The sequence below is a fragment of the Xenopus tropicalis genome, chromosome 7, assembly GCF_000004195.4.
Source record: "Xenopus tropicalis strain Nigerian chromosome 7, UCB_Xtro_10.0, whole genome shotgun sequence".
NCBI lineage: Eukaryota > Metazoa > Chordata > Amphibia > Anura > Pipidae > Xenopus > Xenopus tropicalis.
Window position 1 is genome coordinate 107,143,255 of NC_030683.2, and position 132,115 is coordinate 107,275,369.

General features: G+C 39.3%; 2 protein-coding genes across 4 annotated transcripts; both read right to left on the minus strand.

Annotated features, from left to right (window-relative positions):
- Positions 1-5,360: 5,360 nt before the first annotated feature.
- znf574 (zinc finger protein 574) lies at positions 5,361-13,437 on the minus strand. Of its 2 annotated transcripts, XM_012966357.3 has the most exons (4): positions 13,293-13,437; positions 10,531-10,612; positions 10,369-10,441; positions 5,361-8,375 (listed from the first exon to the last, which is right to left on the minus strand). In XM_012966357.3, the coding sequence occupies exon 4, from the start codon at positions 8,336-8,338 to the stop codon at positions 5,765-5,767; it is 2,574 nt and encodes an 857-aa protein (XP_012821811.1). In that variant the 5' UTR covers positions 8,339-8,375; positions 10,369-10,441; positions 10,531-10,612; positions 13,293-13,437; the 3' UTR covers positions 5,361-5,764. The 2 variants fall into 2 exon arrangements, with proteins under 2 accessions (XP_012821811.1, NP_001004843.1); NM_001004843.1 differs by lacking the exon at positions 10,369-10,441 and having other exon boundaries at positions 5,432-8,375; positions 13,293-13,398.
- A 6,968-nt stretch (positions 13,438-20,405) lies between these two features.
- pou2f2 (POU class 2 homeobox 2) lies at positions 20,406-88,563 on the minus strand. Of its 2 annotated transcripts, XM_002936399.5 has the most exons (16): positions 87,946-88,563; positions 43,633-43,692; positions 42,556-42,590; positions 42,424-42,465; positions 40,011-40,175; positions 38,613-38,801; positions 36,921-37,026; positions 36,743-36,834; positions 36,341-36,487; positions 35,883-36,024; positions 35,598-35,746; positions 35,270-35,446; positions 34,824-34,887; positions 34,127-34,289; positions 32,042-32,115; positions 20,406-30,213 (listed from the first exon to the last, which is right to left on the minus strand). In XM_002936399.5, exons 1-16 carry the CDS (start codon positions 88,040-88,042, stop codon positions 29,939-29,941), a joined length of 1,977 nt encoding a protein of 658 aa, XP_002936445.2. In that variant the 5' UTR covers positions 88,043-88,563; the 3' UTR covers positions 20,406-29,938. The 2 variants fall into 2 exon arrangements, with proteins under 2 accessions (XP_002936445.2, XP_004916313.1); XM_004916256.4 differs by lacking the exon at positions 32,042-32,115 and having other exon boundaries at positions 87,946-88,562.
- Between the last annotated feature and the right edge of the window lie 43,552 nt (positions 88,564-132,115).

Genomic DNA, 132,115 nt, shown 5'->3' on the forward strand with positions numbered 1-132,115 from the left:
GAACACTAGATCCAAAACATGTATATTGGGATGTACAAGGGAATCCTGCTGGTCTGTATGATTACCTACATATACATGACCGACAATTCTACACCCATACATTAAAAAAGGGAACACACCTGCTGACTAACACTATAAGTACAAAAGTTGGCTGGGCATTCATAGTGTGATATCGCCCCCTAGTGTTACATTGGGGAATACTTTGTAAAAGCAAAAACATTATAAGTGAGGCTGCAACGCATAGCCTTATTGTTATTATTTTACAAGCATATTTAAAGCACCAACATATTCTTCATTGTTGTACAGTTGAAGAGTGAATACATCAAACAAATTACACATAAAAACTGATTGATAGAAGAGTGAAAGAGCGCCCTGCTCTGTAAAGCTTGCTCATGGCACACAGTGGGCTACAATGTGAGACCTCACAAAAAGGCAGGTATCCAGGGTCAGACTGGGGGTGCAGGGCCCACCGTGGATTCTGACTTGGGGGCCACTGCACCCCATATTGGCCCCCACCACAGCATCATGGGAGAAGGAAGGAAGATCTGCAGTCAGTATGACCCTGCAGGTATCCGACAGGCATATGCATAATTTCCAGGTGCCCTGGATTTAAAGGGGTGGCCCTCAGACCAGCATGTAATTGCAGAGTCAGCAGAGTCTGTGGCACAAGACTAAGGGCCCAAACAATCCATCATTTGGGTTCATATACAGAAGGAATTCTGAGAACAGAATCCCTGCTTTACTCCTAATATTTGCATTTAAATGAAAGACTCTATAGTCTGAACTGCACCTGGGTTTTAGGGCAAGGACACACACAGTGGGCACGCACATTGTCTGCTTTCTTCCACCTGCATTTTGTTCACAAGTGCAGGAAAGCAGATCCCTGTAGCTCATCTGACAGGCCCAGTGTTGGCAGGACTTGTATGGAGCTACCCAGTGTGGAGATCAGTACAAAAAACATGAAAGCATGCATTTCAGGTCGGACCTGTCAATGGAGCTACAGGGTGAACACCTGAAAGTGGAAACGCTGTCCCTTACCTGTGCACAAAATGCAGGCGGAGGAAAGCAGACAATCTGCTATATGTACCCTTAAAGGGGTTGTTCAACTTTGAGTTAACTTTTAGTATGATTTAGAGAGTAATATTTTGTGACAATTTGCAATTGATCTTCATACTTTATTATTTCACTTCTTGTTCAGCAGCTCTCCAGTTTGGAGTTTCAGCAGCTATCTGGTTGCTAGGGTCCAAATGATCTTAGAACCAGGGAGTGGATTGAATGAGAGGCTGGTAAACTATAAAAAAAATAAAGCACAGTCAGGGCAGAATGCTGATCAGATTCCCAACTACAGGTGCATTTTTGCATTCTGCAGCTAAAACTTTTGCCTGCCCAGTACAGGAACTGCTGAAATGTTTGTAAAGCAGACCAAAACAGGTCCATGACAAGGAGTCCGCAGGGTGGTAGAAAAAGAGGCTGGTATTTCCATGGCCAGTATAAAAGGGTTCCTAGGTTGAAGGCAAATTGGGCATTTTCTCCCCCAGTATAGAAGCTCCCAAAATAACCACTGCCTTCTCATATGGTACTAGCACATGGCAGCCAAGCTGACAACATGCCCACTCACTAATAGGAATTCGGTATTTTAAAGCTGAAGGTATATTGTCAAGCAGTTTACATTGAGATTTTTTTTATGGCAAAATTGAGTTTTTGGCTTTCCACCCTCCATTTCTTCAGTTATTTCATTTCCCCTCTTTACATCAGTTTCCAAAAATCCCTTAAACTAGATGTGTGCGTGTTTGTTTTCCCAGAGCTTGAATATATAAAGGGCCAAGCTTTGAAGGGATGTAAAGGCCTCCTGAAGGCTCCTTGGAACACAGCCGCCTCCATTCCTTCCTCTCCACTGAGCAACAGGCAAGATTCTCAGAACGATCCAGTTAGTACTCAATTAACCAATTAACCTGGATCACACTAGCAGTGGGAAGCCTTCCTTTCGAGGTGTGTGGATTAGAGACGCTTCGTGCGTCTCATGAGAGGCAGGGTAGAGGCACATGGAAAATGTCGAAGTACTAATTAAAGAGAATATGGACTCACTGTAAGTAGGTTAATCTTCTCACGACGAGACAATAAAGTAGGGGAGCAGCATATTGAGTTGTGAGAACGTTCTGCCTTTGCAAGCTGTGATCTCTCTGTAGATTGGTACATGTTATACCAGCAGATGTTGTGGTCATAGGAAAATGTGGAGAGAATTGCTGCTTAGGGGGCAGACAGGAGGAGCTGAGCGCCCTCTGCAGGCCGTGCACAATACTAAAGCCTACCAGGCACAAGGGAGAGACTGCAGGTAAATGTTCTGGCTCAATGGCATCATTTTTTATTGTCTATGTAAGGATGTCCTGCCATCTTCTAGCTCCAGATTTACTAAGCAAAATCTCACTTAACACATACATGTTGCTTTACATTGGCTCATTAGTCTCTATTGTAGGGGTCCCCAACCTTTTTTTACCCATGAGCAACATTCGAATGTAAAAAGGGAGCAACACAAGCATGAAAAAAGATCCTAGGGGTTCCAAAAGAGGGCTGTGACTGGCTATTTGGTAGATCCAGTGTGGACTGGCAGCCTGCAAGATCTGTTTGGCCGTACACATGGATTTATGCAAAAACAACTTGTCTCCAAGTCAGGAATTAAAAAATAAACCTGTGCTTTGGGGCCACTGGGAGCAGTTTCCAAGGGTTGGGGATCAGCGCGCTAGTGTCTCACAGACATTTGCTTGCACAGAGAGCCCAGAATTTTTGCTCTTCTTTGCAGTATGGTTGTTCATGCACTATGGCAGTTTAAGAGAAACATTGGCACTATCATCCAGCTTTGTTATTATTGTGCCACTTGAGAAATGAAATAGCCTGAAATGCTGTGTGCTTGCACCCATTAAGGGCTGCAGTTGCTACACCATACAGGTGGTGGGTATATAAGCTGGGTCCCCCTTACCAGAATAGGGTTCCCAGTGTTAGTAGTTGTAATAATTGACTCTCAGGTAGAAGCAGTGGTAAAACTTTGGGCTGTCTAATTCCGTATCTGGAAGCTCCTATGTCACCCTTCCCCCAGAAAGGACCAAGTTGGGGGTAAGAAGACTACCTGTTGTGCACCGTCCAGATTTTAGGAGACAGTTAGAGACAAAGTTATGCAGGTCTAAACACCCATGGTGGGTTTTAGTGCATAACTGTATATAACACATTGGAAAAAGCACAGCCACTCAGCCAATTTGTCTATACCTCCCTGTATGTGCAGCATCTGGGCAGACACAGGTTGCAGACCGCTGATTAATGATCAGAGAGAACAGAAAGCAGAGCTCAGCAGCCATCCACATTACAGGGAAGCACACAGGGGGCTCACCATGCAATCTGCACATAATACACTGCCATATTTATATGCACGGCCATCTGTGCCACAAGCTACTGCCACACTGCGACTGCAGCTTCTGGGAACAAAAAAGGGCCTATACAGCTGCATCATGGCACAGAACTGTTCCATTTTCATCTTCTTACATACACCCCACTGCAGCTGCTCTGCTACAAATGGCTGCCTGGCGGCTGCCAGACTGAGCGTTGCATTACTGCTTCAACCTACCATGTATCATCTTACAGACAGACGCTTGGCTCAACTGCACCCCCATGTGGTCGAACTGAGAACTCAAATCTAAAAGGCCATGCTAGGATAATAGTTGGACAATTTGTATTTTTTATTTTTACATTGAATAGCACTTGGGTGGGGAAATCTAGCTTGTTTTTTGAACCCATAATCTTAGCAAGTGGATGACAAGACAAACCATAAAAAACACATTCGTATGTAATCATCCTTTCAGCACTCGGCTAGACATGTACAATGGTACGCTTGCAGTCACTTGGAACTGGCCATACACAACTTGGGATGGGTTTAGTAATAGCAGTTATCAAGCTACAGTTGCCAGTGGGGTGCTGGGAGTTCTAATTTAGCAACATATGTAGGAGCTTCTGTATAAGATGGCTCATTTGTAATGATGACCAATTTTATTCTATATTAAGTATCATCCTGTTGTATAGGTACAGACCCATAATATTTACAATGGTACAAGACAAATTCTCTGCCATTTTTTCAGCCAGCAGATAAGCATCTGTCCCTGATTGTGCAGCCTATCATTTGGATTAATGGAATTGATTAGCCAGACTGCACTGGTTTAACCTCACACTTTAATAATAATATAATATTCATATGGACTGAGCCACAGTTTGGACTGCTTAGTGGACAGACCTTAATTCTGTAAATTCATATTTCTGAAGAACTTTCTCTGTCAGCAGCCCTGGTGACCTGAGGAAGATTAAGGTGCCTAACGATTAAAGATTATGGTAAGAACCTGCTTTTTAGCCAATAAACACTAATAGCACTTTATATAGACAACATGATCCTACTGTATGTTCGAAGGAATCAGTGCCACGCTGTTTATTTATCCTATTGGGCACATGGCCTTTGCCTTAGCGGAAGGATAGGAATCATTGCTAACAGAAGCCAATTGCCTGGTTACCCCACACTGAGCAATAAGCAGAACTAGGATCAACTAAGAAGCAGGAGGTAAAACTTTTAGCTGTTACAAAGCCCTGCACTGCTCCATGCCACCTTTCCGCAAGCTCAGGTTAAGGCAAAGCAGTGTTACAGAAGTAAATCTTATCTGCATCAATCAAAATAAGCAATTATTTCTTAGCAGCAAGGATAGTTTCCTCCCACCACGTAAGGCCAAAACCGAGTTTGCATTAGAGAGGAGAGCACTGCCCTTATATAAAAACAGTATTATCTGGGTAGAAGAGGAAGAATGCAGAAAAGAGCAGGTCTGTAAAAGAGTGTGAGAAAAGAGAAAGGATGGAAAGAAGAAGAACAAAAGATCAAGGTTACAGAAGGTGGAAATGTGAAAAGCAAAAAGGAACAGAAAAAGTAAGAAAAATAGAACAGAAGGTTCGGGGGACAAAAGGGATGGAGATTAAGAGAAAGAGTAAGAGAAAGTAAAAAAAAAGCCAGAATAGGAGGCAGGAAGAAGAGCAAGACAATTCCATTTAAAACATGGGCATCAGACTCACCAATGGTGCTGGAGCTTCCAATATTATCAGCCAATGGCAAACTGCAGTAAGCCCTGTGCCATGAACACAACTGGGCCCCTTCCTTGGCTGAGGGATACATAAAAGATTCCCACTGAAAACAGACAGGTTTTCCTAGGGCATTTGGATCTTGTTAAAGGGGCAAATCAAAGCCTAATGCTGTTTTAAAAACCAAAGGGGTTACATATAAGGAAAGAGCACCAAATATGGAGGTTAAAGTGTTAGAGGGAAGGGAAGAGCAGTACCAAGAAATAGAGGGAAGCAGAGGTCAATGAGAAGCAGTAACACAAAGAGGCAGATGGAGACACACGCCACACTACTGTTTGTCCTTTCTGGAGAATAGTACTGCTTTATTGAAAGACTTAGCAAGCAGAACTGCCTGAGTAACAGAACTCCGGAGGACAATAAAATTAGCATTTTATATAACTATATAACAGTTTCTTCATCGGAGAGCAGGAGCGGCCATCCTCCTTTCCACAGCCAAGCACTCCCTGTATTGGCTTTCTATAGGCACAGAGAGACTATTATCGCTCACCCTGTGGTTCCCAAAAACAAGTGCCAACTGCCGAAAACAGACTGCAGGGGTACAGCGCCATTTAGAGAAACTTGCCCTGTCACCCCATCACATTGTCCACGAATGCAGGACTTATACCCTTTATAAAGTTCCAATCTGTATATTCCCCAAATGAATATTCTCCACCTGCAGCGTCTCAAACTGAATGTCCTGTACGCTAATTGTGCTGCCCTCTGGAAAGATTTCAACGGTTTCAATAATGGGAATAGTTTCTACGGTTTCCAGTATGGCCACAGTGCTAGAGAGGTCGGCAGGCTGAGACTCCGGTTCCTGTAGCTGCACTTGCTGCTCTCGGTGGAGTTTTCGATGTTTCCACAAATTAGAGAAGGAGCGATAGGCTCTGCCACAGTCAGGACATGAGTGGGGCCTCTCCCCAGTATGGATGCGTTTATGTTCGGAGAGACGCACAGCTATTGTGAATGCTTTCCCACACACGTCACACTTGAAGGGCTTTTCACCTGTGTGCAGCCTTCGGTGGTCTTTCAAGTGGGTTGACTGTCTAAAGGCTTTACCACAATCTGGGCAAGGGTATGGCCGCTCGCCGGTATGGATCCTGCGGTGCACTTGAAGGGACGTTTCGGTGCTAAATGTTTTGTGGCAATCTGAGCACTCCAAGTTTTTTCCCCCTCCCCCTTTCAGTTTGTTGCGGGGTAGTACTGGCGTGCCCTTCCCAGAACTGACATTGCTTCTTTTATTTCCAGAATGCTGAGCAGCAACGTGGGTATTAAGGTGGGCATCTGAAGTAACTTTCTTACCGCATATAGGGCACTCTAATTTTTCACCTCCTCCATCTCCTGCTTTACTGCAGCGGTGATCCTGTAATCTTTGTACGCTGGGGAAATTTGTTCCGCACTCCCGGCATCGATGTGGCTCTTCGCCACGATGCCCTAACTGGTGCACTTCAAGCAGCCTTTTAAGAAGGAAGGAAAGCCCGCAGTCCTGGCACTTATAAGGATACTCTCCTGTATGGTGGTACTGGTGCAAGAGCAGGCGGTAAGGGCGGTGAAAATTAATACCGCACTCATTGCATTTATATAGATAGGCCTGCCCATGCACATACTGGTGCTGCTGCAACGTAGACGACTGACTGAATGCCTTTCCGCAGAGCTGGCATTTATAAGGCTTCTCTCCAGTATGGGTAAGTCGGTGTCGCAGCAGGTTGGCTTGAGAGTTGAAAGATTTGCTGCACACTGTGCAGGAATAGGGCCTCTCTCCTGTGTGTGTTAGCATGTGAGTGCGCAGGTGGGAGCCTTTCTTAAAATGCTTCCCACAAGTAGGGCATTTATGTCTTCTCTCTAGGGCATGCACAAACCGCTGGTGACGCAAAAACTGGGAAAGCAAAGGGAAATCCTTCCCACATGGGTCACAGTGGAAGTTTCCAGCAGGACTTGGCGCTATGCTGTTAACAGTTTTCTTCTCCTCCACTGCGCCAGTATCAGGCTGTTTGCTGCTATGGACACGACGGTGGTACAAGAATCTTGTCATATTCAAAAAGGTCAGGCCGCATTCACAAGTAAAGAGAGGATTGGCCAAGTGAGAACGGCGATGATTCAGTAGGACAGCCTCACTTACAAAGGCAAGACCACAATCCACACAAAGGTAACGAGACTCACTACGGTGGGATTTCAGGTGCTCACCCACCTCTGGGTAGGTAGGGAAGACTTTGCTGCAGAGCGGACAGCTGAAGGGACCGTTCTGATGGGAAATTTGATGCTCTTCAAGGTCCTTGGTAGTCTGAAAAGTCTCACTGCAATCACCACAGGAAAATACAGGTTCTCTGTCAACTGTCCAACTATCTTGCTCTGCTTGCTCTCCCTCAGGCTGCACCAGCAATTCTTTATTCTCCGCCTGATAGTCAGTGCAAGTATTTCCCTGATTTATGATTGGTTCTTTTTCTTGCCCATTCAGAGACAGTTGTGGAGTTTGGTCAAGATGACTGTTTGTGTCTGAAATGCGTTCCTGCCCAGAAAAATGTGTCCCTTGGTGTTCCAAAAATTCTCCTGGTGTCTGAAATAGCTGAGTGCACTCAGAGCACTTATAAAGCAAAAGCTCCATGGCACAGTCCTCCCCTGCACCCTCATTCTTTTTATATGAGTGCTCCAGATCCACCAGCACCTGAGTGTGGGACACAGAAGCAGATGATGGCGTGGACACATGGAAATGCGGATCCCCAGTTACAAGGTGGACCTCACTGGGTACTGCAGGGGCACACATAAGCTGGAGTCCATCCTCAATAACATGGTCGTCTGTCTGGAGCACTATCTTGGAATGTGAAACATCCTGCACTTGCATGTGAGTGTAACGGTGTGCCATCCACACATCCTGACTATTAAACAAAGCTTTGCATTCTGGGCATTCATAGTGAATCTCACTCCGTGTAGGGCGCTTGGGCTTTTGGATTTCATTCTGAGTGGGGTGTAGCTCTTGGTGGGCAAGCAAATCTTCTGGAGTCCTCAAGAGCAGCCCACACTCCAGGCACTGGTATTGGTTCTCCAGAGAGTTGACCCCTACTATTTGATACTGAGGCTCCTGCAAGGCTGCAGCATGGCTTTGCTGGTGCTCAAGGGCTTCTTCTAGGCTGGGATACTCTTCTCCACACTCTGAACACACATACCGGTGCTCTACATACAAAACTGTCTCTTCTGAATCAGTCATTCCCGCATCTCCACTAAAAGTCTTCTGCACAGACAAACTGCCAAAAGAAAAAGAGAAACAACATTTTAGCCATAAACCCCTTGACAGCCAGAGTGAGAAACAGCTAAAGGGCTATAGGGCAGATAGTCCTACATTACTGCAAGAGGCAATACATGACACTGCTACACACTCAAGCAAGGGTCCCCAAAGTCTGGGTGTGTTCTGTTTAGACACCAGATATTGGTAAACATTCCTTCTGTTTTTCTGTTTTCCTTGTTTAATTTTGTTTGTTTGAAAATGCAAAATAAAAACCTTTTAAAAAAACATTCCTTCTGTTTTATATATCTGGGGTTTCTACATTATAGAACTGAGAGGCTCAGCCCAATAGAGGGGGAGTCGTGGGTAGGTAAACAATAAAATTATGAAGTTATACAAAATTCAAATATCTCCTGGAGGAAAATATTTAGCCATGGAAGCGGATTCAAATTCTTCAGAAGACAGGGCTGCCCCTTTCCACCACCATATTTGCCTTAGCTACTGAATCATTGGCCACACTAATTAGAGAAGCCAACCAAATTAAGGGCTTGACATATGGCACCACCATAAAAAATGTCACTTTGTGCTGACGACCTACTAATATACTTGGTAGATCCCAAAGAGTTATTAGCCAACTTTACTTAAAACGGTGGACCACTTTGGTCAATTCTCGGCATAGGAATTAAACTGTGGCAAATCATTGTTGCTTCCTATAGATTATTTTCTCCTACCACCCCCCCCTCCCCGACATCCCCCTGAAACAGGTAACCTCCTTCAAATACTTAGGCGTTCTTGAAAATTCTATTACCCTTCATATGGAATAATAAATCACCAAAAGTGGCTTGGGAATAATTGACAGCTCCATATAGCACCAGAGACTTAGCCCTCCTAAACCTGTATTTGTATTTTATCTTGCCTTGCAACTGTATTATTTGCACTGGTGCTTCCTCCCAGATCTATACAATTCAAATTGGCTTCTACAAACGTTAATTTCGGAATCCATAGACGACCTTCAAAATTTCCCATACTGCCACATCAATGACATTGGCACTCTGCCCCCCACATTGCTTACCCCGCACAAAGCGTGGCAAATGGACATAAAGCTCCTGGGCAACTCTCTGCTCTCTTCTAAACTCCCTTTATGGGGCAAGTCACACTTAAACCACTGGAATAGGACTGAACTATCTTGGGGATCTTGCCCTAGACACAGGCTTTCTCCACCAGGAAATCTCCCAAAAATACATCTAACACCATATTTACAGTCACACACACATTCAGAGCTCAGTTCTCATAACTCCAACCAACAGTACAAGTCACTCCCTTAGAAGATACTTTACACTTACTGGAGGCCTCTTAACTGATTTTGAGGAAATACCAGACACAATACCAGATTACAATGTACAAATGGGTGCTGGCAATACCAGACACAAGTCACAAGGACTGGGAGGCAGCAACAGAGAACTATTATTTTTTAAAATCCACCAAAGATAAACTTATTCAATATAAAATTCTACAGTAGATCTATACTACCCCCATCAGAGATTTTAAAATGGGGAGAAGTATAGATGACTCCTGCCCCAAGTACGGACAAGAAAACGCAATATTTTTCCATATGATATGGTCATGCCCACCAATAGCTAAATTTTGGTAAAGCATCATTAATATCCTGGTAAATTACTTGGAGTTCCCTCATATATTATCACCTAAAATCTGCCTCCTGGGCATTTTGGGTGTTATTATTCCAATCAACTATGCCCACAACCGATACCGACCACTGTTATCCTACTCTAAGAAAGATATTGCGATGCACTGGATATGGGCTACCCTCCCCTCCTCATGGCAACTACTGGTCAATAAGGCAATACCACTTTTTAAACACACTTCAGGTTAGGGGTACACAGACTAAATCTGAACTAATCTGGTCATCGTGGTTGGACTCAAGGCATTAGTAATGTTATAGTACTATTCTTTGTACCACCCTGTACCTAATATAGTATGTACTAAACAATTTATACCTTCTCCAGTGGTGTTGATGTACAATGAATAGACCTGGAAACTGTGGCTTGTTAGGTTGTTTTGCTTTTTGTACTACAAAACAATAAAAAAAAAAAAACTCTTAGGGTTACAGTAAGAATGATGCAGATGTTAATTGGTGTATGATGTCACTGTTCTATTACCTTAAGTTATGACACGTAATAGATGCCCTCACCAGCAATACTCTCTTGTGGAGGCAGCTTTGCAAAGATCAACAGATGGATACTGTAAGACAGTGGATTTGGGAGAAAATAAGATATTGTTAAAGATTTGTAAGACATATATTGATGACACTGATACCATCCCCAGCAATGTCTGTGAGATCCTTAACATCTATGTGAGCATTCTCTAATCATTAGGGTGAAGACACACGGAGCTACTAGTAGCAGCTACTTGTCATGGCTACAAAAACAGACAATGCTGATCATTTACTGATAACTGTCTCTGTGTGGGTTTCAGCAGAGGCAATTCTCAGTATTGTCTATGGCAGGGTATTTTTGGCGTTTAGTAGCAGTGACAAGTAGCTGCGACTAGTAGCTCAGTGTGTCTTCACTCTTAAAGGGGCAGTATAAAGTGTAAGTTCAATAAACAGGGCTTGTGCTTATTGCTTAAATTTATAAATATATATATAAAAGTTACATCTTAAATCCAATTCCACAGTTTTCACAAGGTCCATTGAAAAGACCTGTGCATAAACAAATCCCTCACTTCCCTAACCTGCAGCCTGTTAGGTTTTAAGATAAGGAGCAGCTCATTATACAGAGGGCTTCTCAATGGACCGGTTTAACCACCTTGTAAGAAGCAGGAAGTTGCAGGGGAAAATCAAAACCCATACCCCACAAGCTAATCAGTAAAACTACACACTGATGGCTTCACTGGATGTGTGTGGCCCTTGCCCATGTAGAAGCTTCAGCCAGTAACACAAAAGACGCAGCATCATTCAACAGAAGTCAGCGTATGGGTACTGATCCTGGCAGTTGGATGAAGAGACAGAAAATGTAGTAGGTATGACAGCAGTTTCTCTCTCTAGCCTCTGAAGGAGCCAGTCTTGCCTGCTAGAACCTTCCTAATTTGTCAGTTTTAATATGACTTTCAACAGCAACAATGTGTTGGGCATCGCTGATTCATTGTGTCTCCAATGGATTCATGACACTGCTTTCTGGTTTGGGCTTATGGCACACCAAGCAGCTGCTGCACCAGAGGAGAACTGCCACCTCAGGGGTCCTTCTGCCCTGGGGTGGCCCCACCCACTCTAAAGTTTTTTATGTCAGAAGGGGCTGCAATAATGCTCTCTGCACTTGATAAGCCAAAATTCCAGCTAAAAAAAGTGTAATTTCCACTCTTAAAGGAGAAGGAAAGGCTAATAAAGAGTTAATCCCAAGCTGCAGGCATACCTTCAGTTCTCTCAATAGTGCCTTTAAGTCTCCCCATATTTCTCCTGTTCAGATGATCAGAAGCCAAACAGGAAGAAAAAACACTGAGCTGTGTAAAGAAAGATCCCATAATGCCTCGCTCCTGCACAGACAACCAGACCAAGTGAACATGCTCAGTTAGTTAGACTATGGGGCTGATTTACTAATCCACGAACGCTCTTGAATGCTCCGAGCGACTTTTTCATACGCCGCACGACTTTTCCATACGCTTGTGAGACTTTTTCGTAGGCTTGCGCAAAAAAATCGGAAAGGTTTTCCCACTGCTTTCAATCGTTCCATACGAAAATCTTGTGACGTTCGGATCGCCAATACGATATTATTACGATTTTTTCGTAAGCATTTTCGTGATATTTGCGATCTTCAGAAATTATTGTATCCAATCCGAATTTTTCCCATTTGGGAGTCAAACTCGTGTTTTAATGAATCGGCCCCTATGAGTCAGCTTCCTGCCGATTGGCTCAGATCCACATTCCCAAGGGGTGGGAGTGAGTTCTTAGCATTCTTGAGGGAGGGGGGAGCAGCAGAGAGCAGCAAGCAGAAAGCTGCATGTCTCTGGCAGAGGAAAACAGACACAACTAATCTTTTGACAGAGAACTCAGTGCAGCATTTCTGTGAGTGCTTATGGCTTGTATTTCCATAGACCTTTCTGATAAAGCTTACTTAGTTTTTACCTTTCCTTCTCCTTTATGGGCTGTGAAAGATGGGGAGATTAGTCGCCACCCATCAAAACTCCCCTGTCGCGGGCGACTAATCTCCCCGAAAGGCCATCCCACCGGCTATAATGTAACTTGCAGACGAGGGGAAACTTCGGCGATTTTGGCGCCCACTATGTCATCCCACCAGTGATTTGCAGTCTAGCCGGTGGGAATGGCATTTCGGGGAGATTTGTCGCGTTGCCACTAATCTCCCCGTGTGTCACAGCCCTAAGGTACCAGGAGCACCCTTTGCCGACCCTGGTAACCAGCCGGGCGCTGCCGCGGGATACTTAACCTGCCTCATGTAAGGGGCATATAAACACAACTTCTATATACCGCCAATGACAGCCTCAGGCCATAGTAGAACCAAGGAGTTGATTTTCAGAGCATGCCTGGTGGCCCCATAATCCTGATAGCTATGTGCCATTAATATCACTTGGTATTTCTGGGATATCAGGATTCTTATACTCAGAGGGAAAAGGCACTGTCCCCAAACCCTATGTACCGCCTAATAAACATTTCTGCCCCTTTCTGCACCGCTGGTTCTGTCTCCTGAGACAATGTAGCATTAGCCAGCCGATTGCCAATACTGCCAGGCTGGAGGAACTCGTTACCCACAGAGCTGCAATAGTCACATGTAGCAGTGAAGGGAAAGACGGACAGCGCTTCCAGTTGCATTTGCAGTCCCTTATGAAAGCCATGTGAAACGTGATATTAGTGCAGTGATAGGGTTTATATTTGCTTTGCACAGGCAAAAAAAGAAAAACAAATTCCTACCGCCCAACAGTCCCGAGTTTCATAGCCCTGCCGCCCGAAGTCCCGGATCGCCGTTCACATGCCCAGCACCTCAGCAGCTCAGCAGCCAACTCGCCCACAGGCCAACTCGCCCACAGGCCTGTCACACTCTCGCGAGAAGAGAGTGTGACGTCACTCCCATGCCGTATATAAGCGCAGTGACGCGGCACGTACAAGCCTGGGGCTGACGGAGTTCAAGCGTAATCCGCCAGTCTGGGCAGTGTGTGCGGGCCCCAGGCCTCTCCTCTGCTTACAGTACCTGCCTCTGTATTGGTTCTGCTCGCCAGCGGTCCCAATTCCACCAGAGGCTCCATTAGCAATAGTTGACTAAAAGTACAATTCATTTATTTGTTGGTCTTTCTAACTTCTTATAGGAAACTAATAAAATAATACATTTGGTCGCGGCTCATATATTTACAAAGTGCTAAGTGTTATCAGTCCGAAGCATTTCAAATAATATGTCCTGTGCTTGTACTACAAAAGAGGAGTTAAAATTCCCCCATTTTGTAACAACCATGTCCAAAATCAATGGCTCTTCCACATTTACAGCTTGACACACCTATTGCATCTAAACTTCCCTACCAAAGGTGTCATTTAAACATATAATTTGTCGCATCAACTTTACTTTGCCTCAACATAGAGCACTACTTCCTAAAGATTTCTTCTATGTTTAAAAACCATAGGAACAACATTATCTACCTCGTTATTGAGTTTATTCTTAGAAACAAATACAAGTCTCTTTGTTTTTTTAATAATAATATTGTAAGTGCCGTAGATATATATTTTTTTGCAAACTTGTAGTCAGTGCAATACACTGGGACACAATTAAAAATGGCAATAATAATAATAATATTCTTTGCTTTTTTCCATCACCCATATTGTAGTTATTCTAAAACTTGTAATCCCTAAATAAAAATTGTCATAAAGTTATACCTACCTTTAACCTACAGGCTTTATTTGCCATTTAATTTTTTTTTTTATCTACTTATTTTTTGGCTTTTATCATATGCAAACAAAAAGATACAAATTAAATATGTAATTACATAAACATGTAATACAACATGTTACTTTAACTTGTACATTGTCTTTTATATTACACAGTCTAATTCTAATAAACTTCTCTGATTCTTATATAAAGCTACATCTGGTAACCTAAACACTGGTATATGCATTATACTGTGATTTATAGGACTACAGTATGATTCCTTTCTCTTTTCCAAAAGAAAAAAGAACACTGGAAAGTGATCGGATCAGGCGGTGAAAAATACAGAAGAGGAGTGAATATTTGGGATCAATGCTGTGTAGATAAAAAATATGGTCCATTCTTGCGTAAACAGAGTTGGATGTGAATTAAACATGTAATCCAATCTAAGTGGATGTTGTTCTCGCCAAACATCTGCAACTTGAAGATTTGATAAACACCCTCTAATAACTTTGGCTGCTACACTATCCACATACACATGGTCCAATCATTTAGAATTATCTAAAGTGGGGGACAGGAATAAATTAGTATTTCCTTCTAAAAGTAGTTTGCTCAACAAAGATGTTGCTGTTGATTTGGAGAGTGGTAACTTACTAATGTTATTAATGTATCTTTTCAATTCACCTTCTAAAATTAGATACCTGCCTTCTGAATCAGTAATTTGTTTGAGGAGATAAAAATGTAATCCTTTGCAAAAGCAAATAGTTATGCCTTTAGTTTTAGAAAGGGAAGTGGCTAGATAAAAGTTTGATGTTAATAGGTGTTACCAATGTTAAATTAGGCAGAGAAAAGCATTTCCTAAACAAACATATCTGATAAAACCATCATTGTAAAAATAGGTTTAAACCTAAAAATAATATTTTGAGGGATGTAGAATCCCAAGGTGACCTTAAAAGGGGGACCGGGATGGCCCATTTCATTCTAGGGGGGAAATTGTGGCATGACCATAAATGGATCTGGGCCTTTATAAAATGTAAAGCTTGGAAATACTAACAAGCTTTAATAAAAATAGCTTCAGTCATTAGAAAGTAACTATTTTAGAATTGTTAAATGCAATGATGCTGCTGATCCATGAGGCAAACACTATGCTTGGTAGAGCATTGTGGTAGAGGGGATTGTGGTGGAGAATGATTAGCTGACTGTTATGATCTTGGTGATTGTGGGGTATGTTAGTTTGTACTTGTTACTCGTACTAGTTTATTAGTTGAAGCTTTTTGTTAGTCTGATCAAGTTGAGAGTATTCAAAGATTCTTCTAAAGTCAAATAGGAAAGTTGCCTGCCATTGTAAGAAAATATCAATTTTAGGGGAAAGCCCCACTTGCGGATCTTTCGGGACTGCAATTTAATGAGTGGGTTTGAAAGCCCTATGGGGGACTAGTGTTTGTGGAAGCAGGTTTGCTAATAATTGGACTGGGAGACCTTGAAATTTGAGTATTTGTGCATCTCTGGATGCTCTCATGATAGCCTGTTTGGTGGTAATGTAGTTTCAATATGATGTCTCACAGCTTATCAATATTGGGGGGGTTTAGCCAAAGATCAATGGTTTTGGTCGATATGCAGAAACTGAGATGGTAGATTTGGCACAAGAGTGGCTAACTATTACTTTATTTCTGTCTCCAGTTTTTTAAAGGATTCTGGGATTCCTCGTATTCTTATATTATCAAAACGGGAACCGTTCTACAAGTCTTCTAGTTTCAGTTGAAGATAGAACTTGTTGTTGAAGCTGAGATCTATTTCCTGAGGTATTCTGCAGATTGTACCGAGCCACCAGATTGCTTTTTCAAAAATGCATCTATTGGTTTGGTAGGTATTAAGGGGTGAGATTTTACATCCTTTTCTGATCGGTCCATTATTGAAGGGTATATCAGTTAAATATATAGAAAGGTGTTTTAGCCCTTTGGTGTGTTTGTGATCTCCAAAAGAATATTAAGTAATGCGATAGTCTGAGAACAAAAACAGTAGTCCCAGGAAATATCCAGAGGTAATTTTAACTGCACAGTTGTATAAAGTCACAAATCCAGGAAAATGCAGAACTATGAAGCCTTCTAGTGGTTAAAAAGCAAAACTGCAAAAGCATTAATGCATTACAGTCCTATCAAAAATCTAAAATACTAAAAATATTTTCTCCTTTTCCAAGCTGTCTACTTGTTTATGTTGCCCAAATCTAGAAAAGGTAGATTAAATCTCCATGTTCATATTCACTGACATGTAAAGAGATTAATTGTAGAAGAGATTTATCAAAAATATAGTTGGTAATGATTGTTTTGGGGTGCAAATTGGTTGTAAATTGTAGATTGAGCCTCCAAGTAGTAGTAAATAAAGTCTTTGGGCTCTGGTGGAGCAAAGGAGATTCTATTAAATCACAGTGGGGGTCTATTAATGTGTAATTTCAAGCAATAAATAGGTTAGGCATTTTTATATGCAAAAGATATCTAAGCTTTCTGTGTTAAATCAATCTACCCACCAGACAGCCAAACCTGCAACCAGTTGGGTCCAAGAAATTCCCAGCACCAGGTAGAGAATGGATCAGTGGGAGACCACTGCAGTTCTGGTGAGTTGTGTCTTAGGCCTCAACATGATTGGGGTTGGTGACAAAATACACCCCTATCAAAGTAGAAACTTTCTGGTAATTGGTTTATTAAACTTTTAAAGTAGCCTCAAAATCCAATATCTGAAAGCAAAGGGTATCCTAAACCTTTCAGTTACCAGTTACTGAATATACCCATGGCTCAACAATATTGTTGTTACCTGATAGAGTTTTCAAACCTCACTCATGAATCCCCATTCAGGTATCAGTTAAGGGTGCTGTAATTTAAGCCAATAGGTTGCTGGCTCAGTAAGAAGCATTTGATATGACAGCCAGTGTTGACCAATCTATGGCCAGCTTTTAATGCATCAGTGCAAACCACAACAATTACAGCTGGTTGAGAAATCCAAATCCAGTTAGCCATGAAAATCTGCTTATATCGGGCTTAAATAAATACAGGTCGGGTATTTTTAATAGTGTGTGCTGTTCTGTGTGATCACTAGACTTATTTTGTTGTAGGATGTGTGTTTTATATGTGAACTATAGCTCTCTTCAGTTAGGTTACCAAACTGGTGTATTATTAAAGAAAGTTATATGAACCTCATCTCCACTCTGCTCTTCTCTATGAACCCTAAGGCATTATCTGAGGTCGGTTCATACATTGCAACTAGTGGTGCTGAGCAAGCTAAAAACTGACATCTTAACATTCAGAAATCAATCTCTGCCCTTCAGAGCAGGCAAAAGAGACAGAAAAGTAAAGAATGGAAGGCTCAAAGCAGAAAGTGTGATTCACATCAAAGGAAGGCTCATTCTGAGAAAGTCATGTGGTCAGATGAGACCAAAGTAGAACTTTTTGGTCTAAACTTCACCCGCCGTGTTTGGAGGAAAAATAAGGATGAGTTGCATCCCAAGAACACCATCCCTACTGTGAAGCATGGGGATGGTAACATCATGCTTTGGGGGTGCTTTTCTACAAAGGGGACAGGACGACTGCATTGTATTAAGGAGAGGATGAATGTGTATTGTGAGATTTTGAGCAACAACCTCCTTCCCTCAGTCAGAGCATTGAAGATGGGTCATGGCTGGGTCTTCTAACATGACAATGACCCGAAGCACACAGCCAGATTAACCAAGGAGTGGCTCCGTAAGAGGCATATCAAGGTTCTGGAGTGGCCTAGCCAGTCTCCAGACCTAAATCCAATAAAAAATCTTTTGAGGGAGCCGAAACTCTGTGTTGCTCAGTGACAGCCCCGAATCCTGACAGATCTAGAGGAGATCTGTGTGGAGGAGTGGGCCAAAATCCCTGTTGCAGTGTGTGCAAACCTGGTCAAGAACTACAGGAAACGCTTGACCTCTGTAATTTCAAACAAAGGCTTCTGTACCAAATATTAACACTGATTTTCTCAGGTGTTCAAATACTTATGTGCAGCAGTGCAATACAAATACATTCTTAAAAAATCATACAATGTGATTTCCTGAATTTTTTTTTTAATGCTGTCTCTCACAGTGGGAATGCACCTACAATGTGAATTTCAAACCCCTCCATGATTTCTAAGTGGGAGAACTTGCAAAATCACAAGGTGTTCAAATACTTATGTTCCTCACTGTAAGCAGAAGGAGTCACCTTGGAGTTCCATGACCTGTATATGTTCATGGAACTATTCAGTAATTTCCTTATATTTTAAAATATTCCATCCACCTACTGACTACAAAACTACAAAAACCTATAGACCTGGTTCCACCACTAGCACCAGCAGAGCCAGCCTTAGGCATGTGTACCTGTGTGGCTGCATAGGGCTCATTATCTCACAATGTGCTAGACTAATGGGCTTATTTATCAATTTTCGAGTTTGTGAATTCGAGACATGAATATGGCTTGCCTTTGCCTAGGACAACTCCCATTGACTTCTACTTGAACTGAAAAAATATTGTAATCAAACTTTTATTTTTCTTTTACACAATTTTTGTGGTTTTAAATTATTATTTGAAAGGGTAGTTTACCTTTAACTTAACTTTAACTATGCTACGTCTTATTCTTGACATCTTTTCAATATCTCTTAATTTTCTTGTTTACATTTTTTATTGTTTTTAAATTATTTGCCATCTTTGTGCAGCTCTTTTCAGCTTGCTAATGGGGGTCCCTAACCGTGGCAGCCAGAAAATGTTACTGTTATTGTTACTTTTTATAACTTATCTCCAGTCTTACCTTAGCAACAAGGAAGTGCACCCCAACTAAATAAAGCACAAAAGTTACAAAATGAAAACCAATTATAAATTGTCTTAGAATATCACTGTCTATATCATATTAAAATTGCAATAAACCAATATAACATGGCAGAATTAGATAATCACTTTCTCTTTAAAGGGAAGGTAAACCTGGCACCAAACTCTTTTTATTGTCCTCTCAGGCTCACCAAAGTAGGCAGATGCAACTAAATTACTGTTGCTATGATATAACTGAAGATAACTGGCTTACCAGCATCAGAAAACAGATGCCTGGCTGTAGTTGTGCTTTTATTGACAATGCATACCTGCCAACATTTCAAAAATGTAAAGAGGCACAAAAAGAAATGGCGTTGATAGCACAGAGAAATTTTCTGACCACGCCCATTTTTGCAACCATACTCCCTAAATGCCACTCCCATTTTACAAAAATTGGCAGGTTATTTAAAGTTTGAACACATTTCTGGGGGTTTTGGGGTCGTTTTATGTGTTATTACAGTTTTGCTTAAAAAAGTGAAATTGCTCTTTAAGCAAGTCTCAGTTCCCCCAAGAGACCTGTTTAGCTTATTAGTTACAATTGTATCTAAGTGCAGGTGTGGCTTGTTAATTTTTCTAGGCTCTCTGCCAAAAGCTACTTATTTAATTAAGTTTGAGAAACTTTGTATCTTTTTTGGCATTCAGTGCAGGAGATCAAAGAGAAATGAGGGACTTTTATATAAGAATCCGGCACTGTGGGCTGAGCTGCTAAAATCAGGACTGTCCTGCGAAAATCAGGACAGTTGGGAGGTATGGCAATGGTATAAACAAAGACCAGGTACCCGGGTGCACACAGAGCAGGTTACATTGTTATTGGACTGTCCTCTTGTCTTAATTAGGCTTGCGGTCCCAGAGATTTTGTAAATTATATTTGTACTAGACAAAATCCAAGCCTGTTGCTGGTATATGGCCTAAGCCTGCTTCAGACTTCTTGTCTGATATAGACAGTGACATTCTAAGACAATTTGCAAATGGTCTTTTCCCTCTCCTGTTTGGAATGAAATTCTTTATCTGGTTGCTAAGGTCAAATTTTAACCTAAAAACCAGGCAACGGCTGGAAAATGAATAGAGAGGGCCTGCATAGAAAGATAAGTAACACAAAGTAAGAATAACAATAAAACTCTAGCCTCTCAGGGAAACATTGTTTTATTTGCAGGGGTCAGTGCCCCAGACAGCGTATTTAGTTGGAAGTGGTTAGATCTTATTTAAGAATATGTGAATGCACACCTAAAAGAGGCAATTCCAGTTAATCTAGCATACTTACCTGTATCTGATATAAAACACACACAGATCACACATATAACAGAGTACAAAAGCATTTGGCAAGGACCATGATTTAAGATATGTTTAATAGCTTTTTCAAATGTAGGCCTAGAGGCCTAACTCAGAACAGAACAACGACAAATACCACAGAATATACAATACACATTGCTTTCTTTAGGGGCTAGAACATTCACCGAGGAACGGGCGCTGCAGCGATTCTCAGGGTGCAGTAAACAGAGCCGAGAGGGAAAGCAGCTTTTGGATTTACAAATTAAAAAAATTTAAAAAATCACCATGGCTGCTGTTCTTCAGCCCCCCCACCCCCGCAAAACCCAAAACAACGTTTAAATAAATATTTTATACATTAAATGTTTTAAGAAATCCAAAAACTGCTTTTCACATTGATGTCAAGAAAAGGAATTTGTTCAAAAACAGATTATAGGTCAGGCAGCACAGTTATCCCTTTTGCTGCTTCTAGGCCTGTGCAATGCTTCGCGATGCCGGTGCCTTTGGCAGTAAAGGGGTTAAATTATCAGGTATCCACCCTCATCTAGTGCCACTGATACATTTGCACGCACTTGCCCAGTTATGGGTCTCATTAAACTGACCAGATTATTATTTTTTAGGAGAGAATGTACACATGCTGGGTATAATTTTTTGGCACTTCCCTAGGCACCGTTAATAACAAGGTCTCTTTCTTTTCTTCAGTCACTTTTCTATACATTACTGTTATGACACATATCAATAAGCAAGTTGATGCAACGCTGGAAACAATCACTAAGGGACAAGCTAGCCATAGGAAACAGGGTTTGTAGGTATGCCTACACTGACAGTACAAACTTAGTATGGGGATATCTTTGGTAATAATGCTTGTTACTGAGTGTAATGTGGGTATAGTCTATAGTAATAATGTTTGTTACTGAGTGTAACGTGGGTATAGCCTATAGTAATAATGTTTGTTACTGGGTGTAACGTGGGTATAGCCTATAGTAATAATGTTTGTTACTGGGTGTATAGACTTATGGGAAGATTTATCAAAATGTGAGTTTAGAACTTAATACATAAAAACCCACTTTCTATTCATTCCTATGGGATTTTTAGAAGCGTATTAATCAAATGGTGAGTTCTAACTTTCAACCATTGATAAATACGCTTCTAAAAACCCCATAGGAATGAATAGCACATGGGTGGGTTTTTATTTATTAAACTCTAAACTCACATTTTTATAGGTCTGCCACTTAGCATGTGTGATGTGGGTAAAGCCTAATGTAATAATGCTGTCACTGGACTAGACTTATGTTTATGTGGTAGTAGCCGAGAGAAACAATGCTTTTGTAAACAGGGAATTGTTTATGGCTAAAGTTCTATTAAAGTGTTGTGTAGGCTGTATATGTGCACCATGAGTATAACATCTATAACTTGTGGTTATTATTGTATGTATAGTAAGTCTAACCTAAGTTTAATGTCTGGCTTGTCATTGGGTACATATGTAATCTAATGCATAACTCCAGTGCTTGTCATCCAGTTACAGTACCCATGCACACCAATTGTATGTGCTTAGTATGTTGCCTGGAATAATCTATGAAACTATAGGTGATGAAGGTGAATGGTACATGCAGTCTGGGTCTAATTAAGAAAGCAGCCAATGTCACTATAGATTTAGTAAGTATAACCTTTCCATATGTTATGGCACCAGTGTTGCTGTTGTATATACAGACTTAAGTTGCGTAACATGGGTATAGTGTATAGTACCAGTGTCTGTCTACAGGAATAATATATTGAACTAGTGTATAGATTTATCAAATGTAACCTGATTATGATGTATTGTACCAGTGCAAATCACTCAGTGTATGTTACCTGGGCAAAATATATGTTACCAATGTATATCAATCAGGGTATAAATTTAGTAGATGCAAATTGGCTATAATCACATGACAAATAATTGTCCTACAGTGTATAGAATTGTTTGGGGTGATTTACTCTTTGGTCTGAGAAATGTTGACCCCTGCCAAGCAAAGACAGCATGTTTACTCAAACTTGTGTAACATTAGGGAAGAAGTGAGGAGTGGTGGGTTAAGTACCAACATCTCTCACTCAATATAATCACTTCGGCCTTTGCATTTTTGACTGCTACATTATAATTAAATCACATTGGTAAATCAATTTAGCAACATTGATCTAAAAATATGCCTTGGTGTATCATCTCTTATCTACTGAATGTGTAATTTCATATGTAATCAGAGTGTGCTTTTGCCTGCAGAATGAAATCCATGTGTCCCTGTGTATAAGGTGCAGTCAGTTTATCACCAACTACTATTGTATACTAGCAATATAGATGCATATAGCTTGTAATAAGATTAATAAAGGTTTTAGATTTACCAAATGTCCAACTACTTTGATCCTGCACGTAACTGGCATTAGGGAATAAGGATTTAGATGGGTGGCAGTGCTCAGGGCTGCTGCCGAGCAAAACTTAACACTATAACCCCATTAAAAAGAATGTTTTTTCAAAGCAGCCTGATTTCACTGGGCACATCAAAAGATATTTGGGTGGTGGCTCTTAAGTGGAAATGGAAACATATCTACAAACAGAGGTTGGTAAAAGGTCCCTAATTTTGTGTATTAATGCTTATAATTTAAGGTCAAGCATGATCTGGCATTCAGATCAATTCAAAACATTCACATCTGTCATTAACAATTTTACATTTTTAATTCCTGAATGTAAGGCCATGGGGGCAATATTGTTGCTACTAAATGACACCAGTATATGGATATTGTATCAACAGAAAAGAGAAAATCAACATGGCTTATTATTTGCAGATTCTATTGCAATCTCAAACCCACATTTGCCATGCAGTTGGTACATTAATAGAGAAAAGGTGTTTGTGCTTCACTTCATGATCTGTGAGTAAACAATCCAAGTGTACAGGATAATGCTCCTCTCTCAAACTGGTCTGTGTGTTATGCTATGGCCTTGTTTCCTGCCTGCATCAGTGCATTGCAACCATTGCATTAGGTTAGCACTAATATTGTAGGTAAAATGTAATGCGCATGTATGTGCTTTGTATATTATTTGTGTGTTGCTTCACAGGCAATGCACCCCCTCAAACTGTGCTGCCCATTACTCTGGAATGTAGAAAGCAGCAAAGACTGAGCTCTGCATTCCCCTATGGTGCAACAATATCCCTGCTACCTTACAACTGGTTGTGTGCTCAAGTGTGTACCCAGTGAAACTGAATTTGGCCCTCTATAAGGGGAATTATATGTATGCATATGCTCAGAGCTATGCTCCACAGTTATCAAGGGAGCCATAGCGATGGATTTCCTGCCTTACTGCATGCTGTGTTGTCTCAGTTGCTTATGTTTATATTGTTATGGTAGTGGCAAAGTTAAACTCTATCTAGAAAGGAAAATATGTTAGGCGCTTGCATGTGGTTTCAAGCATGGTGTCCCATAAATATATTTTTTCATTTAGACTTACTGTTGAACTCTAGAAACCCATTGGATTTTAACAGGTTGGCACAAAAAGACACTAAAATATAATGATCCCCTATGTACTTCCCATCCCACCAGATTAAAGGGCATTAGACAACTGATGGAAAAACAACGTGCACTTTTACACCCCAGTATTTGCCCACGACAACCAATCACCATAAAACTCCTACCAGTCAACTGCAATAATACTAATGAAAGCAGACATTTGATTGGCTGCTGAAAATTAATGTTTCTTAGTTGTGCTTTTTTGTAGCAACTGAAGATGGGGGGCTGGTGGACAACATGGCCCGATGAATCTAAGGGGTATTTCACATTCTGTGACAGCCAACATGTTGCAGCTTGAGTGTGACCTGACAGCCAGTCATGTATTTCATTTTCAAAGTGTTAAAAATGTGATCGACATTAAAATCACAAGACACCATTGTGTGATTCACATTTCCACATGTCCGCTCTACAAAGCTGCTTGTGAGAACGAGGTCAATATTTATCGAGGAATCTAGAGAGCATATATTTGTTGAAATTGCGATTTACCGCAAAACAAAATGCTTATATTGGAGTTAAACCAGGGTTATTCTCTTGTTTGGCAGTATAACAATCAATAATTTGCATCATCAGCATCTGTAGCACAGTGATACAGTTTAGCCTAAGCCAGAATTGTTTCTAGATATAATCCGTGGAAAGGCCCGTCCTGTTATTGGGGAAAGCAATTCAGTGATGTAATTTATTTTCTCCAAATATATTCTGCTTTTACCATTTTGCTTGGCCTGCCAAATTGAAAGGGCTCAGATGATTCTGCAGCAGAATACAGATAAATCATTATTACATTATTATAGAATTCTGAATGAAGGACTAACATTCCATAGCTACCTCCTTATTGGAAATTAGATTCATGGGTCACTCAGAAGTCAATTAAATATCATTCATCATAAATAAGGTAAACAGGAACTGCTTTATGAAGTCAAATAGGCTTACAATTACAGCAAACCGTATGGCTTTCCAGTGACAGTCTAACTATATAGTAGCTAATTATGAGCGAGGCAGTAGGTAATGCACAAGTTATATTATTATATTAAAGGTCTGATTCTACAGTATCTGCCCTCTGGAACAGTCGAGCTCAGTCAATTAAAAAGGGAAATATGCCCTTATAACCAGTGTTAATTATCTATTTCTTTACACTAAAGGGCAATTAAAAGCTCAATGAAATATGACCTTATTTAAAAAGTTTTAGGGCACATTGCTGCTGTGCAACCTATTGCAGCAACCCTGTATCAGGTAAGTTAAAGCCCCCAGACTTCCTTTCAGCAATCCTCTAATGTACCCTCCATCTCCTCCATGCCGCTGGGGTCTGTATGTGCACTGAGCTGCCCCAGAGTGCACTGCAGCCATGGGCCAGCACAATGTGCCTTAAAGGACTATAAGCAAAGAATCATTACATTTGGAGGGATTTAACTTAACTGTGGGAAATGGTCACCTGAGACTTATTAAGTGAGGTCATATTTAGTTAAGACCTTTAGTTTCCCTTTAACTGCTCCACAAAAATTCACAAAATGCATCAGTATGGTATTATATACACACACACATATATATATAGATCTCTAAGGGTGGCCTCCTCCTATGAAATATGCATAGCACAAAGTATGTTTCAATGCATATACAGAGCTGATAACCCATTTCTACGGCTGCATCAAACTGCTCAGCCATTAGATAACCTGCATATGGGAATATTTCATGCTAAAAGGGTTAACTGGCAGTACAGTATGAGGGCACAGCTACATTTATTAACAGTACAGTCCATCTCTGCATTTGCGTATCTAGGGCTCCCCTTTCTGCTATTTTTAACTACAAACACATCTGGCATTCTTAAAAACCGAAAAAGGTTTTCGGTATGTGTTTCTCATGAGTTTTCCCTTTAATATAGCCACATATAGAAACCCCAAGCATGATTGGTAGTTTCCATATTGCTTGCTTTGACTGAGGCACTCTCCTTATACTTCAAGGGAACAACACTATTATACTACCAAAGCAGAAAGTGCTGTTAAATTACAGTCTTTAGCAAGACATGTATTCATATTATTGTATGTATAAAAAAAGAATGGTTTATACCTTCATACTTTACAGGCTGTTAAGTAAGATTAGCTCAGTTAAAGTGGTACAGATATTGTTGAACTGAAACTCATATATATATATATATATATATATATAATTGGGTTCCATATATTCCAAGATGGAAGTCAATTAGTTTCTTTTAATGTTTAACAGGAGCTTCGTGTTCTATAACTATAAATTAAGTAAAAGTATGCATCTCTATTTCCATAATAAGCATAAGCCAAACTATGGTGCCAGTGACATATTGGCATATCTTACAATTTTGGTATATCAGATATTAACTTTTTTGGAAATTACCAGCTGTTTGTTTCTCCTTATGTGCATAATTTATGGCCTGACCCATAATAAACTAGTAGGTGGTATTTAGTGGAAGCACAGTATTTTTAAGAAACGTTAGGAACTGGTCAATATTATCAGATGTGCTAAATTGTGACATATGTATGGGTGTAGCCATTCAATCACAGCTCCCAATAGCCAGCGTATCTGAGAGAATGATGGCAGTTATAGTTTTTAACAGATGAACGCATAATAATGGGAACAGTATACACCTATGTTCAACATGTGATGACAGATTGGGCTTGCAATGAAGATTTGTTCTGCCTATTCTGTTATTATTATTATGTGACAATGGATGTTTGTTTTTTATCATTACAGCCACCCCAATAAGACTATGCCTTTCACTAAAACTCTACAATAGGTTTAACTAGGAAGGGGAATCTGATTAGATACCCTTACCTCCTCCACAAATTGATCTGAAAACCAAGTAGGTGGAAGAAATATATGGTGGAAGAAAAAACTACAAATAAGCTGACAGGCAGAAGGCATTTTCAGTAAAAGCAATGATGGGGTTCATATTGAACACGGGCATATGTATACCAATGTGTTTATAGTAAAAACATATAGTTATACCGAGAAGTCTGCTTATATGATATGTAAGTATATAAATGATCTTTCTCTTGTATACCTATAAATAAGTGCCAAAGAATCAGCAACAATTAAAGGGCTTCTATCACTGTTCTTATAATATATTACAATTGGTGTTACTGTTCTGCTGCTGCTTAGGCAGAAACATTGTTTTAGGAGGCAATACAATCCCTAGTATAGATGGGCCACATGTAGTTCATATTTCATGGCATTTTGTTCAATGTTATAATTCACCTCCACTAAAATAAGGGTTATTTGACCATATATTATTTTTATATAGTGTGTGTCTGTTTGAATCTTCATGTGTACACAAGAAGAGGGAATGATGTATAAGGGATGAACAAACTGTGGCGTTACAGAAGTTGCTGAACTACAATTCTGGAAATAGTAGTTTAGTGACATCTGGAGGGCCACAGGTTGCCCATGCCTTAGTTATACAGTAGGTTGTGGCATTCAAGTTCAGTACTTGCTCTGCTGCCCTTCAGAAATGGTATACATACCCTAATAACCCTTCTACTTTAACAACATCTCACTGCCCTGGGCTAGTTGGTAGGGCCACAACTTTGCATCTGTGTCAGACTGGGCCCCCTACAGTGCACCAGAGAAACTAATATTGCAAACCCATTGTCACAAACATTAGAAGCAGTAAGTGGTAAATGATACTGGTGTAACTATAATTGAAATAAGTATGGTGTTAAGGAACTTTTCTTAGGGTGGAGCTGCCAAAGCTCTATGTCTTGGGCCCGGTGGGCAATTCTCTGGTGTGCTGACAGGCCAGTCTGACCCTGCTTTGAATCTACATCCAACACAACTCATCCCATGCCCACCCTCGCCATTTTTTTTTTATAAAAAGCCACAGGCTTTTAACAAATTGTTGGGCAAAAAGAAGTCAACCCCTTCATTGCCACAGGCTGTTTTGCAATGGAGGGGCAAACCTCTCCTGCAGGTAACAGGTTATGCAATTTCAAATAGCGTTTTGTAACATGTTCCCTTTCACAGTATTTTCTTTTCTTTTTCCCCTGATTTAATTTTGTCCGTCACTTCTAAAGCTAAAGCTAAAATGAGATCCACGTCCCTTTCAGAAAGTTCAAAGTTTACACTTCCAAAATAGAACAGAAAAAAAAGGGAAAAAAAAGAAATTGAAAAAAGGAGAGTTTCATTTTTGGTCTTTTCTCCTTTTTTTGTTTTTTCTCTACATTTATCCCTTGCTCAGATAGGTCCTCCTTTTGGTGCGGTAATTTTTGGTATGCTGTCAGTTCCCCCTCATTTCATTGGTGCTTTCTCTGAAGTTAAATAGTTTATCTGTATTTTATTTAATCCTTTGGCACAGAAGAGAAACTTGTTTTTCTTTTTTTTTTGTTAAAAAAACCCACATAGAAAATTAAAAAAACAAAAAATGGAAAAAAATTATAATGAAGGATTTCTTTTTTAAAGAGGCCATTAAAGCTTGGATGGAGGGCTGGAGGGATAAGCGGACCTCCTCACACCTCACCGGAATTTAAAATTTTTGGTTTCAACAAGACTCTCCTTGAGTTTCTTCTATATATCGGCTTCTTCGTATGAGGTATATAAGACAGAGAAAGACGCAATCCTGCAGCCCTTACCCTTTCGTCGCCTTTTTTATTGTCCGTGGGAGTCAGGGTGCAGAAGGAGGGGGAACATGAAATATTTTTGGTAACACTATTCATTGTTATATTCCATTCTTTGCCAGAGCTCAGAGTCTGTACTTTGGCACAGCATCGGCAAAGAACTAAGTTTTTTATTTGGTATTTCCATCATGTGTATTTTGGTTTCACTTTTTGGTTTGAAAAAAAAAAATTTTTTTTTTGTCCATCCATGGAGACATGTGATCCTGAAAATCTATCCCATGAGAAAAAAAAAACTAAAAAGGAATTTTGGCAGCATAAATAAATAAATATAAAATAAAAAAAGGCAATGGGGGTGCAGTTAGGAAATATACAAAGCCTATATGCTATTGTGCACAGCAAGAGTTAAAAAATATATATAAATATTAATACTGGAAAAATGATGTAAAAGGGGAAAGGAAAATTTCGCTTTTCGTAAATGAGATCTATGAGCAACAACAAAAATAAGCATCCGGGGAGAGGTGGGAGAACAATAGAAGCAGATAGAATTTTCCGTTTGCTTAGCAGAAAAATAAAAGCCTGCTACTAACATGTCAAACTGATACTTAAAAAACAAAATCATATTTCTGTGAAAATAATCATAGATATTTTTTGCAGGGGGAGGGGTTTATAAAGTAGGAAGGCTATTTAAAGCAGTAAGCTGAGTTCATTACTGGTGAGACATAAGCAAAATAAAGGTTCCGAATAAACTATGGTTTTTTTCTAAATTGACTTTTGGACAATACACAAATACACAGAATTACTCTGAGGTTCTAGAAATATGATAGGCTTTGGATAAAGCTGTTGTTTTGGTTTTTGGTGTAGGTGAAAGAGTGTTATGAATGAGGTGGGAGGGCTCTTATTCAACCTTAATTTCCCACAACTCATCCATACACCCCAACCCATAAGTGGTCTCTTTCCCCGCAGTGGATAAAGGAGTTTCCTTTCCTAGTATCCATTCCACTCCCAACACTGTTACAGGGGAGTGAAGAAAAAGAGGAGGATGGGAGAGGGTGGAGTAACCCCAACCCCCTCCCCATTTCAGTTTTCATCCCCCAACTCATCCTGTTAATGGTAACAAAAAAATGGCACATAGCTCAATAGAAACAACAAGAGAGCAGGGAGCTCAGTCTTTTATGAAATCCTTTGGTTGAGGAGAACACAATGTACCCCAGAGAGGTTAGCACATTTTTGGTTTTTCTGCAGTATTTCCGAGGTTTGAAATGTTTTTGTTCTTATTTGGTTTAAAATTCTTTTTGGTTCTTCTTTTTTTTTTTTGGTTCCATCACCCCACTCCACGCATATTTTGTCTTCAGTGGGGGAAGGGAAAAGAGGCAGCGCCCCTAAAATACACTCAAGCCTCTCCCCCCAATGTATCCAAGAGCCACCAAGCTGGTGTAGGCTTAGCGTGGGTGCTGGTGGGTGTTCAAAAGGAAGAGTGTGTTCTTCACTCACTTTCCCCACCATTCTGGGAGCTTCCAGGGCTGGGCTGGAAGGTAGGGACAGCAGCCTCTACAGAGGATGTGGTAGAAGAAGGGGAGAGGCTAGGGGTTCCACCAGCAGAAGATATGCGTGCCAGGCTGGAGCTGATGAGGGGGAGACCCCCTGGGTTCAGAAAGAGTGGAGGGCTCACCAGGCCGGGGGTGCTGGAACCGCCGGCTAGAAGTAGGCCTCCACTGCAATCAAGTCCGGAGAGAGGCAGAGAGCCACCACTGGTCAGAGCTAGGGAGGAAAGAAAGATAGAGAAATTATGAGACAAGAATATAGATCTGAATGCTGTCAGATCTCTCTTTGTATGACAAATCCTACTCTGAATTGACTTCTCAGTGACATTTTTATTTCAAACTTAAAATTGTTTTTTCTTAATGTGACATTGTTTTATGGTAGAGAAAAATCATGAGAAAAATAACAGAATATTACAGTTTTATCTTTATTCTTAAAGGGGACCTGTCACCCAGACATAAAAAGCTGTATAACAAAAGTCCTTTTCAAATTAAACATGAAACCCAAATTCCTTTTTTTATTAACACATCCATACCCATTATAAAGGCATTAAAAAATCCCAGCTGTCAATCTTTTATTGCCTGCCCTATAGAGGCGGGGCAGACAATAACTTTAACTTTCTAATTAATCACTCACTTTCCCCCTCATCCTCACCATCTAATTGTGTAACCAGTGCATGGGCCTGGGCATCTGGTCCCCCATTCTATCACATAAACAAGATTTTGACATGATTCAAAGCTTGCTGTACTAACAGTGTCTAGAAAATGGCACCTGCCTGCTGGCCGGGATTGTGTAATTCCAAGCAGGGCCGGAACTAGGGGTAAGCAGAAGAGGCAGCTGCCTAGGGCACAACGATTGAGGGGCGCCAGGCAGGAGCCTCTCCTGCCTACCCCTAGTGCTACTTTGTCATTGCCTCTGCCGCTTAACATTAGCAGCGGAGGCAATGACCAATCGAATCGCACCGCCCCCTTGCCCCCTCCTCCTGTTCCGTTCGGGGGGGCGGGGAGGTGGGCAGAGTTGGCTGACCAGGTTGCCTAGGGCGCCCGGTCGGCTTGGCCCGCCCCTGATTCCAAGACTGAAGGAAATAATATTTATTTTATTTATATTGTGTAAGTAAAGTTTATTTTGCTCAACGAACATGATAGAAATACATTTGAAATGATTGCGGTGACAGGTCCCCTTTAATACTTTGTTACCTATTAACACAATTTGGAAACAAATTTTCGCTGTAGGATTTGCTATACAATGAACTGAGAGAATTGGTCAAGGATCAAAGTGTTTTTGCAAGGTGGTGCAGTAATGAGAAGGGACATGTAGATAGGAAGACAATTTGTGGTGGAATTAGAACAAACAAAGCACAGTTGTCACAATGATAAGTCAGGTCCTGTAACTTTGTTGCACCTGCATCAAGTCCTGTACCACAGGCTCTGCCACTAAATGCATCTAGGGCTAAAGTATCTGCTGCTGACAAAGGGGGTCTTTTACTAGCACTACATACATTTGTATCAGTAACCCATAGCAACTAAGCTTTAGCTGTGATAAGTCTAAGGCATAAAGAATAATGAAGGCACATTTTTTATTAGCAGCGGTGCCCAGTGTTAGTATGTAATACCTATTATTGTTAAGAACAGTGGGAATGGAGTCTTTATTCAGCTGCAAACCACACTTATGTGCTTATTTCGATGTAACACTTCTCTTTTACATCTTGGAGACAATTTATGTACAAACACATGTAGAGCAGCTGTAAGTCTGTGCATATCCAAACACAATTACCCACTCCATGGATTTGTTGTGCCCACATAGAAGCTTCAGCTGCCTTTGCTGCTCGTTCTCCTAATCTCCATTTGCTGCAGTTGCTCTATTAAACATTAAACATGATTACATGCAAATCTGCTCCCAGCGTAATGAATGTAATAGCTGGTTGCACACTTGGTGATATGGCATGAGGGGCAAGGCAAATACAATGTCATGCTGCAATGTGATGAAGCATGCTATGACGGATCATTTTGACTGGGTGTGGTCATGTGACTTTTCCTGTCCTACAAACCTTGTATGGTGGCCAGTGGGTTTCCCGCCATGAGGGTCGGGTTTAACCCTGCGCTGACCCCGAGCATTGTTGCCCTGCAAGATCAAGAGCAGGGGGTAAGAGCAGGCATTTAAAGTTCTGCATAACAACACTTTAAAGAGCTTTAGTTTGTACAAACCGATATAATACAAGGCCCTACCTACAAGTTGTGTAGAGCTGTTTAACTGAAGCCCCACAGTCTGCATTAGTTTACTATACAGTAGATACAGTTATTGGACTGCTCCTCTTTAGAACTAAATACTTGCCATAATGACAAAGGAAGAAATATTTCATCACTGACAAGTCTTGAGAACAGAAATCAGCACACAGCTAACTCTGAGAGAAGAAACCACAAAAAAGTATCAAAAGAAAGCACAATTTCCAGTTAAACAACTGGAATGGGGCCAACTAGCTCAAACACCTTAGTTCAACTGACTGATTCCAGGCTTGTGTGCAAACCTACACTATATTCTAGCAAAATAGGACATAAAAAAATTGCAAAAAGTAATTTTCAAATGTTTAAATAACTAACTATTGGCAGCCATTTCCCCGGAGTACAGCTCTCGACATGTATATGGCTCATACACAAAGAAAGAATCACAAGATACACTAGAGCTCATGTACAATGTGGAAGGAAGAGGTCTGCAGGGCTGGAGCATAGAGACCTATGGCTAGCACTACAAATGCAGCAGCTATGTATTTATTAGTGGTGGTTGGACGCAGACAACCCCTACTACGTGTTACTTTATTTGTTCATCAGAGAGCGGCGGACGACTCAGGACACAGCAAGTCCCTGCCCTTACCACCTATAGAAGGCTGTAAGGACAGGGCTGGCCTGCATTTTAATACACTGGGCTCTGCAGATTTATTATTATTATTATTATATGAGAAAGGTCCTATTGAGGACCGAACGTCAGAGAAATTCTGTGCAATGTGCTCACAATAAAATTGTGATTGCTTTTACAGGGTGTGCCATATGGACACACACAGTAAGATCTGCTTGTTTCGCACATATTAGGGGCAAATCTCCTGCTGTATAAACCTGCAGATACACAAGCTTTCAGGCATGACCTTCTTCTAAAGATGCAAAGAGTGAGATATATATGTGGGATACACAATTAAGCTGCCCATACACCTACCAATAAAATCTTACAAAAGAAAGTTTCATACTATTTTCTTGTCATGTATGCAGCCAATCCTGATCAATATCCTTGTAACATGAAAAATGGTTGGTTAATCAGACATGTTTGAAATTTTCAGTAAGCAAAGAGCCAAACTTGCACATCATATACTCAGAGAGAGGAAACAGACGCAGAGTCCTGTGCCCACTGCCTACCCTATGGCAGACAGTAAGGACAAAGCTGGCCTGCACCTGCCTAAGCTGCACTCTGCAGCCAATCCCCAGGGCAGTTTGCTTAGTGCATGAGTAGTAAGCTGTGCACTCTTGCATCCCTTCTGCCACGTGACATAATAAATGCCCCCTTGCATGGGTTATCAGGTCTACTACACCCATGCATGCATGTTTTGTGATTAACAGACTCAAGAAAAAGGATAATAAGGCATTGTGGGAATTAGAGGCTTGGCTGGAGGAGTAGTACAGAGAGACACTGCTTGCAATATAAATTACTAATATGTAAATTACTTTTAGTTTCTAATTGTTAATTTAATTTTGTTAGAATTACATTTTCTTTCACTATGCAAAAATATTTTTAACTTGGCACCATTTCCTGAACATCTCTTCCAGTATCAAGGACATTTTTAGAATTCCCCTTGATTATGTCATGTGAATTAGTAAGAGCTTTATTACATTCTCTATATACTAATCTGTCATTATTGTAATAGATGATACCAAGTGTTTTAACCCATAGCAACTAACCAATGGTTGCTTTCAAGCAATTTACCAGAAATTGTAACTTGCTGATTGGTTACTATGGGTTAATTATTAGACCTGGTGCAAACTACCACTTTAATTATATTACTCTGTTAGAGCCGATGGATTAGTGCATTATATCAGAACCCCAATAAAACTGTAAATCCATAATGTTTTTACTACCTCCCCTCACTTACCCAGCACTTGGGCTTAATCCTGTCAGGCTGAGACCGGAATGGGTGCTGCTCTGGGGGCTCGCGCTTGTGCTGTTGCTTGGAGGAGGGGTGGCAGATGGTGGTGCTGTGTTTGAGGGTGGGCGTGGGTGGGCAAGAGATCCCACTGCACAAGGTAAGGTAGTCACTGCCAGAGATAAAGTTGTAAGAAGGATTTAAAAGGGGAAACTGATGTGAAGACATAAATGTTGGGGGAGTGGAAACTTGCTTAGAGTTTAGTTCAGTAACAAATAATAAGCTCTGGAACAAAGAAAACTGATTTAAAACATCACTGATACAGATAATATTGGGAAATTAATGGACTGTAGCAAAACTTCCACTTTGTGTAAATGAAGTGGATTCCATGCACACAAGCACAGAATGTGACAGCAGTTAAGAATTTCTCAGAGCATTTGTCGGGATTGCATCAGCCCATAGGTTACTTTATGCTTGAATTGACACAAGAAATATAACATGCACACAGGATACACAGTATTATGTCGATGTAGAGAGTATACTGAAGAGTTGACTGAGAAGTTAAGTAAGATTACATGTATTGCATTGGATTGGGATAGAGTAGCTCATATCCTCAGTAGTTTCTTGGGGTTAAGAAGCTGTGTAGGACGAGTAGATTTACAGTAGTTTCTTGGGGCTGAGAGCTGTGTAGGACTAGTAAAATTACCTGTTGTGCTGAGGTTACTGGAAGCCTGTGAAGTGAGGATTGGGGCAGACACCGGGGATGACACCTGGAGCAGATCAAGGAAAGGAGGAGAAATGAGAGAGGGGAACAAAGGGAAAAATAAGGAGAAAGGGAATGGAAAAAACAACAGCAAGGATACTGTGTGGGAGCCACAAAGTTGTACATTGCTCTGTAGCTATTAGTAGCATACTGTAATAAATATACTCACACTGACACTTTTTTCTTTTTTTTTTGCTGGTTGAATAATATATTGGAGATTTAAATGATGTGCAAAATACATTATGTGTACCTCAGGGAAATGGCCATACAATTGATTTATTATACAGAGACCTAATGATCAGAGAGGATCTTGACTGTTACCATTTGTGTCCCATACAGCAGCCTCTTTCCCTAAGTCTGAGATAAGTAGCATCAAATGTAATTTTTACCAGGTGTGCTCCAAACAACGACCCCTTGCCCTGCGTAGGGGTAAGTGGTGTGCTGCTGCAGGGGTTAATGCGTTTCTCCTTCTGTCGGCGGTTACAGAACCACACACGGATCACCTCCTTCTCCATTTTAAGCTGCTCAGCAATCACAAGGATCTCCTCAGAGGTAGGTTTCTGATTCTGGAGGGATGTCAAGTAATATATATATAGAAAATTTCCAAGTTTCATTGTTACCACCTATTCTTCCCTCTAGCCTCATGTTCATCAGTCTTTTAAACTGATGAACTTCCTCTGTGGCCAACTTCCACCTGCAACACTGTTTGCCACTCACCGCAATAAAGCTTTTCTCAAGTGCGTATCGCACGTTGGTCTCTATGCTGGTGCGTTTCTTTCGCCTGCGGCCTGGGAGCCCCTCATATCCTCCTCCAGGGCTGCTTAGAGGATTGGGGGAGGGTAGAGTGCTATCCACAGACATGGTTTCTGCAAAACAAATATGCAAGGATATTATGAATAAAGGGTGGACTGTATATCACAGCCAAAAAGGTCACTAATGTCCCATTTCCCAGCTGAATGCCTGATCGTGTCTCTTAGAGAATTCTTATGTATCCAGCCTTACCTGCATCACTCAGCCATTTTTGCAAAAGTGGTTTTAGTTTGCACATATTCTTAAAACTCAGATTAAGCGCCTCAAAACGTGAAATGGTTGTCTGAGAAAAGTCATTTCCATAAAGCTTTCCCATAGCCAGGCCCACATCCCCCTGTAATATAAAACAACATATTTAGCATGCTCAGTGGCAGATCTGTTTGTACCAGAAAAAAAATCTAAATCTTTGTGCATCCAGGGCTAAATTGCAATAATAAGATTTGGGCGAAAAGCAATATTAGCCCCTAGCCATGTACTATATTGGTTGCACACATACAAAATTTAATCTGGGTGAAATAGTTACTTTCCTGCTTATACTTTTGTGCGTCTAGGAAGTACACTAGCCCTTTTTCTAGAAGAAAATTACTGTGCAATAAAAGTATATCAAGTAGCAACACTACACAGATCAGACAGTACAACAAACACCTTACCTGAGTGAAGCCAAGTTTAATCCTACGCTGTTTGAAGGTTCTAGCAAACTGTTCCAGCTCCTCGAGATCATTAGGTTCTTCAGGATGGGATGTTTGATCAGAATGAGACAGGAGAGGAGTGTCCTGTGAGCCAGGTCGGGATACGGCCTAAAAGATCACATACATAAATAATATTTTTTATCATACTGGCACCTTGTTGCAAATGTTTTATTTACCTTCACTAGCTAATTACAACACACTTATCTACAAACTGTAATAAATAGACTATGAGTGTTTTCAGGTTACAACTGCATCCAGCAGGCCTGGACTGACAATGCAGATTCTGGTAAATGCCAGGGCCTTTTTTTTTTATCTTTCTCCAGACATGGGGTTCAAGGTGTATGGTACAGTGTTTCTAGTCACCTGAGTGGGGAGACTGGGCCTGGGCTGACCCGATAGAAGGTTCCCCTGATTTTGCTGAGGTAGCTGGAAGAGATTTGGTGCAGATATCAAGCCTGTAAGACAAATGGAAAAAAAGAGTGAGAACAATCAAAAGGCAACCTTGATAAACTTAAGTGAACACCAAGGTATTTTAACTCACCTTGTTGACCTTGCCCAGCCTGGGGCAAAAGAAACTGTGGGGTTGACTGTAAGGGATGACCAGGTACTAGAACCAACTGCTGTAATTGTAGCAATTGTTGAATATCCTAAAGATGTGAAGAGAAACAGACAAATGGATGTAAAAGATAATTCCAAGAAAAAGTTCTATACTTAAGTCAAAGTCTTATATTAGGGACACCGAAATCCATGTGTATGGAGAGAAGAAATAGTGTATGAAATAGTTAGCCATTGGGATTTGTGCAAGAGTGACATGGCTCAACAGGAGATATAATATAATGCATGCATATTATGAATAAAGGGTGTGAAGAGAAACAGACAAATGCATGTACACGATAATTCCAAGAAAAAGTTATATACTATAGACAAAGTCTTATATCAGGGACACCGAAATCCATGTGTATGGAGAGAAGAAATAGTGTATGAAATAGTTAGCCATTGGGATTTGTGCAAGAGTGACATGGTTCAACAGGAGATATAATGGTAATGTAATAGAGTACAGGGTCACACATTTTACTAGCACTGAGGTGAACAGAAAATCTAAAAGTAGGTATAATACAGTCCTGTGTAACTATATGGAAGTAATTACTGATATGGGTATATGCAGAATACAAAGGATTCCAAATTCCATACCAAATTCTTTAACCTAGTAACAGAATGGAATCTGAACCTGGCTTCATTTTAAAGGAATGCCAATGTCTGTAATAATTGTGGAGCACACAGAAATCATTTCTAATAATAATTCAGTAGTTGCACAGAGCCATTTACCATCTTGGGCACACAGTTTATAAAAAGTATGCACAAAAGAAAATTTTGTACAAATGGTCTACACAAACTTACAGACACCACTGCATGTGCTTATTGCCTTCATTGTATATTGTGTAATATATTTATACAGAATACTGATTTTTATGGTGTAATTTTTATTTCTGAATTAAACTGTTTACATAGCATAGAGGAAGCCAGCACTACACAATAGAACTGCTTTCAGATAATTGCAAAGTTATAGTTCAACCCTTCCAAGTGAACCCAGAACACACATAAACCCATATTGATCTAAACACTTGCATACATTAACCATATATACCAAAATCAATACTAATTGTCTATAATCCCCTCTAATGTACTTGTAAAGAGTAATCATGTCCCCCCACAAGCGCCTTTTTTCCAGAGAAAACAACCCCAACCCTGACAGTCTAACCTCATAGTATAAATCTTCCATCCCCTTTACCAGTTTAGTTGCAGTCTCTGCACTCTCTCCAGCTCATTAATATCCTTCTTAAGGACTGGAGCCCAAAACTGCACTGTTTCTCCTACTCCCATGTAACTGGAGGAGTCCCAGATTTTACTATTAAATGCTATTCTACCACTCTTAGCAATACAGGTGTCAGGGAGCTGCTATTTTGCTACCTTCCCATTGTTCTGCTGATTGGCTGCTGGGGCGGGAAGGGGGAAAAAATTTTTCCCATGACAGTATTCCTTTAAGCGGACAGCACATGTTTTCAAAAACATACAGATATAAGTGGTCGCAACCAGGCAAATGTTAAAAGAGAATGTTACATGCAGTGAGAGAATCACTGTACAATGCTATGCGGTAAAATAGAGTTTCTTTGAAAGCAGATTGCCATGGATGAGCAGTGAGATGCCAGTGAATAAGCAGGGTTGTAGTGCTCACCTGTGCAGTGAGGTGGATGGGCTGGGACAGAGCGAGCTGGTGAGGTTGCTGTTGACTTGTGGGGAGGGTCTGCGAGTCAGACCCTGACTGGGTTGCACTGGCGGCGGCACTGGATTGCTGCACAGCAGCGGCAAGAAGCTGAGCTTGCTGGAGAAGCAACTGCTGCTGTGCAGGGAGGAGAGCAGTGAGCTGCAGCCAGGGCCAAAAAAAAAATCAGGGACAAAAGCAGAAAGAAGAGAGGAGGGAAGGAAACAGGGTAAGAGAGGAAGAAAATTAAGAAATAAAGTGGGAATAAAAAGAAAAGTGAAGAAGAGTAAACGGAAAGAGAGGAGGGAGGAAAAGACAAGATATATTAGATGCAGGAAAGCAGCAAACAGCCAAATAAACACAGCGTTTCATAGTAGGGTTTTGTTAAGTCAAAAGCAAATTAAAGTGCAGCAAATACATAGGTACAGCTATGGTATATATACACACATGGATGGGTACAACCAGTAATATCTACTTGTGTGCTGGTGCAGTGAGTTATTGCAAACACCATCCAATCATACACAGGGGAGATACAGCTTGGTACATACACACATCATCATTTATACAGTTACACAAACCCTAGTGCACACAGAGAAACCTTAGGATACTGAGAGGTTAGTACACATATTATGTACAGCACAGCTGTATTCCAACAGCAGGAATGAACACCTTATATTATAAAATAAAATATATTAAAATATTAAAATATATTATTTCAGATAGAATAACAGTGAGAGTGGTATGTGTTTGCACTCCCATATATACCAAAGTGCAGATGTAATTGAGGCACAAACAAAGAATGTGTGGTTCTTGAAACCATCTATGCACAAAAGCAAACCTCATGGAAGGTCCCAATAAAACATGCACTGTCCAGTGTGCTGACTAACATCCATTCAGTTCTGACAATCACTGCTAAATAAAAGGTAAAAGTCTCCCCCAGGGGCCTACACAAATAAACATCATTATAATGAATGAGAAGAGGAAATCCCCACTGTACTGTACCCAGGTAACAGGGGGTCCTAGGAAAAGACACCATTTTTTTTAATATTTTATGGGAAAATATCATAAAGAACTAATGTGGCAGCAGAATATGTGAATGAGATGCATGGTAGTTTAAATATCATATATAAGGGTTATGTAGTAATGTCCAGAAACCCACATCACGGCAAACCTTTCTATTTATTTTTAAATAACTCTTGCAAACAAAAAGGACCAATTACATTTGGTAACTAATTGTCAAAGAGACTTTGGAGCTATTATAGGGTACAGCATGAAAGACTACCACACCACAGTACCCGTGCAGGTTTAGTAACTGTGATACAAACTACTGCAGCTATGTTTTTGTTATTAGTATAAATGGAGATTACTTACCCCAGCAAGCTGGCTCCCAGCCAAGAGGAGCTGTGTTTGGGGAAGAGATGTGGGAGGCTGCTGAGGGGCAGGTGGAGCCTGTGGAGTAGGAGGTGCAGAGGGCATTTGGGGAACAGGAGTGCTAGGGAGGGATGGTGACCGGTCCCCACTTTCTTCATCTGTAATCTAAAACAGAGAAAGGGCAAAAAGGAAAGGACACAGGTCATGTATAGATTGTAAGCTCTATAAGGCAGAGACTTCTTGCTACTGTATTTCTTATCACATGGCACGTAATCTCTGTATATTTGTCTATTATAACATTTGTTCTTGAGGTATACTTTTCTGTACTGCAAAATTTCACTGCACTGCATATTCATACCTAGTAGTAAGAATAGTTCTTGGATCAAGCAGCTGTGCAACAGTCACAATAACATTGCCATTATGAAGCATTCATGCCGCACCATGAAACACATTTCACTAAGTAGATCTCCTCTGAGGCTGCACTTTTCTTTCCAGTCTATCACCAAATAAAATACTAAAAGTAAAGCAGGCCCAGACTGGCAAACTGACACTGCGCTAGCTGCCACACACTAGTGATTTATATTTGGTTTTTGGTCCTCTGGGTACCTGAATTGCCAATTCAAGGTTTGGTGTAACATGCCCATGAAGGTATGCATTCAAGCTATAATGAAGCAGCAAGAGAATACAGAGTATTATAATGTTTGATTCCCGTTTTAAAGGAGAGATGCTGAACAGAACACATAAGGCAATAGAGGGATTAAGGGGAAGTAAGCAGCAGTGCTCAGGAAGCAAGTGCAGTGCTGTGACAGCGAGGGGAATTTCCCTCATGTGCCCCAAGGCTCTGAAATCGACACAACAGAACAATGAGAAAAGATTTACAGACAAGTTCACCATTGCCACAGAGTCTATTTCTGTGCTGGGTGAGAAATATTAAACCTCATCAAATTCTGTTAACTCTCTCTCTGTACTAGAAAATGTAAGAGGACTTTTCCTATGGACTATATGCATTGGCCTACTGCATATTCCCACACAGTGTATGCAATTTATTCAGATGTATGAAAACCTATAACCAGAATAAACTTCTTAGTTAAAGCACAAATCTCATTTTATAATAAGAGATAAGTTTAAACATTGCGTGTACAAGGTAGGTAGGTATGTACAAGGTAGGTGTATTTAGCCTACAATGATTCAGTTATACGACATAGCACATGGAAAACATGGTCAGGCTGGAGGCCAGTGTCTGATTATTTAGACAATACAGACTTCTAAATGCAATGTGATCATGAGTTACACCTTAGAAATTTTAGGGTCAGAGGCACATGGGGGCCACTGGTAACATTTTGCCACCAATGCAATTTCCTGCTTGGTGGGCAGGTAGCAAAATGCTGCCAACCGCCATGAATGACTTCAAAGTCATAAGTACAGTATAACAGAATTATCCCAGGTTTACTTCATTAATATACAGTTGTTTTGCAGATATCAGTTCTAATTTGTGTCTACTGCATATATACCTGCATGCTACTGTGCTCAAATGTCTATTCTCATATCCCCTGCAAAATATACAGCCTTCATGTATGTGCCCTACAGTTTTTTTATTTGCTCATAACCTGCCATTTTTTACTGCAGGTATACTTTGCCCACTGCATGGATTTTTATCTCTTGCTTGCATATGCTTGTCTGAATGATGCGCAAGTTAGGGGATGGGAAGGGGGGATGCCTAAGGCTGAGTTCTTTTCAAGGGATCTGAGGCAATTCTGCACAAATAAAATGCAGTGTGCAAAAAAATGTCAAATTTCGTTTTTTGTTTTTAAACTTTGCACACTGCTTTTTTAGACATAAATAACTCCTGTCTGTAAATATTTAGTAGGATGTACTTATGCCATCTGCTGGTATATTTAAATTCTGCATCTGAGTGCCCTGACTGTGCCTGTCACCAAAGGAGCCATTGAACGATAAAGGGGGCAGGGTGCAAACTGCAAAAAACTTTTTCCATGGTCTGCGTCCCAGGGGCAGGATCTGCAACTTCTAGGTAATCAGCGCTTGCTGACTTTGGCACCACTGCATTTATGGGCAACTTAGGAAGCATCATTAAGAGCATTCTGCAAAGAATTCTGCAAAGCACCTGCTGGTACAGAGCTGCCTCTGCATCTTAGTAAATGAGTCCTAAGGGGAAACAGTTTCACCCCCTTAGTGTTTTTGCTTGAGTATTCAAGGGCTTTAGTCAATGACCCACATTGCCTATGGTTGCTGTAGACTAAATGACTGTGGGGGGGTGTATTTGCACTTTGCTTTTCCACTATGGTGCAACAGAGCTATTATTATTATTATTAACATTTATTTATAAAGCGCCAACATATTCCGCAGCGCTGTACAATAAGTCTCAAATCCACTGAGGTTATACTACTTGGCATACCTTTGGAGAAAGTGAGAAGGGTGATCCTTTATTTTGCTGAACCTATAGGAGGAAGAGATACAAAATATTGAATCCTGTACATATTCAAGGTGAAATAATTAACAAGTGAAAAATAAATAAAAAAACACCAACCTCGTGTAGAGAATCTGCACCATTCCTTTCATTATCTATAAGAAAGAAAATACTGTTATTCTTATTCCATATAAACTTGCAAATGCAGTACAAATTGTGATTTTTCACTACATATCTGTGTCATATCTTATTTGAGATCCAGGTTATCAGCATATGAACATGTTTTTTGATCAGCCAGTATTCCATAGGAAGCAAATAAGCATTTCCCCAATTCTTGCCCTAAATAGCCTTCTGGCTTTAAATAGCTTTGATCTTTAATTCTGTGGACCCATAAAAATAAGTTAGGAAAGCCCCATTCTCCAAAATTCCACCCCAAGCAATGGCTTGTTGCCTGTCCTTAAATACAGCCCTAATAAAAAGATTATTCCTTTAGCCTATTCAGTGCAAATAACTGTTGGTAACTAATGCATATATAACTTCCATCATTCTATCTTTTAGTTAACAATAATTCTGACAGATTTAAGACCTGCTGTGCAAGTGTTAGAGGGTCTAAACGCAGACCCTATAACCCTAATAATAACTCTAATTCCTCTTTGCACTAAAAATGCCCAAACTAGATTATTATCAACATAATGACAAAGAGTCGAATAACATTTCTGCTGAATGCTGCCTATCCCTGCTTTAGTCTGTACCTGTCTCTGTCTTCTCTACATGCCAGTGATATGGACCTAGGCACAGTCATCTAGAATAGGTTCTTAGATTTCCTCTGTTTGTGACTATGTCATACACATCAAAGGTCCTCTCACAGTCAGTTGGCCCTTTCAGTCTTTCTGTGTGTGCCTCATAGAAACTTACTCACAAGACGGACTTCAGCAGTATCTCACACACAAAGGAGGTTTTCCCTGACACTTAGAGAAATGTTTTCACTCATTCTGTCAGAGCCTTCCTCACAGTGTGGTGCTATAGAAAAGGTTCCTTTTAGCCTAATAGTGCCATTCTCACACTTTATCTGAGACATATAGAGTTCTCACTCATTCCTTCCTCTTTCAGTGTCAATAATCTGCCTTGGTTCGCCAGGGTCTTCCAAACAGAAGGCCACTCATTCACATACACTAGGCCAACAAGAAATAGGGTTACCTGTTACACCCCCTTCTGTGTGCAGTTTGCTGAGATGCCCTGGTTTAGACATTCTTATTTCTGTAAAGAAAAAGAAAATGGGAAGATTATAATACACCCAAGGAAGTAGCACAAAACTAGTTACACATTAATACCTTTAAATTAATTGGAAACAAGGTAGCAAATATTACATTATTTAGACAGTATTACCCCTATTTTTTTTAACTTCTATATTCCATAATCCGGCAATGCTCATCACACCTCCCTCAAGCTACTGCTGAGCTACAACTTAGCTCCAGCTATGGGGTCCTGGGAGTTATGGTGCAGCAACAGCTTTAGTGCCGCAGGTTGCACATTGCTGTATGAGGATACTCTCAACATATAAAAATCAATGAAAGTGTTTTCACAGGTGAAAGGAGGGGAATGAAATTAATCATTAATGCATCACCCTAGAACAAAGCTTACATTATACAAGTATATGTAACATTTATTACAACAAACGTGAGTAACTGGTACTGGACATTGATTCCATTACTCCCAGCTACCAAAACTGTCAAAGGGATGGTGAGAAATGATTTCTAAAGGTTGCCTAAAATGGGCTCTGGTGGCGCTGGCAGGATTAGATAGTAGGAAAACAGAGCTAAAAGAGACGGACGCTGGCAGAGTCATCGTAGGCTAAGAGTTGCGGAAAGATAATGAACAGGCTAGGGATTTTGGTAAAGTGTAGAATAATTAGAAGGCATACAGATTGTGACCAAGGTCAGTGAAGTTGCTTCAAAACACACATCTGAAGGTTTAACTGCACATGAAAAGCATAATAAAAATTAAAGGAATACTATCATACTATATCAAACACATTTTCATAATTCCATTCGATTCTTTAAGCAAGTTTAAATAGTGTTGTGTTATATGTTAAGTTGGAATTTAATATATAATAATTGAAGGGTCTATTAAATAAAGCTGGCCATATACAGATATTGTCACCAGTAGTAATGACCAAATCTGGACCATTTCACTTTGCTTAAAAATTCGCAAAACTGCTGAAAAAAACGCAAAATGGCAAAAAATTTGTGAAATGCAGCAGTATTGAAAAAAAAAAAATTTGCAGAATTTCGCAGCAAATCCATGCCTGGCCAAAAAATGTGCTCATCACTAGTTGTCAGATACCAGGTTATGTATGATTTTCTGGGAAGTGTGTGTTCATGGAGTCAATAGGTTTCAGCCAGATATCTGCTGGGAAGGTTAGAGTCTGTCAGGTAAGCATGGCATTGTCACAATAATGCTGTCCCTCTACTGACGGGATTCTCTAGGCCCTTATTATGATCCAATCTTTGGCCTGGGCTAAGCAACTGGATAATGCCAATTTGGGCCAGTATGTTGTGGACACTGTAGGTTAATGCTTTATCCTACTCTATTAAAAGACCAACATTATTCATCTATCCTCTTGTATGGCTGCTTTTTAGTTAAAGGATCATTGATTCTAACGTTTTTCTCATGCCATGTAGCAACCATGTGGTTCCTGTGTATTTAAGTGTAAATAGAAAATAATGGATTGAAATTAGCTGAAGTGAAGGCCAAAGCATGGATATCTGTCTGTTCTATAATCTTTCTCTGATGTAGGCCCATAATTGCAGTTTAACAGTTGTAGAAGAGCCCTAGTTGGGCACAGGGATGTAGAGGCTGTGCTCTTCCTGCCATAGTTGCAATACAACACAATATCCCAATATTGCCAAGGAACTGTAGTACATATGCTTGGCTATACATATGAACATTTTCTTACATGGGTGCAGTTCCTAGTGCAAAATGGAGGATTGTGGAAAATCAATGTCTTGCAAAGTGACAATATTTGTGTGATGGTAGGACCCTTGTAAGGTTAAGAGGAGGGAGATGAGGGCAGAGGAGGGGGTTGCTTAGTGGGGGGAATCCATGGGGGTGACTGTGGGAGGACGTGAGTTAGTCAAGGGGAACTCTCACTTCTGCTTCTTCTTTCCCTGCTCAACAGAATATTTACCGTCACAGCCTAAAAATATGCAGTGTTACACATGCATACCAGTGCTTAAGCACAGCACCACTATTACACAGCAATACAATACATGTTATCCTATAAGAAATGATACACATGGCTATAGAAAACACACACTATATATATATATATATATATATATATATATATATATATAGTAAGCACAAACAAACCATACTCACAGGACTTGTATGAACTAAAAAAATAGTGTTTAATTTAACGTTTCAGCTTAGACTCAAGCTTGAAGACGGCTTGAGTGTAAGCTGAAATATAGAATTAAACACCATTTTTTTGCTTCATACAAGTCCTGTGAGTGCGGTTTGTTTGTGCTTACTAATTATGTTATATTAACCATGCACCCAGGCAGTACCTGGAGTTTTTTGTGCACTATTCCTGGACTTTTAATATATATACATTTTATAGCACAAGAGCCGCAAAAGGGAAAAGTTACAGAATACTGGCCAAGTCCTTTCAGGCTGTAAGCTTGCAGAAAGGGCCTATTTTTTCCCATAGCTTTTTGTGCTGCACAAATAACATAGTAAAAAGAGTCTCCTCCTATTCTCAGCTGATTCCTAATCTTGTGCTGTCTGTCAGAGATGAGCAACATGAGTGGTTCGGATGCAAGCTAAATAATATACAGATTAACACAAACAACAAAATGACAGTAATAAATGAATCCAGTCTTACACCCTAAAATCATATGAAGGGTAATAGTGGTTACTAACTTTTTTACAGTAATGTAGCTAATAAAGAAAAACAGTTCCATAATTTAAAAAAATAATGTCAAATATATAGAAATTTTGCATACTGTTTCCTTAAGAACTGTATATACAGACTGTTATGGTCTCTGTTATGGTATACAATATGAGTGTGCCCTACAGCCTGTAGACAAATTGTGTGGCCAGCATATGTAGAGCGCTAGGTATACGCACTCCCAACTGGTGGGCAGTGATATCTCGATGACATTTTCAAGTTTGAAAGCAACTCTTAGTAAGGCATTCTCATACAAAATATGCACAGTATTCTGTGTTATAGTCTATATAAAGTATGTGTGTAATTCTGTAGGGGAATAATTTTTTTCTCAGTGCTATAATATTCTCACAATGACACACAAAGGACTTCCTTGAGGGACTCTCACTGTATCTATCTCACACACTGCTTAGCAACGCTTATTTGTGAAAGGCACACAGAGGTTTTGTTTTCCATGTAACATGGCACTCAACACTCACATTTGGCACAGTCTGCCAATAATCTTTTAGCTGGTTAGTGTATTACATTTTTTGTGTGCCAGGCTAGTCAAATGGCAGACTGATGGATGCCTGTAAGTGCCTTACAGCTGGCTTCTAATATATCTACTGTGCCTGTCAGGAAAAGGAAACTAATTGTTGTCAGTTGGCCTCTTCACACCTGACCCTGAAATACACAAGGAATGTTTACAGTCATACAACACTCTTTCATTATACACAGTTTTATGGACATACCATAGCTATACAACACCTTCCATGAGGACTATTATAAAAAAAATCCAAGGTCAGCCACTGGTACCATGGAATATACATTCTTTATTGGTATTCCCCCCAAATGCAGTAGGAGCAGGGAATGTACCTACCATGACCCATTATGCCTTGTTTATTTCAGTGTGCCTGATGCATGTATGGGCGTTAATGTTACAGGGACAATGCGCAGACCCATGGTGTGAATACAGTGAAGTTGCATTACGGTTCCGCAACTTATATACAGTAGCTACTGAGAAAAAAAGCAATACATTTGCTCTAAAAAAGAAATGCTCCATATGTTTATGTTTCACTGTTGACCCCTGCACCCAAGATACACTCCTGTTAACAAAACTATAACGCTAATAAATACAGAATTCCAGCAATGAAAAGATAACAAAAACTGCCTCAAGAATATACACGCAAGGAGCCATGCACCGCAGCTCATTATAAAGTGCTTACTTCAATACACAGAACACTTACTCTGTCACCACCTTCACTATAAAGCATTCTTTAAAGGTATTCTCACCCGGCTGCCATGAAGACACATGCACATCACATAGACACTTCTCTCTGATACAACTCATACAAACACACACAATCGCACATACACAGTTAATACCAATACACACACACACAGCACCCTTGCCTAACTGATGCCAACACAAAGCAGCTAACATAACCACACACACATATACACATAAGCAGACTTACACAGCTGACTCCAACACTCGCACAGCAGCCGGGACACTCAGACCAGGGCAGGCAACAGTTTCCAGCATGGTGCAAATTAACCCTTTGAGCACTTTGCTCACCTGTTACCCAGGGGATAGAGATCACCATGATTCGCAGATGGAGCTATGAGCATGCAGAAAGAGAGATTTGAGGATCCGAAGCAGTGATCAGAAAAAAGAGCGCACAGGAACAAACCCTCCCACACTGACATTTAACCCTCACACTTCCACACCCAACACAATATTCTCAAAGTTTACCCTCCACTGAATTATTCATAAGAGTGAACATATTCACAGTGGCACCTACAGTGCTACCAGATGTACAAGTAAAGGGGTTATTTACAGCACTGGTGTGATGAATAGATGTTCTTTTGTAAATGAGGCGAGTTTGCACACTTTGGTGTGAAACTGGGGCTCCATGCACTATACGCTTGGAGTACCAGTAATAAATGACACTATTTTGTCATAACAAGTATGAAACGGGTACGTTTTTGGCAATGTTATCTGATTTTTCTCATGCTAATGACATCGGTATGACATTTTATAATATCTTTTATTTGGAAGGTGGTATTGAACCATTGTTCTGGTTGTATTAGGTGTCAGTTATAAAGCTGAAACACAAATTTGCATCCATGTTCTTGTCAGGTTTAGTGTCTCAGTTGTAGCACATAGTGCAGCTAGCCAGGTTTCTGATAGTACACCAGAAATAATGGCTATTTTAAATTGGTTTCTATTTTTTTATTTTTGAAAAGGTTTGAAAGTTTGAAAACATCTTTATTTCTGTTTTTTTATCTGAAACCAAGTGAACTGAAAACAGTCCAAGTGAAAGCTTAACAACTCATTTAGGCTGAAAAGGAGCAATGTGTTGCGGTGCAAGGGAATCCTTGACCTGTGGATTTGTGCATTTGCTGAACACCTTGATACTCAGGCCAGGGTTGCCAGTATCCACCTAATAATAAGGGACACAAGGAAGCTTAAGCCATGCAGAAATGCAGTTATTTACCCAGCATTGTGAAGCAGTTGCTAGAACTCTAACTCAAAGTGTTTGATCAAGTGTGAGCTTCATTTCAGTTCATCCTGTAACAAAGTGCACAAGATGGGTGCAAGGGGAATCTTCACATCAATTCGGTGTTCTACTGAAACCAGACCCAGAAATCTGACTTAAGGGCTATGCCACATGGGGTGATTCTCGGCAAGAGGAAAAACGCTTGCTGAGAATCAGCCTCTCCGCCCTAAAAATAAAAAAGTTGTGTTTGCACCAGAAAGCATTGAATCCACCCAGGTACACATCGTATTTCTGCCCAAAGCTGCTTGAATATGCACTTTCTTGCAGAAATACGTTGTGTGTGCCTGCGCCCAGGCGGATTCAATGCTTCCGGGTGCAGACACAACTTAAAGATTTTTAGAGCAGAAGGACTGATTCTCAGCAATGAGAATCAGCCCCGTGTGGCATAGCCCTAGCTATTATTCTGTGTCTGGTACAGAGCTTGTGCTCCGGCCTTGATTCTACAATGCAGCATAGAGTCAGATGAATGGAAATAGTGCTAACACAGGCTCGAAGTACTAATACATACATGAAGGGGACACACCTCAAAATGTAACTATAGTGACAGCATGCCTATATATGAACACAGGCGTGCTCACTCTGCTTTTCATAACCTTCCAGGTATACCAATAGCAGCTGACTGCTTCTAACTACATGGTTTGGCACAGTGCAACCTACACCAACTGACTTAAATCTGTATGCACATTTGAACTATGAAATTAAAGTATATAAAATCCATTTTTGGCTACTGGACCACAGACGCCAGTCTATGTCAGACTCACGTAACTGCATTAACTTGAAACCAGCTCCAAGAGATGTCAATGAGTTGTGTTTATTTGCATGTACATTTTGCTTTTTAAAACGTGATTTTATTAATTGCTGTGAAGGCAATGTAAGACAAAATGTATAGCACATATGCCCCATAAAATAAAACATTTTCATCTATTTTTTTTTTAGCTATTTTCAGACTGTGAGGAACAACCCTAATTGCACATTTGTGTCTAATCCTATAGTTTGGATTTGATATGACTTCCTTTTCTATCTCTTTCATAAAATATTGGCTCACCTCAACAAACAAATTGTTCCAACATTACCCTATAAATAACCACACTGGCAGGTGTTAACACATAAATGCTTAAAGCTGACCAGTTTTGCTCACAGTGGTGCCCTGTGTACTGTATATATATATGTACATATATACTGTCAATGTGAATAAAAACCTTTCCTACTGGCAAATATACTGTATAAGATGGCCCGGAGACCATGTACCTGCAGGGATAATAGTTTAACCCAATACTGTGCTGCATAATTAAAGGGTACAGGTAAGGGATATGTCATCTGGAATCTCATTATTTAGAAAGTCCAGAAATACAAGAATGCCATTTTCCAAAGAGTCCTATCTGAGATAAATTCTTATTTGTGATGAATCTCTTTTCCTCTGTAGTCATACACATACCTAGTTTGGTGGGGAAAGAATCATAATGGGTTTTGTTAATGTTTAAATGTTTATTTTTATAGCCTTAGGGTATGGTGCTCCACATTAAGAAAAGACACCTTATCCAGAAAACACCATGTCTGAAGCATTCTGGATAATAGATCCACTTTGTTTGTCTGGAGGCTCCCAGTCATTCCTATTCACTTATATACTTATGTAGTGGTGAACTATAAACTTAAGCTTAAATTTAATTGTTTCTTATAACAAGCCAAATGCTCACCAAATTAGACTACAGGTCCGGGTGCTTATGCCCCGAACCTCTCGCTCTGTAGGTATTCAGACTTCATATTAGTGCAATTAATATACTACGTACAGTTGTGAACGGTTAGATATACACTCACCGCTTCCTCTCAGTGGTCTGGGTGCAATGCCCCAGGCCCACAGCAAGGGAAAAACACAACCTCAAATCAGGTGTAGAAACATCAATGGATGATAGATCCGCCTAAGACTGGCTTTATGTTGTAGAAAAGGAGGTGCAGGAGCCACAAGATATCTCAAAACACTAAGGTTCTAAATGACCCCACATTATAATCTCCCACTTTAATTTGCACTTTTTACACTGCTTTAAACACATCACCTCACCAGATGCTCAACAGTAGGCTTGTGCAGTATTTCTCCTTTAAATGGGTCCACCACTCAAAAAACGGCTTTTGGCATAATAAAAGAAAATGTAATTCTAAGCAACTTTCCCATATTCATTAATCAAATAAGTCCACTGCTTTTAAAGACAAATGTAAATGTCATGGATTTGAAGGCCATTTTTATTCTCTGCCTTGCTGGTTCTTACTCCTGAAACAACACTCCTTCTGAGCTGCACCTATTGTGTGTCCGCTATGTCCTTTATAATCATTAGAGTTTTCAAAGCAAAGACCCTGACACTATCAAAATGAGCCCAGTGCCCTTACGCTTACAAATCAAACCTCACACAGTCGCAGTTGTGGGCAGCGACCCTAGCAGCAGGCCCCCACCACACTACCATAGCTCACACTACTAACCTGCACACTGGTGCAGTATTACCATATTTATGTTTAAAAGAGAAAGAACTTGTCACAGATACATTCAGGGCGTAACATGGCAGAATGCTGTGACTGTATAACATCAGCACTGTTCGTTGGAGCGTGGGACAGTCCCTCAAACCACATCCTGCAATAACAAAATGACTTGGAGCTTGTCCCTCTACAACAAAAGGGTGACAGTGTAGCCCCAAGTTGTAGCCCCAACAGGAGCTGCCTCTCCTAACATAGTGTCACAGTGTTACACAGAGCAGGAGGGGCTGTTCTAATATAAAGGGGCTTAGTTACCTTTCTCTCTTGTTGTGCAGGGTCATATTGTGTCACATTCTATACACAAATTGTCCCCAAAAAATGCATAGAAGACACTTTGATAGAATGAAAGTGTGCTTGGGTGTGATACCTGCGGCTTTAAGAATTGTGGCACAGCAGTATAACTGTGCTCCTGGTGTGGCACAGAAACAGGAATGAATGTATTTCTCATGCATTAGGTGGCATGTAAATGCACAGGGTAAGCAAAACACTTCATCCCTTTATGTCCATGAGCTAGCTGTTCACTAAAGCCTTTGTGGGCAGCAGAAGTCCTGTATTATAATATGGCAAAAAAGCCAAAGAACAACATAATAACACTGTATTTTCATCATCATCATCATTATTATTAGTATTATCAACATATATTAAGTGTCAACATATTCTGCAGCTTTGTCCAATACATGGCTGTATACAATGAACAGACAGATTACATAGTAAAAAAAAAACATCCAATAACCGACACAAGAGGTAAAGAGGGCCATGTCCAAAAGAACATGCAGTGTAAAAATGATAACATTTATGTAAACTGCTCCCATCTGTTTGGGCACAAACACTGCCTGACTACATTTTCTTGTAATAAAATTACAAAGCAGCCTGTTACCAGTGAGACTAATACCTTCACAGGAGCTCTGGGAGATAGAACACATGAAAAATAAATTGCCCACTTAAATATGTATAAACAGAAGGGGTCATTTAAAATTGCAAGTGCAGAGTACAAAGAATATTTTCAGGTGCAAGTTGACGTATTTTTTCCCAGAATGTTGCATTATTTTCCCCACACTTCCAGCGTCATTGCAGTTGCAAGGGGGGATTTGCATTTAACACAATTGTGGCTAAATTGTTAAAATGGGTGAAAATGTGTTTGTGTTTTTAAAGGTGAATGAAAAGGTGCTTGTACTGTGTATAAAGGCCATCCTTTGTCCCTCACACTGCCAGACAGAGCACCACTAAGGCAGAGTCAGATAACATTAACCCTCTTATGGCTTCCATGCCCTATGCAGGCTGGGGTGGCTCTTCTCTTCAGGTCAGGTTGGTGCACTCTGGCATCCTGAGGCTTTGGTTGGCTAGTAGTATCATGTGGCCTGGTGTCCAAATAGGGCTGCTTTTGTACAGACATTACAGACAAGCAGTGACTTCATCCTAATGATTACCATGGAGACAGACCTAGCCAATCACGGGATAAGCTGACCCTTGGTACACAAGGATGCTGAAAAATATACAGACTCACACCAGCTAAGGACATACACAGATTCACATTACATGCACTGAAGCAGCACGGTATGAGGTGTATCCTCTATAAATACATGCATACCCTGAGAATGCCACGCTATGTGTCAGGCACAAACTCTTCATATTTCTATCAAAGGCATTAATACCACAGATAAAAATTATATATAGCATATTATATATATATATGGAATACATACTGTCTTATATGCACACAACTGGCTACAGCTGGGGATAAGGAGGTGTTAATTCAAAAACAGGGCTTCTCAGTGGGCTGTTGATTTGTTTTAATTGTGCTCATAAGAACTGCCTGTAGTACTTTACCTTCAGGTTTATATTTTTCCCTCTTTAGTCCAAGAAACATATTTCCTAACTTAATTAGAAAAATATATTTTAACAAAAGTCCTGTTCATTTGATTCATTCACTTAAAGGGGATGTAAACCCAAAAATACACTACTGCCTTATTTGAAAAATATGTCATTCTAAGTAACTGTAATTGCCAATGAAAAAAGATTTTTCACTCAATTTCTGCACTGTTCAAACAATGAGCCTTGCAGGCTTCTTCACAAGTCTGTTATTCAGCTGGCATCTGTAACATTGTTTCAACGGTAAGACCTACCATGGCAGAAAGCAGAAAGGGACAGGCAGATACTATTGTCAGTAACAGTTATGTTTATTACCTTAAAACCATTTACATTTTATAATGTATGTATACTGGAAAGCTGTTGGAATTACATTTTCTTTCATTAGTTAACATTTTTTATTTTCAGGTTTACATGCCCTTTAATTAATAGTACATACTTCACAGGCATCTTCTGATATTTGAAGCAAATGCATTACCAACAGTTACCAGCAGAGGGTACTAATAGACCATTTCATTGACTTCAGCTATCAGATGAAAGAGAGGGTGAGTGAGCAACAGAGAAAGAGAAGCACAGAGAGCAGGAGACAATGTAAGTAATTTAGCAAGGAGAACAGGGAAGGGAAGAGAGCAACAGAAACCTCATTCCGCTCACCCCCATTCTCTTGTCCTTTTTCACTGTTCTTTAAATTGTAGTGTAGGACATAGGAAGAGTTTACTCGGGGTTGCAGTAAAACACTTTAACATGTATAGGCATGGGGATAAATCATAAAGGGAGGGAAACTGATACAAGATAACACTTGCGGTATTAAGTAAGCAACAAAATGAAAAGATGATAAAATACATAACAGATATAGAAAGTGCTATACAACCAAAAGCAAAGTCATGAACGAACAATATATACATGGTAGAATTTATTTACTACTACTTTTACATATGGTCCTAACCTGCTTAATCACAATAATTATAAATAATTGTATGGCAGCAGAGGTTAAATACAATTGGGCACACACACACAAGGCAGATTGGGAAACCAGCTGGTTGGGGGGCACATACACTGACTTTTTCCACCTTCATTTGCTTCAAACTTTCAAAGGTTCAATATGAATTTAATATCCTAAAGCAAAATAGACGCCACAGTAGCATCACAGTGTGAATTGCACAATTAGTTGCTGGCTTTGATAAATGTGAGACAAAGCTGGGCAGTCCTAGTATAATAAAGGATGGCAAACCGCTTCGGGCATGAGTGACTACTGCCATGCAGTGAAATTTAACAAGAAACAAGAAAGGGTTCGGGTAATGAAAAGAATTTTAGTTTACTGACTTCAGTTTACAGCACACATTTCCGTCAACAGGGCATTTCATTGGCAAGAGATACACAGAGGCCAGCAGAGTCTATGTACCCCAGCTGCAAAGGTGCCACACCTGACATATAATGCCCCATAGAATAAAACCAGTATAAGCTAATTCAAGACACTGTGTGCAGGTATAGTATATATCACCAAAATAGTACAATATGCCCAGTGTAAACATTGTAATGCAAGCCAAACACTGTAACCTGTAGGAAACATGCTCTACATACAACATACGGCAAGCAAGGGCATAAGATTCAGGCGCAATGTCACGCTCGCTATGTATAATGTAATCCAACAGCAAGACAGTAAAATATAGAAACAATGGAGCATTCTCTTTTTATAATAAAAGCTTAGACAGAAGGTAGAGGCTCTGTATAACTTGTACATATAAGGGCTTGCTTACGAGCTTAACTGCAGTGAGCAATGTGCAATTTTGGGCACAAGTTCCCATGTTTTTTTTATCTACAATACAGCATTTTTTCCCTACAATTCCTACATAATTGCAGCCATTTGCGTAAGGTTCTATAGGCGCAAGTTTGCTGCGTCAACTGGGGCTGGCCCTTGTGGGAACCCTCGAGCTACTGCCACCTTGGCCGTTCCCCTGTGCCATACAATTCGCAAGAGGAGGTGTGATGGAACAAGCAGTGCCAAGCACAACAATGCAGAAGTACAAAGAGTGGCTTTAGACAAAAGTACCTTATTAAAAATGCCACAATTCGCCCAGCAACTCTACCTAACAATGTGCAACTGCACCTGAGGTTATGTGCTGTATGCCAAGACAGTGGGACATAGGCACAATGTAAAGGTGGCCATACACCTTAAATTTTGCCCAACATGGCTACCTTGTGCTGGCTGATATCATGTTGATCCATGCAGGCTGTTGGTAGAGGACCATATCAACCAATCAATACAGTATCGTGATAGAATTTTTAAACCTGTGATTTTGGCCATATAGCTATCAGAAAGGACATCTAACATGGTCCACACAGGCAGATAAGCTGCCAACTTGGTCTTAAGGGACTGAATCAGCAGCTTAGTATAACTTCAAATTATAACTTTGTGTGGTTTGATACTTAAATGTAGGAGAGATATTACATAATATATGAGAGAGAGAAAAGTAATAATATAATGTGTAGGCACAGATACAAGATAGTAGATATTAAAAAAATCCATTCCACTAGTTTTATCTAATCTTGCTACAACAAGACCACCTTTCTAAGGACCTTTCTAAGCAACCAATACCCAACCACCCTGTAGGTAAATGTTTGCCTTAAATTTGACTTTTAGGACTTTCTGAGAGCAACTCTAAAACAATGTCATTGGTCTTCATTTTTTATTATTTGCAGTTTTTGCTCTGCAGCTCTCAGGCTTACAATGTTATGCTAGGGGTTTGTTACCCTAGTGACCAGGGTGCAGTTGTTCTGAAATCAAAACAAAACTTGAATAGATGAGAGCCTGAATAGAAGGATAAACAATAAAAAATAAGAAAGGCAATAAAAGTGAAAGCACACAGTGAGCCCAGGAACCAGCATTTGCAGTTATAGGTTTGGAAGAGGTAGAATAGGAAGGCTAATAGTTTTAAAGCCAAACATAATGAATAATGAAGTCTAACCTGTACGCTGCTTAGAACAGGCCCATCTATAGCTTACTAACATTTAAGGAATAGGAAGTCTAAAAGCAATATTATTGAACAAACATACCATGGTTTATTTAAACTTACATATACATGCATTTAGAATGCAGCTGACCCTTAAATCTAAGAGTCGGGACAGTAGCGGCACCATCTACATGTTACCACAATTATTTGTTATTGTCTGTGGAGAATTTTTAAGCTTATCAAGACAACAGCAGTAACGGCATATGCTGTGTGTACAAGGCTGTCACCTTTTTGCCTCAAGCTGCCTGCTACGTTTTTGGGTGCTGGGTTTTCTATTGTGTTGCTGACTAAGACTAAATGTGATCAGAGCCACAAACGCATATCAACGCGCCGTCTCACTTGCATTCCCTGCCGCTTGAAGAGTAAAAGGCGCTGGAGTTCAAAGCTTTCAAACAGGCCATAATTTAAGGATATCTCTGGGCTACTTCCCAAACACAAATTGATGTTCGGGATAATGTGACTCCTGCTCTAATTTATAAGGATATTAGTGAAACCAATGTGTTTTGTTTCTTCAATGTGTTTTGTTTTTATAGCATAAAACAAGAGGCAGGAAGCCCCATCACAACCGTGGAATAATGTAGATGATATTTATTTTTCCACAGCATTTAAATGTATTGATGTTATAACATTAATGTTAATGCAGGGTGTCATGAGATTATTTACAACAGCTATAAGCTAAATGCGCTTATTTAAACGCTCCCATGTTTCCTAATGACCAAGTGATCATTGATGCTATTCTTTTTGTAGAATTTAAAGCAAGCACATAGAAGTGAATTTGGAATAAACTGAGCACAACCATTTCTCTTTGCCCTTAAGGCAGTTGGTCATTATAATGTTTTTCTAGTTTAAGACTTATTGAATAAATATGCACATTTCTTTACTTTGTAGCATTAGCTTGGAGACAGGATCAAACCCTTTGAGCCTGGGGGCACAGGTCAAATGTAATTTCTTCCCAACGTTAAAGCAGGCCCTGGTTTTGAGACTGATAGAAGAGTGCATAGTAAATGAAAGAATATCAGGCTTAGAATTAAGGAAAGAATTACAGACAAAGGCAGAATGCTATAGTTGATAAAGCTATAGTACAGTTAATAGTGCCACAAGTAGGATAAAAGGTGCAAATGGTTAATTTCTGGTACCAACCTTCTATAAGTAACACACAGTTGTCCTACTGTACCTCTGTTACCAAATGTTATGCTCTCAGCAGCGTTTTAGGGGTGCTTTTTAACGTTTTCCATGTTGTTGCACATTAGGTTCCTAGAATACTTAGTCCAGAATAATGAGGGCTGTGGTTCTGGAGGCCAGGGTTCAAAATTATAACCAGGCACTCCATCGCAGTGCACCACCTGCCATCTCCTTACCGATATTTATGCATTTGGCAAGCCCAAGGAAGGCCAGGCCCTAGTGCATTTACTGGCCAGGGCCTAATTTGAAGCCCAGTCCGGGTTTGCCCCTATACCCATGGTTTACACCACTCTCTAGTAGAGTAAGTAGTCTGTGAGGTGTCCTCCATGTCACAGAATGCAGCCAATGCAAAGACCGACACACAAAAGTGAAAGAATGGACAAGCTTAGAAGTTCCAAATTATTTGCAGGGTAGCAGGTTATTTCAGTGCAAAACAAAGGGAGTGCAAATATAATCACAAACACACAGGGCTGCTGAAAGATAATCAGTGCAAAGGATTCAGGTAACAAAAGTAATGGAGGGGAATATAAGAGACTGCATATACGGCAACAGAGACAGTTTGTAGTTTAAAGTACAGTAGTGTGTACTTGATAAAGGGCAGATGATTGAGCAGCACTCTCATTGCTTTTTGTACATCTCTTTATCTGGATCTTGCTCTCTCTGGAACTCTTACTATTTTGCTCTCTCTCCTTCTCTCTCTCCCCCGGGTCTGTGCTGATTGTAACTGACACACTGACTCCATTTCACACACTCATATTTCTCACAAGATCAATACTTTTGACTCCCTACAAGACAATAATCGTGTGCTCGCCGCCCGCCAGTCGATCAAACACATTATTAGAGCTACGTCCCGAGGGAGAGAGGCACAAGGGGGGGAACTGAGAAAAGCGAGAGGGGATCAGGAACAGAGAGACACCCCAGACCGTGCTGTCGCACAACCTTATGCACTGCTGCGCTTTCCTTCTACATGCTCTGCGCCGGCACATATTCTCGTACTTGCACAGCCCTGAACTTGTACACATACTATACTTTCCCTAACAATGGCCCTACACTGACACACTTTTCCAAATCCAGTAGCACCCTACGCTGGCACACATTTTCACATGCAATGGTTTCCATTTTTATCAACACCTTTAGCTACAATGCCTTCTTTTAGTTCACATTACCATATGCAACTATAGCTTTACCCAAACTGCCATGCACTTGTATAAATCTCTGTTTGTAGTACAAATCTCACCCACATTGCCCTGAACTATCAAACATTTCAAGCATCACCCTTACCCACACTGCCATGCTCTTGTACACATCTTCATTTGCAGCAATTTTTGTATATTCTTGGTTTAAGGGCAGTCTGGTTATCTTTATTTAACGAGTTTTGGGAATGCCCAGTTGTTCAGTTTAAATAGATAAAGTTAGAAATCTAAGTTTGATCAGGAGAAACCAAGAATGCTTTTGTGTTTTACAGTCCAACCTCATTAAAAGTAGAATATCTATAAACTGAACTGACCAGATTATAACTTTAACAAGAAATCCTTAAAAATAAATAAAATAGATGCTGAATAAGCAGATACAATTTTGTTATATTTCTAATAGTTGCTGAAATGCAACTGTGCTAAAACCCATATCTGAATGGGTACAGCCAGGTAGAACAGAATGGTATCAAAGAACTTATATGTTTAGGTGCCTTGATATCATTCCTGGGAGCTCCCAGTGAAGGCAGCCATTTGGGACTCATGACCCCTTGGCATTGGGGAGGCCTGAAGAGAGAGGGGACCCAGTATAAAACTCACTCCCCCTACTTCCGCACATGGGCTGAAATTTCCTATTACTCCCCAGGGTGGATGTTATGATCTTTAAAATAGAGAAGGTGCCAGTTATATAAGTGGAAAAGGAAAGTAATTTCAACCTTAACATTTATATTTATACTATTGCAACCAGCCTTTTTATTCAGACAATATATTTTGTTATGCTATACATCAGGGCATAGAGTAATGGCTTAACTAAGATAAGACTAAAGAAATTCAGAGGCATGGTAGAATTAAAGCAGTGAGAAGGTTCTTCCTTTTCACTACTTTACTACTATTTACCCTGAAAATGTCAGATTGTATTGTTTCAAGTGCAAAAATGTTATATTTTATTGTTTTTGCGTTCAAATATTTATATGCATCCCATCCCCTGATAAGGGTACAGATATACAGTTAAAGAGTGCTGGAAGCCTTCTGCCTCCAGTAGTTCCAAGAATATCTAAATGAGCAAAAAAGTCACATTTACTGATCTCCAGGATAACTCTAGACTCCCCCACTAACTGCTCGTGGCCCCAAGAGAGATCTATAGTCTAATCCCAAAGGTGCACCCCAATCATCTGCATAAAATGAATGTACATAAGAATAAATGACTTATACATTCATGTTCTGGTGGCCAAACTATGATTTGTCTGCAAGTAAATTCACTAATGTTAGGTATACCTTTATTTAGCTTGTACTACAGTAAGATCTATGAAAAACGATATAATTTGTTATACTCATATACAGTACGATCGCTGTTCTGAAATACATTACTATCTGTAATCAGTACAGTTAAAAAAGTCAACTGAGATAGGGTGATCAATATGCAATATACATTGAAGATAAATGTGCACATATTCAGGAAAGCTGGATACATGTAAATATATCCTCATTTAGTGAGTTCTTTCTGGTTTAAAATGGTTTACTGGTTTAAAATTTAGTGGTTGAGCACAGCTTCCCCCCCCCACACACACTTTTTTTTTCCTTTCTGATCTATCAGTAAGATACAATCAGGCTGCTTTGCTCATTTGGATTTGACCATATCATATTATGGGCCTAAGCAGACTCATCAGGAGAAAACTACATGGCCTGATAAAAGTCTATGGAATTTTTTTGATCCCCAACCAGATAGTGATAAGGCTGGTTGTTATTCTGGCACCATATACTGGACTGCTACCTTGGTCTGGAGTGGCTAATTAAGTAACATAAAATCATCAGAAAACACATATTTACTTGCACTGTAAACCAACCATATAATGCATAATACATACATTTTCCTGAAGTTTAAATTCATTACATTCACAGTTTCCTTGCTGTGCATTATACTGTAAAGATCCAACAAAATCACAAAATTATAATTATCCACACTTTAGGAAAAAGACAAACCCCTGTATGGTCTAACTGCAGTTCTTTGTCTAATGTACTGTGAACACAAAGGTAGACTAGAGGTATAATGAGGGCTTGGGGCAAGATACGAGGTGAAGAAGAGTTTATGAAGGACTTAAGTGGGAGCCATGAGAAGAGAGTTAAGGGTTTAAAGAAGAGAACAAAGAGAAAATCTGACGAGCTGCCTTTAGGGTGGACTGTGCAGGAGAAACCCCAACATGTAGATGTTGCAGTTTTCATGATGGAAGACTAATCTGCTCTAAACTTTGATTCATCTCTGGTTGTCCCAAAGCATAACCTGTTCCAATCCCTGAACACTTCTCTGTAGGCCTCCAATGATGCTCGGAGTGAGCTCACAGTCATACGCTATGCTGGTCATTAAATGCTCTATATGTGAGGACTATTTTTACCTTTAATGGATTTCATCCTTGCTGATCATTTTAGGTATGTGATGTACATCAAATATAGAAGTGGGCTCTTTTTTCATCTACCTACCTCAAAATCTCAAAGTTTTTTCATGTAAAAACTAAGACAGGCAAACCTGTCTTATGTATATAGAAATAAAGGTTTTTTTTACATACTTCTCATTTCCTCTCACTCCTGGCTTTAATTATCTGCAAGAAAAACTGTAATTGGCCAGTTTCAAAATTAGTGTATTTAAATAGGCCCTATTGTTAATAAAGACAACTTACCTGGTTCAAATTCTTATTATTCTTACAATTTTAGTGCAGGTTACCCCAATGCTACGCTTAGCCTTTTTGAAACACTGATGGTTTGTCCATCTTTATGCTGATAATACCCAAAAAATTCAGGTTCCCTCACACATTATCAAGCTCTACAGCTCTTTGCTGTAATTATTGAGACATTTTTCCTTTTAAACACCATTCTCAATATGGAGTAAACTGGGTTACCAGACCCAATTTGTAAAGCCCTAATTCTGCTGCAACAAAACATAGTTAATGCCTTTGATATTTCTAAAAATATACATATATGCATACCCTCTAGGATGGGTGCCTGCTAGGGCAGGTAACTTCATTTTTTAATAAATAGGTGTGTTTCACCAAGGCTGTGCACAGCATAGTTCAATTTAATCAGGTTGCCCAGATGAGCACAAAAAACTGTAGTAAAGGACATGGTGGTCTGTCCTTGCTAAGACATTTAAAAAAATATCTGTATTTATAAAACCACAATGAATAACATGTATAACTTATTTTACATTTATTTAGAGTTGTTCTTCTGAATATTTTATTTGGACGCTATGAAAGCGTATGCAACTAAGACATGTTTCATGAGAAACCATGCCTACCTCAGTTCAAGTCACTTGGCTATAACAATGGACTGTGCGGCCGATGCTTGTGTCAGCTTCTAGTGACCATGAACAAGTCATTTAATCTCCCCGTTTCTCACACACGCACAAGATTGTAAGCCACGAGGCAAAAACTCACAGGGGTAGATGTGCAACACTGTAGTAACCCATAGCAACAAAAACCAGACATTTACTTTCATTATTCTATCAGTACTATGCTGATCAAAGCTATGCCTTGACTAGTTGCTAGGGGTTGCTGGACTGGAGCAATTTTGCACCTGTATAAAAACGAGTGCAACTGTATATGAACAGTTTCTATGTATTGCAGTGGGAAATACAAATAGGCTGAGAGTAAAATAAACAATATTTTGGTATGGTTTCTTGCTCTAAAATTAGAAGCCAGGAATAGTGAAAGTAGGGTTTTGTCAAATACCAAGACAAAGCGCAGGTATGTATGTTTTAATGTACAACTTTATAGAAATACATTGCCCTTAAGGACTTATTCTGAGTCAAGATTTATACTCAAAAGCAATCCAATGCAAATGGGCTGACAGTATCCAATAACTGTAGAATTACTCAATGATGCTGCGGGAATGCCGCCAATCAGACACTTAATGGCACAGCATCCTTTGTAAGTAGGAGTGTCACAATAGTTAAACAATTCAGCAAATTGAGTCTCATTTATCTTTGCATGGAAATAAAACGAACATTTGAATTCCGTGTAACTAGTTGTACTGAATTCCTAGCGGCACCTTACCTTCCTTTCTCTAAATTATTTTTTCTCAACAAATTGTATCCAATGGAGCGGCATCAATACTGATGAACAAGCCTTATTTAGTATGAAAGCATACTGTAACATTTCCTTTATAATAGGAAATGTAATTCCTGCAATTCTATTGCTCTATAAAACTCAGCACTGCTTAACTTTAATACCAAGAATTACTGCTAACAATTTCCATTGTTTCAGTGAGGTCCAGCTTGTGGTGTTGCAAAGCTTTATGTTCCAATGTATCATAACAGAGTTTTGTCTAGAAAGGGATACTGGGATATGTAGGCAAGCACCAGCTAGAAAGCTACAGTTAGGAGTTTCCTCCTTTACAATTTCCCCATTAAAAGGTTATTTTTGTTTTCTCTCTTAATCTTACACATTTCTCACTGTTTATTGGTATATTATGGAAATTTGTCCGTGAACATCATACTTAGTCCTACTGTTACGCAGTAGGGGCATCAATTCTTTTTGGATGCCTCAGTAGTTTTCACACGGAGTTAGTTTACAAATGGGCATGTAACGCTGCCAAAAATCCTGCCATGAATTACATGCTTATGGCTGATTAAATGGAAATCACTTTATCATATAACTGTTCTTCTGGTGAGCCACACTGCCCTAATAAATGTAGGCTTACAAGATACATTGAGCTGGGGTTTCCCTTTTTAAGGCACTGTTCTGAAGTGGATGACAAGGTAAATGAGGGGAAAGTATAAAGAAAACTGTGGAAACAATGTAGAGAAAGGGGGGGGGGACACAAAAAGAAAGAGAACAGAAAAAAGGACAGGAGAGATGCTGATGTAAACACTTGAATAGTAGAAAAATCAAAACTGATAGGAAACATAAGAGATGGAAGAGACAGTAAAAGAGAGATAGGGGGGGTAAGTAGGTGATGGGAAAGGAAAAGAAGAGAGCACAAGGCAAGGAGGAAAGACACATATTTAACAGGGGTAAAGAGAAGTAGTACAAAAAAAGGGGGAAGATAAGAGGTAGAAGGTTTCCACAGAGTAATAAAAAGGTGCTAGCTGTGAATTATTGAAGAGTCGGAAGGTGGAGGCTCTGGGGGAGGGGGGCTGGGGTACAATTCTTGGGGGGTGGGGGGTAGCCAGGCCTTGAGGGGAGGGGGTTGAAGCTGCAGAGCTCTCAAGCTTTAGATTAGGTGGAGGGGGGCAGTGCAGCCGCTCTCACACCAGTCACTATATGCAGGGCATCTGACAATGAAAATGCTTTATTGCTTAGTCTTGTATCGATCGGTGACGAGGGGGCTCGAGGGGGGGGGTGTTCTCTGCTGCACTGCACAATCTACTACTGCTTCCCTGAGCCTCCTCCTCTCCCCCCACACCTCTGCGGCTCTCTCCTCTTCATAGCCCCCGCTGCTCCTTCTTTCCCAGTTCCCTTTTTATTCAATGTTTTCCCCTCTCCATCCAAGCCCCAACTCTCTGGATCTCCCTTCCTTCCTTTTCTTTTTCATTTGTATCCCCCAACCTCTTCTCACTTGTTCTTCTTCGCATTTGTCTCCTTCTCCCTCCCATTCCATCTCATTCTTTTTCCTACTTTTCTTTCTTAATGTCTCATGCCGTTCATCACCGTGGCACAGGAACACTGTTGGGTATTTTTGCTCTGTCCCTTCCTGGATTGTGTCTCCTGTCGGTCTCTGTCTGTGCCTCCCACGTGTGTTTGAAGCCTAGCTCTACCTCTCTGGTGTCTTTCACTTTCACTGTGTATTTGCCTCTTCCTCATGAGAATCGTTTTACAGTTTAATCGCTTCCTAATAACTGCTCATTAAAACTAAACTCACAACAGCCACTCTCCCTTGCTACCTCTTTCTCGCATCACCTTTGTCCTCTGGACCACTTATAGAGGCTCGCTCCTCATCATCATGCCACATTCTCTCCCGCCTCCTCTTCCCTTCAGTATGTACAGCGATCTTATTGCTTTCCACCCTCTCCTCCAGATTTCAGCTGCTCTAATCCCTAACTCCATGTCTTCCTCTCTCATGCTCTTCTTTCCTGCCTTTTACAAGTCTTTGTTTCTTGTTCTACAACTGTTTTGCTACATAATATCCTCTTTCTTTCATTCTCTCTCTTGGAATACAGTTTGCTAAATCATGCATGCTAAATACCATGTCCTCCAGGGCTTGTGAACTACAGTTCCCAGCATCCTCGGCCAGCAGCTGGTACACAGCAGGGGTGTACATTTTGAAATTACTGGACTGATTTCAATTTAAAAGTAATTAAATTCTTATTGAAAACCATCCACAAATGACAGGCAGCACAGTACTGTATGGCTTTGGGGTCATGACTCTGGTTCTGACCTGGGCTCTCTGTAGGCAGTCTTTATGTTCTCCCCAAGGCTTATAGGCTTTCTCAGAGTACTCTGATTTCCTCCCAAACTACAAAAACATACAGACAGGTTAACTGACTCCTGGTAGCATTCAACCTAGTGTGTTGAGTGAAACCGTAAGCTCCACTGGGACAAGGGTTGATGTAAATAATGATAAAGCATACTATATTTAAACAATAAAGCTTTAGCGCTATGATGTTCCTGGTGTAACTGCAGCACTGGTAGGTAAGAGAGACAGTGGTAGAAGACACATAAATGGACACTTAGAAAAGTTTTATCCTGAAAGCAAAGTTAGCTCAAAGAAAGATAGCAAATGAATGTAGACAAGATAATGAGAATGCTGTGGATAATAAAATGGTTGACAATGTCACCTAGATCAATTTTAGCCCGATGGATAATGTCACACCAGGTGGATTCTCCTAAAAGCCCAAACCATCTATGCCACCTCGCATTGTTTTATGGTGACTTTTAGGAAACACTCAAATGTGCACTTTCAGGACAAAAAACACCTACACCCGCACTGTGAGGCATTTCTATAAGGCTTGTGGCAAACAGGGAGATTAATAAAAAAAAAAAAAAAAAGCCTTATTAGCATCAGCCTTATGAGGCACATCAAGATGGCAGCTGCACTTAACTGCCTAACAGATTGATTTTGGAACTGTATACCTTTGCCATTCATTGTCATTCCCCACATTAAGGACAAGGTACAAGAATTTGCCTAGAAGTTTCTGTATTTTTGTAGATAGAAGATTTTATTCCTGCCTACATTATGACTGACAACTATAGTTTTTTTTAACCCCAAAACTTTACAAACTGAACAAAATCATCAAGCCAACAGTTTCTCAAATACTTCTATATAGGTTTGTCAATCAGTGCATAAAATATGCCATACTACCCAAGATTACTACCTACTATATGAATTTTTAGTATCGAGTTACATTGTGCTGGTGGGAGAATTGGTGACATGATTTGCATCTTTCGAAAAAAAAGCCTTAGGTTTTAGCAATAGAAGCCTTAAGTGGGCATCTTAATTATGGCCTGCAAGGTCACAATTTGCTCCTAGAACTAATAAACAAATGATGCAGCCCCATTCTTTGTTTTGTACCTGCCACCTGATGGTAATGTGTTGCTTTGGTCCCCTACTCATTCCTGTTTATGTGACAACCCTACAACATCAGCAGCGCGTGTTGGAGTAAGCCCATGGCAGAGTACGCTCTATGTGACATTCACATGGCATAAATAGCAACGTCCAAAGTGCAGTATTTAGAGATGATTTCTAAAACTGTTCCTACAAGGAGAAGGGAGGCTGGAGAGTTACAGTTATTAGTCGCAGAGATGTAGGAGACAGGTATGATAGGGAGTCCAGGGGAATCTAAGAAGAGATACCAACAATTAGAGACAGGAAAAGGAGGACAAGATGAATGGGAAAAAAGTAATCAGTGGGCAAAAGGAATCTTCCCCCACAGAGCAGAGACCACCAAACATGCAGAGTGCACTGTGTGTACATGTTAAAAGCACACGTGCCTGGGTGCCACTACTCCTTATCTCAGCAAGAAGCCTAAGCTCCTCACTATTCTTTGATGAATAACTTACACCATCAGAGCCCTGCGTGACACTGCCTTCCAAGGAGAGCAGGAGTCTTCCAATGAGAAAGACTAGACCTGTGCTTCTGTGAGACATACTGCCAGCCAACAGAAGAGATTACCCTCAGATATGAGACTGATGTCTGGTGAGTTTTTCAAGATAATTAGTACAGGGAAGAAATGCTGCCCTATAAAGAGAGACAACATTGACAGATGGTCTGACACTCAGCACAGGAAGGACAGTCCAGCAATGATACAGACTTTCCTATATTGTGTGCGTGGAGGTCAAACCTGCAACCCTCCTGCTGCTGCTGCTGCTGAACTATAGCTTCAAATCTGCCAAAGACTTTTTGTAGTTCATTAACTACTGGAGGACCATAGCATGGGCATCCCTGCTTATATAACAAGCTATATACAGTATTAGATGTGTCAAAGCAATGACATGTTTTACAATCAACAACAACACTCATATTATTATTATTATTGATGATAATAATAATAGTTTTCAAGCTTCTGGGAGTTGTAACTGATAAAGCTCCATTGCTAGGTGAAATGGCTGCCTTAACTGCAGCTGAAATACTTATTTGTATGGTATACAGCCAGACTAGGAGCAAATTATGTAATTGGGGGATATCTGTACTTTATTTCTACACCTTGAATCTAAGCATATCCCATGCCATGTTGGGGTGGCAACACTATAAAATGGAGGACACAATGACAGATAAACTTGTAACATGGGACATTACTGCTATACACATGCCCACCAGAATCATATACTAAATATATTGACATTCATTATCCCAACTAGACAGAGGTGAGAAGGTTTTTTACTAAGGGGCATATTTATTAAACTGTGTTAAACAAATTTGCTGAAAAAAACAGCGTAAAAAGCTGTGTAAAATAAACAGAGAAGAACGCCGCCCGAATGCCAGATTTTATGCCGTTATTTTTCGTAAAAAAAAAGGTGTAAAAAAATTACACTGATTTTACGTTGTTTTTTACACGGTGAAGCTCCACTACTGTCATTTGTTTGCAAAATACAGGCATTTTAGGTAAAGGGGTTCTATATCCTTAATGTATGCTTCCAAGTGTCTCTTTGTAAGAAATATTAATGGACCATATATTAAAAAGACCAGACTAAGCTGGGCACAAAGCCTGATACATTGCACAAAAATAAACAGCAAATTCTTGTTTTATATACTTATGGTTTCTCTGATTTGAATATGTGTGGTCCACTTTAGGGCTGTCTAGTTAGGCAGTATGGTTTTTCCACTATATGTTACCCCATCAACAATAAAGTTCTCCCTGTGAACCCACATTTTATCCATCTTGTTAAATGAATGTGCACGCTTGATCCCCACTATCACTTTAAGCTACCAGGTGTATTTCAGTATAGAGTGTATGTTATAATAAGAAGTTCTTAGCATGCACGGTGGGTGATAAAGCTCATTAAAAAGGCAACAGGGAAAATATACTGGCAGCACGCACAGCAAGGTACTCAGCATGTATGCTAGCTAGTAAGTTAGCATGCACACTGTCTGATGTTTGTAATTTTTGCCTTATCAACCATTTAACAGGAAGCATAAAATACCCCCTTCTGATGTCCACTGAGAAAGGCCTAGTTCAGCCACTAACTCATTTTCCCCAAATTATCATCATTACCACAATCCCTTGCATTAACTACCCATTATAGGTAGGAGACTCTTCTGTTTAGGAAACAGAATCCTTTGCCTAGAAGATGAAGTATAGAGCAGTGAATTAATAAATTATATGATTTGGTTATGTAACCAATCAGTTCTATCTGGGTATAAGCTATCATCTATAACCTGGATGTCCAGCTAGAAGCCAATGTTTCAGATGTATATAGTATGAGGAAAATGTTATATGAAGCAATATAATAAAATGTGCTTTAGCACTATGTGTAAAGTTTAGTTGTTACTGAAAAAATGGCACAGTCATTTTTGTTTTTGTATGGGGCAAAGTATTTCCTGGCACTTTTGACTACCTCTGATTACGTCCTAACAAAATCCAGATTTAAGCCTTCTTTTTCTTAATATTATTTTTCTAAGGGTGACGGCCTTTGTATATTGTAAGGTTAGAATGAGGCATTCTAGAGGGAAAAAAAAATTCTGATAGTTCTGTACCAAATAAATCAATTGTTGTGCTAAAGCTACTTAAATGTTGGCCATAAATTGCATCACACAGGGCATGCTTTGTTAAGGATTATTAATTATTGGTAGCCTGTTTATTGCTTAAACATGGCATGGTGGCAGCACTGGTATCCTGGGCAAGAAATCAGCCAGGGCACTATCTGAAATAAGTTTGCATGTGCTTTCTCCCACACACCAACATACAGGAAGTTTCATTGGCTTCAGATAATTTTATTGCTGGATTAATACTAAAATAGTGGTCTCTTAAGCATGGTCCCTATGCTACACTCTCACATACGCGACTAGAGCACGCACAGGACTGTCTGTGTGCATGTAGTAGAGGTTCCGCCTTCCTTCCCTCTCATCTCTTCTGCTGAATTTACCCATAAGTGTCTGGTGGTGGGCTGGAGGGATTTTCAAAATATATATATATTTTATCAATACATAGGCATGCAAGGGTCATCCTCCTGAAGCTGCCACTCTAGACACATGCCTTAGGATGCCAATATAGAACTTATATGGCCATGCCTTTTGCCTGTACATCTCCCAGTATTGTACATTTGTATGCAAGGCAAATATTGTTTTCAAAGTAATTTACTGATTTATATAGAATGCAGAGTACTCAAGGATGCACATCAAACAGAGGGATAAGCCAAAACTTTTGCCACGAACATGGAATTATGCTAATTTAGCTGCCACCAATTATAAACTACTGTGTTACGTTAACAGAGAAAAAGGAGATCATAAAAAAAATGGTATTCCCGTATGTAAAAGCTTTGTGGACAACAGATTTCTTGATAATATCTACCATGCCCAGGATAATTTTCTATCTATCTATCCACCTCCCCTATTCCTCTTGCTGTCTTTTATAGTAAGGAAGACCTTGACTTTTTATAAGCTTCTGGACTTCATGTCCCCCTTCACCTCCTCCCCTCTCACCTCCTGCGGGACTCCATCCACCCCCAGTTACACTCCTCCCCTGGGGCTCCCCCCTCACTGCCCCTGTGCAATTTGAGCGATGGGCGAAGCTGTCCGTCACTAGGCGTCTGGCAGGGGGACACAAGCTGCGAGTCTGGGACACAACTTGTCATTTACAGCATGGAAAAACCGGGAGGGGTCACAGGTCAGAAGATCCCCCTTCCTCTAGATAACAAAAGAAGAACTATAGAAGAGAAGGAAAGATATCAACATATATGGCAAAACCGCCAAATATATTGCAAATGATATAAAGTTTAAAAAGAAAGAACACAAGACACAGATAAAGTATGTGTGCAATGAAAAATTGAGGAAATGATTTGGGTTATAAGGGGTTGGTAAAAAGATAGTTGATGGGTGGAAAGGAATTAAAAAAAGACAGGTTGCTACAATAAAAATAAGAAAAGGTCTGAGTTCAGAAAGAATAGAGGGGCTAAAATAAGGGATAAAGGGAAGAAGAAATAAAAATAAAATTGAGCAGTAGGTTAAAGTGGTAAATAATAAAGGTGAAAAAGAAGATGTGTGAAGGGAGGGAAGAAAGAAGATCGATAGCAAGGGGAATTATAATTGGAAAAAAAAGGAAGGGATGTAGGTAAGAAGCAACAAAGGAAACAAGGAGGAATTGTGGGAACAAGGAAGGGAGAAGAAAAGAGAAGGGGGGGAATAAAGACAAGAAGGAAGGAAGGAAGGAAGGAAGGAATTTGGCATTGTAGAAAACAAGAAGGAAGTAAAACAGTGAAAATGAGTGTGAAGAACAATGGAGACATGTGATATCAAAAACTAAAGAATAAAATGGAACAGGCAAAAATGAAAAGAAGAAAGGGAGATCTGAAGGAAGAATAGGAGAAAGGAGCATAGTAGGTTAGAATGAAAGGGGTAAATGTTAAAGAAAGAGGTGCTAGCAGGCAAAAATAGGAAGAAAAGGTTGGAGAAAAAAGACAGTTAGACTAAAAAAAGACACAGGAAGTACTGAAAGGAAGGAATGATGGGAGTGGGAAAGAAAATGAGGGTCCATAGTAATAAAAAAATTAAAAAAGGGATGTAGACTGAATGGCAAGAGAAAAGAAAATTTTGATAGATAAGGCAAATTATAGGATGCAGAGGTAGAAGGGAATAGGGGAAAGGCACATGGACATTTAACACAAAAAGAGAGGGGAATAAGGTAGAAGAAACAAATAAAGACAGGGAAGTGAACATTATGAGATAATGATTTTTAAAGTAGTAAAAGACAAAGAGTAAATCAGAATATGAATGGACTAAACTGAACAAAGGGAAGAGAGGGGCTGTGCCTTGTTAGACCCATAATCATTAAAGTGTCAGCTGAGACTTGGTGAGAGAGAATGCTGAGAAGACAATCCCTAAAATGCCATTCCCAGTACTGAGCAATGGCTTGATTTAGCTACACCATAACCTGGCACCTGAATGCTCACCTGCTGCCCTTTTATCCCCATCCTTCCTGGCTCAATACTATTGCAAGTTAGCTGTCAACAGAGCAGGCTATATCACGTTTGGTCCCTAAATAGCCAGATAATGGCTTTTAACATAGCTGATCTGATCATTTGGTCCTAGGGCCAACAACTGAATCATAATTGCTGGCAATTATGGCCTGGACTAAGGGTAGGTAGTAGAGGTATGTGCCTAGCGCCTACCCCCACCATTGCACCTTAGGCACGTGCCTCTCTTTTGCCTACCCCAAGTTATTGCCCTGCCAATAAGAGTCAGAAGTTTTTATCAGCCCGTGTATGGCCAAGTTGCCAACCACTTGTATGCTCAAACCAACGTCCTATGTAATCGATACCAAGGCTTGTTCAAATATTCATTATGCCCCATTAGCCGATGTTTATGGCCTGCATTATACAAGTATTAAAGGGCTTCACATGTGATCCAATTGTGGCCCAATGCCCGAATTATCAAATTAATCCAATTTTTTTTGTTCTAAATTGCCAACTTTAGCAACATATCTATATTTAATATATTTCTAGATATAGATAGGGGTATATTACCTAGAAAACTATTATCCAGAAACCTCTAAAATATGGTGATACTTTAAGGCATGGAGATCCAAATTTAAGAAAGATCCCTATGTCTGGAAAGCCATGGTCCCAAACATTCCAGATAATCAATTCCATAACTTCATATATAGCATTCTAGAATGTTATAATTAGGTTTGTCTTGCCAGGTGCAAGTTAGAAAAATAAAGTGCATTTCTGGTTCCTGTGGGTCAATGTACTTTGTGCACCTATGTTGTGTTGTGTATTGTACTCTTCTAGTTACATATAAATGGCAGATTGGTTTATCTTTGGCTGTATCTGTATTAATGTAAGCTTATAAGGAACTTGAAGCAAGTTATATTTCAAGTATATGCATCTGTGTGTTATAACATGTATTGCTGTTTGATTTAGTGTATTCCAGAAATATGGATTAGTGTACTTATATGTTAGCATCTGTATAATAAATATCATTATACAGATATATATGTTATAGGTTCAAAATGTGTTTAGATGATGAGCGCCCATATGTTTTATTTATCTTTGAAATAGTGAGCCAGTACTGGTTTTTATTCCAAGACAGGGAAGAAATGTTCCATTAATCCCCAAACACTGGTTCTCTTGGCCAGAAAATGTATGAGAAAAATACCAACAGCATATATAATTAAAATATACCTCATGGATGTTTAAATATACATTCACACATGTTGCCTAAACTTAATATACAAAATTAAGTGAAAAGAATAGGGCCCTGACATTAGAACCCACACAAGAAAAGAGAAAAGATCAGAGACAAAATGATAGTGTTTATAATACAGAAGAGCCATGAATATCCCATAGTCCGTGATATAATTTCTGTCACATGAATCACTGAAAATTGCATAATAAACAATGTACCCCATGTTGCAAAATATTAGGCTATTAGAAGTCACCCCTGAGTTCCATGACCTGTTTACAAACACCTTGCATTTGAGCTCATGCCTGTATATGATCAGGCTCCTGTGTGACTTACAATATTATAATATTTTATAATGGGGGGGGGGGTACATTATTCCTAATATAACAACCCTTTCTACTTCCAAGGCTTTAAAGAACATGTCAACCCAAAAAAAAATTTTTGCCTAATAAAAAAAAACATAATTCTTAGCAACTTTGCAATATACATTTGTTACAATTTTATATATATTATTACTATTAAAAGCAGTGTTTGTCTGTCCTTTTCTATTCTCAGCCCTGGCGGCTCTGACTTTTGAAATAATGTAACATAAGCCAGCAGACTGACAGACCTGACTCGCTGGAGGAAACTTACTTTTGCAACATTGTTTAAAAAGTCATAACCAGGAGTTAAGCAAACACTGTGTTTAATACCAATTATATTTCCAAATAGTTTTTAATGCACTAAAAAAATTTCAATAAACTTATTTCAATAAACTTATTGCAAACTTGCTTAAAATTGTTTTCTTTTATTAGGGAAAAATATATTTTTGGGGTTGGCATGTCCTTTAAAGTAATCTTTATTCATTTAGTTGAGTACCACTAGTTATGTCTAACTTGAGCTGAAAACTGGGATATTGCAATATAAGGCTATGCCCTCCTCTGACCTGCACCACCAATACCTCAGCGCATATAAGCACTTTCAAGCATTTTGGTCATGTGTTTGTGTGACCAGAATTAGTCCTGCCCTTATGCAAGTGTTTTATTTTCTGCATTGCTAGATAATAATACAGTTTGATAAGAGTCACTGTCAAGAAGAGATTCATATCTCTATTGAGATCTATTAGCATAGATGCTGGAAAGACTTTTTGCATGAAGTGCTTTTATACAGCTTGGTAAACCCAGACCAATGTGTTTTCCACCCTTGAACCCACCCATCATAAGATAAGCCATCTGGTTCAACAACAGCCGTGTGCAACAACCACTGGGGTCAGAAAACACTCCAAATAATCAGTACAGACACCGACAGCAAAGAAAGAACATAACTGATGGGATCATTGATGCATAAGACAGAGTGAATTTAACTGTTGTACAGCAACAGACATTGCCAATCACAAAGAAAAATGGACAAAGTATAAAAGCTCTGCCTGTTGCAGAAATTAAACTCATGGTACAGGTATAGGATCCATTATCTGAAAAACAGTTATCCAGAAAGTTCCAAATTATGGGAAGGCCATCTGCCATAGACTCTATTATAAGCAAATCATTCAAAGCTGCCCAAATCCATACTGGTGGCCAAACAATCCTATTGGGCTTATTTAATGTTTAAAGTGATCCAAATTACAGAAAGATCTCTTAGCTGGAAAACCTCATGTCCCAAGTATTCTGGATAACAGATCCTATATACCTGTATTCCTATAGACATACCTTTGTTTGTTCCTACTCTTAAGGACAATGTCACACAAGGCCAAGGTCAGCACAGGCTGACAATCTGCCTGAATTCACCCTTTGTTGGTGGATGAGACTTGGCGTTCGTTGGCGGATATCAGATGCGTGAGCCTGCACCGATGCCCATTCAATGCTACTGGTTGCAGACACAACATCACCAGCAGCAAGTCTGGTTCCGCAAATACATGACGGCCTATGGCAGACATTCTATGCAATCCAAGAAACCATAGACTAATATCTAGACATGGAAGGTCTGCTAACATATTATTCTATAAGTAAAAACAAGAAGGAAGCAACAGGACATATTTATTCAGCCAAAACACACACATGCCAGACCAAGCCCATTAACTGTTAGGTCCTGCAACCCATTCATGTTTTGTAATTGTTACTATATGATGGCAAGTAATGGTGGCCATACACATAGCAATAACGATGTTTTGTGAGATCATTGGTTGCACGAAAGATCATTCCCACCGTCCACTGACGTTGAATCGTCAGATATGAAGGTAGAAACAATAGAAATTCTACCTCAACCTGCCGATTCAGCCCTGAACGTAGATTTTGCTCGGGCGCCATCAAAATCTTTTAACCTGGCCGATCAACGAGACAAGCGACATCCGCAGCCTTTTGCAATATCGGTCGCCTCTTACATGCACCACCACCATGCATGCACAGTATATCGTAGGAAACGAGGTTAAGTACGATAATAACGGTGCGTGTATGGCCGGCTTAAGAACCAGGTCCAAAATGAATGGACTACCCAATTAAAATCCAGTTACTATTTAGTGGTTAAAATGTTTTCACTTGTGAGTCATTTAACATCACACTTTAAGCTCCACAGCTATGGGTAAATGGGAAAAAAAACTTCTATATACAGTAGCAAGTAATGTAAGCAGCACTGTATCAGTTTACCCAGTTGAATATATAGTAAAAGCATTCTGGCATACAGAAACCACACAAAAAAAAATAAACATGCTTATATGGCTTCCCTGCTGCTATAGTTAAAACAAGACTTATGAAATAGCAAAAGATGCTTTTGACATATGCACCACTGGCATGACCTGCTGCTGTCCATAGTTGAACCTGTGACAGTTTCAGACAGATTTACAACAGCAACACAAAAAATGCCTCCGCCATGAGCGTTACATGCAGCAGCGCAGGAGAAGCTTGTCCTTAGTAGTATCCTATTTTGTACTTTGAATAGAAGTGACAGCTATGGTTTTGAATTATTTTATGTATTTCATTTATGTAAATATCCATGGAGAATAAATACACATCACATTTCATTTTAAGGAATTATTTATTTTTCAGTGAATTATTATTATGTGTTCATTTTTGTGCATGTGTGTTATTTTTATTATTTACATCATGGAGCTGATTTATCAAATATGGAACTGGGGAATCCTGAAGGATTCCCAGCAGATTTATATTTTTTCCATGAAACAAAAGTTTACTGACTGTCAGGGCCAGACTGGAAATCTGAACCCCAACCAGTGGAACAACATATTGCGCACCACCCCCTTTAATGTTGCTTCCAGTGGCCTCAAAGTTGGTGCCCATTTTTAAATGTCTCGCTTGGAGGCAAGTTATGGAAATACACATTCAGTTTTACTCCAAGCAGAGCCTTCTGCAGGCCAACAGTCAATATGTGGCTACCTAATAACCAATCACAGCTCTTATTTGGCATCTCCAAAGAACTTTTTTTGTTTGTGTGGCTCACCAAAACATTATATATCTGAGTGCAGCTCACAAGTAAAAGAGGTTGGGGATCTCTGACATATACAGTCACTATTAATTGGGCTGGCGGGGCGCTGTTTGGCCTCTATGGACTTGACATGTCAGGGCCTATTTTGAATCCCTGTCCAGACATGCCATCAGGAGGGCTCAGCAAGTGCAGCAAACCAAAATCGGTGCAAAATTGCATGCGCATCAATGCTTTATAAAAAGTACTTGCCCATGCACGCTCCTTTGATTTGCAAGTACTTTCAGAGAGTACCTGTCCAGTGTGCTCTGATAAATACTGCGCTAGGAACAGATTAGTCAATACATTTTAAGGTAGGAATTCTTAACCAATGGAACAAGAGGCCAAAATGGTACCCAGTAAAATTTCTTCCTAAAAAATAACACCTAGGGGGAGATTTACTAATCCACGAACGGTCCGAAGGCGTCCGAATGCGTTTTTTCTTAATGATCTGTATTTTTGCGACTTTTTCGTCGCCATTGCGACTTTTTCGTATGTCCCGTGATTTTTTCGTTGCGTTGTGACTTTTTCGTATATTTTTCGCAACTTTTTAGACGCCATTATGAAAAAAACAGATTGGTTTTTCCGGCATTTACTATCGCGCAATACGAAAAATCGCAACGGCGACGAAATAATCGCGCAAAATACGATAAAGTCGCAACGGCGCCGAAAAAGTCGCGACAAATACGGAAAATCGCGAGGGCGACGAAAAAGTCACAAAATTTTCGTTTCCAATACGATTTTTCCCCTTTTCGGGATTCGGATTTGTGGATAAGTAAATCTGCCCCCTAGAGTTTGTATAGAAATTGGTTCAGTAACCCTGATATAAAAGCACAAGGCCATAGGCTGTGGAACTCCTAAGTGACTTCAAATTTTCTCAGATTTTAAAGTATATATTTTTTAAATATACAATTTAAGTGTGTCATGTGATATTGATAAGCATCTATTATAACCAATGACATAATTAAGCACTATTTATAAGGTTATATTTTACTCGTTATTCATGGTGCATATTAATAGGCTATTTATGGTCTACATATTCTATATTTTCTATATACAGATATTCTATGTATTCTATATATAGGATATTGCACATCTACTGTTAAATATAGGGATAGTGATGTTATAAAGGTCACATAGTAAGTTTGTTTTTTTCAATATTATGCAATTATTTTAAACAGTCTACTTCCAAAAGGAAAATTGAATAAAAAATTGGATTAGTTTTCCAGTATTGGCAACTGCAATATTGGAATTTAGCATTAATGTACATAAATACTATATATTTATACTCATTATTAATTTGTATTACTTGTCTTTCTATCCAGACCCTTAACAATCCATTATTACGTTAGTCAAACTACTCTTATTGCTAAGGTAAATGGGAACCAGTTTAAATTTGAAACCAGAGAGTTGCCCAGCAAAACATAAAAATAATACACAAACCACAAATGATAAAAAGTTAAAATATTTTTAAACTTCAACTGCACACTGCAAGCTCTCAGTTAATATCAAGGTGAAGGCTGAGAAAAGTTCTGTAGTTCACACTATAGACCAATCTCCTGTGCTAACATAGTCCTACTTTAAAAACACTTTCTAGAGTCTGCTGAATCTCACCTACTATACTTTAAATGTATCTGAGGGGTGCTAAGAGAACAGATCACAGGCTGGCTAATGCAGAAGAGGAGCGCATCCATGGTCCTAGCCCAAAAACATCTCCCAATCAAAATGTGAAAGATCCTGCAAGAGATTTAATCCCATAAACATTAGCGGCCAACTTAGTCATTAATAATCAGGTTAGCAGGAGTTCCACAGATCGGGGCTGATAAGATGAAAAATCCAAATTTCATGGACAGAATCATTTAGTTGCTGTGAGTATATATATATATGGACAATTTTTTATTTGTGGGAGTTAAAAACTGGGTTTTCATCACTTGTTAGAGTGGGTGATTGGCATGTTGACTAAACCACTGCTAGGATACCTACAGGAGGAAGTAGGCAAATGCCCCCTGTATTGCACTAGCATTACTACTAATGAATATGAAGACATAATGATCTGTAATTGTGTAATTACTTGTAAGAGTGTGAATGTAATGCAGGATGCTTCTCTGGATTGCAGTATGAAACACACCACATGGATCAGTGATACCTCAGACTAATCACCAACAACTTCCATTTCCTTATGAAATGTTGGATAACTAGGACATATATGTTCTATATTCTTCTCCTTAAATCTTGCTATATGATAAATAAATGGCCCTTTTCTAATAGACAAACTTCAAAATGTCTGTTTATAACCAATACATCTTTGTTTAGGTACTACAGGTATAGGATCCTTTATATGGAAACCCACTTATTCTGAAGGTTTCAAGTAACGGGAAGGTCATCTCCCATAGACTCCATTATAAGCAAATAATTCTAATTTTCAAAAGTTATTTAATTTTTTTCCTGTAAAAATAAAACAGTATCTTATAATTTATGATAACTAGGCAATGTGAATCCATATTGCAGACAAAACAATCCTACTGGGTTTAATTTATGTTTAAATGATTTTTAGCAGATTTAAGGTCTGGTGATCCAAGTTACAGAAAGATGCCTGAAAAACCTCATTCTGGATAAAGATCCTATAACTGGATTTGCTTTTTTAACACTTATCTATTATATGATCTCCTTTTTCTGCCTATTATTATAAAGCAAAATTTTGTTCTTAATAAAAATAATTATTACTCTTGTCAATGTTATTTTTGTATACTAGTGAAATTAGTACAATTTTAACTTTTACACTACTAGATATTATATATGTTTAATAGTTAAGATTAAGGTGCCATTTTAAGTTCACTTCTGTCAATCTGCCAAATACAAATCCCAATACCCCCTTGTAGATGGATGCTGACTGAGGATGCTGGGAAAGACTCTTTTCAGCGGCTGGAAGATCATAATGGTCATTTATTAATGTCAGTGCAATGAGCAAATAAAAATTTCAGATGCAAGGCACAATGCTTTTTACACACACAGATGCACTGTTTACATAATACCAGCTTTATTGTGGCCACGTGCACCCACCAAATAATGTATGTTTTTATGAACTGCCCTCAAGTTGCAGTGAAAATTTGTGAGTGGGGATTTTGTTATTTCCGTTAATTAAAATGACAGTTGTACATTTTTCTTTGGGCTGTCACAAGTCTGTTGTGGATACTGAAGCAAGCGGCCTGCTGTGAAGCCCTAGATTTACCACCACATTCAGGGTGGTGGTACCACCAGAGTTCACTTGCATCAATAGGCACACTAACACAGGATTCAGCAGAAGCGGCAGGAAAAACACACAGTTTTTGCCGCAACTATACAGAAATACAAAGAGTGTGTTTGATGCAAGTGCCTTTAATAAATATGGTCAATACACACAACAACCGAGTGTATTTTAACACCACCAGTTCTATAGGTTCTGACCATGCCCCCACCATCTAGGCCACACCTAGGTTTAGGATTAGCACAATGTACATGGCGTTATTTGGGAGGAGAAAAGAACAATGGCTGCTATAAACAAGCTAATCCAAAAACAAAGACAGAAACACCTTTACAGCAGCAAGGCAATTCGCTACATTTAAACATACAATCTCTTCAGTGTTTTTACCAGACAATAACAAGCAGAAATGATACTAAAGAAGGGTTAATTGTGTGTATTGAGCATTGCTTCCTTGCATGAGTACATAAAAAAACAAGCTACCATGCTTCCCTACTCTCACTGGCATATGATATATTTATATTTATAGAGACATATAAAATTTGCTAATCTACCACAGTCTAAAAAGAGAAAGAAAACATCATGAGAGGATGATATGGGCTGCTATACCATAAGCAAACCTGTCTAAGCTACAAAATTTCCCATTTTGATTTCCTCCACATTCCAAAAACATACTGGTACTGACCCTACTGGTACTGACCCTACTGGTACTGACTGGCTGAGCCTAGTGCGTACATGCGTTTGTGTGACTGCATTAGGGAAAATAGATTGTAAGCTTAATTGGGCAGTGATGTGATTGAGTGAGCATACAGCGCAAAGCATTGCCTTCTATGTCACTTCTATATCTATATAATAGTAATAATAAAATATGGGTGATACTGGCATTTTTATAAATTGGCATGTTGGACATTTACCTTGAATGGCAGCCTAAGAATCTGAAATTGCCACACAAATGTATCTTGTGTACGTTCTCCGAGGAGGAGATAGCCCATGCTATTCCGCTATGGCTATTTACAGACGTTACATCAGACCTTTGTGACACCAATCTACGGCAAAGTTAGCAGTAATAATTTTTCCCCTTCATTTTGTTCACAAACGCCTCATTTGAGCAATAGTTTCTGCAGAGAGTACAGGCATCTGCAAAAAGAAATGTTCCAGGCTGAACTCATCGCCTTCCCCAGACACACTATAAAATAAAGGATGGGGCTTTTTGGAAATGTTTGGTCAATATATGAGATTTGGTTTAAAATATTTTTTCTAAACATCAACTGCACAAATCTGCACCCATCTCAATCCATTTCGTCCCTAGACACACAATCTAGGTATAGTTTCGATAAATGCAATTAAATGGGCCAAAACCCGTGTACCATGTATTAAATAACTGTTATTTCGGTAGGTGCATAAAGCAAATGGATGAGCATGAAAGTACATACAGGGGAGAGGAAAAACTGATAGAGATCAATGATGAACATATTGGCCATGGAAACAGATCAGATTTTGATCATGTAGAAAAACACTATGATTGTATGGATAGTGAGATAACAAATGTATCAGACCATGTAGCTCTTTACACTTATTTATGAAAATTTAAGATTTTGTTTCTTTTCTTTGATTTAAGAACATAGCAGGGAAATTTTTTATCAAAATAATCTTGAAAATTTGATTTAGAATTTGGCAGCTAAAAATCCACTGTGCTTCTATATAAGTGCAATTTAATTTCTTGGCTTTGTATAAATGAATGAAACAATGCAATTTTGTTGCAATCAAGTTTTTTTTGCAAATTAGAATTCTGAAGTTTTTCCAGTTTGAGATTTCCTATAAATATGCTTGTGATCGAGAAAAATTCAATTAGCTAAAGTAAATTTTTTTTTTTTACAATCAAATTTCGTAAAAATATCGACAATTGATAAATTGGCCTTTAAGTCTTTGGTATATGAAGCAAAGGAGAAATAAATGATTTGACCAAGGTCAACAGCTGACAGTATGAGTTATGTCATTTCTGGGGTTCTGAAATACGATATTTTGTATGGTTCAGTATGGTATAGGGGCACCCTTGTCGTGCACTTGTATTTAGTACCAATGTAAAAAGTGGGTTGTTGACACCAGCTATCAATGCAGAGTTCTATTTTGGTTTTCACTCAAACGTCCTACTAATTCACTTGCCTATAGCTTAGTCAGGCTCAACCACCAGCTGGCTAACAGGAACACCTGTATTTTTCAAACAGGGTAAAACCATCCCACTTGCATTTTAAAGGCCGCCGCGACTAGCAATGACTGTAATCACATTTCTGTCAAATGATCGTTTTGCTATAAGTCATTGCAGATATGACCAATAGCAAGCCTGGTCATAGCTGTCAACTCAAAGTTTTGTATGTCTTTGACAGCTGGTCCTACAACCTATATTTATACACAGAAAAACGGTAAGCAGCCATAGGACTCTAAAATGCTCTTCAATGTAACGTAACCAGTTCATCTAAAAACCAGGGGAGCTTATAATAAATGCAAGTAGGTAGGCTGCACTGATCTCATTTGAGTTAAATGCACTCAGTGCCGCCCTTTCAGCTACAGTTTCTGGAAGTGACCCCAGTTATTCACATGATAACCTTTCTTTAAGGTGCCAAAGTTTCAGACTGTAGCCCAAAGCTTTTGTCTAGAAAAGATTTGTGCCACAGAACTAAGTGCTGACAAAAAACATTCGCTATTTAAAGCCCCGTGAGTGTTCTCTATTTCTCAGTGTGTCAGTGTGGGTCCTAAGAGACTTCATCTAGGCTGCTGATCTGGATCATGAATGCTACTGGTTTCTCTGTAAAATTACAGCTACTATTTAGTATTGGATAATCGGTCTTGGATGGAACAAAAACTTTCCTCAAATGCATTTAAACTTGCCATATATATTAACATGCATTATCCATATGCAGTAATGGATGGAAGGTAGTGTTTATTGTTCTCACTGCTGTTAGAATGCTATCCTATTTCTTCTACTGGTAACCCTTCCATCAATCTTAGCAACTCACTGAATTATATCTTCCTATATCTAGTCATACATAGGTGACCAACATGCAGTCCAGTTGCTCAGATCATAAGCCATGATACCAGTGCTATTTGACCATGTTAATAACTATACAGCCGTGAAATGAGCAGGACTGCCATACACTAAGTGGCATACCAGCAATTTAGGTAAAAATGACCACACTGTCCAGAAACCTTTACAACCATAAATCACAAGTTTAACCTATGTAATTCAATTCTTAGACTGCCATCTGTGCACTTCCTACACCCAATGACACAAGCCTGAGAATAAATTGTCTCATAATTATATATGGAAAATATCCACTTAATTTTTGTGGAGTCATTTAAGATGATGAATCACTTGAAGATGACCAATCACTTTGCCCCATAATATCTACTAATTTGACTTGATCATTATGGCAAAGTATGTGTCTCTAGTTTAGCATTTCTACTTACAGAATGTAAGCTCCTGCAGTCAAGGACTACTATACTTCTTCATGTCGGTTTTTCTTTGCTTATATTGAAATGTGGTTTTATACAGAAGCCATTCTTTAGTACAAGCACAGGTAATGCCATTGCCAGAGGGCTGTGGTTCTGTAACAGCCGAGGAGTGTCAGGAGGATGACAGGTCCCACTAAGACCAATATTTTAATATCCTTGGTTTAAGTAGAAATTTAGGCAGTAAATGTTACTAATTAAACTTAAGCTTCTCATGGGAGATGCAGTTTTACTGTTCTTTGTTTATACCTTGGTACAGCAGTGCTTAAATAAAGAAGAATCTTTTATTCTCCACCAAGCTACCAGCATTTATATGTAACCCACAGCTACATATCCAATTGCCACCTTTTATGGAAGAAATTCCATAAGATTCCAAAGATTAGCTTTCCTATCTCTTATTTTTAATCCCTTTTAATAGCACTGGAATCATGTATCATTTTTAATAGCCAGGCTACTAAAATACTGGCCCGGTGGCAACTACAGCTACATACTCAATGTGGTGTATTTGCAGCTGATGTTTACAGCTTTTACATTGCTCTGCATAACACAGCTGACAAATAAAAAGTATATATTTATTCACACAAGACAGAAAGTGCTCCACAATATTATACTCAGATGCATCTGGAGCTATAAGTGCATTCTCTGATGCAATGGGTACTCATTAATTCATACAGTATCCAAATAAAATGTTAAAGTGCACAGAGCTTACACATATGTAATACTCAAGTAGTACACAACTGTATATTCTACAGTCTGTGTTCTACTAATAAGCATAACAATGTATTCCTAGTGTAAATCTCATTTGTACATCATATCGCAACATAGAACACAGACACTGACAGCTGATATAAACCAACTGGTATCTGCCCATACTCATGTCAACTTAGCTAGTCATTTCCCTTAATCCAAGACAATCTATATAATATCTAATTTACTCTGCAGAGAAATTATATAGTCAACTAATGAAATGATCATTCACATCAATCCCGTATCTAGAAATGGCATGCCGTGCATCTAACATTTTGCTGCCATTACAGGTATAAGTGGGATATCTTTGATATAATGTAATATACATATAATTTACAGATAATGTGAAGTCCCTGAATATTGTTCTACTGGTTGTATGCAGATGTTTATCAGCTATTCACACTCACTTAGCATAAGTTTAAATTTAGCAAGTCTACAGTTATTGTTATGAGGCAACTCATTTGCCTTTTAACAAACTAAAATGTGTATAGTAAGAAACAACAAACCCCTCAATGTTATGCACTCTATAACATATACAAATAAAACATTCTCCAACTTAAAAAATACAGTACAAGACAAATATTTTTTTCAATTATTCTAAATTTAAATATCTAAAGGCAGATAATGCAAAATGAATATACTTTAATATATTACATACATTATTATCTATTTTTCATCTAGAACATCTACTGCATGCATCAAATGTATTTTACTGCTTTGTATAAATAAATTTAATCTCTGAAAAACTGTTACCTGCCATGCACGTAACATGGAGTTTATCAATTTATTTCTCTATCTTACATCCATAAGTAAAGTACATAAAATTTAGAGTTGTTCATCAACAAATATACATTTTATGTAAAGCAACTGGCAGCAAACATTCAGCTAGTACTTCAGCTGCATAATGCTCTGCTATTTTGTTAGACTGTATGTCTAGAGCTGTAAAAACATAAATAGACAGATACATAAACCAGTAGACACACAAACCATTAAGCCTGTTTATATAACAAAAATGTCATATATATATAAACTAAACCCTTATCACTTGTGAATAAATATTAATTTGCTAACAGTGTGCCCTGACAGGTAAGAGAGCCCGTATATCAACTGAAACTGCTGGTCAATAGCAGATCATTCAGCTAATTAGGCTAATCATTGAACACAGTCATGTAGGAAGTCAGCACCTATAAATACCTCCTTATTGTGAGCTATACAATAAGCATAGTATCATGTCTACTAAAGGAAGCAATTTCATTCTGAGATATTATTTATGGTATGGAAACACATATATATATATATATATATATATATATATATATGTTACAGCCAAGCCCTTCCCAGAGCTTATGATTACAAGGGGTTTTCCAATCCAATATAAACCTTTCATTTCACAAGTCATAATAGCAATTATGTTATGTGTCATTATTTAAAATGCACAGAGATGTGCTGGAAATGCAGGAGATTTTTCCAGTTAAAAGGCATGCAATTTGGTATTGTCTTCCAATCTGGTTAATGACAGAATGAAGATGGGCAGCTCTTTGCACTAAGCTCACAAACTTCAAAGGCCCTCCCCATTAGCACTGTGCCAATTATCTACTATCCCCTTTTCAATATGTTATGAAGTCATTTTCCCATCGGGACGGAACCTTACAAAGAGGGAGAACAACTGTTTCGCGGACTTGTAATTTGATTGTTTATCCTCTAGTTCAATCAGCTTGCTAAACTAATGCCCTTCAATCCCCATTTCTGATTCCCTAGAAGTTTTAGGTAGAATTACCTAAAAGATAATTTAGCAGCAGAAAGGGTCTCCTATTGCTGATTTCCAAAAGACAGATAGTGCCTTATATATTTCTTTGGCCTTTCTTTATATCACAGGTATAAGATTTAAGATTAACAAGACATAGCCTGCTTCATAGCCCAACAGGTATTTACCCGCCCGATCTTTTTTCTTATTTCTATTCTTCATACCATATAAAAAGTAATTCATATTTTGGATTAAATTTAAAAAACATCTTTTCAGAATCACAAAATAAACCAATTTACAAATAGACCGCACTCAAGCAATAAGATAGATAATATTCTTCCTTTTTTTTTAAATTGTAAATTAGAATATATATCATATCAAACATAATAAAAAAAATCAGTAAAAACACAACATTCCAAAACTTTTGACAGATAAGATTAGAGGCTGCAGAAACCATGTAGATAATCTTTGCCTTAAAAGCTAAGAATTTTATGAAATATTCTAGAAGACACGAATATAGCTCCAAAACGGCTTCCCAAAAGCTTGTCAGAAGGGTTCTATTTAAAATGGTCTTGCTTTGGGTGATACAAGGCACATCTGTTATAATTAGTTTGGGGCACTGTTCATTCTACCAACGCATAGCCAAGCACATACAGGGACAATGCAACCCTTTCAGTTATAGGACAGGTATACAATCATTGTCCAAGGAAATAAAACCTAATAGGCCAACTAACTTTATTGCAGCTAATGAAAACCACACAGCAATGAGCTTGAGGTGGATTTATAAGTTATGGGAGCTGATAATATTTTTTTACAGTAATATCATCCTTGCTCAACAATCGGCTGGACAGTGCACACACTGACCGCCATTTTGCCCTGAAAGTGTACACATTCTTTAAACGCAACTAAAAAATAATACAGGGTTGGAATAGCTAACTTTAAAGCTACATCCGACTCTGCGGCAACACTAAACATTTTGTATTCACCTGAATTCCAGAGAGAACCCCCAGGATGGGAAGGCCCAATCTAACAGCCATCAGCAATATCAGATTTAATTGGGCAATTAAACCGCCATCAGCAGGCATCTCCACATATCCACATGGACGCAAATTCCCTGCCTACTGCACACAGGAAAATGCTGCTGTTTAAAAAATTTTTTGAAGGAACCAACAGTCAGTCCAAAACACCAAAGATTAAAATTACAAGCAGGTCAATTAATAAACAGCAAAATGACAGACATATAAAAGGGTAGACAAACAGATAGAAAGATAGATAGGCAGATAGATTAAATTAAACATCTGCTTATTCTTGTGCATTGGCAAATGTATACAACTGTGTGTTATTAAATGTATGTATGTGCATAAAATATATGCTGCTATTCACAGTCTATGGCTATTCAACTGACATAAATAGTTTTTTTAAACATACCTAAAGCTTATCACATAGGCCTAAATAAGAAAGAATGAGACAAGTCTGTGATGTTGGCAGATTTAGCCAAAAAACAATGCAAAGCTAGAAACATTCACAAACACACATGCAAAGATCTAAACAGAGCACACAACATATTGTCAAACTCATGCACAATTAAAATCCCTTCTGTCAGCTATTGACATATGTGTCCACCAGGGCTTAGGCAATAGGAAAAGAAAGCAGATCTGGTTATATATTTCTGTGTATCTGTGCATCTGCATAACAAAAAACAGTTGTAATTGAACGGTTTATATATTGACGGGAGGACAAATTAAAGCTAATATATGAGAACAAACACTTCCCTCTGCTACCAATGAAAAAATAAAACTCTATTGCTATTTAATACATTTTCAAAACCTAATACAATGCCCCTTGCAGATAATATGGCAACAATGTATCACTTTATCATCATCTAACAACATATTTATCAGGAATGCACACAATTGCTTTCTACGCCATTATTTAACACATTTGAAATCCTCATTAATAAAGTACAAGCATTTTGTTTTATTCTTTTGTAATACTGGCATTATTATTATTTGATTGATCTACTTCAAATGTCACATTATTCTGAAATTAAACTTGGATTTTTAAAGGTAAAGAACTTGGTTCCTGGGAGTTTTCCCCTGTACACCTGTGCACTCTCAAGCTGTCACGTTAAAATAATTCTCCGGGAGATACTGGCACATAAAAAGTTATGCAAAAAGATAGGGTTTGTGTCTAAACCAAAGGGGCCCTAACCCTAACTACTAACAGTCATACATACTTTAGGACTATACAATATTTCCAGTGAAATTCACTAAACATGGGGGTATAGAAGTTAAATGTGTCCCCACTGTCATTAAGCACAAGGCTGGTTTAACTACTGCCATCGCAATATACAAACCTAGGATTTTCTCCTCCTATGTCTCTGCCAATTAAGCTAATACAGCTTAATTATTCCAAAAGGCTTGGACTCCCCCATAAGTACAGGGGGAGACACTTTTCAGCTGATTCCATTTTAGTTTTTAGGGGGTCAGATGGTGGCTTGCTAATGAAAGCCAAGGCAATAGAAGAGGTAGGAGCACAAGTGCCTTTTGGGATACCCCCCTAAAAATCTTTCTTCTAATTTCTAAGCATCCCAGTATCTCTGAATCGGAGCTCTCTGTTCTCCCTCTCCCTCTCGCTTTTTTTTTCCCTGTCTATCGACCAGAAGAGCTGAATCCGCTGCCTCTGACAGCCAGAGATCAATACAAACATGAATAAAAGGCAGCAGCGGGGTTTGGCAGCGAGGCACACTCTGCCTGCCTCTCCTGCTTGCTAGCAGTGGACCACGCCGATGTAGCTTACCGTCAGCACCTGCCAGAGACAGAGGCGACTTAAAGGGCCATGTGTGTTCAGAGCCGGCTCGCTGAAACAGAAAGGGGACGGAGAGCGGAACAAACATAGCAGCGTGCAGGCAGCTTTCATAACCCGATGAATTAGGCCAGGGTGCGCTGTGCGATGCAGGAGTGAGGGAGGGTGTGTGTGTGAGTGTGTGAGTGAAGGGGGGGAATGATGAAGAAGGAAGATTCAGGCAAAAAAATCTCTGTTGGTTTGTGTGTGTGTGTGTGAGAGTGTGTAGTGCAGGAAGAAGTGAGTATGTTGCTTGCTGCACAACCACAGATCGTGGTTTGGGGGGGAATAGTATGAGTGTGTGGAGGTCAGAATTACAGGCAGAGCATCATTCCTGGAAGAGATGCTCTGCAGGATACAGATGTCTTCTCCACCTCTCGGATATTCATTCACCGGCTAAAGTCTTTTTTGTGGGCTTTTTCTTTCTCTCCTCCTCTCTCTGGAGCCGGTTAATTTTACAATATGGCCCCCACAGCTTCCAGGGCCCCCCCTGCACAGCAACACACACTGCTTGTGAGTCCGGCTATTCCATCTTACACTTCACAATATCTCCTCCTCTCTCCCCCTTTTCTCCCTCCCTTCTTCCTTGTCTGATGACAGCTGTATAAGCGACCCCTTCGTCCCTCACAGACCTCCCCCCTGATGCCCAGGTTCTCCCTCCCCTTCTGGCCACCTCTCACTCCCCCTTATTCCCTCCTCCACCCTGTCCACTGTTCACCCCCCCCCCCCCTTCCCTGAGGTCCATTCCATGCACACAAAAGGAATTATTTCCCTTGGAATAATGGAGATTTCCAGGAGGGAGCAGGGACAGAGCACAGGCTAAATGAAGGGACTCCTCCCCCGGCCTCTGGACACCCCTTCAGTGCCAGTGATACTTTACTCTGAGTTGAAGAACCCCTAGTCAGGCATTGAATGGGTTAGCCTAATCACCCCCACAAACCACAAACATGGAGTCAGGTGACACTCATGGGGGTCTTACACCATCCTGCTGTCTCACACCAAGTCCTGTTGTCTCACTTTGTCTCCTGCTGTATCAAACTGTAGTGCAGTCTCACACTGCCATACATGTACCCCGCTGTCTCACAAAGTCACACAACATGTCATGCTGTCACACACCCACCCCTGCTGTCAGACAATGACCCATGCCTCTTTATACCTTTGCCAACCCAATTGGCCTTTCTCTTACTTACTTACTTTCCCCCTTTGCATACTAGTTGCTCTACTCTTTGAAGACCAATAAAAAACTCTAAACCTTGTGTAGACACACCTTCTACTTCTCTGCACTTGCCTTTGCCCAGCATGTTTCCCAGAGTTCAACTTCCATCCCTTCCTCGTTGTGTCTGTGCATCTTCTTCTCTTTTTGCATCTATAAGGAAACCTGCTGGCCTTTGCTTCAAGAAAGGCCTGCTATGATAACTTCAAGTAGGAGTTAAAGTGATACGTAAGGTCCCCTATATGTACTAGTCGGAACCAAATATGTTTAACCTGTCAGGCTCTTTCTTTTACTCTGTGCCTGCTTTCACAGTTCTTTGGCCTTTCTGATTATTTTCTCATGTTTAATTTGTTCAATTAGAATCTGTTAAGGCAGTACCTTTTTGCTACATTTGTAGCTGGTCTGGCTCCTGCTTGTGCCAAGCCACAGAAATATGGCTTCCTTGCGAGCCAGTGCCTCTATACACTTCAGTCATTGCTTTTATCTTTTCAGTCCTACATATTTTTCTCTTACCTCAATACTTCCATACTGCGCCCTAGCTAAATCACTTCTCCTTTGTTTTATTATCTTTTTTTTAGCTTTAAACCAGACTTTTTATATCATTTTATCTCCTTACACTCTATTCCATTTTGTTTCCTACCTTTTTCCTAAGCTTTCATTATCACTTTTTTGCTATTTCCGTTCATCTTTTTCGAAAAACTGTATGTGCCCTATTTTTCGCTTCCCTGCTTCTTTCGCACTCTCTCACTATTCCTGTCACTCTTTCATTCCACTTACCCCCATACAATTCCATTAATAGCCCCCTTTTTCCTTCCGTCTCCCTGATTAGCTCTCCCTTGCTTGCTTCGTTCCCTTGCTCCGCTCCTCAGCGTGCAGGGACGGGAGTTAATTCATTACAAACTACATTTGAGTTGCTAAAAAGAAAATCAATTCTTTCATCGAGCGGCTGGTACGAAGTGATTGAGGGGGCGCGGGCGAGGATGGTGGACTGGCAAGGAAAGAGTTAAAGGGACCTCAGCACATCTGACATTCTGTGTCACAAAATGATGGAAGCTGCATCGATCGATATTGCATCCCCTCCCCCCAGACACGGCTCTCTGCCTCTCTTTTACCCTGTGCTTCCCTCCATCCCTGGTTCTCTCACTTTAAGTTTACCTGTGTTTCCTTATACTGTTCCTTTCTAATAAGTATATATATATAAATATATATGCAAATGTTCATCTGTTTTTATTTCATCTCTTTCCAAACTTCTTTTTCTCTCTGATGATTGTTCTAGTTTTCTCACAAATTACAGATAGCGAGAGTTTTTTTTTGTGTATCTGTCCTTATTTAATGGTCTTTACTGACTTCTTTCTAGCCTTCTTCTTCTTCCTCCCCCAGCTCTGCTCTGTAAGCATTTTGTTTCCTATCTACCTGTAACTCACACATCTGCTTGCTTCTTCCCTCTTTTCCCACCTGTCTTCCATTCTCAGCCTTTGTGCAGTCATTTGTTTTGCTACTTCACTGTCCTGCTGCTCTGTCAGTACCTCTCTGTCCTCTTTTTCAGTCTTTTCATTATTTTACTTATTATATATCATACATACTGTTATTTGCTTGATTTTTACCCCCTTCTTTCCTCTCTGACTTCTAGCTCTATTCTCTCCTCTGCTCATTTTCTGCCTTTTTTCCTGGAATTCTCTCCTTTGAAATTCGCCTCCTGCTTTTAGCACAACCCAATTTTCACAATCCGAGAACACAGTGCGTTTTAAACTTAAAAGGCTGGACAGCAAAACACTGTGTTGATGAGAAAGGACTATTACCCCTCCATAGCTGAAAGGACAAGCCTGCTAAAAATGGCCATATAAAGATAGACAGATGATAGATAGATAGATAGATAGATAGATAGATAGATAGATAGATAGATAGATTGATAGATACTAAGGTAAATTATTAATCATTCTCTGTTAAGTCAGATTTATAATGATAATAATAGATCCTATTGATACTAAAGATATAAGCATATATGTTCTAACACATTCTCACAGAATGCAATTCCAAAGAAAAAATTAATATAGCAGTTTGGTAATACCTGAAATGGAAGATTTAGAAATAACATTAGTTTTCAATAATAACAACATGTTTTTTTCATGCTTTTTACGTAACTAGAATACAAAAATATAAAAGTGAAGCTGTATATTTTCCAAAAAGAGAATCAGAAATATCTAAATACACATATATACAACCAAAAGTGTAAGGGGCTGCAAAATGAAGGAATATGCATAATTTATATTTTATATAAGATTATCTAGAAGCCAAAATAACAGTTGAGCTTCCATGGAAGGAATCAGAACACTCTGTATATAAAGAAATATTAGTTTGCTTAGCTAACAAAATTACCATCAATGAAAATATAATGTAAACATAATATTTGTATTAACACTTTTAGAACTACAGAAAAGGGTGAAAAAGGCTAAAGAACCCTTCCAAAAGCAGCACAGAAGGTTCCAAACTGATGATTTACAGAAAAGGTTTACTGATAGGAATAAGACAGCAAGGAGGTAAATAAAAATAAAGGGAATAAGACAGAAATTGAGAGCCAAAAAAAATGGTAAACAATTGGGTGAAAGGTGAAAAATCATTGAACAAATGCAAGCAAAGTGTGAAAAATGATAAGAAAAGTAGGGTTTGAAGAAAAAAGACAAAATGTAGAAGAGATTGGGGAGTCTCAAAAGAGATCATCTAATTGTGCCAGTGAAGGCGTCCGACTGCACCTGCATTCTCACACTGAGCTGTGATGCCAGGTACCAAGAGGCAAAGAACATAAAGTAAAGGTCCACCCGCATATATAGGGTCTTTTTTTATAAAGCAGCAGGGACAGCAGGGCTGGGGGAGGGGGTTGACCTCAGTGTCAAAAGATTTTAATAACATGGACACTTCTATCTGGTCTCCCCTTCCAACCTAGCTGTGAAATGGTGCCGCGCAATATGTGTGTAAAATTGTATGTTTATCTATATCTGTATATTTTATGTGCATGTCAAAACATTTACATCACTAACATTCTCTCCACAAAAGTGAATATATATATATATATATATATATATATATATGCACAAAATACCCACAAATACAAATAAATAAAACCTGCACAACGATATCACATATATATATATATGCCCTAATATACATGCTATGTTAAAATCATACACTACTCTGTCTGTTATCTGTCCATATGCATGTGCACTCCTCTGTTATCTGTCCATATATTTTGAAAAATAAAAACTTATAGAATAAAAACAAAATTAAAATGTGTAAATGTACAGGATATGCTTCCTTTACTAAATAAGCATTTCCTTACATGTACAAGAATAAGCACTGCAAACATTTCTAGTTAATATATCATTTCTATTTGCATACATTTATATTTATATACTGATTTTTTCTTATGTGTATATATATATATATATATATATATATATATATACACAAATATACATCCTTGTTTGTGTGTGTATGTGTATTTGTGTATATGTATAGTGTATGTGCGTATGCATATATATTACATAAGACCTATAAAACGATGTTCCCCACAAATATTGTCGATGTTTCTGTCTGTACGATATTGCACAAGGTTGGACGGACGCATTGGGAGTTAAATACAAAATAAGGTCCCATTTACATACAAATACATGACATACAAGGTGAAAAGAAAAAAAATAAATTTGAATGAAAAAAGGGGGGCAGAAAGAGACAGATGGGAAGAGGAAAAGACGGACAGAGAGAAGCGGCCAAAGCTGGCTGAATCCAAATCATTTGTCACCAAGAGAACTGACCAGTTGATTTTTTTCTTAATAAGAATGAGCCAAGATAAGCTGTGGGTTGTACCCCAAGACAGAGTCAGTGTCACTGAGCCCACAGAGAGGTCTGTGCGCGTGGTGAGTGCGTGTACACACAATGACCTAACACTAATTTTCACAAGTCGCTGCGTGCAGTCCCTGCAGACACAATGAGGGTGAGCAGTAATCATTAACACACAGGCGCACACTCTGCAAGGGGCTTCTGGATGCATCCCATTGTGTGGGGTCTAATTCCTTTCTTATCCCTTCACCCTGACGTGTACACACACAAAGGACAGAGATAGAGAGCAAGCTGTACACAGGCACACAAAACTGCCTAAAGCCCTGCAGGGGACAGCTAGCACTCAACGGGTTAACCCCTTCTTTACCAGAGGGGCTTGCCCCTGACCGAGAAGAGGTTAATTGAGGGGTAACCACTGAGCTTTGTGCAACCTCTGTAAATCAGGGAGCTTAAAACTAAAGAGAATATGGAAGCTCGCAACTATAATGACAGGAAATATTTTCTGAATACCAGAAACAAATGGAATCATCAATATAGCATAACTAGACTACAAAAATAAATAATAATAACTGCCTTTTTCATGTTCAAACAAGTGCTAGACAAAGACAGACAATTACGCAGATAGCAATAATTTCATGATTTGTAATCAATCACCTATTTGTATATCCTTTGCCAACACAATTTCACCATATAAAACTCCCCACCATGGAAACATAACATTTAAAGATTTACTGCATTAATAATGCATATAGGAGAATTAGTTACAAATGTGTGTGTTTGTGACTCTCAAGTATTCTCAAGTAACTTCTTTACTGAATTAGCAGTGCAATAATGAAAAGTAAATTGTTATTTTAATAGGCATTTGGGGGAATGAATAATGATCATCTATATTCTTAGAGAAATGTATAGTTCATGCTATAGACATAGGGTGCTTTTGCCTGAAATCACCCCCCAATCCCACACTTTAATGGAAAATGCCTGACATTGCCAGTACGCTGGTGCTTTTCAGCCCAAAAACTCTCTAGAGTGGCTACTGGCAGTGTTACCCCGGGTGTCAATCACAGGGGTCAGGGGAAGATTTCAGGTGCTTTTTAAAGCCAAAAGCGTTCTAAGTTCAATCAGCTTTATTGCATATACTTAAAAGTAGAAATAGAAACAGACAGATGCACACAATACAAAACTTTGTGTACAAAGTTATGCATTCATTAAATTTAAAAAATAAATTCACCTAACATCTTGGGCTGGTTTCATGTCCCTGCATAAGAAAAATGAAATCTGGAAAATTGGAGTAATAAATCTCAGTGTATTTTAAAATGTACGGAGTTTAAACATTTGCGCTTTCAATGTTTTTACCAGCAACCCTTCCTTGTAAATTATGGTAATAAACTGCATTATACACATACACACATATATATATAGAGAGAGAGAGAGAGCGGTACCTATGCATACATGCAGCTGAACAATACAGTACAGATATATTATACATATAGATATATGAGAGAAAAAATATTTAAAAAGGAAACATTTCTAAGCTAATTAGTGGATACTGTTACTTAAAACACAGTGGGCAGCTGATGTGTACAGGGTCCCTCAAAGGGCAGAATTTCACCATGATACCATAATGCCACACTGAAGAGCTTAATATGCTAAGAGCCAGACTGTGCCCTGACCTGTAATCATACTGATACAAAAGCTCACTCTCACGCACTCTATATTTACATATATATTATGAAAGCTCTAAATTATGGGAAAGCCATCTCTTATAGAATCTGTTTTAGGCAAATAATTCTAATGTTTAAAAATTATTAAATTTTTCTATGTAATACGAAAACAATGATTTGTCCTTGATAGTAATTAAGCTGCATGAACCTATATTGGTAGCAAAACAATCCTATTGCATTCTGAATAGATACTATAGCTGTTTATATAAAACACAGACATACAGTTACATATGTAAAAAAATGGACTTCTAAATCTACACAAACATGAACAAAGCATTTTTACAGACGGGAAAGAGAAAGAGAGAAAGTGTAAGTGAAAAATAGTGTGAAGGAACTTTTTCATTAGAAATAATACAATGCATTTAGTAACCTAATATTTTGCTCTCTACCAATTCAATACACAAAGTATATTGCAATAGATACTAAACATACTGTACATATATTGCGTATATATTGTCCTCTTCTTTGTCTTATAAATATATGCATGTTTTACATAACTGATCAGCCAAAATAAAAGTGTAGAAAAAAAAGTTGTGTGTGTATATATATATATATATATATATATAATAGTGGACTATTACCTAAGCTAAGTTGACTTCAAATACACTGTCGCAAATACTTGCAAACCAAAAGGACACTTTTTATACTGCCCTAAAAGTTTCTCAATCAATCCAATTAATTTCGGTATAAATTTTCAAAATTTTGTTGAAATGATTTAACATAGTTGTGGTGATTATCCTGGGCCTCATTTATAACACCTTTATGTTAAATCTAAGCCTTTTCTGTGAAAGGAAATCCTGTACTGGATGCTGAATGCAGCTGCTAATTTCAAATTTTATACAGGTCTTTAAATGACCTTGAGCAATTGTTGGTACAGAGACTCAAGGCCCCATCACCAATAGGGGGCTATGTGTGCAAGTGTGTTTATGTAGGGGGCTAATGTCCGGGAATGTTTTACACAGTAGAAAAATGGCTTCATAATATTTGGTACGAGCAACCATAATTTCAAACTATTTTACTTTAATTACACAGGAATAATTTTAGTGATAAATAAATATACAATAATGCTTTTCATTATATCTGATTGCAATTTTACATCTAAGAAATGGACCTAGAGATACAGACAGACCTGAACATGTACCACAATTATTTTTTCCTTAAAATGCCGTATTAAAATCGATTTTAGATTTTTGGATATTGCTTGGATTTTTTAAAGTGGGATGGCAATCTGTATACACAGGCAAATGCCAGCTGCTGTAACCTGCTATAAACAGGTTCTTTATACTGGGCCTGTGTGGAACTCTGTGTACTGAAATACCAGGGCCTTTTTTAAATTTCTGCCCAGGCATGGCCAAAGGTCCTGGTTTCACAGCCAACTCCCAGGCATTTATTTATAGGACAAAAATCTCATGATATCACTTACTGCTGGCTCACAGACGAGAGACAATGGGGTGTTCGACTCCCTGTTGGACCTACGGGAAAACAGCATTTTACATAATCAAGAACATGAAGGACACAAGCACACAGCTCTATCTTACATAAAACAAAAGGCATTTGTATTTGTTGCGACAATAATAACAAAATACAACCAAATGTAATATATATATATAATAGAAAGAGTGCCGCACACACAGGTACTTGATATTTATTGAAAAAATTTCAACGTTTCGAGCACAACCATTCTGGTTGTGCTCGAAACATTGTAATTTTTTCAATAAAAACACTTTTTCTTTTGTATCAAGTCCCTGTGTGTGCAGCACTCTTTCTATTATATTTTTGTTTTTGACCTGCACCAAGGGCATTTGGACTTGTAGAGGGTGTGCGCCTCCCTGTGTACTATATATATATATATATATATATATATATATTAGAACACATATTTACCTCCTGGTATATATCAGATCAGGAGGACTCGCGGAAGCTGGTTATTCTAGCTTTATGAAATTCTATTTGCACAGCAGCACACTATTAGTTTAAGAGTGCAGTTCCCCAAGTCACTGAGAATGAAAGGGCAAATGTGAAATTTTGGAAACTGCTTCATCAATGTGTGTGATACAGAAAGGTCTATACCCATGACAAGAAGACCAGAGAGGTTTGGAAAACATGCAGCATATACAAGACCCATGCTGAGGGTGGAATTATTCCTGTAATCAGATGGAACACCTACAAAGTTATTGTGAGATTTGGTAACATCTGTGCACACGATAAGGACACTGTTAGTTCTGAGAAGCTCTGCACATATAAGGCCTGTGAGATCTGGATATTTCTAGAAGAGAGTTAATTTCTAGAAGAGTGGTAATCCTTGTGCATTTAATGAAGAGACTTGTAGAAAGGAATTAAGTGCTCCTAATTGACCTAAACTCAATGGTTTCAATTTCTCAGTGATGTTATATATATGCAGTTTCTGTTGATGACAAAACATGCTCAGATTGAAGAATAAACCTATACTCTCCCTTATAAACCAGGTAGGCATATCTTCAGATTTATTTTCTATGTCATAAGCAGACAGATCTACCGCAGCTATGTTTGAGAGGAACATCTATGTCCTTTTACATTCATATTTTGTGACTTACTGACCTGCAACCATTTTACTGACACTGAGAACACAAAAAACATACATAACTAAGTGACTGCACACTTATGAAATAAAATAAGACGTTTATAATCCCTCACAACAAAAACAGCCCTTTATTTTATGGAAAAATACATCAGTTTTTTCATTTTTTCCCACCCTAAGCTGTACAAATGTACACATGACAAAGCCACCCATTTAACGTATGGATTCAGTGGCCAATTTGGCTGAATTATATATTTATTAGATACACTAACAGGATAAATAGGTGGAACACACCAAATTAGACGTGGGTCCTAGATGTACAAGCCTTGTTTCTTCAACAAGGAGTGGAGAAATTATTAGATGTGCACTCACAAACTAGCCTTATAGAATTACACAATTGAACCACAAGTAGAAGAGCCCAGGGTCGGACTGGGGGGTGCAGGGCCCACCAGGGCTCCCGCCCCAGGGGCCCTGCAGGTACCCCCGCAGGCTGCGTCTCCTAACCCCCCCCAGGGGCCCCCTACCCCCCTTGCAGGGTCCCCCACCTGACGTCCTCCCCCGAGCGTGCATAAGTTTAACGCGTCAGGGGAGGAACAGTCAGGCAGGGGGGTGTGCCGGCAAGGTTTGGGTCTGGCCCGCCGGGGCCCACTAGAGCCCAGTCCAACCCTGGAAGAGCCTCACTGGCCACATCTGGTAATTTGTAGGTTGCCCATCTGACTAGATAAGGTAATCATTATACAGCATGCATCCCACTTTCTGAGATGTCTCAGTGATACAAATAGTATATGCTAACCAGTTAAGTACTAAGCACTAGCACAGGCATTTCAAAGTCATGAACCACAAGGTTCTGTGAACTAAAGCCAGCATCACTCAAAGTTGCTGGGACATGTTGTTAAAAACTGCTGAATGCCCATGTATTTGATCAGTATATGTAAATCAGTGGCGTACTTGGAGACTGTAAATGGATCTTAAGACCAATATAATGGTACCATAAACAGTTCAAATTATGGCCAAACATGATTATACAATTATATAAATAAAATATAGTTAGTACTAGGTAAGTATATGTAAGCTGAAGTTCAAAATTATCATAATAACTGGACTGCAGGGTTAGGACAATATGTAGTTTAATTTTACATAACAATTTTACATGATTATACAACTATATGACTATATAAATCAAATATGGTCAGTGTTAGGTAAATATATGTAAGCAGAAGTTCAAAATTATCATAATAACTGGGCTGGAGTTTTAGGACAATATGCAGTTTCATTTTACATAACAATTTTACATAACTTAATGGACAGAATCCTTCCCAGATCCTGGACACTTGCCCATCACACAGAAGTAGCTCAATACATTCATATTTGGGCCTTTATCCTCTCGTCACCCTCTAGAAGGATTGTGGCTCTACAGAGGATCACTACACAGAGCAGCAAGTAAAGGGTTAAGGGCTGTGGGCTCTGTGGGCTCTCGGGCTAATCAGATCTTGTCATCTCCCGAGTGAGGACTTGTTTAAACAGAGATTTAGAGCGGGAATCAATAGGAAATTTAAAAATCAATGTGGTAAGTATGAGAAAATCAATGCTCTTTAATCGCCTTGCCGATTCCAAGTCAAAACAATTAGAAGCGAGGAAGTGGCTCCACGTGTTCTTGGGGCCAGCAGCGTTAATGCTGCACTCCCCCAAACCAAAGAAAAAGAGGGGAAAATACCACTTGGGGGGGGGGGGGAGAATCCTATCAGCACTGTGGACAATGGAGAAAAGGAAATGAAGGGGAGAGGCATGTAATAGTGGAAAGGACAGCCTGAGAGCAGGCTTCCTAACATGAAGTGAAGCTGGATGAGAGGATGTTATCCAGAAATGGAGCTTAATGAGTGAACCCCAGAGGTGGAGGACAGAAGCAAAAGGGGGAAGAGGGGAAGGGAAAATATATAAATGCACACTTTTTACATTCAGTGGGCTAAGAATAAGAAGTCCACATTTAGCATTTTGGTAATTTAACACAAACTACAATTCTATCACGCAGACTATGTCATTGCAATCTTACTCTTGTACAACAATGTAATGTAGACAAATGATTTTATAGCAAAATTTATATCTATAACCCTAACTGTACTGGTGCTTTGCTATGCATTAACTAGATGCATTATTCTATGCATAGGTGTCCCTTTGTTCAGCATGACACTCCCCTAGCCTATCTGAAAAGCAAAAGTGCAAACTATTGACATGATTTCCAAAACCCTTAGATCCTTTTCTATAAAGTCAGAAAGAGACAACAAGCCCTTTTAGTAAGGTTATCGAACTGGAAACCCCCTTGAATTGAAAGTTTAAGGATAATGCAAGTTTAATATTCCTATCCAGTCCAAATCTCAGAGCTATTTCTAATTACATAAAACTTTAAACCAAAAGCACCCAGTGGGATACACGCCAGAGCAAAAATGCAATTGCCCCCTATGCTGACCAAAGTGTATCCCATAAGTAGATATGGAAGACTGTAAAATAATAATACTTTATTTATACAAGGTGCACTGCAAAGAGCAGAATTGACTCCATCTTAATGCTATTTACAAAGGTACTTGCATGATTACACACTCCAATATACTTGCAACGTGTCCAGGGGAATCTATCCATTAAAACAGGGGTCTCAAACTCGCGGCCCGCGGGCCATTTGCGGCCCTCGGTACAGTATTTTGTGGCCCGCACCAACACCTTCTCAAAAGCAATGAATGGATCGCGATTTTTATTGCGATTCAAGGGATAATGCAAGGCACGGCGGGAGCTGCTGATTGCGGAAATGACGTTATGCCATCATAACAGTTATTATGGGAAGACGTTCTGTGTGCACAATTAGCTGCTAAGGAGCTAATTGTGCACACAGAACGTCTTCCCATAATAACTGTTATGATGGCATAACGTCATTTCCACAATCAGCAGCTCCCGCCCGCCGTGCCTTGCATTATCCCTTGAAAGCCATTTTTTGTGAAATCCCTTATGCGGCCCAGCCTCATCCTGACTTTGCCTCCTGCGGCCCCCAGGTAAATTGAGTTTGAGCCCCCTGCATTAAAAGTCTTGCACTGATTCATTTAAGGGACAAAGTATGCAAGATTTTGTTCATAGCTACCAAGTAAGCAAAAGGTGGGTATCACTACATGGCTGGTCACACTAATGTCAGTAGTCAAAGACAATGACCTGTGCTTGTTGTCAAACCACAACAACCAAACTGCCCTGTGCTGATAGCTATTGAGTAGCCAGAGCACCAGCCCTGGGCCACCAACCTCAAAGATGAATGCATAAATGGCAAATCTCCTTCCTAAAAGTACAAATCTCAAATTAATTTGTGTAATACGTTATACATATTACAATATTCAAGTTCTAGATATTCAACCTAATGTCCTTCAGCTGCTGTTGAGAGTTAAGTTTCAGCATCCCACTGGTAGCCAGGGGGTTCAAGCTGGGGAAGTATGCATTCATGAGGTACAGTGACTCCCATTTTGAATTGCAGAAAGAAGGCATTTTCCTGCAATTAATCAAAACACCATGAGTAATGTGATTTACCTGTAGAGCTTTAAATGTTAGAGAAGGAAATAGTATTTAAAGGGGTTGTTCACCTTTGCGTTAACTTTTAGTAGGATGTAGACAGTGATATTCTGAGCCAATTTGCAATCGGTCTTCATTTTTTTTGTTATTTCACTTCTTGTTCAGAAGCTCTGCGGTTTGCAGTTTCAGCAGCTAACTGGTTGCTAGGGACCAAATTACCTTAACGACCAGGGAGCAGTTTGAATGAGAGGATGGTAAATGAATAGAAGAGGGACTGAATAGAAAAAGAAGTTATAAGAAGTAACAATAAAAATGTAGCCTCTCCATGAATAGTTTTTTTGGCTGTTGGGGTCAGTGACCATTTGAAAGCTGCAAAGGGTTAGAAGAAAAAGTCAAATAGATCAAAAACTATAAAAAAAAATAAATAATGGAGACCAATTGAATAGTTGCTTTGAACTGGCCATTCTATAACATACTAAAACTTAACTTAAAGGTGAACCACCGCTTTAAGGAGATTTGCCACCCACCATAGCGTAGATTTACAGAAAGTGGAATTCAGAAATGTAGAAACTTATAGCAAATTGTGCAGGAGCAGAAAAAACTCATCATGCCTTCAGATGAACTTTCCTCTAAAAGTCAAATTTAGGGCAAAGTTTCCCAAAAATACAGCAATAAAGCACCAAAGGCAGAGAAATTGCTAGAAAGTGCTCGTGCCAACGCCGCCTGAAGAAGCTTCTGTTTAAATGCAAAGTCACATTTTAAGCAATTTAAATATTAGTCTATGGGGGGTTATTTGGTGTGCTTTAGCATCATGTTTTGGGGCTACAAAAAACATTCTTAAGGCATCCATAATAGCCCAGGCTCATATTGCCCTATTCATCTTAAACCAAGTGTGCCATTGGGCCTATGATTAAGTACCCCTAGGTACGAAACGCGTAAGGCTTCTGTCTCTTTTTATGGATTAAATAAATTTTGACTTTTTTACGAATACAACTAGCTGCTTCTCATGACTTTTTGATACTTTGTGGACACCAGAAGTGCCTGCATACTGTTTTCTCTTTATGTACTCCTGTATGGCTCCCTAAGCTGAAGATCTGGGGCATGAGCACCTGGACCCACCTGATTTGGGGGTAAGATTCTACAATCAATTGCTATATCTGTGACAAATATTTGTATATTCAGCAAGTGTGCCATTGGCCTAAGTCTGTGGGACAGGTGAATAACAGTATTGCCTTCTCGCAATGCTGGATAATACACTCAGAGAGCTGAGATATGTAAGGAATCAGTATTCCACTATGAGGCTTAACAGCACAAGGGGCTACTGGGAGCACCCAAAACAGCCCCCCTTAGATCTAAATGTAAATCATCTTATAAGAGCTTGAAAAAATTTAGCACTTCCACAACCACGCAATTATCGGGATTATCTGTACACTGGTATTCTACATATCTAAGAAGAACAAACACGGAGTAGTTTCAATTTCCCTGTTTAGCTCAAGAAATATCAAAAATCATAGATTTTTTTGTTATTAAATAAAGGTAATAGTAATGTTCTGCACAAGCCCTATACCTTGAACTCATGTTGGATAAGGGGGTATACAGTCCTTTAAAGGAGAAGGAAAGGTAAAAACGAATTAATCTTTATTAGAAAGGTCTATGTAAATACAGCCATAAGCACTCACAGAAACACTGAACTGAATCCTTCATTCCCAGGGCTGAGTCTGCTCAGCTCTCTCCTCTCTCCCTTCTGCTGCTCCCCCTCCCATAAGAATGCATAAGAATTCACTCCCCCTGCCATCAGAATGGGTGATCTATGCTACCAAGCACTAGAGCAACAGCACGAAAGCTTCTGAGACCAAGCTAAAATGGCAGCTGCTATGTTAAATGAACTGAGGGAGCTTCTAGTGCTGTTAACTCAAGTATGGTAAAGCTTTCTGCAAAATATATATAGCTTTCTAGCTTGCTCTAATGTGGGTAATCTATAGGCAGTAAAGTACCAAAATGACTTTCTCTCTTCTTTAATTGAAGAAGCCGTGTGTTATTTCCCTTGAAGGGATTCCAGCACTTAATAATTTTGCCATAAAAGTTTTTACCTGATGCTTTTACATTACCTATCCCATCTTTATGAGGGGGCTGACGTATTTGTGCTGCAGTAGTCAGTTAGTGTTAGAAAGTCCGACATGTTCAGAAGTGACAGTCAGGTCAGTATCACTTTAATCACTTTGAAAGTTGTCAATGCATTTTCTGGCTACAAAAAAAAGTAGCAGTGTCCCTCTTTGTGGCTGACCTGCAGGGGATTGTTTTGCATTCCTCTAATTCAACCTGAAGAGGGTTTTGGTAGGGTTGACCTTAATGCACTTTTTTCAAGTAGCTTACAGTGCAACTATGAAAGAAAGTGTCATTGCATATGAAAACAGCCAGGCCAGGAAAGTAACAGTCCCTTGACTGGTAAAAGCGTGAGCTTCCAATGCTGCCTATGGACATCAGCTACTCCTGTACAAAATGCACCATAGACCTTATTTTGCAATCTAGTACATTAAGGGGCAGATTTACTATGTGGTGTAAAAAACGATGACAAAATCCCCTACACATCACCAGGCTTTGCTGTGTAAAAAAATGCATTTCCAATGCATTTTTTCTTAGAGTGACTTCCTCCGGAAATAACAGCATCAAATCTAGCATTCATACAGCATAAAATAAAATACACCTTGATAAATTCACCATTTTACGCAGCTTTTTATACCTTTTTTGACAAATTGTGTTATATACAACATAATAAATAGGCCCCAAAGCGCAGTAGCTGATACATCTCACGGTGCTGAACTACTACTACAGATCTCTACATCTGTTCTGCTTTCTCCTTTCTAAAGCAGGCTACATGCATCAACAACTGTAAGTCAGTAAGTCAAAATCAGCTAAACTGCCCAACTACATTTTTACATATATGGTCTCAGGAAATGCGAACATGCAGCCTGTATCAGTGATCTTCACCTTGCAGCTCTCCATCTTTTGCTGGTCTACAATCCCTTGCAACCCAATGTAGTGCTACCAGATTGCTTGAAAATTCAGGGACATGTCTAATAAATGCATGTTGCAGGGCAGCAGTGATTGTATTTTCATTAAACTGCAATCAGTTCAGCCCCGCTGGCTGAATTTTCAAGTCATCTGCTCAGCCTATCCCAATGAGAGACAATAGTTGAGAGCAACAGCACAATAGCAACAGATGAACAGATGAAAATCAATGGTCTAAACAGGTGCCAAAAGATCAGATCATCCTGATTGGGCCCATTGCTTTGGTGGCTAAACTGGGTAAAGATCCATTGTTTGGTGACATCTCCAAAGGAACAGGTTTGCTTGGGAGCACCACAGACTAGCATTTTAAATCAAATCACCCTTCTAATATTTGGTATGTTAGTTATTTGTCACACTGTATTTGGTAAATTTGAACGACGCTGGTCAATTTCACAATGCAGGAACCATTCACAAGAAGGGCACCCTTTTACCATCCCTTTTTCTTAAAGAGACATATGAATATAGAGATCCATAAACTAAAAGGTAGTAGTGTAAATAATAACAATGCCAGGGCCTACAGGCCCAATGTCCATCTCAAACTAGTATTGTCAGGGATTGCTTTGCATATTTATTAGATCTTACCCCTGACTAAAACAATGACATACAATCTTAATATAAAGCAATGAATTTCATTATCAAAATGCAATTTAGCAGGCTCTGTATCCAATCAGACCACTCGAGAGTAACCCCATTTGCTCACATTTATCAGGTTAATCCATGTTTAAAAAAGGAAACAATAAGGTAGCTTTTTCCAGGCACTGAAGGAAAATTTTGATAAATGACCCTTTTAAGAATTGCTGACCCCCCCCCCCCCCTTTTCAAACTGGTATTCAGAGCACTACAGACCCTGGGGGTGGGGGGCTTTTTCAGTGCTGCTTTGTACATTACAGTATATAAAAAAACTGATAAAGCAATTCCATCAGACGTGACTTGAGAACCTTGCTTTAGATGTTCACTGAAAGACACAGAGAAATAAAAAATGTTGCGTGGAAACTAATAATGTCATCCTATTATTATTTGGGGGTCTTTGAAAATTGGGGGGTCAAAAAAGGTTTGGCGGTAGTAAAGTGCATGAGTACACTCAGTGGTAAGAAAAATATGTTTTAAAAGCACTGGTATATCATACGATTGATAAAACCATCAAGTTAAACTATAGCTGAAGCCCAAATCGCCTCTATATAAGACTATTCTGTAACTTTTACTCAAACATAAAAAAGTTGTTTTCTAAATTAAAGGAACCTTTTCAACTGCAGTTGTTATTTCTAAATTGAAAGCATTCTTAGGTTAGAGCGTTTCTTTGTTCTCTCTTCTGAAAAGCAGCAAACTGTTCCTGGATAGCTACTGCAGGACTATTAAGAGAACCTAATGCTACAAGTGCAAAATAATATTGTTTCACCGCATATCAGTAGGAATCATTAAGTAACTGAAGGGCAGAGTGCAAAATGCAAAAAAATGGGCACAGTTAGTAGAACTGATGCAGGTCTCTGCCCTTTCAAACAAGAGCACTAAGGGGCAAACTTTGTGCCTCTTAGTGCTTTTCCACTTGCATCCTGGGTCTTAGTAAATGACCTCCAATGTCTTTAACTTAAGTTAATAATATGCAGGAGGAAAGTCTTTAAATACCTATTATAAGGTACCAGAATAATACAACAATTAGGAGACTCCAGCTAGATGGACTACGCCTAGCACATTTTATTAGAAGCGTCCCTGAAATTTCAAATGATCTGGATTGTCAAACTTAAAATGATTTTTTCATTATGGCGTAGACAGCAGAATTCTAAGACAACTTGCAACTGGTTCTCATTTTTCATAGTTTTTTAAATATTTTATTGTCTTTGCTCTGCAGCTTAACCAATTATCTCGGCAACCAGGGAGATGTTCTGAAATCAAAATGGAAGGTGAACATTAAAGGGCCCGAAAACAAAAATAAACAATGTAAACATTGCAGTTAGATTGAGTACTAATAGTTGATCTGCAATTTTGGTTGCTGGGGTGTTACTGTTCCTTTAAAGGGCCCGAAAACAAAAATAAACAATGTAAACATTGCAGTTAGATTGAGTACTAATAGTTGATCTGCAATTTTGGTTGCTGGGGGGGGGGTCTCTGACTCCTGACAACCAGACAGCCTTTTCAGCTGCTAATAATGTAAAAAACATACAAAACATAATAAAGACCAATAACAAATCTCCTTAGAATTGGTCAGTCTATAACATACTAACCAATAATGGAATGGTGAACATACACTTTAACTTATAAATGTACAAATACACAGACATTTGGCTGCAGTTTTCCATTAAAGCAGTTATCCCGGCATGGGAAAGGTTACTTGTAACTTATCTTGTAAATGTAAATAAGAGAGCAGTGAAACTGACTAGCACCCTTATTTCTGTCATTCCGACTGATATATGGCAGGCAGACACTGTAAGTGACTATACAAGACTATGTTATAGGAAGGTGTCAGCCTAGATTGGACTATAGCATGGAAGGGTGTAAGAGCCTGGGAAAATCACTCAATTTCTCTCCCCCCCTCCCTTCTCCCCAGGAAGGTAGATCAATGCTCTGCCACAGACATGTTAAACACACACAAAATCAATGGTGTTTATGTGTCCAAGGAGGGGCTGCTAAGGAGGAATTGATCTGACGGGGACCTAATCACTTTCTCAATAATCCTGACCTCTCGACCTCAGGATTAACCTATTGATAGGCTTTTGTCTGGGCGGCTGACTAGGGAGACTGGTGCACTTGGCAAGTTTTCAACTTGGACTTGGCCTTATTTGCCACTGAACTGTAACTGTGTTCAGTGCAAGTCAAATATCAGGGGTTATAAATACAATGTACTAATCCTATACCTAGCATTTCCTTTCTGTTCAACTTCCAGTTTCTGTTTAACAATACAAGCCAGGGGACTGCTGGAAGTTGTAGGTGTAGTGGAGGGATACAGGGAGGTCTAAGAGATATATCCAGGTGGAAATGCTTTTGCTAAAGCATCTGGCAAAAGCTCAAACTATTCTCGTGGTCGTAACAGATGCTTCACTAGCTTCTGCTCCATCTGTATCTATAGACACCACGGGCACTGGGGAGAACTGTGCTTAGGTCAAGCAGGGGCTCCTAAAACTTACAGTGTCAGTGCATTGGCCACACCGTGGATAGTCTTTCCATAATTTGGATCTCCATACCTTAAAGTGATACTGACATGAAAAAACACCTTTTTAAAATATAAATCTACATAAAAAGTTACCTATAGGTCATGTTGATAATTTTTTGCTGATAGGGCTGGTCTAAAGTATTTGTTACTTGAGATTCCTAAACCTGACTGTCCCTTCTCAGCCTGTCAGTTATAGCTTCTAATGCTAATGGACTCCTGCTGCACAAATATGGCAGCCCCCCCCCCCCCATAGAGGGACATGGGTTATCAACTAGGTAGTGTAAAATCACTGAGCAAATACTTTCAAGGCAAAATTATAAATAGCATGCAAAGACAATGTTATATTAGATGTAAAATGTTCTTCATTTCAGTATCTTTTTAAGGCTTATAATTAAAAAAAATTAGGACATATAAATAAGTCCTAAAGGATAGGTAAGGATTAATTTCATATTAGTTGGGATCTAGTACAAGGTACTGCTATATTATAACAGAGCGAAAGGAAATCATTTTTAAAAATGTGAATTATTTAATTAAAATGAAGTCTATGGGAGATAGCCTTCCCATAATTCTGGGCTTTCTGCATAACGATTTTGCGAATAATGGATCCAATACCTATACAACCTTGATCCAGGGACTGATCCAACTACTCTTTTAGTGTTAGGAATGTCCCCCTTTTTTCTGGGTCTGCTAAAACTAAGGAAAGTTTCAATAGGACAAAAGGTTGAACCTGATGTTTATGCACATTTTTCATCCTCACTTCTAAATAACTATGGGGATTATTTACTGACACCCCAGAAGCAAGTGCAGGTGCACTAAAAGGTGCAAAAGTGGCTACAAAATCAATGTAAAAAAAAAAGGTTTGAAAGGTGTAAGGGAAGGGGGAAAGAAAAAACATAGACAAACAGGTAGACTGCACACATTTTTTTTTGCACTTTGCAACCTGACCTGTAGGTAGTAAATGACCCCTTATGTAACTGTGCATGAATTGGGGTGCCTATCATGTCAGTGCGTGCTGCACTGTTACACATACAAATAGGGGTATAAGGGCTACCAAGCCCTAGAAATCAGTGTTTCTTCTTCAGCCACTTAGAGCTTAGCTTAGAAAGCGTTACTGGGCACAACATACAGAGGAAAAAAATTAAGGCATCTATTTAGTTGCTGCATTTCATCAATGACTGGCCCAGCTGAATACTAAGGAAGCATAGAATTGACTCTTCTAAAGAATTATTGCTCTACTGTCTCTGAGGATCAGTAACTTCATATAAATATCCACTACCCTGCAAAACTAAAAGCAAAGTCTGACTCAAAAATTTTCAACTTCTAACTTTTGTTCTCTGTTTGAGAAGTCATATCCAGAAAGAAAGGGAACATAAACTACCAGACAGATGCTGTTTCAGTAGCATTTACAAATAACTACCAATACATTTTTTGAAATTAACAAATATTGTAAAGTTGCTTAAAAATACTCAGAAAAAAACTGTTTTTGTTTGGACATACAAGAAAATATAAATCTCTGCATGTGTTTACACATGATATATGACCAAAGGCCCTTCTCAAGTAACTGAGGTTATGGAAGACTTTACTGAGACGTATGACTAAAAGGATATCAGTTGCTTATATTTTCCCCTGATTATTAGTCTGGTGCCATCTGCAGGTGACCAGTAGAACTGATCCTGTAATTTAGTCTCAGACAAAGGGACAGGATAAGTGTGGCCTTTGTCCTATGCCTCCCTTCCCCCTATGGTCCCAGGGGCCAAAGGGTTTCTGACCAAAGCTCCACCCCATTTATGTCACAGGGAGAGAAGAAGAATGAGATTAAAGGCAACAAAGAGATAACGGGTAATATATAAAGAGAAAGTAACAACAGTATGGGATTTTGGACAAACAGATGCATAGACAGTAGCAAAATAGCTGGAAGCATTTAACAAGTCAAGAACACAAGGGCACAGCCGAATGTTACAGCACCACATTTCCTATCTTACATACATTAAAATGCAGCTGAAATAAAATGAACTTTTGAACTAAAAAGCACAGCACATTTAAACTAAGATAAGTAAACAATGTTGAATCCAACTTGTTCCATGGCAATAAATGTGCAGTCAGTGTATGAACAGGTATGGGACCTGTTATCCAGAATGGTCGGGACCTGGGGTTTTCCAGATAACGCATCTTTCTGTAATTTAGATCTCCATACCTACTAAAAGTCTCCTAAAAAATGATTTAAACATAAAATAAACACAACAGAATTGTTTTGATTCCAATAAGGATGAATTATATCTTAGCTGGCATAAAGTACAAGGCACTGTTTTAATATTACAGTGAAAAGGGAATAATTTTCAAAATGTGAATTATTTGATTAAAATGGAGTCTATGGGACATGGCCTTCCCGTAATTTGGAGCTTTCTGGATATTGGGTTTCCGGACAATGGTTCCCATACCAGGAGACAAGAAAAACCATTAACATATTCTCAATAATGTAAAGAGTTAACACATTGAGATATAATGCATACATACTTATGCAGCCAGTTTCTTTTGTAACTGCATGGCATATAACTGTGCTTAAGTTGGCATACAAATTCTTTTACTGAGGCTAAATGACAAAGAAACACTGCTGGCAATAGCTAGATTGATTTTACTAGTCAGTTGGTTTAGAAACACATGTGCAAATCACTAAAATGTGCGTGCATGCTTAAACGCTATTCACATAGGTACTTATGGCAATAAAGAGGTCCCTTACACTTTGTCCTGAACAACAAGGCACTTGTTCAGCCTGCTCTAATGAATACTGCACAATTGTGCACAACGTTATAGCTACAGGACACAAAGCCACAAGAGAACCCTGGATTCATCACCTGCTTTGAGGAGGTGGTATTTCCAGAGTGAGGGTTGGACTGGCCTGTTAGAAAACCAGGGAATTTTCCTGTGGGTCCAAGCTCTGGTGGACTCCACTATATGAGTTCCAGCTCTCTAATTTCTACCATACATTTTATATCCATTGGTGTGTAGAATTTGCCCTAAATGTCAGGTGCTCAAGTGGGCCCTACAAGGCCGAGTCCAACACTGTCAGAGGTACTTGAACTATGTTGCACCTACAATTACAACTGATTTTCATCTACTGAATGAAATCTTAATATCATTACTGACAATGCTGGCACTGGCACAAAAAAAACTTGGGCCCAAAGTAAAAGGCCAATGAAAACACAGACAGAGAATAATACAACTAATATAGACCCTTAAGAATAGTAAAGAAAATAATATTTAATTTGCATGCTTCTTACCAACAAAAATAGAGAGTGTAACTAAATACTAAAATGTGTATGCCAGCACTTAGCAATAGCAGGTTGAAAAGATTAAATAACAATTCCTGCCTGTGCAATGTGCAAGCAAATGAGTACACTTTAAACACATTTAGAGAGATTAGGTTTATTGCCACAGATGACATACGGCCTGTGAAATTTCAGCAGGCCTTAAAGAAGGATGGGGTCTATTGAAAAGTATATATACCAGCAGGAATCAATATAAGGGAAAAGCCAGGAGGGAAAAGAAATCTGTACTGAAAAATGTTTAGGAATATAATGGCAATGAGTGTTTTGCTGTGGATTTAATGAAGTGGGGATATGTAATGTGTAAGAATATGGTGCCACATTCTAAATGTTATGCAATTTAAGACTATCCTAAATTAATAAGAATAGTTAGACATAAGCAAGACATGACTTTCAGAGGAGTATTTAAACTGGCCACATACAGTAGCTGCTGATTCCAATGGAACCTAGTTTGTAGGCCCAGAGATGGAGTGATCTTACTGAATGTGATTTGGCACTATATGTGGATAACCAGGTAGCCATAATCAGTGAGCTTCTAGGCCTGGTTTTCACAGTGAAAAAGTTCTGACCTCTGCACACTCAGTAATAATCTCCCCAACTCGCAGGGAGATTTACTGATACCTAAATGCTATTTTAAATGTAGTTTCCTTTATGGAGTGATACTTCACTGTCATGGATTCAAATCCAATGAATTAATTTACATTTATCAGAGCAAGACTGACGCTGCACAACCTGAAGTGTTCATTTTCTGTAACCCACCCCAAAAGTCTGCATCCTAAGAAACCCTAATGTCCAAACACCGAACCCTCATCCCATATAAAAGTTTATGTTTCTTTAAAAGACTGATATCTACAGGATTCTATAGAGAGAGTCAGCCAGTCAGTTGTTGCTAGAGCTTAAAATCTAATTTTGGTGCCTGAGGCACAGACAGATTAAGTGACTTGCCTAAGGTCACACACAAACTGACATGGAAATCAAAACAGACTTCCCATCTTGACATCTTGTTTGGTGGCTTACCCTAACTTATACTCCAGAACCTAAGGTTTTACCAGCATCACACCCCGCACTCAATGTAATAATTATGTTAACGTGATCAAACTAATTTTGTGTTCCATACTGTGAAGATAGCAAACTATAAAACAAGACAGTAGCAGGGGGAAACAGCGTATAAAGCCCACTGTGAGCACGCATCATTACATGAATCCCAAGCCTCACCAGTAGCATTTATGAAAGGAATGGATAACCTAGGTGCTCTCAAGATGTTGCTGGAAACCTAAGCACCCTTTAGTAGCCTTTGGCTGTCGGTGAGATGCTGGAATATATATATAGTTCAACAACATCCTTAGAGAAATAGGTTACCCATCCTTGATAGTGGGCTTAGTTACACAAGCAATTTTGGTCAGATCAATAAACAGAATATTGTCTCATGCATCAGGAATGCACCATTCTGTCAAACTGTATAGAGCTGCAGCATTCTTCCTAGAAGCATCACGTGAGATACAAACTTTCTTTCCAACAGAAACACATCGGTCTCATGTCGTACAATGAGCAGAACCCTATCTGTCAATCTGAAAAACATGCCCAGGCTGACCAAAAATACCTTGTAGTACAAGCAAAACATTTAAATAATATTACCATTACATCATATTTGCAGCTTTTAAAATCAAAGATCAATAGATAAATCTAATTTTAGTAACAAAAACTCTTTAGAGAAGTGGTACACGGGAATTGTCGCAGGCGACTTATTTCTCTGAAATACCATCCCACCAGCTAGAATGTAAATCGCTGGTGGGATGGCATACGCGGCGCCCCGATTTGCCGAAGCCGCCGGTGGGATGCCATTGCGGGGAGATTAGTCACCTGCTACAACAGAGATTTGTTGCGGCGAGACTAATCTCCCCATGTGTCACAGACCTTAGGGGTTTTTATGAAGCAGGAGCACAAATGTGATGTTTTAGAAAGGATTCAAGGGGTAGTTTGTCTTTAAAGGACAAGTTACATTTTATTCACTAGGAGTGCCAATTTGTTATTACACTTAGAGGTAGTGCCATCCCAGTGATCCCCTTTCCAAACTGGTGCATTTTTCAGCAAAGAAAAGCGCTGCCCAGAGACAAATTTAGCAATAATAATTATCGGTGGGAGGGTTGTGCCTAACAATACGGTGTCTGATTCCTTAGATAAGTAATAGATAGTAACAATAAAACTGTAGCTTCGCAATAGATGCAAACCATATAAAAAAGGGTCAATTGGAAAGTTTCTAGCTCTGTCATTGTACACAGCTTTGTCATTTAAATGCAGACGTGTATTATTATTATTATTTATATAGCACCATCAATTCACGCAGCGCTTTACAGAATAAAGGGGTATAAAAGACAAAACAGTTAACATGTACATATTGACAATTCACAAAAATTGGTTTACAGTTACATTTGGATAAGGATTGGCGACACTAGGTGGGGAGGGCCGGCTCGCAAGAGCTAAAATTTTAAAAGGGAGGGGGGCTGAGACATAAGGTAAGGGTAACTAGCATGGCGGTAGAGTTCATGTTGGTGAGTAAAGTGAGAGGAAGTGCAGAGTAAGAGGTGAAAACCAGTGTTTAGTGAGTGAATAAGGGAAGATTATGGGTGCTCAGTGGATAATTGCATTTCCGAGAGTTTAGGTCTGGGGGGGATTAGGGTGGTTATATAGAGTGGTGCGGCACCAGTGACTGCTTTGTAGGTGAGTACAAGAATCTTAAACTGAATCCTGTATTATAAATCTTGCACTATGCACATGGATGAAAGTCCATTGTGATCTATAAGTAAGGTCAAATTGTGATCTGCATGGTACTACTACTATACATGGGGTGAATGCAAGCAGCAGAATGAGTGTGCAAGCAAACTCTGTATATGCTGTGCATCTTCTAATAAGTGCACAGGGAAAAGGTTACAACTTTGTAGCTATAACAGTGCTCTTTGAAAGCAGAGCGAGATTTTAGAGTACAGAGAAAAGGTGCTTATCATATATTGAAGGGCAGAGAATTCTAAAGTGCGGAGCCAGAAGTGAGACATTTTAGAAAGAAGAGCAGGAGACTGGAGATACCCTTAAGCTAAACACAAATGGTGTACAGTGATGGAATAAAATGTTAGAGCATGAGATAGAGACGCAGAGCAGACAGCATACATTTGGAGAACAGTTAGAATGGCAAGGTACCGTCTGCTTCTCCAGCAGGGAAGTGCTGCTTTATCAGTGGGCTAAAGGGAAAAAAATATGAGCTTTGGAGCATAGTAAGGAAAGATAGAGGCCAGCCTGCTCAGAATGAAAAGAATTGGATTGAAAAGAGGAAAACGCTGAGCCCAGGCAGGGTGTGGTGATCCTTGGCTACAGCCGGATGAAGGTCATCAGTTACCTTGGTCAAGTCCCATCTTGCGAAACAGCAGCAGGGCTGGAGAGTGCTCATTAACTGCATGGTGGCTCTCTTCATAATACTGGCATGTAAGACTCTACAGCAGCAAGCAATGTTAATCTAATGTGAACTACCACTCCCACCATCCTCGGGTAAAACAGATGCAGTGCTCTGAGGTTGCCATATCCATTTCCAAGTGAAAGACGAAAATCTCTTTTTTTCTGTAATTTCTAAAATGAAGTACGCAGCTTAAGCACTAATATATATATCTATATATATATTAGTGCTTAAGCTGCGTACTTCATTTTAGAAATTACATATATATATATATATATATATATATATATATATATAAAATTATGACTTTTGTTATCTAGTTTGCATGGAACCTGGGGGCTTCTGGATGAACATGAATTCATGCAAGCTTAATTAACTAAAAGTACACAGATATTCATGTAGTAGAAACAATATGCTTTATGGTATATGGTATAACAAAACTCACTGTATTAACCATACCTGTATTAAACACATACCAAGTAACAACATATGCGCAATGTACTACTCAAAACATTTAAGCATTTATATATGTGGATCAAATAATATTCCTCTCTATACAAAGGCTTTCTTACATTCAGCTTCTAATTCACATTGTACATTAGCTGTGTATTATGCAGTGATAAAATGTCTATTTTAAACTTCTATAACAGGCAATTTAAGAGTAAAAAGCAGAATGATACTATGTCCCCTATATTTTCAGTGTGTTAATCCCTAAAAAAGAGAGACATGTAAGGCAAGATACTTGTTTTAAAAGGCATAATAATTGGGTCCAGGAGAAAACAAGGATATTGCTATACTTGCAAGAGCAGGTCTCTTTCCTTGGTGTTATGCGCCACTAGGGGGCCAAAGCTCCATGCCAGTGGTGGTCCCGGTCCAGTCTGTTAGAGGCCAGTTATACAGATTTAGCTGATTCCTGAAGGTAATTTCAGCTCATTTAAAAAGCCACAAAAGCAGAGGATGGGTTAAGGGGATGAAGAAATGATTTGTAACTATGTAAGCTTCTGCAGATACGCTACACGGGTAACAGGATGATGTTTCAGATCAAGAATTGTTTCAAGCAACTTTATTTATTTTCCAAGTATATTAAAACATTCAAGATTTTCAGCCTCATTAAATATGAATGGAACTATGTGATCACTTGTGTACTATTTTTTTCCCCCCACAAAAAAACACATATGCAACTATTTGGTTCAAGATATTACTAGTGCTTGCATTTGTCACTTTTTTTTTCTTAACCTTGAAAATGAGTAAATCGGCTTCCCTGTGTTCAACCAATCCTACAATCCAGGTCTGGACTGAGATACAAATTAGGCCCTGGTATTTCAAGTAATCAGAGGCCCAAACAGCTCCCTCAAAGGCCAATATATAGTGACTGTCTATGACATATTACAGCAGCCCCCCTGGCATTTGTATAACTCCGCCACTAAGGGGCACATTTATACAAAATTGTGTTGTCATATTTAACTATCTCAAGTAATAATCCTAAATTAATCTCCTCTTACTCCAATCTTGAATTTCCTTGAAACTAACTGCATTTAAGAAAGATCTCAATGCATTAATGTCAACTAAATTCAGACAAAGAAATTATGCTCAAATGTTTGCTGTAAATATTTTTCCCAACTGCAGTCTCCAGCCATTTGATGACTTTAGTTTTTGGGAAACAAAAATATGCAATATTTAGTCCTATCTCTATATCCTATTCTCGTTGATTTCATTGGTATCTTTGCAAATCTGAGGTTCTCTATATCATAAATCTCACAAATCAAGATTTGGAGACTGCAAAAACTCGAGTTGCGCCACTTGAAGGAGAAACTTGATTAGCTTGCATTAGCCTTATTAACCATGTATCTTTGACCTAAGCCTTTGATATACGTGCCCATAAGTATTTTACACAGGCTCACTGCTGTTTAATAAATGGGTACAAAACTCATGTATTACACAGGCACAATGCTCTGTAACTGGCTCTGCATATTTAAAAAGAGCCACCATAAAAAATCTTGGGGCTTTGATATGTTTGGGTTCTACCAGTGGGTGGGCAATTTGTAAGTGCCTACTCAGGAGCACGAGGAAAGCATTGGCCCCAGGCCTAAAATCTACTAGGACTCCCTACAGAAGCCCCAGCTGTTTACTTCATATGATGGCAGCCCTGTATTTTACAGGCACTCTGCTCTGTATATTGCACAGGCTCATTACTAATTCATTTCTGTATTTTAAACAGAAGACACACATGGTACTACAGAATAAAAACTAAGTGGATATTACACTGCCATATTGTATTCAGTGAATATTGCATAATGTTATTGTAAATGTTCAATATTAAATGGGCATCCCTAGGGGATTATATCACACACACATATTTGTTGCTGAAGCTCTGCTTAACAAGCCTCGCTTTTAAAAAGAATGTCATAGCATATTATGCCCTCCATACATGACAAGCCAAATGGCTGCTATTACAACGTTATTGTGCGGTACAGATTTAGTATGCCCTGGGTAATTGTTTTCTGATCTTGGTAAAATTTAAATCATTCTGCGCAGCTGATCAGTTTTACAATCCTTTAACATTTTCAGGGGCAGAAATTCCCCTAGGCAAAGTGAATAATTAGAGGCAACTAGTAAATCTATTCAAATGTTCACCTGGAATTATAACAATACCTGGTGTTTTTTCCCCCCTCCACTACGTTTTGACTATCGTTGCAACATACAGTTAAATTTATTTAGCAAAGAAAAGGTTTTACTCAAAATCAAACACATTTTATTATTTTCAAAACCCAAATGCAAATGCCAAACAGAGGCCTCTTAAGTTTCCAGACCTGCGTTGGAATTATTTGTTTTAATCATTTCCAAACATGAATTTTTTTTATTATGAATTTTCATAATAAAAACAAAACATCAAAATACTTATGTTTCAAATAAAGGTAAACGCACATCACATTCACAAAAGGTAAAAAATGGTTTTGTCAAAATTGGGGCTCTTTTTATAACTAAGAGAAATATTCTAAATATTCAAAGATCAATATCACAATAATGTCACACCACTCTCTGTCAAAACACCTCAAAATTCCTTAGATGGATGCGTCCCCTAGGATCTCAGTAGTGTCAGTTTATACGCGTTTTGCACGTTTTCAACGCGTGATTAGTATACGGGTATAAATATACGTGTACATAACAAATTTCTTAACCAACAATATTAAATTATATTATATCATATTTTATCATATGTTGACCAATACTGAATGTATAAGTTTTCAACGGCTGTTATTATTTGTACTGCAGATTATTTTTCTGCATAATGTAAATATTAATGTTTAAAAATATTTTAATGCCTTTATTTGGCTATAATGTTTAAAAAATCCCAATAAAAATGATTGAAACTAAAACACCTCAAAATGCCAGAACTGCCTCCCACAGAGTTTTATGGAAACCGCCTATGCTTGCTGGCGCCCATACAAAAAAACAAGCAGACGTTGGTCTAAATATAAATATAGGTATGGGACCTGTTATCCAGAATGCTCAGGACCTGGGGTTTTCTGGATAAGGGATCTTTCCATAATTTGGATTTCCATACCATAAATCTGCTAAAAATAATTTAAATATTGAATAAACCCAATAGGATTGTTTTGCATCCAATAAGAATTAATTATATCTTAGTTGGGATCAAGTACAAGGTCCTGTTTTATTATTACAGAGAAAAAGGTAATTTTTCTTTTTTTTTTAAAAAATTAGAATTATTTTCTTATAATGGGAGTCTATGGGAGACAGCCTTTCCGTAATTCGGAACTTTCTGGTTTCCAGATAAGGGATCCTATACCTGTACACAGGCATTGGAGATTTTCAGGCACATCTCTGCTGTATTTAATTTTTAAAAATCAGTTTATAATTATTTGCACCCATTTGTTCAATTATTGCACAAGTGGCCTGAAACACCTCTACCCTAAAACCATCCCTTTATGTTAGATTTGAGCATTGTAATACGAATTTTACGTTAATCAGCAGCTCAGTATCCACATCCCTACGTATTATTATTACACTTTTTGGCCCTTTATAACAGATGGTTATTTCACGGTATGAGATATATTCCATTAAAATGACTGCGTCATAGTGAGTGAGGATGTCCATATTTCTAGCTGTGCTGGCGCTGCTATTCCCTGATTACGGGAGGCAGGAAGATGGTAACAGAGGTGCGTAGGAAAGCCAAGAAGCTGCTGGCACCGTATGTAGGTATACTCACAATAGTTGTGAGACGGAGAACAGGCCAAAAAGCAGGTAGCGCTTCTCCCATGTAACCCGAAAAGGCGTTGCCAAGACAACAAATGAAAGTGGCGGGAATCATACTGAAAGCCCCAGATTCTCCGGCGACTTATCCCCAATGCCTGATGGTGCCGGGTATACCGTACACTGCCTATCCCAATACCTGTGTTAGGTTAATTCAGAACAAATGCAGGGCACTGCATGAGGAGCTGGAGGGGATTAAAGTCTTATATGTTTGGCTCTGAGGTACAAGATGTTTTACCTCACACATTTATGAGCAGGGAGACGTGTGGAAGTGCTAAGAGCATGTAATGCTGTGAATTTGGTTAGAAACTTTTCAATTATTCAAAAACTTATTTGTAGGGGAGCCTTCAGAGGCAGATTAAAATATTAAATATTTATCTTTACTTGTGCTGGGTGGCACTGGTTGGGTGCACCATGCTCCTGGAAGGAGGCAGGCATGGCCGACCAGGCACCATAGGCAACCCAGTCGGCCACCTCACCCGTGGGGGGGGGGGTGTAATGCGATGGGTCATTGCCCCCACTGCGTAATGACAAGCGGTGGGGGCAATGACAGGAGCGCGGACTAGGGGTAGGCAGGAGAGGCTCCTGTCTGGTGCCCCCCAATCGTTGCGCCCTAGGCAGCTGCCTCTTCTGCCTACCCCTAGTTCCGGCCCTGCCCAGGTGCACCCAAACAGTGCCACTTGGCACAAATAAACATAAATACATAAAGAATCAGAAATAATGAGAAATAATTTTATTAAAAGCTAAATGGGCCCTGATCACTGACAGGAGCCCTAGGCACTCACGCAGCCAGCTGCCTAGAAGAGGAGGGGAGCTGTGTAATTCACCACTGAGAATAATAAATAAAATAGGTGTAGCCATCTACCAGGTATTTTATTGGCCTGGCAGGCAATGGTACTTCATGCCAATCTTATAATTAAAGTAAATGTTTAAAAGAGATAGGAAGATCACATTTGTTGCTATACCCTATGGAAAGAAAACTCTTTAGTATATGTTAGCACTCCTTTACTAATGTTGGCACAAAATATCATTTTATTGGCCAAATGGCCAGGCTAGAAAACCTAAATACGGCCAGGTGTAATCTCTACCTGTGGAACAATAGCCATGGGATGGAAAAAGATGAGAGGAAAAAGGTACCACATAAACAGAACAGCAGTGCCTATAGCTAAGGCATAATAGCACAAAAGCAATTGTGGTACTGGCAGGGAGTGCCATTTCAGTCATGTTGCAAGGTAGTATTGCCTTGGGTGCTAATTCTACTTGGCAGTAAATTACTAGGGGTGGGAAAGAACCATCCATGGTAACTAAAAGTGCTTTATTTTTGCATGTATTTCAGTAAATCTGTCCTCCCACTCCAGGAACATACATACTCGCCATTGGGTCTGCAGTCTCAAGAGGCACAAAGAACAGGACCTATACTAGCAAGGTTGTATTTAGGTACAGTGCTACCTGCCCCATTCTCCCATGTTTTGCACATGTGCAGCTTCCCCGCCTGTCCTGTGTATGTGCCCATTGCTGGGGAAGCAGATACCATCCCTCACCTCAGCTCTGCCTCCCCAATTTAGCAGAAAGTGTCTGGTGGCAGGCTTGGGCAAGGGCCCACAGGTGCTTACATGGTAGATACAGCCCTGTATACAAGCATGGGGATATGAAAGATGCCACCAGTCTGGTATAGTGGTTTAGAATTGAAGAGACAGATTTAACAGGTGCTGTTTGCCTCTACATGCGCTGCCAAGGTTTTCAAAGAAAAAAAACATATATCGGAGAATTATAGGCAAACAAACCTGTGTGCCTCTACTCTGTGCCATCATCATAATGTGTTACTGGGTATATTTCTGGTGTCTCTGTGTGGACTTGTGGCAGACATACGAGGGGTGTGGAGGATGTGATTGGGGCCCGCTGGATGCTCGCACCGTTACAAATTCGTCACTAAAAATATGTCCAGAGGGGGGTTGGGGGGCCCGACTCTTTGCCCTGTACATGGGCCTGGGGATGTTTAGTTCCGTTATTGGTGTGGACTCTTGGGGCACTTTAGAACTGGGGTGCACATTTTGTAGTTTAGGTGGCAATAATCCACTACTGGTTTGCTTTGAACCTTATTTTGTTTTTTAAAAAAATCCAGACCTGGATTATCACACCACTGACATGGGGTTAACTGTACACTTATGGGGACAGTGATGTACTAGAATATTCAGAAGCACCGGGAGATGTTTGTTTCCTTGGAAGCTGAATTCTGGGGGCTTGAGAAGCTGCATGTTGTTGAGAGATTGCTTTCGTATGTAAGTGCACTTACAGTTCTTCTGTGTAATAATGTCTCTTCTGCCACTCATAGGTGACAGTGTAGGAGTTTTAGGCTATGGGCACACCGAGATGTCATAGCCTTATAGAATGTGGCGATTAACCCATATGTAAGTGCACTAACTAATGACTGCATATGTTGGAAACGGGGAAAAGCAGGTTAGAAGGTGCTTATGACTTTTTCACTAACAGTAAACTTTTTCCTTATTTACAAACATAGAAACTAAATGGTAGCAGTGCAGTTGCCCATAACAACCAATCAACAGTTAGTTCTGCATGGGGAAATTTAACACCTATCTTCAGCCCCTTGAGTAAGTAAATAAGAACTGGAACAATTAAAGGAATACTGTCATGGGAAAACATATTCTTTTCAAAACTCATCAGTTAAAAGAGCTTCTCCAGCAGAATCCTGCATTTAAATCCATTTTTCAAAAACACAGATTTGTTTATATTTAATTTTGAAATTTCACATGGGGTTAGCCAAGTTCTTAATTTCCCAGGGTGCCATAACCATGCTCTGATGAACTTCAGTCACACTTTACTGCTGAGCTGCAAGTTGGAGTGATATCCCCCCCTCCCAGCAACGATCAGCAGAACAATGGGAAGGGAGCAAGATAGCAGCTCCCAGTAGATATCAGAATAACACTCAATAGTAGGAAATCCAAGTCCGGCTTGGGACTCCTCCAGTTACATGGGAGTAGGAGAAACAATAGGTTACCTGAAAGCAGTTCTAGTGTGTAGCGCTGGCTCCTTCTGAAAGCTCAGACACCTACACACCAATATTACAGCTGAAAAAAAATAAATTTGTTGGTTCAAGAATAAATTTTTAATAGTAGAGTGAATTATCTGCTATGTAAACAGTGTAATTTAGAAATAAAACTTATACCATAAAAATCATGACAGTATCCCTTTAAGGTGGTACTTAATGTGCACTCCTAATTTTCTTTATGGCATAAAGGAAACTAGGAGTGCACATTAAGTAACACCTTAAAGCAACACCTGGGTTACCACATTTTTGCTAATGCATAAAGTTTAAGCATTAGCAAAAATGTGGTAACCCAGGTGTTGCTGAATTTGTAGACCTAGGTTATTGAAAACCAACAGCAGGGGCCCTACAAAGTCATTTTTTTTACTCTGGACCACAGAAGAAGATGCCAAATGTTCCTATAAGTAGCATCAATGTTGTTCGTTTGTTATACTAGAGACCAAGGAATCCACCATGTACTGTCTGCTTAAAAGGAATATCCACTTCTAATAAACTTTTAATATTTTTTATTGCCAGATTATTCTGAGCCCAGCAATCAGATATAAGTATGGGACCTGTTATACAGAATGCTTGGAATAAGGTTTTTCCAGAATAATGATCTTTCCATAATGTGGAAATATCAAGTTTTGGTTTTTGGACATGTAAAGGCCTCTCAGAGAGTGATGACCGCTGTTCATAAAGTAAGTATTTTTGTTAAAAAAAAAAAATCATCATAATTGTTATTATTGTTAGTAAAATTATAATAATAAATACATTTACCCTCCATAGTATTGTTCAAAGCCAATAGAAATAAATATATAATTTTTGTGTTTTTATATGAATTACATAGAACGTTTAACTTGTATATTAGCTACATTGTGAACAGATATATAGAATTTAGTTATGCAGTAATGCAAATTGACAGATATTTTCAGTGTTGTTTTCTGTGTTCCTTGATCCATTTCCCCCTTAACCTTGTTCTCATAATCTCTGTGGAATGCTCCATTTCCAGGTAATTCTGCTCCTGCTCTGTATCACGGTACCCACTCTGCCCTATTCTTAGCCTGTCTCAGCATTGCTTCTGTTTCTTTATTTATTCTGGTGATCTGACTCTATATCCCATAATCCTCCTGTTGCTTTTGACCAGTGTATTTTGTCATTTTGTGTAATTTTACCTGTCTGCTCAGTAGACTGATCCTTTTTTTATTTCTTTCAAATTCTGACATATCCCCAAGAGGAAAACTGCTTTTTTCATGGCTTCTCTTTAGATATATTGTTGCACGTGTGTGAAAGTAATGGCAAAGGGTTTCTGGGAAACACAACACTACCCTAAGTTTAAAGAATAGCCATATATATTTATTCTAATAAAACCCCGATTTGGAACATTCACATTATCAATCCTTTTACTGGCAGTGAGTTCTCCAGCGCTGTGGTAGTCACTGTTCAGTTTCCACCTTACCTCTAATGCTTATACCTTTGTTCAGCATATCTGTGACTGGAATAATACATAGCTACATCATTTTCCCCTCATATGTGCCTTTGACTTCTTTATACTACCAAAAGGTGAAAATATTAAGAACTAGAAGGATGCCAAACACTATGGCCAGTCACTATGTGGTTGTATAAGGCTAGACAGAGAACTGTCAACCAAATACAGCCAAGGTTTAGTGTGTATGTTGGAAAAAAGGGAGGGCACAGCAGTTTCCCTGGTAGCAGCAGAGGGAAATCTCTAATGGATTAGTCTAGAATGTAGAAATAAGTATGAAGTGTGATGGGCACCTTTCCTGCCCTGATCTGGGAGATCAAGCTGGACTGGGTAGATTACATATACCCATGATGTGAGCAGAGGACATCTCAGATAGGGGTCAGATAACTTTTCAATCACTTAACAAAAGGTGAATAAAATAGAAGGAATTGTTATGTATGGTGAATTGATTTTGGAGATGTTTAGTGTTTTCTCCCTAGTACTGGATAAGGCTATCAATTTAAAGGGGCACCCAAAAAAGGTCAATCACCATCATACCTTTCCATTATGGTGCACATCACAGACTTTAAAGGGATTCTGACATAATTTTTATGGGGTCATATATTATCAATTACTGTGTACATTGCAAATAATTCATTCTACCATTTAAAATATTATACTAGAACTAATAAATGTATTTTTTTTTTAGTTGCAATACTGGTGTGTAGTCAGCCATCTCAAGTCATTGTGCCTGATCAGGTGGTTTTAGAAAGAGCCAGCACTCTACTATGCAACTGCTGTAAGATAAGCTATTGGTGCTCCTTTTTAATGTGACTGGCCGGACTTGGGTGTTTTTACTATTAAGCGGGATTCTCTTATCTACCACTGGGTGGGGTGTGGGAACATTTTGAGCAATGCAGGTGTCAGGAAGCAGTTATCAGTTATCATCACTTCATTTTGCAGTGCAGCAGTAAAGAGTGACAGAAGTTTGTCAGAAAACATGGCTGAGGGAACCTGGGAAACTAAGAACATATCTAGTCCCACATCAGATTCAAAATTAAATGTAAAAAAATCTGTTTGCTCTTTTGTAAAATGGATTTAATTGCAGGATTCTGCTGGAAGAGTGCTTGTAAGTAATGCATTTTGTAAAAACATGTTTCCCTGTAACAGAATCTTTTTAAATACATTATTCCAATTGTTGCACCTTGGCGTATAAAGTATATAAAAAAGTAAATTAAGAAACTACTGGAACATTTTGTGCTCTTGCACAGCACTTCCTCAGAACCAAAAAAGGCTTATACTTAAGGCAAATGTGTAGTACAATGTTAAGTAGTGCAGTTTTACACATTGCAAAACTCACCCCTGAGCTGATGTACAAGGGAAAATGGAAGCATTGGCCAAACATCTCAACTAGTTTTCTTTATCTGAAAGGCCTGTTTACCTTTCTATACTGCTACTTAGAACCTTAATCGGTGCACTGGCATGGCAGGTGATTGTTATACAAGTGAATGGAGGGTGATTTGAGTGTTTTTGTCACCTATCAAGTCCCAACTTTGTAGGAAGCCACAAAGGCCCAGGTCAATGGTGGTTCGATTTAAGGGACAGCATGCCACACATTTGCATCTGTTCTTTGTCATAGCTTTGTTCCTACAGACACCACTCCAGTGCTCTGGGTATCTGTAGGAACCTAGGAATAAACATGCATGGGAGGTGGCCCTTCAGTTACAAATCCAGCCCCACACCTAGTCATTGAGCTACTAAATGCCTAGTTGATATCTAGGCATCTTAAATATCCTGGGATTGTCCCATATTCCATTGACTTTGTATAGGTATTTATGTACTTTACAATTGAGCTGCAAAGAAAAGAGCTTGGCTGAACAAACGACACTCTTCCCTGCAGTATGTTGCTTGTTAAAATGGGTGTTTACCCAGAGTTCCACCTATATTCGGTGCTTATATGTGTCAGTATAGTCCCATATGAAATAATGGGTTGCGTTTCATCCTGTGCTCCCCTGTGGTGGGATGAAGGAGAACTCCATGGCATGGGGGCACAGGGTGAAACGCCCCTGTGTATAAACCCTAAAGGTACTTGCATCAAATACTTACTTTGTATTTCCTTATAGTTGCACTCGGCACCTCTCAGTCCTTCATGCCTTCCATTCTGAATTGAGTGCTGCTGATAAAGCGAACCCTGGAGCTGCCATCTGCTCAGGAGGTGGTGGTAGCTCAAAGTTTTGCTTTGTCAGTTGCAATGCCCCCTTGCAACTGAGATGACACTGGAATTATGGGAAAAAAACCTTGCGTTGTGGAAAAAAAACATGACGATTGCGCTTAAAATGTCATTTTGCTCACTGCACTTGAGGACATAAATAACCCCTTTAAATGGACAGAGACCACTTATTTAAAAATGGAAACACTGTAAACTAAATATGTTATTTTTACTCAAAAGTGCCCATGGGTTTGTTCAATGATTTGCTGATCTACTATTCTACAATTCAAACACCATCCTAGATTGCACCCCACCATTTACAACAGTTACACAAATGGTCCTACTATGGTCTCTTCTAACAGAATATTTTCCAAAGTGACAGAGCTATTCTAAAAATAGCTCCAATATAATAAATCATTACACCAGATCCAGAGGGGTTAATTATCTGTAGCGGCTATGGAGTGTTTAAGTTGGTGTAGTGAGGGTCTCTCTCTGTGGCTATGGATTTTTAATTAATGTTTTGACCTGATTACCTAGGTTCTCAATTTCAGACCTCAAAAGCAATCAACACTGTGCCTTAACTGAGCTTTAATGGCTGATTATCTCTTGAAGAGAAAGTAGATATTTCACTGCTGTCCAACAGGAGATTTCTTTAATTGAAGTAATTTTTGAGCAACCAAGCTGTAAGTCATTTACAGAAAATTGTGTCACATATAAGGGCACTAAGGTAAAATGACATGAAAGGCTACACCTGCTTGAATGCAGTGCCACTAACCAGGCACCCTTGGAATGCTGCTAATTCCTCTGTGGCAGATGGAGATAAGTGAAATCTGAAATTGGCACAGCGGAAGGCGATCATGATTGCACATATACCCTCCTTATGCAAGTCATGGAGACACATGGAGCTACTAGTAGCAGCTACTTGTCCTGGCTACAAAAATAGACAAGGCTGACCATTTAATGATAATTGTCTCTACATGTGTTGCCTATGACAGGGTATTTTTTGGCATTTATTAGCTGTGACAAGTAGCTGCTACTAAGTAGCTCCGTGTGCCTTTGCCCTAAGACTTTGACTTGCATATATCATGTGTAGCATGTATCGTGGAAATTCTGAGATCTTGGATGCCTCTAGCCAAATATTTTCCTGCATAGTTATTCTTAGCACAGGGGAATGCAAATGCTTAGGTAGTGGCATAGTTGTACTGGACTGTATGTTGTTGAGTTTTAAAGATGTCATTTAAATTTGAGGGTTTTAAGAGATTGTAACGTCTGCCTCAAAGTACTAGGGGAGAGTGATTCTGTTGGGCTGGGAGAGCATACTGCATACTACTGTGGGAATCATAGCTATTTCATTTATTGTTATAATACCTTGCGGGGGCTACACTGTACCAAAACACAGGTCCCAGGGCTTCTAGACATGGTGCAAGTGTTGTGGCTACTAATCGCTCTGAAGTTTTTATATAGTGTGGTACAGCCATGTATGGGGACCTTTACTGTGTACCTTTTCTCTGTGTTTGCATGTAACACACACAGAGAAAAGGTACACAGTAAAGGTCCCCATACACGTTGAGATTCGCTCCCTTGGCGACATCGCCAAGCGAGCGGATCTTCACCCAATATCCCCACCTACGGGTGAGCGATATTGGGTATCGTTTCACCCTGGGGCCAAACAATTGAATTATATTGGCGGCAATGGGGCAGTCGGTTCGGCCCTGAAAGCAGATTTTGATCAGGCGCCTCCTATGGCGCCCAATCAAAATCTTTTAACCTGGCCGATCGGCGAGTCGACCGATATCAGCAGCCTCCTGTGATATCGGTCGACTTGCCATACACGCACTGAATATCATACCAAACGGGGTTTCGTACGATATTATCGGTGCATGTATGGCCAGCTTAACACTACCCAAAATGTTGCATTTGCCTGCACTACCACTATATTTAGAATAACCCCCCTTTTTATGTTTTTTCTATTGTGTTTTGCAAACATAACATCCTTTGTCTAACAGAAAGTTATTTATTTTATATTATTGTTGTTATTTTTTCATCTTTCCTTATGTGGTTCATGCCTTCCTGTTATTTCCTCCTTTACCATTTTTCTTTAATATTCTGCTATCTAACTATATGTTGTCTTTGTTCCTTTCCTGTTTTCTGTCAACCTGTATCACTTCTGTAAATAGTAGAAAGGGTGTCCTGTGCAAAAGTAATTTATTGAGAATTACTGCAACTAATATGACACAGGGCTATGATCGGTTCAGCCCAATCTGATTCAGGCCGCAGGTGGCCAAACGGTGCAAGATTCACTTACCTTCTGATTCATTGTTTTAAGGAGGAGTGCTACACAAAAATGTAAATTTGGAGAAGCAAGATGTCCAAGGACAAATCAAACCAAGACATGAGGTTGGAAATTTACTGTTGTAATTAGATATTACAATATATCTTATTTAGTCAGGGCCCAAATGCATCCGTAACCACAATATTGGCCTGTTAGCCAGGGACATAATTACATTGGCTACAGGGATTAAGGTAGGTCCAGGGATTTGAGGGAGCAAAAGAAATGTAATGTCTCATAATAGTATAAAAAATGCCAAGTTAGACAAGCCCACTTATATTTAAATGTGTAGGTCAATCAGCACCCGATCTTCACCAAACCCTGACCCCCATAACAATAACAATAGTTGCTATATAATTTCAGACTCAAAAACCTTTTGGAATAAATATACTTGGGGTGCTTGTACCTTAAAGATGCAGTAATTGACTGCTACCCTTCCAGTGCACTAACTAGTACCCTCTATCATAGTTATGTGGAATTCAGTCATTAATCTCTTCTGTGCTGGAATCCTTCAGAGGATGTTACTAAAACATACATTCAATAAGAGACCTGCCTAATGATCCCTATGGCCATGTGGCCCACCCCTGCTTTCAACTACTTGCATCCACCAACAGTTTTATAATAGTTGTCTGAGTATTAAATATACCCCCTGTACTCTGTTTTAATCACAATGGAAATTATGTTGGTGCCCTAGTACTAATGCCCCAATGCTTTAACATATAACTGGCCATAAATATCTCATAAGTTTTTTTCATGAGTAATTATCTCCAAAAAAAATCTAAATACAATTCATAAGATTACAGTCCCATTAAAGTTATTGTCACCTAATTCATCAAGCTAAACTAAACTTACTAAGCAACGTATCTCCTGTTTTTTGTTTGTTTTCCAATTTATGAGCTCAATACTTTAGAGCCAATTTCTATTGTGATTGTTTATAAGGCACACATGTTGTTGTGTTAAATTGTCCTGATCAAAAACCACAAATTTCCTCTCAAATGGGCAAATCTCGATCAAGTTCTATCAAAGATCATTCTTCGCATGTTAGCTATAATTTTCTTGAATCCCTGAATTCCTTGTGTCATTTAGCCATTTGATTATTTAGCTGAAAAAAAACTTGAATATGCTATACTCTTATATTTTTGGAGGGGAAAAATATTTAATCCCAAAATCAGAATATCCAGTTCTCATGGTATCTCAGAAGATTTGTGCAGGAGAAATTAAACTTCTGATGAGTTCCTTATATTTTAAATTATATATTATAAATCTTGAAAATGAAGATTGTTAAAACTGAAACTAGACCAGTAGTTCAACTGTAAATCAATGGGAAACTGAAATAACTCTTATTAGACTTGTTAAATATAATTCTCAAACCTTGACCTTTGATAAGGTTATACTGCTAGGTAACCTATTATACGTAAAATCTTTCCATAGTTATTGTGGGATTTTGGGGGTTTTAAACAGTCACAATGGCAGTTCTATTCACTGTATAGATGCTATTCATTTAATTTATAACACTGTAGAATTTATTAATTGGGGGGCACTACTGAGACCAAGGGGCGCATTCATTAAATTACGAATCCGAATCACAAAATCCGATAATTTCTGATGATTGCAATAAGTCTCGGAAATTCCATTCGTTTGAATACGAAGATTTCATACTTAAGATCTGAAATTTTCGTATTGGAACGATCGTTTACGATTGGCGATCCGAAAGTCACGAAATTATTGTATCCGAACGATTGTAAAGAGTGGGAAAACCTTTCTGACTTTGAACCTTCGTTGCATGATTTTGGAAGCCTCCCATAGGACTCAATGGCACTCTGCAGCTCCAACCTGGCCCAAGGAAAGTCTCCCATAGGGCTCAATGGCACTTTGCAGCTCCAACCTGGCCCAAGGAAAGTCTCCCATAGGGCTCAATGGCACTCTGCAGCTCCAACCCGGCCCAAGGAAAGTCTCCCATAGGGCTCAATGGCACTCTGCAGCTCCAACCTGGCCCAAGGAAAGTCTCCCATAGGGCTCAATGGCACTCTGCAGCTCCAACCCGGCCCAAGGAAAGCCGCCCATAGGGCTCAATGGCACTCTGCAGCTCCAACCCGGCCGAAGGAAAGTCTCCCATAGGGCTCAATGGCACTCTGCTGCTCCAACCTGGCCCAAGGAAAGTCTCCCATAGGGCACAATGGCACTCTGCAGCTCCAACCTGGCCCAAGGAAAGTCTCCCATAGGGCTCAATGGCACTCTGCTGCTCCAACCTGGCCCAAGGAAAGTCTCCCATAGGGCTCAATGGCACTCTGCAGCTCCAACCTGGCCCAAGGAAAGTCTCCCATAGGGCACAATGGCACTCTGCAGCTCCAACCCGGCCCAAGGAAAGCCTCCCATAGGGCTCAATGGCACTCTGCAGCTCCAACCCGGCCCAAGGAAAGTCTCCCATAGGGCTCAATGGCACTCTGCAGCTCCAACCTGGCCCAAGGAAAGTCTCCCATAGGGCACAATGGCACTCTGCAGCTCCAACCCGGCCCAAGGAAAGCCTCCCATAGGGCTCAATGGCACTCTGCAGCTCCAACCCGGCCCAAGGAAAGTCTCCCATAGGGCTCAATGGCACTCTGCAGCTCCATCCCGGCCCAAGGAAAGTCTCCCATAGGGCACAATGGCACTCTGCAGCTCCAACCCGGCCCAAGGAAAGTCTCCCATAGGGCACAATGGCACTCTGCAGCTCCAACCTGGCCCAAGGAAAGTCTCCCATAGGGCTCAATGGCACTCTGCAGCTCCAACCCGGCCCAAGGAAAGTCTCCCATAGGGCTCAATGGCACTCTGCAGCTCAAACCCGGCCCAAGGAAAGTCTCCCATAGGGCTCAATGGCACTCTGCAGCTCAAACCCGGCCCAAGGAAAGTCTCCCATAGGGCTCAATGGCACTCTGCAGCTCAAACCTAGCCCAAGGAAAGTCACGATACCGAAGCTTGAATAAATCCAAAACTTTCATACTCGTTGCGACAAATACGATTTTGTCCCACAAATTGTCGCAAAGTACGATAAAGTTGTGCAAATTAACAAATATATAGTAAAAAATATGCAAAAGTTGTAAACTTTCGAAATAAATAAATTTTTTCTGTAATCTGACCTGTCGTACTATAATGAATGTGCCCCCATGTTGCTCTTTAGTTCATTTGTTTGATAAATAATTTACATACAGGTATAGGATATATTATCTGGAATGATTGGTACCATACCTTAAGTCGAATAAAATCATTTAAACATGAAATAAACCCAATAGAATTGTTTTGCCACCAATATGGGTTCATGTAGCTTAGTTACCATGAAGTACTAGGAACTGTTTTAGGGCTGTGGCACACGGGGAGATTAGTCACCCGCGACAAATCTCCCTTGTTGCGGGCGACTAATCTCCCCGAAATGCCATCCCACCAGCGAAAATATAAATCGCTGGTGGGATGGCATACGCGGCGCAGCGTTTTCCCCCGAAATCGCGGAAGTTGCCTTGAGTATGCATGTGTATGCTTACATACTTGCCGGTGGGATGGTATTTCGGGAAGATTAGTCGCCCGCGACAAGGGAGGTTTGTCATGGACGAAGACTCCCCGTTTGCCACAGCCCTTATGTTAATGTCCCATGGAGAGATTAGTGGCCTGCAAGTCTCTGCTACCGTGGGCAACTAATATCTCTTAATAAAATGCCTTTCCTGGCAACAAACAGTGAATCGCCAGTGGAAAGGCATACGTGTCAATTTGTTTTTCCAAAGTTGCACGGTTTCATCTGCAGGCAACTTCGCTTGACTTTGGGAAAACGAAACGATAAGTATGCCTTTCCACTGATTTTACTTTGTTGCCAGTTGAGAGGCATTTTGGAGAGATTAGTCACCCACGGGCAACTAATCTCTCCCTGGGGCATTAGCCTTATTGTTACAGAGAAAAAGTAAATCATTTTAAAAAATTAGAATTGTTAGTATAAAATGGACTCTATGGGTTGTGGCCTTCCTGTAATTTGAAGCTTTCTGGATAATGAGTTTCAGGATAAAGGATCACACACCTCACTTAATTTTTATATTAAGTAATCCAGAATTAAGAATTAACTATTTGGCAGATTTACCTGGCAGCTGCTGTTGTGTAAAAACTGCTGTTCTATTTGCCGCTTTGACCACAGCACTTTACAGAAAATCTCTCTATGATTATCTTTTCTTATATATATAATTTTAAAGACTGTGGTCAGTCCGTTACATTGTGATTGTTATCACTAACCGGCTCATTAAATCAGAGGAGCAAAACGGCTTCAGCTGCCATTTGTTCAGATGTTGTGGCTGTCACAAAGACAATACTGTCCTGCTCATCATTTTGATTGTAGCGCTCCCAAACCCCACACAGGAAATCTCTCCATGATTAACTCTGAGTATATATAATTTTGAAATCTGCTGTAGGGCTAATGCTGGGTGTACAAGCTTCAGAGACACAGCAGGTAACAGAAAATCCAGTTATACTAGTTATTCGCTCATGCCTTGATCAGAACCTTACTGATCGCTGGAATGAAGAACAGTCTTTTTTGGTCTTACCAATGGACCTGAAGGATGCTGTAATGCTTTTAAGCAGAATGCCAGTTTTAGAGCATGTTTTTTTTATCTTCTATTAATAAAGTGATGGCAGATTTAGTATAGCTTCACAGAGATTGCTCATCATTTACATCATTCCCTCACTCTGTAGATTTTGCAATCTATGGGGCAGATTTATTAAAGGTTGAGATTAGAGATTTGTGTTTAATACGGCTAATGTGAATAAGCATAATCACGTTTTCCCTCGATTCATCAATGATTTGCTTGTGGAATCACAAATTTCTGATTTCAAATTGATGGAAAGTTACATTTCTCCAGCTCAGATCTACCAATATACCATCTAAATTAACGGGAATAGGATATTCAGTTTTTTTCTTCTTTAAAAAAGATATTTAAGTGTTTTTACAATG

What these genes read in the sequence shown, in the direction of transcription:
- znf574 (XM_012966357.3), bottom strand. Translation starts at nt 8,338, where the DNA reads ATGACTGATTCAGAAGAGACAGTTTTGTATGTAGAGCACCGGTATGTG.
- pou2f2 (XM_002936399.5), bottom strand. Translation starts at nt 88,042, where the DNA reads ATGTTTGTTCCGCTCTCCGTCCCCTTTCTGTTTCAGCGAGCCGGCTCT. An exon ending in GTGCAGATTCTCTACACGAG is followed by an intron (nt 42,466 to 42,555) that starts GTTGGTGTTTTT and finishes TTCCTCCTATAG; the next exon opens with GTTCAGCAAAATAAAGGATC. An exon ending in CGTTGTTTGGAGCACACCTG is followed by an intron (nt 34,888 to 35,269) that starts GTAAAAATTACA and finishes GATCTGCTCCAG; the next exon opens with GTGTCATCCCCGGTGTCTGC.